Here is a 144,179-nt window from a genome sequence, read left to right as displayed (position 1 = left end):
TACCTCTTCTGTTTCTCCAGGTCTTCCAGTCTCTGGTCCCATTCTACTCTGTCTCCATGAATTCAACTTTAAAAAAAATGCTGCAGGTAAGTGAGATCATGCAGCAGTTGCCTTCCTGTGTCTAGTTCATAATTATTAAAGTTTTAAAATATTTATGCTAATATTTAATGGGCATATTGTCACTATTTTATATGAACTAATTCTTTAAAAGCCTCATTTTAATTTCTAATATAATAACTATCAATAGATGCATCCCATATAAACAAAAAGCTGTTTGTGATATTCTATTCAGTAGGTTCTAACAGTATAAATGGACCTGAGACAAAAAGAAAATTTGACCCATTGAATTAGAAGTATGCAAAATGGGACAGATTGCCTCAGTAGGTAAAAAATTCTCTGTCACTGAAGGGGCTAGCTGGTTAGTTAATAGGGATGTTGTGGGAATATATTAGCATTCATACTACAGAGATTTGGGTTAGATAACCACTGAACCCCTTTCCAGCAATCCATTAATTTCATAAAATACTGATAAAATATAAACTTAATTAAAATTTGTTTCATCTAACATCTATTTCACGTCAGGGCCAGACTTAGAATTTTGTCTTTCTACTAGGCTGCTTTTTTCCCGTGATCCTATTCCCATGGCTAGCAACCTTATGTTTACTTCCAGGCCTTGGCCGGGCAAATCAATGTTCTATTCTAAGTAGAAGCATTCATGAGCTCACCAGCTAAGATGTTTGCTTATTGTGACCATCTTCCTTTCTTAGCACTCCTTGACTGAATAGACAATAGACTTCTTAATTTCTGGTGTACTGTTTACCGTTTATTCTATTTATGTCTAAGGCATTCAAGGTACATGTTAGCCAAGAAAGAAAGATTCAGTTCTGAGACGTGGGTGGGAAGAAAACAAGAAAGAAGCCAGATGAAATACTACCTAGTTTCGAGGTCATCCATGGAGTGCAATGAGTCATGAACCAGTAAAGCACATTCAATTGTACACCCACAAATCCTTGCCCAAACAATGAACCTGAATATAAAAGATGTATTCAACAAATGTCATATAATACTTTCTAAACTAAGCGTGAAAAATCAGTAAGTATGGTATGGTGTAAGCGTGGAGATACTGTAGGCGCAAATGTTAATTATAAGTCTGTTAATCATATATGTGTCAAAATATTCAAGTATTGTTGGTATCAAAGTTTCCGATCAATTACACATTCCTTTAAAATGGCCATGGTTCAGAAACTTGTGCCTATTATTTCCTTGCCCACCCCCCAAAAAATGTTAAGTGTTAAGGCAAAAATCCTAAGGTGAAATTCAAGCAGTAAAATAAAATTGCCCATAGGATACCTGCAATGATACCGACTGATCTGAAATGTAATTTCCTACCAGTCAATAGGTGTTATTTTATGACTCTCCCAAATTTAAACACTTGAGATAATTTTAATAGTTCCCAAATATTTTTGCATTTACTATCTGAATATTTGAAAAGTGACCTAATTGTGATGGTGCCTGGTATTTATACAGTAGGAATAGAAATCTTATCTTCTTTGAATCCTAGAAAAGGAAAGGCCAGTATACCATTTTAGATGTTTTGGAAACAATAGATTTGATCAGAGAGAACCGACACTGCTGTATTTTTCACCTCTCATATATGAACCTCCTTACACTATTCTTGCAAGTTTTCTATAATTTGTAGAAATAGAAATTTAGAGGAAAAATTTTAAAAATAAGATCTTTCATAAAACAGTCCAATCCTTTCCATCATACTTAGAATAAAATAGCATCCTTCCCACAGCCTACGAGGTCCTATACACTTTAGTCCCTGACTACCTCACCAACGTTATGACACTACCTCTTGCTCGGTATACTTTGGGCTTCCCAGGCGGTGCTAGTGGGAAAGAAGCCACCTGCCAATGCAGGAGACCTAAGAGATGCTGGTTTGATCCGTAGGTCGAGGAAATCCCCCGGAGGAGGACATGGCAACCCACTCCAGTATTCTTGCCTGGACAGTTCGCATGATCAAAGGAGCCTGGTGGGCTACAGTCCACTGGGTCACAAAGAGTCAGACACGACTGAGGGGACTCAGCGCACATACACGCAGTGTGCTTTGTTCTTAAGTTCCTCCTCTATTTTCAACATGCCAAACTCTTCTCTGCCTCATTGTCCTGGAACTTGCTAATCTCTCTGCCTACAAGGTTACTTTCCGGAATCTTATCAAGCTGATATTTTCTCAATGTTCAATCTCTTTATAAGTACTATATCAAGTAGGCTTTCCCTGTCTGAATTGAAATAGTCATCACACACACACACACACACACACACACACACACATGCAATCACCTGCTCTGATTTCTTTCTTTCTATCATTCATCAAAATTCACAAATATTTTCTTTACCTTTTTATTATCATTGCTGCCCTAAACCAAATAATTTTGTATTTCCCGTTCTAGCATTATAAAAGTTGACCAAACTTTTGTCAAATAAATCAATTTGAAACAAAGCCACAAAATAATTATTATAATGATCATTATTGACAGTGACATGCTAAGTCCTGTATGGGCATTATTGTAACCTTATTTTACTGACCACTGTATCCTTACCTTTCTTTTTTATTATTTAACAAAATTTTTATTTTATATTGGATTATAGTTAATTACCAATGATGCATTAGTTATAGGTGTACAGCAAAGTAATTCAATTATACCCATGCTGCTGCTGCTGCTGCTAAGTCGCTTCAGTCGTGTCCGACTCTGTGCGACCCCATAGACGGCAGCCCACCAGGCTCCCCAGTCCCTGGGATTCTCCAGGCAAGAACACTGGAGTGGGTTGCCATTTCCTCCTCCAATGCATGAGAGTGAAAAGTGAAAGTGAAGTCACTCAGTCATGTCCGACTCCTAGAGACCCCATGGACCACAGCCTACCAGGCTCCTCCATCCATAGGATTTTCCAGGCAAGACTGGAGTGGGGTGCCATTGCCTTCTCCCCAGTCATACCCATACAAGTATGTATTCTTCAAATTCTTTCCCCACTTAATTTATTACAGAAGAGAGCTGAGTTCTTTGAGCTATACAATAGGGTCTTGTTGGTTATTTACTTTGAATATAATAGAGTGTTCACATCAATCCCAAACTCCTAATTTTTCTCTCCTCACTCCTTTCCCCCTGGTAATCATAAATGTGTTCTCCAAGTCTGTGAGTGTTTCTGTTTTGTAAATAAATTCATTTGTATCATTTTTTTTTTAGATTCTGCATATAAGCCATATTATGTGATGTTAGTCTTTCTCCAACTTCACTTAGTATGATAATCTCCAGGTCCATCTATATTGCTGCAAATGGCATTATTCCATTCTTTTAAATGGCTGGATAATATTCTATTGTGTGTATACACGCACACACACATACACCACATCTTCTTTATCCACGCACCTGTTGATGGACATTTACTTTCCTTTCACAGTATCATGGGCGATTTCTGAAATGACTCACAATGACCCCTACCTCCTGATACTTACGCCATTATGTCATCTCCTTCCCTTGTGTGTCCTGGCTAGACTTAGTGACTTATCTCTAACAAACAGAATATGTCAAAATTGGTGGTAGTGGCAGGATGATATTAAAAGAAATAGCAAATTCCTTGAAGTGAAACCTGATGCATGCAACCTTGACCAAACCATCAGACCTATGGATACTGGCAATACATACTGACATCTTATACCCAAGTTATGATAAAATGGAAAGGGATATCACTTTTGTGTTATCTTTTTAATAATACAAAACCTCAACAAAATCATGAGAAAATATCAACAATTCAAAATTGAGGGGCAATCCTACAAATTAACTAGCTCTTCTAAAAATGTTAAGATTACAAAACACAAGGAAAGACTGAGGAATGGTTACTAAGAGATGAAAGATTACAAAGAGACTAAGGAATTGGACCCTAGGTGGAGAAACTGTTGAAATCTGAATAAAGTTGTAGTTTAGTTTGTTTTTTGTTTTTGTTTTTTTTTTAAGGAATGAGCGGTCAATTCTGAGACTGTGCTGCCAAAGACCCTGACTTCTGTCTAGCTTGTACTTACTCTTGGACTCTTCCTGCTTGCTGCTCTGATGAAGCAACTTTCATGGTGTAAGCCACATTAAGAGGGCCACATGGCAAAGGACTTCTGGTCAAAAGCCAGTGGAGTCACTGAGGCCATTGGTCCAACATACCTTGAGAAGCTGAATCCTACAAACAAAAACAGTATGATTATCATGGTTGAGTTTGGAAGAAGGTTCTTCTCTATGTAAGACATGAGTTGACTGCAGCCACAGCTGACACCCTGATTCCACCCCTATGAGACCCTGAGCCACAGAACCCAGGATTCTGTGCTGTGCACTTAGTCGTTCAGTCATGGCCAGCTCTCTGTGACCTCATGGACTGTAGGCCACCCGCCTCTTCTGTCCATGGGGATTCTCCAGGCAAGAATACTGGAGGGGGTTGCCATCCAGGGGATCTTCCCAAACCAGAGATTGAACCCAGGTCTCCCGCATTGCAGGGGAATTCTTTACCATCTGAGCCACCAGGGAAGCCCACACAGGCGAACTGCTCCCAGATTCCCAACCCACAGAAACTGGGTGATAAATTTTTTAAATCACTAAATTTTAGATTAATGTATTACACAATAATAGGTAAGACACATGCGTCTATACAATTATTATTCCTGCTTTCTGCAGGAAGAAGAAAAGTTGCTTAAAGAAATTAGGTAACTTGCCCAAATTTACATAAATAAGTGACAAAACTGGAATTCAAACACTGGTCTCTCAGAGACAAAGACTAAGGTCTTCAGTTCAGTTCAGTTCAGTCGCTCAGTCGTGTCCGACTCTCTGAGACCCCATGAATCGCAGCACACCAGGCCTCCCTGTCCATCCCCAACTCCCAGAGTTCACTCAGACTCACGTCCATTGAGTCAGTGATGCCATCCAGCCATCTCATCCTCTGTCGTCCCCTTCTCCTCCTGCCTCCAATCCCTCCCAGCATCAGAGTCTTTTCCAATGAGTCAACACTTTGCATGAGGTGGTCAAAGTACTGGAGTTTCCGCTTTAGCATCAGTCCTTCCAAAGAACACCCAGGGCTGATCTCCTTTAGAATGGACTGGTTGGATCTCCTTGCAGTCCAAGGGACTCTCAAGAGTCTTCTCCAACACCACAGTTCAAAAGCATCAATTTGTTGGCACTCAGCTTTCTTTATAGTCCAACTCTCACATCCATACATGACTACTGGAAAAACCATAGCCTTGACTAGACGGACCTTTGTTGGCTAAGTAATGTCTCTGCTTTTTAATGCTGTCTAGGTTGGTCATAACTTTTCTTCCAAGGAGCAAGCGCCTTTTAATTTCATGGCTGCAGTCACCATCTGCAGTGATTTTGGAGCCCAGGAAAATAAAGTGATAGTGATAATATTGGAGCCTAAAGCCCTGGGGTAAGTGGTGAAAAGACTACCTAGAGGAAGGGAGACAAGTGAACTCCAAGGGAGAGAGGACTCAGGGAGGAGACTTACATGTCTCAGTGACATCCCGCAGGAGCCCAGCAGGGAGTTGGGGTCAGAGAGCTCCAAAGGGTAGCAGCAGCTCTGATTTTGTAGCTGTGTGTGTGTGTGTGTGTGTGTGTGTGTGTGTGTGCGCGCGCGCTCAGTCGTTTCAGCCTTTGCGACTCCATGGACTGTAGCTTGCCAGGCCTCTCTGTCCATGGGATCATCCTGGCAAGAATTCTGGAGTGGGTTTCCATTTCTTCCTCCAGGCTTTTGAAGCTATAGGGTTTATTTTATCTATGGCTAGCAGATGTTTGGCATAGTGTCCCAAGATACAGAAAACAGTCCAACTCAAACTGACTAAAAATCTATTATGTTGAAAACCTTTTAATGTGTAAAAATTTTAGTTTGATACCAGTGACCTTTAGGCTAACAGGACCCAGTCTGCTGTGAATAAATAACCTAGGAAACATTTTTGATTACTTTATAAACAGATTCACGCTAAAGTTCTTCTGTTATTAACTGGGTCAAATGGGAACAACTTGCCTTTAAAGATCTCTAGGCTAAGGTGAAACCATAACTTTTAGTTCACAGGAAACAACTGCCACAGAAGTATTATGCAGGCATAAAGTGAAGTCGTTCAGTCATGTCTGACTCTTTGTGACCGCATGGACTATAGCCCACCAGGCTCCTCCATCCATGGAATTTTCCAGACAAGAGTACTGGAGTGGGTTGCCATTTCCTTCTCCAGGGGATCTTCCTGACCCAGGGATCAAACCCAGGTCTCTCACATTGCAGGCAGATGCTTTACTCTCTGAGCCACCAGGGAAGCCCATTCAGGCATATGAGAGGCTCAAAATTCTTTGAGAAGAATATTGGCTCCTCTCCTAGCATTACTGTAGACTCTGTCCCAGGTACCTTCATGAGAGGTGGGATTACCTCTAAGCAAAAATAAAACCACCTCTTTAATTTGTGTAACTGCATCTTATTCTGCCTATTGACCATCATCCATAAGGAACATATGAATCTTTTCAATAAGATACACAGTCCTGATTCCAGTCACTAGAAGAGACACAAGTTAGATCTGGAAATTTTATGTGCTAAAAGTGTAGATGATAGGTTACAGTCTAAGGGCAGTGTTAAGTCTTTGGAAATCCTGTAATTTCTATCTTTAAGCCAAAACTCTAGAAATTAAAGAAACTTAGTTCCTGACAGAACTATTTTTACTAAGTTATATTTAGTATCTGCATTTTTTTTTTTTAGAATAAAGTATGTCAAATGGCAGTAACAAATGACCACTCCAACTGTGGTGGCTAAACATAATTTTAAAAAATTATTTCTAGCTCCACTACATGTTCAAAGAGGATTTGACAATGTTTTCTCTGTTATACATAGGCCCTCAGGGGCCCACATTGACTGAGAGGCTGCTGTCTTAGGACTGCACCACCTAAACCATACAGCGATGGTGCTAACGTGACCCATTTCATTTCTGCTTACATTTCATTGGCCAGAAAGACTAACATCTGACTTTGAGAGGACTGGAAAATGTACGTGAGGGGAGAGAATATTTGATGAATATTATCTCTGTGACAGTATCATTCCTGTAAATTTTTGAGAACTAAATCTGATAGATACACTTGTTTGCTATTGCTGTTTTAACAAATTACCACAAACTAGTGACTTAAAAACAACAAGCAATATAATACCTTACAGTCTCTGAAGATCAGAAATCCAGAATGGTCTCACTGGATTAGAATCAAAGTGCTGGCATTCCTTGGCCCATGGTCGCCTTCCATCTCCCATCTTTGAAGCAAGATGTGGGCAGTTTGGATTTTCTCACATCTCTTCATTCTGACACTAACTCTTCTGCTTCCCTCTTCCACAATCCAGGGTTCTCATGATGACATTTAACCTGGAAAAGCCAGGATACTCTCTCTATTTTTAAGGTCAGCTGATTAGGACCTTAATTCCATCTGCAACCTTAGTTCTCCTTTGCCACGTTCTGAAACATACTGACAGGCCCCAGAGTTAAGAACATGGACATTTCTGAGGGGCTATCATTCTGCCTATCAAAGTAGGATATGAAAAAATATGTGCAGTTTTGTCATATTTGCTATTAAAGTCCTACTCCAATATTCTTGCCTGGGAAACCCCATGAACATAGGAGCCTGGTGGACTACAGTCCATGATGTTGCAAGAATCAGACACGACTTAGCAACTACCCCACCGCCACCACCACTAAGGTAAGTACCTTTATTTTGGGGCTTCCCTGGTGGCACAGAGGTAAAGAATCCACCTGCAATGCAGGAGACGAGGAGACATGGGTTCAATCCCAAGGTCAGGAAGATTCCCTGGAGAAGGAAACAGCAACGCACTCCAGTATTCTTGCCTGGAGAATCCCATGGACAGAGGAGCCTGGAGAGCTACATTTCATAGGGTTACCAAGAGTTGGACACGACTGAACTGACTGAGCATGCACAATGTTTATTATGTTAAGTAGTGAATTTTATATAAAATTTTCATTTAAAAAACTATGAAAACTTCCTTTTTATCAATTCATAAGAACAAAATAACACAACATCTTTTCTTTGTAGTCTTAGAGACAAGGAAGAAAACTAAATTCAGTAACGCATTGCCATATGAATTTGTGTCACTTTTTTAAACAAGCAAATCCTGCATTCCTAGGTAGTTTTATAATTTATTTCTCCTTAAAATAAATGCTTCCTGTTGCTTCCAGTGCTTTTAAATAAAAAATATTGTGCATTAATAAAAATAGAATAATAATGTTGAATTAAAAAATTATAAAATATTGGATGCAAAGTGAAAGGAAAAACACATTTTGAATATTTTCTACAGAATAAAGTTGTTCTTATATTTTATTTTCAGTCATATAGAGATCAAGGCATGCATATTCTCAGGAAAAAGAATATTCAGAGGAATGAAGAAAAATCCCTTCCCTCAAGGAGCATAACATTTATTTGGAGTGATAAAATAATACACATAAAGGTATAACTAGCTACACCTAGCATGAAATAAGCAGAAAAGTGCCTTCTAGTTAAATGCTATGAGAGCCATATCAGAAGGAAAAATGAGTAATTATGTGGAAAAGAAATGTCTGATTGGAGAAGAGTAAGTATTTTTTTTAATAATAGACTTTATTTTTTAGAGCTCTGTTTTCAGTGCAAAGCAAAAATAAGAGGAGGTATGGAGATTTCCCATATAAACCCCATCCTCTGTCCTATACATGCAGAGCCTCCTCCATTATCAACTGCCCCCACCAGAGTGGCAGATGGGTTACAACTGCTGAAACCATCTTGGCAAATCATTACCACTTAAAGTTCATCGTTTCCTTTAGGTCTCTCTTTTGATGTACTTTCTATGGATTTGGACAAACTTATTCCCTGGAAAATCCCATGGATGGAGGAGCCTGGTAGGCTGCAGTCCATGGGGTCTCTAAGAGTCAGACACGACTGAGCGACTTCACTTTCACTTTTCACTTACTTCACTTTCACTTATTTCACTTGAAGGAAATGGCCAGCCACTCCAGTGTTCTTGTCTGGAGAATCCCAGGGATGGAGGAGCCTGGTGGGCTGCCGTCTATGGGGTCGCACGGAGTCGCACACGACTGAAGCGACTTAGCAGCAGCAGCAGCAGCATAATGACATATATCCACCATTATAGTATCATACAGAGTAGGTTCATTGTCCTTAGAATTAATCTGTGTTCTGCCTAAGGATCCTCCTTTCCCCTGGTAACTACTGATCTTTTTACCGTCTCCAAATTTTACCTTTTTCAAAATGATATGTAAGCTGGAATCATATAGTATGTAGCTTCTTCAGATCGACTTCTTTCACTTGTAATATGAATTTAAGTTTCCTCCAGTCGTTTCACACAGCTTGAAGGCTCATTTCTTTTCAGTGATGCATAATACAACTGTCTGGATATGCCACACTTTATTTATCCACTCACCTACTGAGGGGCATACTGTTTGCTTCCAGGCTTAAGCATTTATGAATAAATCTGCTTTAAATATCCATGGGCAGATTTTTATGTGGATGTAAGCTTTCAACTCATTTGAGTAAATACTAAGAAGTGCAACTGCAGAATCTCATGGTAAGCGTATGATTAGTTTTGTAAGAAACTGCCAATCTGCCTTCCAAAGTGGCTGCACCACTCAGAATTCCTATTGGCAATGAATGAGAATTCCTGCTGTTCCACATTCTTGCCAGGACTTCTTGCTGTTGCTATTCCAGATTTCAGCCATTCTAACAGGCTGTAGGGTAGTATCTCATTTTTTAAAATGTATTTTATGGAATCATGGTTGATTTACAATGTTATGTTAATTTATGTTGAACAGCAAAGTGATTTAGTTATACATATCTATATATATATTGTTTTTCAAATACTTTTCCATTAATGGTTTATTATAGGATAGTAATTGTAGTTCCTTGTTCTATACAGTAGGACATGGTTTATCCATTTTCTATATAATAGATTGCGTTGGCTAATCCCAAACTACCAATCCACACTTCCTCAACCACCACCCTCTTCCCCTGGAAACCACAAGTTTGTTTTCTATCTCCATGATTCTGTTTCATTGTTGTTTTCATTTGCATTTTGTTGATGACATATGATATTGAGCATCTTTTCACATGCTTATTTGTTGATCGTATATCTTTTTTGGTTACACACCTGTTAAGGTCTTTGACTCATTTTTAAATCAGTTTGTTTTCTACTGTATAGCACACGGAACTCTGCTCCATGTTAAAATGTGCCAGCCTGGATGGGAGGGAGGTTTGGGGGAGAATGGATACAAGTATATGTATGGCTGAGTCCCTTAGCTATACACCTGAAACTACCACAACATTGCTAATCAGATATACCCTAACACAAAATAAAAAGTTTAAAAGGTTTGGGGAAAAAATCAGTTTGCTTTCTCATTGAGTTTTAAGAATTCTCTTATATTTTGGAGAACAGCCATTTATCAGATGTGTCTGTTTCAAATATTTTCCTCCAGTTTGTAGCTTGTCTTTTCCTGTTCTTTTGCAGAGCAGAAGTTCTTTATTTTAATGTTTTAGATTTTACTAAATTTAAATTGAAAAAGACCCAGAAAAAGGGCTCCTGCCACTTATACGGACCAGGGGTTTGCAGGGGAGGATGGGGCTTCACTTGTTACTCAGCTGGTCTTTCAAAGAATCCACCTGCAATGCAGGAGACCTGGGTTCAATCCCTGGGTTGGGAAGGTCCCTTGGAGAAGGGAACAGCTACCCACTCCAGTATTCTGGCTTGGAGAATTCCCCGGACTGTATATCCATGGGGTTGCAAAGAGTTGGACACAACTGAGTGACTTTCGCTTTCAAGAGATGGCTGGGAGTTAAAAAGTACTAAATATTGAGTTAGGATGAAGAAAAATATCTTCAAGACCTTTCAATAATGTGACCTGAGCAGAGGCATCTGAGGGTGGCATGGGCCAAAGTCTCCTGATACAGACACCTCCAAACTGAGGTGTTTGGGCTGGGAATACAGGCACCCATAAGGTACAAAGAAGACCATGCTGGCCAACCGAGGGGCTGAGTCCTTGAAAGTAACTCCCTCCAGACTTGGTACCAACCCTGGTGCAGAGGGCAGATCTGACCCATGACACCTTCCAGGTAAAGCCTTTTAATTATGAATGATTGGACTTGAGAGATCACAAGTAGGATTTTGGTGTGGTGCTGGACTCCTCAATTACATATTATCAACATTACCTTTGCCTCATTTGACACCTTCTTTATCCCTTAACACAAATAAGAAACACTGAACTTGACCAATACAATAATTATTAAGGATCGTGTGTGTGTGAGTGTGTGTGTGTGCATTAGTTTCTCAGTTTTGTCTGACTCTTTGCAATCCCATGGACTAGTAGCCCACCAGGTTCCTCTGTCCATGGAATTCTCCAGGCATAACTCTGGAGTTGGTAGCCATGCTCTCCTCCAGGGGATCTTCCTGACCCAGGGATTAAACCTGGGTGTCCCACATTGCAGGCAGATTCTTTACCAGCTGAGCCACAAGGGAAGCCCAAGAATACTGGAGTGGGTAGCCTATCCCTTCTCCAGGGGATCTTCCTGACCCAGGAATTGTAGCAGGGTCTCCTGGATTGCAGGCGGATTCTTTACCAACTGAGCTATCAGGGAAACACCCCCCAAAGGAATATGTCAAGACTGTATATTGTCACCCTGCTTATTTAACTTACATTCAGAGTACATCATGAGAAACGCTGGACTGGAAGAAGCACAAGCTGGAATCAAGATTGCCGGGAAAAATATCAATCACCTCAGATATGCAGATGACACCATCCTTATGGCAGAAAGTGAAGAGGAACTAAAAAGCCTCTTGATGAAAGTGAAAGAGGAGAGTGAAAAAGTTGGCTTAAAACTCAACATTCAGAAAACGAAGATCATGGCATCCGGTCCCATCACTTCATGGGAAATAGATGGGAAAACAGTGGAAACAGTGTCAGACTTTATTTTTTTGGGCTCCAAAATCACTGCAGATGGTGACTGCAGCCATGAAATTAAAAGACGCTTACTCCTTGGAAGGAAAGTTACGACCAACCTCGATAGCATATTCAAAAGCAGAGACATTACTTTGCCAACAAAGGTCCATCTAGTCAAGGCTATGGTTTTTCCAGTGGTCATCTATGGATGTGAGAGTTGGACTGTGAAGAAAACTGAGTGCCGTAGAATTGATGCTTTTGAACTGTGGTGTTGAAGAAGACTCTTAAGAGTCCCTTGGACTGCAAGGAGATCCAATCAATCCATCCTAAAGGAGATCAGTCCTGGGTGTTCTTTAGAAGGACTAATGCTGAAGCTGAAACCCCAATACTTTGGCTACCTCATGCGGAGAGTTGACTCACTGGAAAAGACCTTGATGCTTGGAGGGATTAGGGGCAGGAGGAGAAGGGGACGACAGAGAATGAGATGGCTGGATGGCATCACTGACTCGATGCACATGTGTTTGGGTGGGCTCCGGGAGTTGGTGATGGACAGGGGGGCCTGGCGTGTTGCGATTCACCGGGTCACAGAGTCAGACACGACTGAGCCGCTGAACTGAACTGAACTGAACTGAAAATATGGAAACTTTTTTCATTATAGTTCCATGCCAACCTGCCTCATTTGTGCTTATATAGATGTGCTAATAACCCAGCAACATAGTATTAAAATTATTGCTTCATAAAATGTTATAGAAATTAGGAGAACAAAAGAGAATATTATATTTATGAAGTTTTTCTTTTTTATTAACCTACGTATATACCATTTCTGATATTCTTCATTTCTTCCTCACTTTTTTCCAAGTTACTGTCTGGTATTACTTCATTGTTTCAGTATAGCTCTATTCTCTGCCCCTTCTTTTAAGCTATATTGTTGCATAGATTATATCCATATAGAATTCATTTGTTCTACTATGTATTAGTTTAAATTAAATATTTCCACAAACAAGATAGCTTCTAAATGAGAAAATACTATTATTTGTAATTAATTGAGAGCATATTTTGTAAATGCAATGTAATAATAAATATTGTATAGTTTTAAATTTTTCTTAAATATTTCCTTCTTATCTAGGGAACTCTTCATCAGTTACCAAATAACCAACCTGTTAATTATCTCCTTGGTACCTAGTTTTGTAAACAAGCTGTTTAATCTATAATTTTTTTTTTAAGTTAAAGCTTACACATTCTTGTCACCACTTAAGACATTTTTCCGTTGTCAGTGGCTCAGACAGTAAAGCGTCTGCCTGCAATGCGGGATGCCTGGGTTCAGTCCCTGGGTTGGGAAGATCTTCTGGAGAAGGAAATGACAACCCAGTCCAGTATTCTTGCCTGGAAAATCCCATGGACGGAGGAGCCTGGTAGGCTACAGTCCATAGGGTGGCAAAGAGTCACACAGGACTGAGTGACTTCACTTTCTTTCTTTCAAAGCCAACAGTGTTCAGTTCCACAACTCTGCATATGCCACAGGACACAAGACATGTCTGTTGCTAGACCAAAAATACATGGCCCGGGAATAGTTCCTGTGAAAAATATATTTATATATTAAGAGCCAGTTTGCTGTCTACAAATTGGGATAATATTCTGTTAATTAAATTTAAATTCAGGCATGTGTTTTCAGTTTCATTCACTAAACATGTCATTTTACATCGTCATGCACTGGAAGGTGAGCACAGTGAGGGCAGGGATTTTCATCTATTTGCTCGCTGATATAGCCCCACTGTTTGGAACTATGTTTGATATGCATGATGAAATAAAATGTATATCTCAAGGCAGGAAAGGAGACACATAGAATTCTCTGTGCCCATCTGGGCCTCTCCCTTCCCCCTGATGTACAGTGTGTATCTGCATTATGCGTTAGCCACACCTTCTCAAAGATGGCTTGCCTGCTGAAACATAAAGATCCTTCATTTCCCTTTCTTCTCACACCAGGAATGTAACTTCTCAAAAGAATAGTGTTCTTTCCAACCCTGTAGAGGGTCGTGGTGACTTGCTGCTTGCTTTTCACATGTTTATCTATGTTAGGTAGTTAGAATAGGAAAAAGGAGTCCAGAATGGTGGTGGCTAACAGACAAGGAAGAGAAAAAGCCAGTGAAAATAGAACAAAGGAAAGTCTGAAGACCAGAGTGAGGATCTCAGGCAGAACAAATAGCACTCCTGGCTAGCCTGGTTTACACAGCAGAGGCCCGTGCAGGGGGCGGGGGCGGGGGGAGAAAAAACATAAAAAGAGGAGCCGAAGGGCTGTAGGCTCTTGCTGACTCTCTCTCTCCCTCTCTCTTGCTCTCTTCTCTTCATGTCTTTTGGGTCAGCGTGCCCTCACACCTCGAGGATGCATTTTCTTTTTATTTTCTAAATAAAACTGAGCTATAACATGGAGCTGTAACACTGATCTGTCCAAGAGCTGTGACAGTCTGTCCGAGGGTCTGTCACTTCAAAGTTTTGTTGTGATGAGACACAACCGAGGAAATTACACACTCCCCCAATACCTAGACTATGTATCTTTGGTGAATTTTTTGTATATAAAATATCAATATGTAATAAACTCACACATCCATGGGCACCTTATCTTTGACAAAGGAGGCAAGAATATACAATGGAGAAAAGACACCCTCTTCAGTAAGTAGTGCTAGGAAAACTGGACAGCTACATGTGAAAGAATGAAACTAGAACCCTGTCTTACACCATGTGTGTTAGCCACTCAGTCGTGTCTGACTCTTGGTGACTCCATGGACTGTAGCCTGCCAGGTTCTTCTGTCCATGGAATTCTTCAGGCAAGCATTCTGGAGTGGGTAAACCATTCCCTTCTCCAGCGGATCTTCCCAATCCAGGGATTGAACACACACAGGCAGATTCTTAATTGAGCCACCAGGGAAGCCTGGGATAATATATTTTTGATAGTAAGTTATGAAGCACTGGAAAATTTTTTTACAGGTGGTAAGAAAAACTACTCTGTGATTAGTTTCATAAGTATGTGAGGTCTCATTTAGGATAGTGGTTATTTGGGAGTTTGAGAATATATACAGAATTCATGCTAGACCTGCTTTTCTGTGGGGTTATTTTGTTAAAATTGCTTAAGAACTTTGATTTTGTGAAAGTCCAAGGTATTCTCCATAGTGGCCAACTCAAACCTGATTTATCATAATATTGAAAGACAATGAAAATGAAATTGACTTTGAGATGAACTTGTCAGGTTTGTAGTTTTCCTTTCTCCTTATTCTGAGAAAGTAACCATGCTCTTTGTGCCTAGTTCCCTGAGAGAAAGTTGATATTATAGAACCAAAAGTAGTAGCAAATAACCTACTTTCTTGGCTTTTCAGCTCAAGAATGGCTCAGCTCCTTGAGGAATTATGCTAAAGAGATGGGAAAGAAAGAGATTGTTTCAGAATGCACAGGAGGATAGAGGCTGTTGGGCTACACAGAGATGAGGGGCCTTCCTCTGCCACCACTCCTAGCAGCAGTGGATAAAACACGGCCACATGCGCACAGTGAACCCAGAGACGGTGAGACCCTGGGACTCCAAGATCCCCAAGAGGTGCTGAGAATGGAGATCCCTGACCTAGGCAGACACCTCACTACCAATCTTGGTTCCTGACTAACACTTTATTTTCTTGGGCTCCAAAATCACTGCAGATGGTGACTGCAGCCATGAAATTAGAAGACGCTTACTCCTTGGAAGAAAAGTTATGACCCAACTAGACAGCATATTAAAAAGCAGAGATGTTACTTTGCCAACAAAGGTCCATCTAGTCAAAGCTATGGTTTTTCCAGTAGTCATGTATGGATGTGAGAGTTGGACTATAAAGAATTGATGCTTTTGAACTGTGGTATTGGAGAAGACTCTTGAGAGTCCCTTGGACTGCAAGGAGACCCAACCAGTCCATCCTAATGGAAATATGTCCTGAATTTTCATTGGAAGGACTGATGCTGAAGCTGAAACTCCAATACTTTGGCCACCTGATGTGAAGAACTGACTCATTTGAAAAGGCTCTGATGCCGGGAATGATTGAAGGTGGGAGGAGAAGGGGACGACAGAGGATGAGATGGTTGAATGGTATCTCCAACTCAATGGACATGAGTTTGAGTAAACTCTGGGAGTTGGTGATGGACAGGGAGGTCTGGTGTGCTGCAGTCCATGGGGTCACAAAGAGTCAGACACGACTGAGCAACTGAACTGACTGAACGGAATACTGAGTCAGTCACTCTCAAGATCAACCATGGGCTTCTAGCTATCAATGGCAAAAATAATAATCTGAAAAATAGAGGCAGTTTTGGGGCTCCAGGTAGGTATTCTGAATTCCCAGTGTTATCTGAAATGGCACACTGTATAGCCCCTAGGGATAGAATCTAATTAGAGACAACAATATACAGACTGAGCTCAGGTCTCTCTAGTTTGTCTCTGCAATGGTTTCTGCTGCCTCATAAGGTTTTGCACCAGTGGCAGCAACAAGCCAGGGTGAGGATTGCGAAGAAGTAGCTCTAAAATCCATGACTCTCCTGCCAGGCAATTCCTCTAGGACCAGAATTAAGGTGATACTATTAAACTAAAAACAGTCACCATGTATTTTTCTTAATTGCCTCTGAAACACATATTTCTAAGAAACTTTTATCTGTGAAGAAAAACATCATTAACTGCTGGAGATTGCTAATTTAAATTTTGAATTATATTACCCTCATGGTAAAATATGTGAAGGAGAAGTAAAGGAGAAACGGTTGACTGCCATTCCAGTTCTACCAAGATCAGCCTTTAGTTCCTCAAGTTGCCCACGGATTGAGCACCCTGGGAGAATCTCAAGAGAAAGAAAAACAGGAAGCATTCTATGCTGTGCATGTGCGGGCCCCTACACAGCTGAAACACAGATCTCAGGAAACATTTCAATGAAGTTCAGATTTTTGTATCTTCTCATGTGCAGAAAAGGACTAAAATCATTAACCTGAGATGTCTATTCTTTGTGGTTAGAAGTAATATTTTGATGTTTGACATGTTTTTTCCTAGCAAAAAAAAAATCATATATATCCTGACTCCTCCCTTACCTCTTTGGATCAGGTCCTCAGAACTCCGAGAGGCTGGTTTCCTGGGCTGTTTCCCTCAGTAAGGTCCCGGAATAAAATGTAATTCACAACTTTTACATTGTGTTTTTTACTTTTGTCAACAGATAACGTCACATGGTAAAGTATGTCAACAAAATTTAGGCTAGTTCTATCCTTCTAATTTAAAAAAAGCCCTCAACGTAGTACATTATACATGTAAATTATAAATCTGACATTTTAGCTTATGCTTTATAAGGTAGATAATAGTTCAAACTCTAAAGAGGTGACATGTTTCCACAATATGAATCACCAGTCGTACTGAGAATTAGAGGAAGGTTTCAGGTACATGCCCAAAATAATTGATGCAAACTAACTGCAAAATGTTCTAATATAAATGCCAGTGTTCATTGTGGTATCTGACTACAGCATCCATCCCCAGATATTAACTCTGCTTTTTTAGTTCTGCTTTTGCTTTTGATACAGATAGCCATAAAAGAATAGGAATGAAAATTCAAAAATATTTCAGAAGAATAAGAATATTTTATTAGTGACCAAATTCTTAAGCTGTATAATTAAACTATATTTACACTTAGTCCATCTGAATTATAACAGAAATAATAGGATTCCTGCTGTACCGAATTACAGGATATTTTTTTTTCCTGAGAAGAAATAAGTTTTAATTTCTAAAGTAGAATTACAGAAGTACATTTCTGCCTCTTTACTCACTCCAATGAAAGAGCAGAAATTCTTCCCAATGATGACTGCTCCAACATGGGTTCTTCATGTTTTATATTAAGAGAGATATACTTTCCATGTATGCAAGAAAAGGCACATTTATATATTTACAGGATGATGGGAAAGGTAATTATTTAGGGCAGTAGTGCCTCATCTTGGACTCTAATAGGCAACAATGGAGAAACTAAAGCTATGTATAGTATTTTAGAAAAAAATAATCCAGAAATATCACACTTCCTAATTTCAAACCCCATTATAGAGCGATAGCAATCAAAACAGTATGACACTGGTATAAAAACAGATATATAGGCCAATGGAACAGAATCATGAGCCCCAAGATAAACCCCTGCATGTGTGGTAAACTATTTGACAAGATCTAAGCGACTTCACTTTCATGCATTGGAGAAGGAAATGGCAACCCACTCCAGTGTTCTTGCCTGGAGAATCCCAGGGACAGGGGAGCCTGGTGGGCTGCCGTCTATGGGGTCGCACAGAGTTGGGCACGACTGAAGCGACTTAGCAGCAGCAGCAGCAAGAACACTCAGTGGAGTAAAGATAGCCTCCTGAAAAAAATGATTCTGGTAAAACTAAATAGTCATGTAAAAGAGAATGGAACTGAACCCCTATCTTACATCACTCACAAAACTTAACTCAAGATAGATTAAAGATAAATATAAAACCTTAAGCTATAAAGCTTCTAGAATAACACACAGGGAAAAATCTCCTCTTGGCAATGGTTTTATGGCTCTGACACGAACAGCACAAGCAACGAAAGCAAAGGTAAATAAGTACAACTACATCAACTAAAAAGTCTCTATACAGCAAGAGAAGCAGTCAACAAAACGAAGAGACAACCTACAAAATCAAAGAAAGTGTGTGCGAATCTGACATCTGTTAAGATGCTAATATGCAAAATGTATAAGGAATACATTCAACTCAAAGGCCAAAAAAAAAATCGAACAATCCAATTAAAAAAAGGCAAGACATTAATAGACATTTTCCCAAGAAGATATTTAAATGGCCAACAATTACATCAAAAGGTCGCTAATTATCAGGGAAATGTAAATCAAAACAACAATAAAATATCACCTCACACCAGTCACAATGGCTATCATTAAAAAGACGAGATAGTGTTGATGAGGATGTGAAGAAAACGAAGCCCTTGTGCACTGTTGGTGGTGGGAATATAAATTAGTATAGCTGCTTGAGAGAGTAACTAACTGTGGACCTCCTGTTTCTTGTTATTGTACAGCCTAAAAATGGTTTTCACATTTTTTTTAATGGCTTAAAAGAAATCAAAAGAAGCAGATTTTGTGGCGCATGAAAAGTATATTAAATTCAAATTTCAGTGTCCATAAACTTTTATTAGAACATAGCCATGCTCATTTGCTTATGTATTTTAAGCAAACCCAAAACGTTTACCCTCTAGAACTTGGCAGAGCAAGGTTACTGACCCCAGACCTTAGCAGATTGAACACCACTGGGAGGTAGGGGCTACAACAGACAAGTAAGGCAGTGTAAGTAAATTCAAATAGCACAGGTGATATGATAAATTACTTGTTTGTTTGGGGGAAGAAAAATTGAAAAGAAAAAAGCTTACATGAGAGTCTATGTAAAATGAAGCTTGGAAATTTCTACTAGGGGTTAGTGGAAGAGTGGTTCCAAGAGAAAGGGACAAAGGTTTGTACTCAGAAATGCCAATGCTGGTGTTTACCAAAAGAAAGCAAAGTTCAAAAAAATAGTAGAAAAATACTTACCTGTCACAGAGAAAATTATCAAAACATTGAATAAAATAAATGAATGAGAAGTCCTGAAATATTTCACTCTTTTAGAAATACCAGGCTGCTCCTGAGATGCATTGAAAACACTTCAGTTTTTTTGTCATCCATATGTACAAAGGAGTTGCTATCTTCCTTGTATTAATAATTTTCTGATTCTTCACATGCAACCCCTGACCATTATGCATTTTGGAATCCAAAATGACCATATTTAATCAGTTCAGTTCACTTCAGTCGCTCAGTCGTGTCCGACTCTTTGCGACCCCAAGGACTGCAGCACGCCAGCCAGGCTTCCCTGTCTTTCACTATCTCCCAGAGTTTTTGCAAACTCATGTCCATTGAGCTGGTGATGTCATCCAACCATCTCATCCTCTGCCGCTCCCTTCTCTTCCTGCCTTCAATCTTTCTCCTCCTTTCTTCAATCCTTTCAGGGTCTTTTCCAATGAATTTGGCTTTTCACATAGGGTGGCCAAAGTATTGGCATTTCAGCTTCAGCATCAGTCCTTCCTTCCAATGAATATTCAAGACTGATTTCCTTTAGGATGGACTGGCTGGATCTCCTTGCAGTCCAAGGGACTCCCAAGAGTCTTCTCCAACACCACAGTTCAAAAGCATCAATTCTTTGGTGCTCAGCTTTCTTTATAGTCCAACTCTCACATCCATACATGATCACTGGAAAAACCATAGCTTTGACTAGACGGACTTTTGTTGGCAAAGTGATGTCTCTGCTTTCTAATACACTGTCTAGGTTTCTCTTAGTTTTTCTGACAAGAAGCAAGTTTCTCTTCATTTCATGACCATAGTCACTGTCCACAGTGATTCTGGAGCCCAAGAAAATAAAATCTGTCACTGTTTCCCCATCTATTTGCCATGAAGTGATGGAACTGGATGCCATGATTTTAGTTTTCTGAATGTTGGGTTTTAAGCCAGCTCTTTCACTTTCCTTTCACTTTCATCAAGAGGCTTTTTAGTTCCTCTTCGCTTTTCTGCCTTAAGGGTGGTGTCATCTGCATATCTGAGGTTATTGATATTTTTCCCAGAAATCTTGATTTCAGCTTGTGAGTCATCCAGCCCAACATGTCTCATGATGTACTCTGCATATAAGTTAAATAAGCAGGGTGACAGTATACAGCCTTGACATACCCCTTTCCTAATTTTGAATCAGTCCATTGTTCCATATACAGTTCTAACTGTTACACTTTGTCTTGCATACAGTATTCTCAGGAGACAGGTAAGGTGGTCTGGTATTCCCATCTCTAAGAATTTTTCACAGTTTGTTGTGATCCATATACAATCATAAATAATAAAATATTGTATGTTATGCACATTTATATACATAAGTTGAAATTTGGCATTTTTGTTCATAATTTTATTTTTAAGACATTCATTTTGACAGCTCCACCTCAGTTTCACTGTTTAATAGTGATTGGTTCCCATTATAAAAATATCACATAATGCATTTATGTTATCTTACTGATTACACTTTTTATTGTTCCCTTATTTCCTCATACAAACCATTGCTTCTATGAACATTTCCTAGTATGTCTCTTTCTGAACATATGTAAGGGTTTTCTAAGATTTATACTCCTAGGAATGGAATTTTTGAGTTACATGGTATACACTTTCAACTTAGAACATAAAGCAGACAACTGTTCACAATGCTTCTACAGTTTTACACTTCCACCAGAGAAACTCTGTTTTCCCAAATCCTCAACAAGAGATCTTGTTATGTTTTTTAAATTTTTAATTTTGATGCATACAAAATGACTCAATTTTCAATTATGATTTTCTCAGGGTATATGCCCAGTAGTGGGATTCCTGGGTCATATGGCAGTTCTATAGTGGTTATATCAGTTTACCTTCCCACCAACAGTGCAAGAGGGTTCCCTTTAAGGAGATTTAATATTGTGAAGATGCCCATACTACCTAAAGCAATCTATAAATTTAATGTGATCCCTATCAGAATACCCATCATAATTTCCACAGAACTAGAACACACAATCCTAAAATTTATATGGAACCACAAAATTATCCAGAATAGCCAAAATAATCTTGAAAAAAAATAACAAAACTGGAGGTATCATGTTCCCTGACTTCAAGCTATATCACAAAGATACAGTAATCAAAATCGTATGGGACTGACACAAAACAGAAAGTACAATGGAACAGAATACAGAGCCCAGAAACAAGCCCAGACACTTACAGCTCATCTATGACAAAGGAGGCATGTCATATACAATGGATAAAAGATAGCCTCTTTGTAAATGGTGCTGGGAAAACTTGCCATCAACACATAAAACAATAATATTCAAACATTTTCCCACACCATATACAAAAGTAAATTCAAATGAGTTAAAGACCTAAGTGTAAGCCTGAAAACAAAACAAACAAACAAAAAACTCCTAGAAGAAAACATGCAGAATACTCTTCGACATAAATCATAGCAGTATTCTTTTGAGTCTGTCTCCTGAGGCCAAAGAAACAGAAGCAAAAATAAAATAGTCTTACCTAATTAAATATGAAAGGTTTTTCACAGCAAAGAAAACTGTTGACAGCCTACCAAGTGAGAAAAATACTTCCAAATGATATGGCCAATAAGGGGTTGATATCCAAAATGTACAATCATTTCATACAACTCAATACAAAAAAACAAACAACCCGATTATAAAATGGGCACAAGACCTGAATACACATCTTTTCCAAAGAAGACATGGATGGCCTAACGGCACATGAAAAGACGCTCAGTATCACTAACCACCAGAGAGACGAAAACCGAAACCACAGTGAGATATCACCTTGCATGTGTCAGAATGGCTATCATCAAAAAGTCTACAAAGAACAAATGCTGGTCAGGGTGTGGATAAATGGGAACTCTTAACACACTGTTAGAATGCAAAGGGGGGCAGACCCTGGGAAGACAGTATGTTGGTTTCTCAGGAAAACTAAACATAGAACTACCATGTAATTCAATAACTCTTCTTGATATATATCCAAAGGAAAAAAACAAAACAACAAATCACTAATTCAAAAAGATACCTTCACCCAGTGTTCATAGCAGTACTATTTACAACAACCAAGATATGGAAGCAGGGGCTTCCCCGGTGGTCCAATGTTAAGACTCTGAGCTTCCAATGAAGGGGGCCCAGGCTCAATCCTTGGCCAGGGAACAAGGTCCTGAATGCCATAATAAATAAAAAATAAAATAACTATACTATTTTTTTAAGATATAGAAGCAAACTAGGTTTGTATCAACAGATAAATGGATAAAGAGTATGTGTATGTATGTACATACATAGATACCATGAGGGATCACTCAAGACCTAAAAAAGAATTCTGTCATTTGCAAAAACATGAATAGACCCAGAGAATATTATGCTTAGTGAAATAAGTCACAAAGAGAAAGGCAACTATTTTATGTTAGCACTTATACGGGATTTGAAACAAACCGAAGTCATAGAAAAAGGATCTGATTTGATCAGGGGCAATTAAGATGGTCAAAGACACAAACCTCCAGTCGTAAGATATAAAAGTACTGGGGATGTACACCGCATGATGACTATAGTTAACACTGTCACTGAGAGTTAAGAGGGAAGATCCTAAGAGTTCTCAGCATGAGGGAGAAACGTTGGCTCTTTCTTTGTTTTTCTTCCTTCCTTCCTCTTTCTTATCTGTATTAGATGACGAATGTGACTGTGGTAAACTTACTGTGGTAACCACTACACCATATGTGTGACTCAAGGCATCACGCTCTACACCTTAACCTTACACAGTGCGTGCTGTGCCCAGCTGTGTCTGACTCTTTGTGATCCCCTGGACTATTGCCTGCCAGGCTCCTCTGGTCATGGAATTCTCCAGGCAAGAATACTGGAATGGGTTGCCATTTTCTACTGCAGGCCATTCCTTGTGTTTCCTGCCTTGGCAGGCAATTTCTTTACCACTGCGCCACCTGGAGCCCAACCTTACACAGTACTGTGTGTCAATTATATCTTAAAGCTGGGGGAAAAGGGGAATAAACTCTGAGTGCTTAAAAGGAAAATGTTCTGTTAGTAAACCAAAACTTGATACTTTTCTAGACTATATATGTAAGGTTAAATGCTAAATGTTAAATCAAGAAAGCATCAATCTAGTTTACATAAGAATCCAGAGAAGAAAAAGATTGAAGAGGCAGGATAGTCATAGGTATTAAGACTTTGGTGAAAATGCAACTTCAAGAGCACAAATAAACTCTTATCAATTCTAAAACATAAGCACTCTGCTGAAATACCAGGTATTGTTGTTTAATCACTAAGTTGTGTCCAACTCTTTTGATCCCATGGACTGTAGCCTGCCAGGCTCCTCTGTCCATGGGATTTCCCAGGCACAAATACTGGAATGGGTTGCCGTTCCCTTCTGCAGGGATAGAAACTTGTCTCTTGCATCTCCTGTATTGGCAGGTGGCTCCTTTACCACTGAGTCACTACGGAAGCCCAATATTAAGTAGGCTTTGCTTAAAAATATCCCTTCAGGCAAAATCAAGCACCCAAAATAATTAGGCTGATGGAGAAAATACTGTAGAAGTGAACCATTCAAAAACCTATGCAACTTTGTAACCACATTCCTAACAAAAATAATCACAATCTTAATGAATCTTAGCTAAATCTCTGTAGCATTCTCACCCTGCATCAGTCAATCAATTCTTCAAGTTTTAAGGCTGGGGCTCACCTCCCTCCTTTGAGAAGTAGTTCCTTAAGGGCACCAACTGTCAATAGAGAACAGTTTCATCAAAAATTTAAATTTAAAATCTGGTATTTAAAAATGTCTTTGCAGCTTCTTCATCTGCAGTTACAGCTTCACTGGATACAGTAACACTCTAGAAAGCGTACTGATCCTTGATGGCGTTAAAATACTCAAAACTGATTACAAAGAAAGGTATTTCAATAGGATTTTTAGCTGGCCTTTTTTGTTAAGACTAAGGTTTTCTCATTAACACTGAGAAGCTTCCACTGATTGTTTCAAAAGCTGCTAAACTGGTGTTAACCAGTGACTTTGGGGTTATATTTTCTCTATCAATCCTCTGTGAACTAGTTTGCGGCATAGAAACACATGTTCCATTGTAGCAGAATATTATATGCAAATTGAAGTCTTAACACTACTCTCCAAATTGTTATAATCTTTACTATACTTTTACTATACTTATGCAAAAAATACATATATAGATATTTACACATAAACACAGAAACATACTACAAGTTCCTTCAAAATGGATCAGGATATTATTGTTTTATCTTATCTCCTCATTGCATAAATTTTCAAATAATATTTTTAGACAATAGAATACTAAGAAAGAATATAAATACCCTGCAATTATTGACCTGTAATTCTAGGAAAACCTATACTGTACATTGGCGTTTAAAATCCTACATACATTAAAAACATAAGAGAAACACTTTATAAGAATGTACTTTATTATGAAAATACAAATCCCTACAGAGTACATTTCTACTACTTTTGCAAACATCACATGTGATTTTCCTTTTCTGAATGTAGCACAGCAACAGATCTTGTAGAATCTTTAAAGGAAAAACTTCTGTTTTCACATTCTGATCCTCAGATATTCTACCATCCTGTTGGTTCAAACAGAGAACAGTCAAGTTTCACATAAAGGCAAGTTTATAGATTTTCATAAATGCATGTTAAAGCTAGGTAGAAAAAAGTATAGGAAGATATGAACACTCCCTGCTTCACATTTCCTTCTGCCAGCCAAGACCATGAATAGGGCCATGTCTGCCCTTACACACAGGGTCACTGGCTATTATGAATAACAAAGGAGAAATTTTGCCAGTTGTTCATTCTCCCAAGAGAACAAAAGAAACATTGTAGAGAAGTTTTTGTTTCATAACAACTTTATTTTTTAATAGTTGGAAAATTGCTATATAATCTCGATAGGTATTAAATCATGTATGAAATAATTATATCAACATTTTTCTATTGAAACACATTTAAGCTTAAGAAAAACTCCACAAATTGTTAGCACATTTTCTGCATTCAGATTTGAGTATTTATTTAAGTGAAATGATTATGATTAATCATAAAATTAAATATAAAAACACAAATATGGATATCAACTGAGTATCAGTAGTCTTTACCAATAAAATTCAAGTCAAGATATTAAATAAAACAGAGAAGTATATGACCATATTGAATTTCATGTCTACTAATAGTAAAGAAGCGTGAAAATATGTATTGTAAACTGGCCAATTGACTGTTTGGATAAATTTTCTGAGAAAACCTTTCCATTACCAAATAAAGGAAAAATGTTAAGTTTTAAATAGTTTGACATGTCTCCTTTTGAACAGCAAATATGACTTTCATGTAAATATTTATTATACAAACTGGATTGGCACATCTAGTCTTATTTTGAAAATTATTTATAAATATGCACAGCCCAGATGAAAAGTAGCAAGAATAAACTATATGAAACCTAAATAATTCTACATAAAAAAGTGAAAGTGTTAGTTGCTCAGTTGTCTCTGACTCTTTGCGACCCCATGGAGTGCAGCCCTCCAGGCTCCTCTGTCCATGGAATTCTCTAGGCAACACTACTGGAGGGGGTTGCCATTTCCTTCTCAAGGAGGTGTTCCCAACCCAGGGATTGAACTGGGGTCTCATTTCTGGCAAAGATTGAGGGCAAGAGGAGAAGGGGATGACAGAGGACGAGATGGTTGGATGGCATCACCAACTCAATGGACATGAGTTTGAGCAAGCTCCGGGGGATGGTGAAGGACAGGGAAACCTGGCGTGCTACAGTCCACGGGGTCACAGAGTCAGACATGATTTAGAGACTGAACAACAACTCCCTCATTGCAGGCAGATTCCTTACTATCTGAGCCACCAGGGAAGCCCAATCCTACATAACCAAAGACCAATAATGAATATATAAGACATCACTGCAGTCACAATTAACTTATGTGTATTTCTACTTCCACTTCATCTTTTTCTTTCAAAGTATGACCTTTCTATTGAAAGTATTAAATATGTGTGATATCTTTTAAAAGTGCAAAACACAGACTATATTATTATTTTATGCTCAAAATAATAAAACTTATAAGATCACATGAATTTATTAAACATGTAGTTATATTAAATTATTTTAAATTTTATTAATATCCAATAATATCCCATTGATAGATTGACAAATGTGTAATTCTTACATAATGTTGATTCTTTTCTTTCATTTTTTTTAACTCTTGGATTCTTCACAACTGTAGGCAAGACATCGCTATTTTCCTGTGGTAGATTTCCATATAGGCCCAATGCAACAGCATTGAAGAAAATAGTAGTTACTTTGCAAGTAAAACCTGAATTTGAAAAAAAAAAATACAGTCATCAGATGCATCAATTTATGTAGAGCAAAATGTTTATGGAAAGAAAGATATTTACCAAAGAAAAGGTGAACATATTTCATCTCTAAAGTTACCAATTTTCCAATTGTAGAATGTAATTAATGTCATAAACTTATATCAAGTTACTTAAAGGAAAATTTGTTTAAGTGTTTGTAAAACCTTTTAGATTTCTTAAATGTATAGCCCAAGAAAAATGCAATAGTGTATTACTATTTCACAGAATGTATAAACTGTAAAACATAAAAATACATTTCTACTTTCATAACTAATTATCAGTGGAAACTGGAACCTTCCAAAGGCATTTCATGCAACTTTACTCTTTTTGAAATATATATAATTTTCTAAATACCAACAGAAACATTTTAGAAAAACTAATTGACTATGTTGAAGTTTTTTAATTCATTTTCATTTTTCAAGTTTCATAAAAGTACAAGCATTATATCAAAGTACTTGAAATTTGGATGCAAATAACCCCGTTAAAGTAAAAATATTTCACAGCAACAATATCAGTTATAGTGGTTTCAAAGATAAAATAGGAAACATTAGTGAGTCTATATCATTCGTAATGATACATTTCAAACATTTATTTATAACAGCTGAACACGGCAAACAGTTTAAATATCCATTAATAAGAGCATGAATAAACTATAGCATATTCAAAAATGAAATGGTATTCAGAAATTTTTAAAAAGCACAAACTACTGCATAGAGTAACATGGATGAATCTCCCCAAAGTGTAATATTAAGCAAGACAGGTGAAATCTGCCCCGCCCCCAGCATATATTCGATTCCATCTGCATAATTTCTAGAACAGGCTAAACCAATGTATTGCAGTAGAAATATGAAAAGGGTTTATTTGTGGAGAAGGTAAATTGACTCGAAAAGGGCATAGGATAAATTTCTATAGTTTTTTTGGATGCAGCTTGCACAGGTGCACCCAATTATCAAAAGCCATCACATGGAACACTCAAGACCTTGCCATATGTTAATTGTAGGCTAACTGAATCTTATTTTTTTAAAAAGAGTACCACTTGATACATTTTTACAAACTAAATAGTGTGACCAGAATCTGGATGAAGAAAACTAAGCATTGCCAACACACCAGAAACCCCTCTCATATTTCCTCAAAGTCACTAATGACAAAAGTTTAATTTTATTTGCTTTTGAAGAATATTTATAGCAGGTTAAAATTCTGTAAGTGGAGTCATACAATGCATATTCATTTGTGTCTAGTTTCTTTCCTGCAACATTATGATTTTATTTTATGAAGTTGTGTGCTTTTAAATTTCTGTTTCATAATATTCCATTGTTGATGTTATCACAATTTATCCATTCCATTGTTTTATGACTATATATATATATATATATATATATATAGCTTCCAGCATCTGTTTAAGCCTCACATTTTAGAATAACTACTTAATATTATAAAGGTGAATGCACAGCCTGATAACTGGGGATCTAAATGACATAGATTTACTCATTATGTATGTAACAAAATTTTATATGCACCAGGAGCTTTTAGACTATAGAATCTGACCTTATAAACTAGCTTACATAGAAAACATAGTTACTCTTTACTCATCTGTCCTAACCTAGAAAGTGTTGCACCAATGGCTTTTTAAGATGTTCTTAAAACAGATGAGTTCTCAACACAAGCTTAACAAATCTGAAGCACCACCCTAGAAATACAAACCCATGAATAGAAAAATTGTTTTACCAGAAACAGGTTATGAGCAACTCTTACCAAAGTAGTACTACAGGGAGTTACAGTGTTGACCCAAAGAAGACACTGGTTTCTCATTAAGCTTTTTATTAATGGGTCTCAAATTCCGTGACAGATTTTTGGTCAAGCTGTTTTCTTTAAAAAGTACTGATTTTAAGAACTAATAACTTAAACTGCCACACACAAAATATATGGTCCTCAAAGATTCTCCTTTCCTTCTGAAGGTTTTATGATGCATTGTTATCATTAACCAGTCTTTTGCTATTAAACTTAAATGGCCCATTGAGACAAACAGTTCTGAGACCGTTCTTCCACCACTGATTAAGACTTGGGGTGGCAGGTATTGGGGATAACATTCATCCAGCCTTCTGAGCGTTCTGGGCAGACTTGGTGACCTCGCCAGCTCCAGCTGCCTTCTTGCCCACTGCTTTGATGACACCCACAGCAACCGTCTGTCTCATGTCACACACAGCAAAACGGCCCAGGGGAGGAAGTCAGAGAAGCTCTCGACACACATGGGCTTGCCAGGAATCATATCAACAATGGCAGCATCACCGGATTTCAAGGATTTAGGGCCATCTTCCAGCTTTTTCCAGAACAACGATCAATCTTCCCCTTCAGCTCAGCAAACTTGCAAGCAATGTGAGCTGTGTGACAGTCCAGCACAGGTGCATATCCTGCACTGGATGGTTCAAAATAATCAGCTGAGCTGTGAAGCCAGCGGCTTCCATTGATGGGTCATTTTTGCTGTCACCAGCCATGTTGCCATGACGAACATCTTTGACAGACACGTTCTTGACATGGAAGCCCACATTGTCCCCAGGAAGGGCTTCACTCAGTGCTTCACGGTGCATTTCTGAAGACTTCACTTCAGTGGTTACATTGACTGGAGCAAAGGTGACCACCATGCCAGGTTTGAGAACATCAGTCTCCATGTGACCCGCAGGGACAGTACCAATACCGCCAACTTTATAGACATCCTGGAGGCGCAAACGCAAGGGTCTATCAGTTGGGTGAGTTGGTGGCAGGATGCACTCCAGAGCTTCAAGCAGGGTGGTCCATGGGCACCCTGGACGGGTGCCATCCTTACGGGTGACTTTCCATCCCTTGAACCATGATGGCCTGTTAGCACTTGGCTCTGGCATGTTGTCACCATTGCAGGCAGAAATTGGCACAGAAGCTACTGTGTCGGGGCTGTGGCCAATTGTCTTAATGCAGGCACTGACTTCCTTAACAATTTCCTCGTGTCTCTTCTGGCTGTAGGGTGGCTCGTGGAATCCATTTTAACCCCCAAAATTAGTTGTTTCACAGCCAGAGTGCAAGCCAGAAGGGCGTGCTCACGGGTCTGCCCACTCTAGGAGATGCCAGCTTCAAATTCACCAGCACCAGCAGCAACAGTCAGAACAGCACAGTAAGCCTGGGAGGTGCCTGTAACCACGTTTTTGATGAAGTCTCTGTGTCCAGGGACATCAGTGATGGTAACACAGCACTTGCTGGTCTCAGATTTTCACAGGGAGAGAGAGCAATGGTGATACCATGCACGGTCAGCTTTCAGTTTGTCCAAGACCCAGACGTACTTGAAGGAGCCCTTCCACCTCAGCAGCCTCCTTCTTGAACGTTTCCACTGTTCTCTTGTCGATCCCGCCGCATTTGTAGACCAGATGGCCAGTCACGGTAGCCCTCCCTGAATCTACGTGCCCAATGAAGACACAACAGTGTTGATGGGGGCCTTTTCCTTTTCCATTTTTGGTTAGGTTTAATGGTGGTTTTCAAGATACTTGTGTCCTGGCGGCAAATCCGTTGTGAAAGAGTTTTACGACTCTTTGATTATCCACTTTTCTAAAGAGTTCTTTCCAGTGTTTTGTTCCCTTTTCTATTAAGTTATATATCCTTTATTTATTGTTGTTCTGTGGGAGTTTTTTTAAAAATGTCTTGGACATTAGTTTTTTCAGCTTTTTACTTTTTCCACTGTCTTCTAACATTGTGGTTGTCTTTTCTGTCTCTCAGTTGTTCCTTTGGGTGATCAAATTTTATTAATTTTAATTAATTTTAATTAATTTTATAGCTTGTGCTTTTTGTATCCTTCTTTATGCAGTCTTTTCCTACTTCAAGGTTGTGAATATATTCTACTGTTAATCTCTCACACTTAGATCTCCAGTGCATCTAGAAGTGATTTTTGTATATAACATAAGGTAGGGATCAAGATACATTTTTTCAGATATGGAGATATAAAGTAATCTATTACCCTTTACTTAAAAAACCACCTTTTTACACCCCTAGTGTCTCCTTTGTCATTATCAGATGAGTGTGCAAGTGTGGGTTTATTTCTGGGTTCTCTACTCTGTTCTATTGGTTAATGTGTGGACACTCACACTAATACCCTTTTGTATTGATTATTACGAGTTGATAGTAAGTTTTGATATCTGGTGGCATATACCTTTCAATTTTGTTTCTTCTTTAAGATTCTTTGGATAGATCTTAGCACTTCAGCTTCCCATATGAACTTCAATTCCCTTGTCAATTAAAAAATTTCCTTCTGGGATTCTGTGACCACATGAAGGCTATAAATTAATTTAGGAGAGCTGGCACTTTTAAATCTTCCTATCTGTAAGCATGATACATTTGTTTCATTTATTTAGGTTATGATTTCCCTCAAATAAATTTTATATTTGTCCATGTAGAGGTTTTATACAACTTGCAACAAAAGTTTTCTTGGTACTTGATTTTTTAATGTTACTGTATTTTTTAGATTATTTCTGTATTTGGTTGTGCACATGATTTCTGTGTATTGATTATATGCTAAGCAACTTTACTAAATTCATGTATTAATTCTAATATACTGTGTTTCTTAATTTGAGTGCTAATGATACATATGCTCACTTTATAAAAATGTGTTCAGCTATACATTTATAACATGTGCTCTTTCTTTATATTTTCTATAAAAATTTTACCAAAAAACTCAAACTTGACGAAGTTGCTTGATGAATTTCCTTGCTACCAAGGAGAACTGGCATACTGATAAAATACATATTTCCTAACTTTTTTGAGTGATAAAACTTTTGAGGATCTGATGAATGCCACAGTCTTCCTCTATAGCAGATTCATGGCTGTACAAACAGAATTTTAGGATTTCAAAAATACACAAAGTTTAATGTGGGCTCCCAGGGTTCCTGGATCCCTCGTGAATAAGTTTTGCCCTAGAATAGTGGTGTGCATAGAACTTTCTGTGACAATGGCAGTGTTCTACATCTGCCCTGTCCTACAGAGGGACTGGATGTTTAATTGCATTAGATTAACAGAAAACAACTTTATATGCGATGCAGCATTTCAAATACATAAATTCCATAGTAATTTAGTTTCTAAGATATTTTGTATATAATAACATAAAGTTTAATAATTAAAGTATACACTTGTTCTTAGTTTATTATGACTATGCCTTACTCCAAACAGCCATAAGTTTTAAGAAAACAATTTTACTTCTTGACATTCTTCAATAGATGTCACTTACATACTGCTACCAATAGGTAGGCCATTTTTGTCTTGTAATAGATCCAACAATTTCCAGTGCTTCCACAGCGCTCAGTATCCCGAAAGATGCAAGAAGTTTCTTTTATTATTCTAAAAAGTACTGGTCCAGGTAGAGTCCCTATCAAAAATGCAATGATGATAAATTCTCCATGAAAACACTGTAGGCTGGAATCAGAATGATTTTTATCCCAAACTTAAACTTACATACTTAGTCATCATCACTCTAAACATATCATTTTAAATTATCTAAGAATTTATTTTTTAATAGGATTGTTTAAAACTGGAAGCACAATTGTGTGTTTTTGAAAATCCTTATTCTTGTAGATATTAAGAAAAAACTAGCAGATTCTCATCTTCTTAGAATGGTATGCATACTCTTATTTAGTTCAGTGGTCCTCAACCTTTTTGGCATCAGGGACCAGTTTCAGGAAAGACAGTCCTCCCACAGATGGTGGCAGGGGTGGGGTATGACTCAAGCACATGACATTTCCTACGCCACCACTGATCTCACAGGAGGCAGAGCTCAGGTGGTCATGTGAGCAATGGGGTATGACTGCAAATACAAAAGAAACTTTGCTTGCTCACCTGCCCCTCATCTCCTGCTGTGTGGCCCGGTTCCTAACAGGCCACCAAACAGTACTGGTCCATGCCCTAAGGGCTGAGGACCCCTGATCTAGTTGACATCTCAACATTTTTGTTAATTTCTGAATTAAAAGTTTAGGAGGAAGTATTTAAAACAGAGATTCGAAATACTGATTTTGTGAATCCAATGTACCTCCCAAAAGATTTAAAATTCTGAAATTTTCAATGACTGAAAAATTAGTTTTGAAATGCAGTGTGTTATCTGTTATGTGTCGAGATATTGAGAGAAATAAGTGAAAAAGTAAATGCTTCGGTATGTTTGTAGCAGCCCTAGCTTCAGAAGACCCCAAATCTACAGGCATACTTGTGTGCTGCCTGAGGGAAATCTCTGTATACTCACAGAGAAAACATCTTCCCAGCAATAGTATCACGTTCAGATAAAAGTGAATGAAATCTTTAAAAAAATGAATAAGTAAATAAATAAATAAATACCACTCCAAAGACATTAGAGCTAGATTCTCAGAACTAACATATCTGGGTTCTCAGAACTAACATATCTAATGACTAACCTTCTTCCTCAAGAAATTGTGAATTCTCATGCATCATGACTTCGATGCCTATCAAGAAAGCTATCCATCACCAAATTTCCCAATCCCAGGGAGTGCTGGTGCTCTGTCTACAATTGCTCAAAGTGAAATGAGGCCTATTAACTCATTTTTTTTTTCTATTTCCCACCATGCTTTTTCCAATCCATGATAAATCTTTGTAACACTAACTCCAAGTATATCTTGATTTCTCTTTTTCATTACAACCCCCAGAATCTAATTTAATATAACCCAGACTAAGACTTCAGCAAGCACGTTTATCTTTTATAAATACTTCTCTCCAGCAGCAAAGTTATCTTTTAAATGTAGAGCAAGTAACATCTATCATCTGCTTAAATTTTCTGAGAGCTAGAGACAGTCATATCTGAAAAATCACCACCTTATCCCACCCTCTCTCATTCAAAACTGCACCAGCCTCACTGGCTCCATTTCTGAGGTAGGAAACTGTCTGCTTCCTACCACTTCCTCTTTCTTATGCTCCCTCTACCATTCAGAATCTATCTTTATCCACTGGATCACTGTCTAATCTGATCTAATCTAACCTAATCTTTCTCAATCAAAATAGCTATTTTGAACCCTGAATACTGATCTAAGAATTTCTCAGATGCCCCATTAGAGCCACACTTAAATTTTTCTACATTCTTGATCCTTATTACTGTCTGTCTTTGTCTTCAACCCAGTCTAATCTTGTTTCTTTACCCCACCAATATTTTTAATCAACTTCTTGAATCAGAGCTCCTAATATAGGCTTAATGTGGACTTGAAAGCTAGTTTTTGCACTTTAAAAAAGCCTGAAGTACAGAGTGCATCACCATCAGAAAAATCAATTTGTTCTTTGTATGTAAATCTTTTAAAATATCAGATACAGTATCTTTGGTAATGAAAAGATTTTAAAGCACTAATCTAGGTTAATGATGTCTCAAACACGCAAGAATGTAAAATATAGTTTCTGTGCTTATATGTGCTTTGTTTCAGCTTACCAAACCATTTGTATAAGCTTGAAGAATATATTTCTGATCAAAAAGATTTTCTTCTAGTTGAATAAAAAATTAATACACATTTTATATGACAAGATGGATTTACATTAAGTATTATCTTTTTATACTGTCTCCTAAATTCTGTAAAGCATCTCCCCTATTCACTTGTTTTGTGTCAGTTTTTCATTATTATTTGTTTGAAATTCTATATATACATGTTGACACGTATAAATCAAAAGAGAAACAATTCAATTCAGTTTAATAATAGATTGCCAAAAATCCATACCACATATTCTCAAAATCACAAACGTCATACCCATGGCCAGAGGACGCTGTTTGTCAGACACAATCCTGCAAGCAAATAGCAATGATATCATCAAAACAGCATTATTATTAGCTGTAGAGAATGCTTGCTAGGTTCAGGGGTAATTTTTTTTTTTTCCCCCTGTGCATCCATTAGACTAAGAATCTTTAGCCAGTTGACAGAATTCAGTCTGGTTGAATTAATTACAGCTCTTCACATTTCCCCATATTTTGCCCTTTGCCAACCAACTTTAAAACTTCTTGCACTTCTCAAGGAAGAAGCATTTATGGCCCAAACTCTCTGCTCCAGTCTTTGCTGGAAAAAAGTGAATAGCACTACCTTTCCTACTTCTCATTTTTCATTCTGTGGGGCAGTTGTCTCAGATGTCTTCCTTTTGTCCCCATGAGATTCGTTCTCTACCTTTCTTTCCCTTGCTCTCTGCCTTGGGAAGCTGACTTGAATGGATTTCATCAGGGGACTCTCGCCTCTGGCTACCGAAGGGGTTCTGCCAACGCTGTGCTCCAGAGTGAGAAAGGAAAGTGACGTCAAGGTCTTCAGCCCCAGGTTTCCTCCCTGAAGAGTTTCCCATGCTGACTAGGTCTCTAGGCAAAGCAGTCCCCTCTACAGGCCTCTCCTCTTCCTACCCTTGCTCCCCTTGGGTGTGAGGTGGTAAGAGACCTGAAGCTGTATACTTTGGGGTGCCTTGTACCCTACCCACATTTTAAAGAGCCACTTTATTCAACCTTACTTGTTCTAATTGGAGAGTGCCATCTCTTTTCTGTTGGAAATCTAAATTTTACCCTCAGTATTCAAAAGTTGAAATAAATGAAAAAATAACTTTCTAAAAATATATATAAAGAATGAAGATCTCTGTACTTTGTATAGGTCAAACCAAATATTCATTTTAAAAAGAAATCATAATGCATAATGTCATATATTAGTAGTTTGGAAAATAAACTAAACTAAAAGTAATCAACCTTTGAACATTTTCAAAAGTAAAAAAAGCAAAGCTACATTTAAATGGATATTTAAACAAATCCTATGCTTATCCTTTATTTCCTTGTTCTGGAACTTGAATAATAAACAAATATGACCAATATTGTCACCTAAAAATGACTCAGTGTATTAAAATTCAGCATTTGGACAGTATTTTATGACTCTTTTGTAAAAAGTGAGATAACTCCACCTGTATCAACCTGATAAAATTACATACTCTTCTCTCAAAAGTTTACTACTAGGAAAATAAAAACAAATTTACCAATTCTTAAAGGATAATGATGTTTTTAAATAAAAAATAATTCAACTGATATTATGAGTAGATTCATTAAAAACATATAAAGGAAGTGAAGTGAAATTTTTTTGGTATTTTGTCTAAGGGGTAAGGCTATGATAAGATGGTTTAAGAATTTCATGGAATAAACAAAACATGTATTACTACTCTTCCAAAATGGAACAGGCAGTTTCCAATATCTCTGATAACTTCTAAATTTATATTTTCAGCCCATATCTTTCTTAAGTTCTAGACTTCAGTTCCTATCTTGCACAAAAGTTGCATCCCCCTCATGCCCCCCGTCACAAGTAGAATCATCATCCACACAGCTTTCAAGCCCAAAATTTAGAATGAGGCATGCTTTAAAAAGAGTATCCTTTCTCGCTTTCATCAAATCAATAATAAAATACTGTGATTTTTGAAAATAACCTTTTCCCCATCTCTGATTTTAATCTCTAATTCCACTAACCTATTCCAAGCCTGTATATATATATATATATATATATATATATATATATATATATATATATATATTTGGTCTGAAGAAAATGAAAGTTTCCTTACTTATCTCCCCCAAATCATGTTTAATGCTTTCAGCCCACTCTCTACATACAGCCATAGTGATTTTTTTAAGGTAAAATTTTGATTATTTCATTGCCCCACTAAGATCCTTCAATGGCTCATCAGTCTCATTGCACGCCACCTCATAAATTTTGCCTTTGTTATCCTCTTTGCTTACATTCTATCCACAACACTCTTACAAAGCTGTTTCTTGCTCTCAGCTCAGGGTCTTTGCATATATTGTTCCCACTGTGTGAAATTCTCACTCCCCACCTTGTAGGACTTAGTTAAAATGTGATTTCTTTAAGGATACCCTCTCTGAATCCCCAGACTAATTAAGATTGTCCCATAATTTTCTCTTGGCATTCTTCTACATTTTCTTTGAAGTATATTTTAATGTTATAATTTAACACTTATAAGTGAAACTACTTTTTTTTTTCCGGCCTTACAACTCTCCCAAGTCCATCAGAGAAGCAGGGACCTGGTCATTTCTATTGCTCTTTCAGTCCACCGTTTTCCCTGAAAGTGCTCATCCACCTTCTTGCTTTAATCCATGGTACCTATCTCAGGTGAGAAGAATACCTAGACATGTTAAAATAATGAGGAATGGAAGGGAAAGACATGAAGAACTAATTTTTCTTCATGAGCACCTTGATGGAGAGGGAACTGAAAAATCATACTTCTCTGTTTGTACTTAAGCCTCACAGCTTCAGACAGGTCAAATTTGTCCAGAGGAAAAGGAATGTTGTCTTTCTTTGTTATTGTTTTGTCGCCAGGTTATGTCCAATACTTTTGCAACCCCTTGAGCTGTAACACACCAGGCTCCTCTTTCCACAGGATTCTCCAGGTAGGAATACTAGAGTGGGCTGCCATTTCCTTCTCCAGGGGATCTTCCTGACCTGGCGATCCAACCTGCGTCTCCTGCATTGCCAGGCAGATTCTTTACTGCTGAGCCAGCAGGGAAATACTACCCCTCATCAAGAACTGGCAAAAACATCAGTTCTTTAAGGGTCAGTTTTAGATCTGATCCTTAAAAATCTTTGAGGGTCGGTTTTAGATCCCTACTACATCCCTAAAAGCCCTGCTTTCTCTGGAATTTCGATCCCTCTAGTCCTCTGCCACCTTGTGCCTTTAATACATTTAACTCAGCTTTGCTAGTGATCTTCTGAAAGAGCACTGGCCTGCTGCTAAGTATTTCATCCTGCATCACTTCCATGATATAAATCATCACTTCCATGATATGAATCATCACTTGATAATGACCTCACAATTTAGGTATTCGACTCTATTTTTGTGTTTTTTAAAAATAAGTTTTTTTGAATTTGTATTATAATTATATGCTTTGGAAAACTATAAAAAGAGCACATACTGGAGAGACATGCTTGTTTATACCCCTGCTCTCATCTACTTCCTTGATGCACTTAATTAGAATTTTACTTTTGTTGTATTAAATTCCTACATGGGTTGAGATTTATTTCTAAACTTAATGTCATTCTATTCATAAATCAACACTATACTGCTTCCGTGTTGAGCCTTTCTGGTTCATTTTAGTTTAGAAGGATAAGCCTCTGTTATTCGTGCCTCTTTGTCTTAGATTCACAAACCACTCTTATCATTTTTCCAAAAAAAAACTTTAAAATCAGGTTTTACACTTCAATAATTCTATTGGTATTTTCATTATCACACTAAAATTACACATTAACTTAAGGAAAATTGATATATTGGTGGTGTTAGGTCTTCCTATTCAATAATAGGAGATATACCCTTCCAAATTGTTCAAGTCAGTTTTTGTGACATTCAAGTGTGTTTTGCTTTATTTTGAAATTATTATTTATCTTGAAACTCACAGGTGGTTGCAAAACTATTAATAGTACAAAGCATGCTGTGTACCCTCATCCAGCATCAGTAAATGGTGAAATCTTATATAACCATAATTATAATATTAAAACTAGGAAACTGACATTGGCTCATTGCTGTTAACCAAACTATAGACCTTAATTTATTTCCATTTTTCAGTTAATAAATGTTAAATTTTTAAACTGAATTCGTGTGTGTGTGTGTGTAGTTCAATGTATCTGTTATTTTTTTATATTCTGTTATCTTACTAAACATTTAGCTAAATGTACTGGCTATTATTTCTAATACAGTGTGAAAAAGAACTGGTAATATTGTTCTTAGAAGTTCTATTGTGGCTGGGTAGATAAGCACTGGAGTTCAAATCTCACCAAAAGTGAAGGATCTTATTTTTAACATACCTTTCTTTCAATTAAATCCTCCTGAAAGACTATACCCTAGTATCATTCTTAGAATTGATAAGGTCTTTAAAAAACTTACGTGGAGAAGGAAATGGCAACACACTCCAGGATTCTTGCCTGGAGAATCCCATGGACAGAGGAGCCTGGTGAGCTGTAGTCCATGGGGTCACAAAGTCATACATGACCGAGCAACTGATACTACTACTTCAAAAACTTAAACCTGTCATCAAATCAGCTAAGTTTTTGCTTGGTTTACAGGTAACTGTTCCTATCTACCTTTCTTAATAAAGCTATTGTAAAATATTTCTGGAGTTATTAACATTCAGAGTCTCTATTATTTTTTGGTGCACAAAATCTCACATATGGTTAAAAGTAAGTACAGGTGTTTTAAGAGACAGAGTCAAGAGAAAAATTGAACTTTAATAATCCTACAGAAAATTCAGATACTAGATACCTGACAGATATTTTAAATCTAGGGGACTAATAAGTCCAAGGAAACAAATGACAAGGTAGAGAATATTATCAGAGAACTATATTAAAAAGAAATAAAATTCTATAACATTAAAGTACACTAATTATAGTCAACTCATGGATGAATTTAAAAGCTAATAAGATACAGAGACAGCTAGAATTAGTAACCTAGGGTACGTAACTGAAAAAGCAGGTGGAAATATGATTAATACATTGGAGATCAGTGAAAAACTTAGGCTGAAGCACAGAGCATAAAAACAAATGAAACAAAGTAAAAGTGAGAAGATACATGGATATAGTGAAAGGTTAACAATTTGTATAACTGATATCCAAAAGGTAAGCAGACTAAGAATGGAGCAGAAGCAGTATGTGAAGAGATAATAGACAAGTATTTTCCAAAACCAATGAAAGATACTGTGGTAGATAATTACTTGAGATGGCTATCATTGATTCTTTTTTCCCCTAAGACATGCACGTTACTCCTGATCTCAAGAAGTGGAATCTAATCACCCTCCTTTTGAAACATGACTTTTTGGACAAACAGAATGCAGAAGAACGGCATTCTTGGACTTTCAACCTGGATCGAATGGAGCCTTGCAGTTTACACTTGTAGCTTATGCCTGTGTCTCTTAGAACACTAAAACTTGCGGTGTTCCCTTCTGGAATTCTTGCACTTTGTTAGCAGACGTTTGAGTTACATAGCAAAGCCACTTGGCAACAGCCCTACCTAGGCTCCTAGCAAAATTCAGCCTAAATTATCAGCCATCTGGGAAATCTAGCCCAGTCATGCTATCAAACAACTCAAATGTTATACGTCATCTGAGCACCAACTCCAGAGAAACCTCAAGCAAGAACTATTCTGTTGAGCCCAGTCAACTCACAGAACCATGAAATATGAGGAAAAAATGTTGCTAAGTGATTAAATTTGGGATGGTTTGTTACTGCTGTGGACTGACTTCCCTTCAAAATTTATATGCTGAAATTCTACCCCCCAGTACTTTAGAATGTCATCAAATTAGAGACAAGGTTTTACAGAGATAATTAAGTTAAAAATGAGGTCAGTTGGGTAGGCCCTAATCCAATAGAACTGGCATTCTTATAAGAAGAGAGAATCTGGACACAGACATTCACAGAGTGAAGATAATATGAAGATTCAGGGAAAGACAGCATTGAAAGGCATACTTGAAAGTATGAGAAAAAATATATAAATCAAGACTTCTGGGATGCAGCTAAATTTATACTTGGGTAGAAAAGGCATATATATCAATACACAGAAGACATAGGTGAATAAAATAAAAATACTAAAAATGCAGAAGCAAAATGATAGAAACTATAAAGATAAAAGAAGAATAATTTATTAGCCACATACACACACATTCAAATTTTAATTTAAAATATTCTCACAAATAAATTCTAGGCCCAGGTACATCACAAATAATTTCTTCTAAAGATTTAATTAAAACATAATACATAATAATAAAACCAGATTAATAATGATGCCCAAACCTAACAAGCACATTGATAAGAAGGAAAATTCTAAGGCAAACTTTAAAAAAAAAAAGGTCAACCTTATTCTTGAAAATGGAGCTTCGCAGGTGGTGCAGTGTTAAAGAATCTGCCTGACTGAAGGAAACGTAAAAGACATGGGTTCGATCCCTAGGTCAGGAAAATCCCCTGGAGGAAGAAATGGCAACCCACTCCAGTATTCTTGGGGTTTCCCTTGTGGCTCAGCTGGTGAAATATCCACTTGCAATGCAGGAGACCTGGGTTGATCCCTCGATTGGGAAGATCCCTGGAGAAGGGAAAGGCTACCCACTCCAGTATTCTGGCCTGAAGAATTCCATGTATAGTCCATGGAGTCACAAAAAGCCAGACAGAACTGAACGACTTTCACGTTTCAAGGACTCTACAAAAAAACCTGCAACCTGTCACAGTAATGAACCTTTATCTCCCTCTAGTGATAGCCTTTAGCAATCAATCATGTAAAGATAAAAATAGCTTCAGCTTGCCAGCAGGGAGCATAATTCTTCTGAAGCAACTTTGCAGCCTTGTGGGTTTTGCCTTTACAAACACCTACATTTTATCTCCTTCTTGGAACATATTTCAACTCGCTCAAATCAATGTCTTCAGTACTGGAATTCTCAGATCCCAAATAAAGCCTTTATCCTTCGCAGTTCTACTGTGGTGAATTTTCTTCTACATTGTATACAAAATCTGAAGTAATCTACCAACTAACTATTAGAAATTAACATGAATGCTGTCACAGGATACAGGATAAAAGCACAAGAATAAATTGCATTTCCTTCAAATCAGTAATAAACAAGTATATTATATTATACTGTTCAGTATATTATACTGCTGCTGCTGCTGCTAAGTTGCTTCAGTCGTGTCCGACTCTGTGCAACCCCATAGACGGCAGCCCACCAGGCTCCCCTGTCCCTGGGATTCTCCAGGCAAGAACACTGGAGTAGGTTGCCATTTCCTTCTCCAATGCATGAAACTGAAGTCACTGAGTCATGTCCAACTCTCAGCGACCCCATGGACTGCAGCCTACCAGGCTCCTCCATCCATGGGAGTTTCCAGGCAAGAGTACTGGAGTGGGGTGCCATTGCCTTCTCCGGTATATCATACTATGCTATACTAAATATGACAAACAGTTACCTAGGAATGAATCTATTGAAGGAGGTTTAAGACCTCCACTTTGGAAAAGAAAATTATGAAGCATTATGGAGAAATACATGAAAATTTAAACAAATGAAGGAATCATACTTCACTGATTTATCAAGCGACTCAGTGTGGTAAGTAGAGCAATGCTCCCAAATTGATTCAAAGACATTCCAAACCAAATCTCAGCATCTTTTTTTAATGGACATTGACTAGGTGATTTTAATCACCTAGAAATACAAAGTAATGAGCAAAATTCTCCAAGCCAGGCTTCAACAGTACGTGAACTGTGAACTTCCAGATGTTCAAGCTGGATTTGGGAAAGGCAGAGGAACCAGAGATCAAATTGCCAACATCCGCTGGATCATGGAAAAAGTAAGAGTGTTCCAGAAAAATATCTACTTCTGCTTTATTGACTATGCCAAAGCCTTTGACTGTGTGGATCACTACAAACTGGAAAATTCTGAAAGAGATGGGAACACCAGACCACTTGAACTGCCTCCTGAGAAATCTTTATGCAGGTCAGAAAGCAACAGTTAGAACTGGACATGGAACAACAGACTGGTTCCAAATAGGAAAAGGAGTACGTCAAGGCTGTATATTGTCACCCTGCTTATTTAACTTCTATGCAGAGTACATCATGAGAAACGCTGGGCTGGAAGAAACACAAGCTGGAATCAAGATTGCTGAGAGAAATATCAATAACCTGATATGCAGGTGACACCACCTTTATGGCAGAAAGTTAAGAAGAACTAAAAAGCCTCTTGAAAGTGAAAGAGGAGAGTGAAAAAGTTGGCTTAAAGCTTAACATTCAGAAAACTAAGATCATGGCATCTGGTCCAATCACTTCATGGGAAATAGATGGGGAAACAGTGGAAACAGTGTCAGACTTGATTTTTGGGGGCTCCAAAATCACTGCAGATGGTGATTACAGCCATGAAATTAAAAGACACTTACTCCTTGGAAGAGAAGTTATGACCAAACTATATAGCATATTAAAAAGCAGAGACATTACTTTGCCAGCAAAGGTCCGTCTAGTCAAGGCTATGGTTTTTCCAGTGGTCATGTATGGATGTGAGAGTTGTACTGTGAAGAAAGCTGAGCACTGAAGAATTGATGTCTGAACTGTGGTGTTGGAGAAGACTCTTGAGAGTCCCTTGGACTGCAAGGAGAACCAACCAGTCCATCCTAAAGGAGATCAGTTCTGGGTGTTCATTGGAAGAACTGATGCTGAAGCTGAAACTCCAATACTTTGGCTACCTCATGTGAAGAGTTGACTCATTGGAAAAGACCCTCATGCTGGGAGTGATTGGGGACAGGAGGAGAAGGGGACAACAGAGGATGAGATGGCTGGATGGCATCACCAAATCGATGAACATGGGTTTGGGTGGATTCCGGAAGTTGGCGATGGACAGGGAGGCCTGGCATGCTGTGGTTCATGGGGTCGCAGAGAGTCAGACACGACTGAGCGACTGAACTGAACTGAACTGAATGGCTGATGAATAAAAGAAAATATGTTCAATAATATTAGTCCTATGAATAAGGAAATTAAGATTACAATGAAATACCCACAGTTACACAAAAGTAGACTGCTAGAAGAACTTATGCACTTATGCAAATACTTTAAAAATTTATTAAAATGCTTAACATACTATGATTCATAAATTCTTTTTATATATGTAGTCAACAGAAATGTATTCATTTTTTCCAAAAGACAAGTAAAAGCATGTTCATAGAAATAGTAATTATATTAGCCTAAAGCGGGAACAACATTAACTATAGAAAGAATAAATTTCAGTATATTCACACAATGGACTACTATAAAACCATTCTGTACAATATGGTAACTATTACCCACATGTGCCTACTTAAATTTAAGTCAGTTAAAATTAAATAAAATTAGAGTTCAGTGCTTCATTCACACTGACCACGTTTCAAATGCACGATAGCACATGTGGCCAGAGGCTATAGTGAACATTAGAGATACAGAACATTTCCATCATTTTAGAAAATCTGAATGGATAGCACTGCGATAGAGAAATAAAGGTGAATTTCTGCTATTTGCAACTATATGAATGACTCATAAGCCCGTCAGTTAAGTAACGAGATGCAGACACAAATAACTATGTGTTGTATCCTCCTGTTTCTGCATAAACTTCAAAAACAGGACAAATTAACCTATTCATTGCAGAAGTCAAGAAAGTGGTAATCTTAGGGATTAAGGATTTAGATAAGAAAGGAGGTGGAGGCAAAGTTTTTGAAATAGTTGAATTATCTGTTTCTTCAGCTGGACTCTGGTTACATAGATGTCTTCACTTTGTAAAAATCTATCAATCTATACTGGCAGTTTAGCACGGTCTTCTGAAAATGTAATATGCTTCAATAAAATGTCTGTAAAAATAGCATTAATATTTCCTGCATATATCCATGTACAAATTGTTTATAACTGTAGAATAGTTTTTTGATGATGGAATAATGAGCTAATGTTTCTTTCCTGGAGGATCTTTTTTTTGGCTAGTTTTCGGGAGATGAATGCTACCGATGAGAAATTTGATTCAAAACATTTTTGAGTTCTCTCTTTTTTTTAGATGACAAAAGGACTTTTCTTCATTTTTAAATCCAATAATTTTACCACAGTATATCTCAATGTTGAAATACTAGATACTCTTTAAGAACTGACAGCAAGGCAAATTATAACCAACCAAGATATAACTAGATATACTTTGATAAAAGGTCTGGTGACTGGCATCAAGCACCTTAAACTTCTTATGTTATACTACTTAGATTTAACTACATAGATTTAACCACTTACATTAGCTGGCATACTTAATTAATTAATACTAGAACTAAGACTAATACTAAGCTGAGCATAAGGGTGAAAAACTAAAATGAAATAATAATATCTCTTGTCTCCCCATCTATTAGGCAGCCAGCAAGTTTTCCTTCTTTTGATCTTTACCCTGTTTACTTCTCCAATTTTTGTTAGTTGTCTGTGCACACTGGATCTCCTTTTCCTATCTTCTATATTTGTCTCTTCTCACTAATACATTTCTTACTCTTTTTTTATATTCTCCACCCTCTGCCTTCTAGGCCACATTTTTGTTTTTGTTCAGTAGCTCAGTCGTGTCTGACTCTCTGCAACCCCATGGACTGCAGCATGCCAGGCTTCCCTATTCTTCACTGTCTCCCAGAGCTTGCTCAAACTCATGTCCATTGATTCGGTGATGCCATCCAACCATCTCATCCTCTGTCGTCCCCTTCTCCTCCTGCCCTCAATCTTTCCCAGCATCAGGGTCTTTTCCAATGAGTCAGCTCTTGGCATCCTCTGCCTTTTCTAAACCCAGCTTGTATATCTGGAAGTTCTTGGTTCATGTACTATTGAAGTCTAGCTTGAAGGATTTTGAGAATTACCTTGCTCCAGGTGAAATGGGCACAACTATATCAGAGTTGGAATATTCTTTGGCATTGCCTTTCTTTTTTGATTGGAATGAAAACTGACCTTTTCCAATCCTGTGACCACTGCTCAGTTTTCCAAATTTGTTGATATATTGAGTGCAGAACTTCTACAGCATCATCTTTTACGATTTGAAATAGCTGCAATTCCATCACCTCCATTAGATTTGTTTGCAGTAATGCTTCCTAAGGCCCACTTGACTTCACACTCCAGGATGTCTGGCTCTGGGTGAGTGACCATACCATCGTGGTTACTTGGGTCATTAAGACCTTTTTTTTTTTTTAATGTTCTTCTATGTATTCTTGCCACCTCTTCTTAATATCTTTTGTTTCTAATAGGTCCATATTGTTTTTGTCCTTTATTGTGTCCATCTTTGCATGAAATGTTCCCTTGGTATTTCCAATTTTCTTGAAGAGATCTCTAGTCTTTCCCATACAACTGTTTTCTTCTATTTCTCTGCACAGTTCACTTAAGAAGGCTTTCTTATCTCTCCTTGCTATTCTCTGGAGCTCTGCATTCAGTTAACATATAGCTATGCTTATATTTTTATTGGATTCATGGTAACATTGTTCTCGAGCATTTTCACTGTCTATAGCAAAGTAATGCTTAATAATTTTAATTTATTTTACTATAATTATTTGGTATGTAGGAAGGGACTCTTCCTTTTTTATCCATATTTACTTAACCATATTTGAATGAGATGCATTTTCTTAAACTAGAGGCAGAAAGTTATGGGAATGGAACATGCAACAGGTTTCCAAGCTTCAAAACTGAAGACATCTTCTCTGTTTATCTAGAGGAGGGGTTTTAATATAATCCCTATGTGTGGTTACACTGTCTCCACTCCTGCAAACCTGGCCTGCTTGAAAAGAACTTCTATTGCCAGCTCTGAGCTTCTGAGATCTCTTCATATTTCTTGCTTTCCAAGGTTATGTATTCATTTATAGAAGGTACATTTTGCTGGCACTTTTTGAGATCTGCTGTCTGGATCTCCCAGGCATTTTGCAAAGCTTTTCTCCCATTCTTTCCAAAAATAATCTGCTCTGACTTATCTACCTAGGTCTTACTCCCAGAACTTTCATCTTAAGGTGGAACTCTCACCTTCCAAGAAACAGTAATATATGCTGGAGATATTGAGATCTGTCAATTCCAAGACTCTCTCAACATTTTCTGTATCTTTTTGTGATATCTTCGTGAATCTACTATCTGATTCCTTGTTCTACTTCAATTTTGGTAATATTTATATGCAATTACAACTCTTTTTTTGTCCATAACTGTACTAAAACAACATTATAAGTGTGCTCATGTGTGCTTATGTGTGCATATTTATGTGTTTTATTCTTCTTATTGCTTTGTATAGTTATCAGAAGTGAGAAGATTCAGAACCAGACTTCTAGAAAATTACATCATCTGTCTCATCTCACTGCTGAGAATATTTGCTCAGAAGTTTCACATGAACTTTAAATAAGGCATGATCAATGCTTTAATCATTATCACCAATCTGAGCTTTCTCTTCTTGAATTTCTTATCTCAGTTAATGGATTATCATTCATTTAGTTCCCAGACTAGGTATCTGGACATCAGTTCAGTTCAGATCAGTCGCTCAATCCGACTCTTTGCGACCCCATGAATTGGAGAACGCCAGGCCTCCCTGTCCATCACCATCTCTCGGAGTTCACTCAAACTCACATCTATCGAGTCGGTGATGCCATCCAGCCATCTCATCCTCTAAAGTCCCCTTCTCCTCCTGCCCCTAATCCCTCCCAGCATCAGAGTCTTTTCCAGAGTCAGCTCTTCGCATGAGGTGGCCAAAGTACTGGAGTTTCAGCTTCAGCATCAGTCCTTCCAAAGAACACCCAGGGCTGATCTCCTTTAGAATGGACTGGTTGGTTCTCCTTGCAGTCCAAGGGACTCTCAAGAATCTTCTCCAACAGCACAGTTCAAAAGCATCAGTTCTTCGGTGCTCAGCCTTCTTCACAGTCCAACTCTCTCATCCATACATGACTACTAGAAAAACAATAGCCTTGACTAGATGGACCTTTTTTGGCAAAGTAATATCTCTGCTTTTGAATATGATATCTAGGTTGGTCATAACTTTCCTTCCAAGAAGTAAGCGTCTTTAATTTCATGGCTGCAATCACTATCTGCAGTAATTTTGGAGCCCCCAAAAATGAAGTCTGACACTGTTTCCCCACCTATTTCCCATAAAGGGATGGGACCGGATGCCATGATCTTCATTTTCTGAATGTTGAGCTTTAAGCCAACTTTTTCACTCTCCTCTTTCACTTTCATCAAGAAGCTTTTCAGTTCCTCTTCATTTTCTGCCATAAGGGTGGTGTCATCTGCATATTTCTCCCGGCAATCTTGATTTCAGCTTGTGCTTCTTCCAGCCCAGCGTTTCTCATGATGTACTCTGCATAGAGGTTAAATAAGTAGGGTGACAATATACAGCCTTGACATACTCCTTTTCCTATTTGGAACTAGTCTGTTGTTCCATGTCCAGTTCTAACTGTTGCTTCCTGACCTGCATATAGGTTTCCCAAGAGGCAGGTCAGGTAGGCTGGTATGCCCATCTCTTTCAGAATTTTCCACAGTTCACTGTGATCCACACAGTCAAAGGCTTTGGCATAGTCAATAAAGCAGAAATAGATGTTTTTCTGGAATTCTCTTGCTTTTTCCATGATCCAGCGGATGTTGGCAATTTGATGTCTTGTTCCTCTGCCTTTTCTAAATCCAGCTTGAACATCTGGAAGTTCACGGTTCACATATTGCTGAAGCCTGGCTTGGAGAATTTTGAGCATTACTTTACTAGCAGTAATGTCGTACGATATTTTTCCACATTTTATACCAGTAACATCAAATTAATAACCTTGCCCTTTTATCCAAACTAAATATTTCTCAATTATGATCTATTCTTTCTCTCTTTAAGTAGAGATAAATTCTAAAATGGTTTCCTAAGTTCTTTTCTTTGTTTCCAGTTTTCCCCCATCAGCTCCAGCACCCAGACTATCTTCAAAGTAGTATATCTCAAACACGTATTTGATAACTTTTACTTCCGAAGTCTGCTCTCTTCAATGGCTTTCTGGTGTACACAGAATAACATCATTCATGCTAGCATGGCAAAGAAAGCCTTCCATGACCAGGCCATTATCAAGCTCAAATCTCCCTGTCCAATTCACAATCATGGTACTCTTGTAACTAACTCCTTGCCAATATAGTTCACACACTTTTGCCTTACATTCCCTACTTATTTTTCCTGTTAAGAACTGTTCCCTGTTTGCTTGCGTTATGAGAATCACTCATCTTTATGACTCAGTTCAAGTGCCACATTGTCTGTAAGCATTTCCAAATCATCCTAGATAAAAATGACCATTTTTTCTCCTTTGTTCCCAGGTCAACCTGTACAAGCTCTAATCAAGGCATTCTGAGTACTCACTGCACTCCTTTTAATGTGTTTTTCTCCTCCTATTAAACTCTAGGCAACATAAAGACAGGTCCATACAAGGTCTTTGTAGTTTCAGTACCAGATACAGGTGAATAAACTAAAAGCCCACCTACAGATATGTTCAAGTTTTGTCACCATTTAAACTGAAAGTTCACTGAAGACAGAGACCATATATGCCCAACTTAGACTTTTCGTTGGCATATATTTATTCATGTTTTCTAGTCTATTTTTCTAGCAGACAACAAATTGCTTCTCATGACCTAAGGATTTATGTTAGCCTTTTGAAAAAAAAAATTGAAAATAATGACCAATTATTCTGTTACTATGATAAAAATATCAAATATACTTCATATATTCAGGAAGAATAAATGAATAACCAATGTTTGTTTATTTTAGAATAATAATCAACTTATATATTAAAATTCCAAAATTCTTTAGAAGCTATTATTTTATTCCTTTATTGATGACACTGATGATTTCTCATAGTCAAACTGGCTAATATAGAAATAAGTAGCCAATAAATATCTATAACGAGTGAATGAATATTGAAATAATGTGTTAAAATTAAGATTTTTCCTATATTGATGAAATTTCCAGGTATGTAAAATTAATGTTTAGTTTTAAATTAAACTAAATCTGTTTCCTACATAACTTCTGCAAATAAATTAGAAGATTAAGCACATACAAGAATTTTGAAAATATAACAATTTTCCCCTCGAGCAGTTGCTACCTTGAAACAAAAGCTTAAATTATTTACTGGAATATTCTAAAAGCTTCCTAAAATTGTCTTTCACATGTATTAAATGAATAATGATTATGAATAACATATACACACCGAAGGATGGTCAGGATGCTTGGTACACCGGCCAAAGCAGAAAATACAATTGTAGCAAAGATAAAAGCAGTGAACAAAGGTAATTTATAACACTTTGGATCACATGTCCCACTTGATGCATCAATAAAATCACCCTGATCATCTGAGCTTGCTATTCCTTCTTTAATGCAAGAACAATTGTAGTATGTCTATGAAAATGAAGATAGGAAACAATCTTTAGAAATATAATCATAAGGTAAAAGCTCTTATAGTCATAAAATAAAAATTAAATCATTAACTGTAGGGAGACTAGGCAGTTTTATTAGTAAATATTTTTTGCTGTGTTGCTGATATTTGTTGTTTTAGTCACTAAGTTATGTCCAACTCTTTGTGACCCCCATGGTCTGTAGCCTACCAGGCTCTTCTGTCCATGGGATTTTCCAGGCAAGAATACTGGAGTAGGTTGCCATTTCCTCCTCTAGAGGATCTTCCTGATACAGGGATTGAACCCGCATCTCCTGCATTGCAGACAGATTCTTTACTGCTGAGCCACCAGGAAAGCCCAATTAGTAAACATACTTACATTAAATTGTCGTTGTTGTTAATATATAAATTAAGCACTCATGATAAATAATATCAAGGCATTTTGCCTAACAAAGAATTGTGTACATGTGAATATACAATTATAGTTACTTAGGAAATATTCCATTAATTTAAGAAATTTCACTAAAAATAGTTATATTTAATTGTACAATAACTGAGAGAGATATGGGTTGAGAATGAATAAGGAAAATATAATGAACAAAATGGAATTTTAGATGGGATTTGAAATAAGGAGAATTACTCAATTACAGACAGTTTTAGAACTGTGATGAAAAGATAAGACTTTACTCTGTATGTGATGATGACAGGGCTGCTATCTGTCAGGCAGAGGAGGCGCAGTGTGCCTAGGGCCCACAATACTTTCAGGACCAAAATAGAGGTTTTAATTTTAGTGTCTTTTAAAATCAGAGAAAAAATAAACGTCATAATAAAGAAATATATTATAATGTATCAAGCCTGGATCATATTTGTCTTTACACCATTGCAGTTGAACATTAAATCAAATTATCTCTCTCTTTCTTTTAAGTGAAAGACGAGATTTACAAAGGCAAAAGTGCCTAAAGTCAATGTAAGTCATAATGTAGTCCCTAATGAGAACCAATAAAAACTTCAGGTTGTTATTTTAGTACTGGTAATTCAAGGAAGATGAATAGGTGACATTTTCTAAGAAGAGCTAAACAGAGCTGGAGATACAAAAACTAGTAAGCAGTTTGCTAATGTATTGAAAAGATTCTAAATTAAATAACTTTGTTGTTCAGTTGCTAAGTCACATGCAACTTTTTGTGACTCTATGTACTGCAGCACATCAGGCTTCTCTGTCCTTTGCTGTCTCCGTGAGTTTGCTCATACTAATAGTAATAATTTTTAAAAATTCAGTAGAAATATTCAACTAAGTTACTGGTGAAAAAATATGGGAAAATAAAAATGACTTGAGCCTCAGTGATTCAGAAAATGATGGTACAAAAGTCATATCAGTTGTTTAGGGAAGCTGCTAAGTGGTTGCTAGATATGTTAAACAAAAATAGAAATATCCAAAGAGCAAATCATTCTTTCCACCATGTTTTTTCTTATAATGCCCTTGTATGAAACATCATTCTAGGTATAATGAAAACAAAGTAAACACACCACAGAAATCCCTGCCCTCATGCAGAAAATTTACTGGCATAAGATAAGTGATTTTTTTAATATATAAAAAGAACTGTTAATGGAGCACATGGTGATGAATACTATGGAGAAAAAAAATAAAGGAAGGAAAATTCAGAGAGATGGTAGGGGTGAGTTTTTCATGGTCGGGTAATGCCACAATGATACAGTGATATTTAAGCAGAAATTTGAAGAAGGTAAGGAAGTGAGCCACTGTGGCCATCTGAAAGAAGTATATTCCAGGTAGGAAAAATAAAATAGAAATTAAAAAGACTTGGGACTTGAGCTTGCTTGACAAGTTTAAAGAAAACAAGGTGAAAAATTTGGTTGAATCAGAGTGGACATAAAGAAAACTAAGAGAAAACAAGATCAGAGTAATGAGGAAAGGATTTATACAGAAACTGGTAGGTAATTGCAAGAACAATTAAGAACTTTGGTTTATATTCTTAGCAATATGAAATCATTAGAGGGGTATATGTATAAGTGATATATTTAAAAGGACCACTTTAGCATCTATATTGATACTACTGAACTGTGAAAGCAGAGAAAAGTTAAAAGGCTATTGAAATAAGATGCAAGTCAGTGGTGATTGGGGCCCAAGTATCAAAGAAAATGATGAAGATAATCAGATGCAGCATGTACTTTAAAAGTAGATTTGATATGCAGATGACACCACCCTTATGGCAGAAAGTGAAGAGGAACTAAAAAGCCTCTTGATGAAAGTGAAAGAGAAGAGTGAAAAAGTTGGCTTAAAGCTCAACATTCAGAAAACTAATTATGGCATCTGGTCCCATCACTTCATGGGAAATAGATGGGAAAACAGTGGAAACAGTGTCAGACTTTATTTTGGGGGGCTCCAAAATCACTGCAGATGATGACTGCAGCCATGAAATTAAAAGACGCTTACTCCTTGGAAGGAAAGTTATGACCAACCTAGATAGCATATTCAAAAGCAGAGACATTACTTTGCCAACAAAGGTCCATCTAGTCAAGGCTATGGTTTTTCCAGTAGTCGTGTATGGATGTGAGAGTTGGACTGTAAAGAAAGCTGAGCACTGAAGAATTGATGTCTGAACTGTGGTGTTGGAGAAGACTCTTGAGAGTCCCTTGGACTGCAAGGAGAACCAACCAGTCCATTCTAAAGGAGATCAGCCCTGGGTGTTCTTTGGAAGGAATGATGCTAAAGCTGAAACTGCAGTACTTTGGCCACCTCATGAGAAGAGTTGACTCATTGGAAAAGACTGATGCTGGGAGGGACTAGGGGCAGGAGGAGAAGGGGACGACAGAGGATGAGATGGCTGGATGGCATCACCGACTCGATGGACGTGAGTTTGAGTGAACTCTGGGAGTTGGTGATGGACAGGGAGGCCTGGCGTGCTGCAATTCATGGGGTCTCAAAGAGTCGGACACGACTGAGCGACTGAACTGAACTGAACTGAGGGTAAGAATGGTTACCAGAAGGAGAAAGTCATATGGAGAAGGCCTCCCTGAAAGAAACTAAGCTTTGCAGGGCAAGAGCGGTCAGTCCAAGGCACAGAGAGGGAACCAAGAAAATAAACCCAATGACTTTATTTTCTCCTACCCCATATTTCTGATTTTCTACTGGGACTTCTTACTAGCATATAATCCAGTCTGCAGCTAGAGGGCAAAGGAACTCTCATCCTATAGTCCAGTCTTCTGGAACAATGAGTAGGTAGAGAAGGTGAAAAGTAGATATGTAGCACAACAAACAACTGTAGGCCATAGAACCTGAGCTGACCAACAGGAAAAGTGAAAATATGAAGAAAGTTTAGTGAACAGATGATGGAATTACAAAATATTAGGCTCTGTGGAGTTATAACCAAAGAGATATAACCAAAATGGCAAAGTTAAATTAAAACTGAAACATTAAAAAATATTCAATCCAAATAATAAAAGAGGAAGACAGATCTAATTCTATAATATCAATAATTACAATAATTGTCAGTTGTCTAAAAATGCCAGCTGAAAGACAGACATTAGCATAAACGTGGAAAAAAGCAAAAGCATATTATCCACGGGCTACGGGAGAGACTTTAAACATAAAGACACAAACCATTGGAAAATAAAATAATAGAAATAAGATGCACCACACCATGAAAACAGCAAGAAAATCTACAGTGACTATTTAATACACAAAATATACTTCAAGAAAAAGAGTATTATCAGAGTTGGAAAGGAACATTTTGTAAAGATAAACAATTCATCAAGAAGCTATGACAATTATTAATGTTATGCACACAATGAGAGAGTTTGAAAATGCATGAAGCCAAATAGAGAAATAGATGGCTGTATAATTATGTTGATATATTTTCTATATATAATGTTTAGGATTTCATATATCATTACAAAGTATGCAGAATGACAAGAATAATTGGCTTAAAACTAGAGGAACAAACATAAGTAGGCTACTACAAATAGACCTGAAAACAAGAACTTTAAAACATTATAATTAACATTTTCCAGAAAATAGAAGGTAAATGGATAAAATATCTTAAGGAATGTAAAATTTCCCCCGGAGTTTGGATTCTGCGAAAACACAGTGTTAGAACTGAAAAATACAATGAGCAAACTTAACACCTCAGTTAATGGGTTTAACAGCAGAGCAGACACTGCAGAAAACAGAACTAGCAACTGGAAGACAGGCCAATAGGAAACATCTAAACAGATAAAAGGAGATGGAAAATAGAGAAAGAAAGAAAAAAAAAAAAAAAAAAAAAGGATGGGACACAGTAGAAAAGTCTTTTTGTAGTCTAGTGTTAGGCAGAATTCTAAAATGGCACCTAAGAATCCCACCCCTCTGTTTTATAAACCTGCATAATCCCTAGGTTGATGGAGACTGGTGAATTGTAATCATCTTACTAAGTTTATGTTACATGGCATTGCTAAGAGGTGGTAAACCTCACCCAGTCAGGTAGTGTATATAAGCAACTGGGCCTTTCCCTAACTCAGAGATTCAGAGCATGTGTCATAAGCGAGATTCCCTTGCTGGCTTTGAAGGTGGAAGGAGTCATGTAGCAAAGAAGGGGGGTGGCCTCTGAGACCTAAAATCGGCCCTTAGCAGACAGCTAACAAACAAAAGGAGGCTTCATTTTTTACAGTCCAAAGGAACTAAATTTGGCCCATAATCTGAATGAGCTTGGAAGTAGGTTTTTTCCCCCAGAGCCTCCAGAAAGGAATATATTTCAGCCAATACCCTGATTTCAGTCTGTGAGACTCTGAGCAGAGGACTGAGCGATGCCATATCTGGACTTCTGATCCTGTCAGCTAATAAATGAGTATTATGTAAAGACACTAAGGCTGTAATAATGTGTTACACAGCAATATTAAGCTAATATACAGTGCTTCCCCCTCCAATAAAAGAGGAGAAAATGAGGGAGAAACAATTACCAATAATTTTCCAACTGATAGACAAAAATCCAAAAACTAAAGACGTTCTGTGAAACTCTAGCAAAATGATTATAGTGAAAACCACATCCAAGCACATCACAGTAAAATTCTTGAAAATCAAAAATTAAAGAGAAAATTTTAAAAGCAACTAAGCAGCTGAGACATAAAGACGATATAATGGCATCTTCCAAACAAATGTAGGGGTGGGGCAGGGAGTAGGGACAGATCATTACCAATATAGAATTCCATGCCAAATGAAAACAGTTTTTCTTTTCAGAAATGGAAGGTAAAATATGGTTCTTCAGGAAGAAAGAAAATAACCTCATATGAAAACATGAAAATGCAAGGAAATGGGCAAATATAAATGCATATTGACTGTACAAAACAACAACAAAAAGGGTGTGGTGTGTGCTGTGTCTGACTCTTTGTGACACCATGGACTGTAGCCTGCCAGGCTCTTCTGTCCATGGAGGGGGTTGCCATTTCCTCCTCCAGGGGATCTTCCCAACCCAGGGATCGAACCCAGGTCTCCTGCATTGCAGGCAGATTCTTAACCATCTGAGTCATCAGGGAAGCCCATAATTTACATAGTTTATCAAAACTACATATGTCTGCAAGAATACTGGAATATGCCACCCAAGAATACTGGAGTGGGTTGCCTATCCCTTCTCCAGGGGATTTTCCTGACCCTTTCATGTGGGATTTCTGGCATTGCAGGTGAATTCTTCACCAGCTGAGCCACCAGGGAAGCCCAACAAAAAGGATATGTGTCCTTAAAAGTATATGAGGAAATAAAATATATATGACAAAAGTAACACAAAGGAGGCAAATCAGTAAATGAAATTAAAATATTCTAGGGGTGTTTCAACTGGAAGAGACCCTAAGCCTGGCTTCTTGTAATCCTTAATACTCTGGACAACATTGACTTCCCTTCTCTGTAAATAATTAGAATGAGGCTCCTGTTGAATGAGAGCAGTCTCTACAAGAAGCCCCCTGAAACTGCTATTTTATGATGAAAGCCATATCAGCTGCTGAAAAGAACTAGTCCCAGTGAAAAGATCATGAAGAAAAGCTAGAGATTTCTTTCATACCTATGTTAGGATATTTGAAGGTCTTTGATAGCATGGATAATAGCAATACATGTGGATCTCAAAGAGGCAAAACACTTGGAATATTATCAACATGAATAGCAGATATCTGTTTTCAGTTTTGGTATAGCTGTGATTTTCTACAGAAAATTAGAAATCTTCAGAGGTGTAGTGTTTCCTACCACTCCTCTCGTAAATTTTTGCATAAATCTAACTGAAGAGCACTCAATTCTAACACATTTGACCCTGATCATACTTTGAATATGAACATTTAATCAGAATTATTTCAGAGCTGACATATTTTCATTGAAAAAAAAATTTCCAGAAGGAATTCCATTAACACAATTTAGACACAATAGTTTTTTTATATGTGGTATTTCTCTTACTTAATTTTCATTTTGTTAAAATTATGTTTATTGGTATCAATTCTTTCCCACTTGAAGTTAATGTATGTTTTATCCATTAACTGGCTTCATCTGTATCAAATGGTACTAATAATAACATCTACTATGGTCAGTTTTCCTTCAGAGACTTTATTGCTTTTCAAACTAATTGTTTGTCTTGGGTAATTTGTAACATCTAATTTTTGGTCAAAAATATTTCATTATTTTCATCTGTCATCACAGAGTATCAGCCTGGGCTCCCTGTGTTATGCAGCAGCTTCCCACCAGCTATCTATCTTACAGATGATAGTGTATTATGTCAATACCAATGATATAAAAAAAAATGTTATCACACAGTTTGAGTCACTATTTTGTGAATTACTTCATTATTCCTTAAGAATTAATTATTCCTTAGACAAATTAAATATAAAGATTTTTATGAAATAGAAACAAATCCCTAAAGGGATTCCCCAGAAAAAGAAAGAGGGGTTAGAGCATTTCAGTGAGTGGAATTTTTGGCTCTTGAATATCCCATGGCATCAAAACAACAAAGTCAAACAGTTCTGCTTTATACTGTGGTTACAATGTGAACACTTAAAAAATCGTTTATTTAAAATAAGATTTTCCATAAGTTAATAAATTGTTGAAGATGAGTAACATATAGGAGTCCATTATGCTTTTCTACTACATTTAAAGGTTTCCATAGTAACCTATTTTGAATGATTTAAAATATTTTAAATATATTTTAAAATATATTAATTATTTAAAATATGTAACAGTTTTTAGAATATATAATATTTATAAATAACCATCCTAAATTTAAAAAATTTAAACAATCATTTTAAACATTTAAGAAAAAAATTTTTCAAGGGTATATAATCTTTTCAATATAAATATTCAATAAAAACTGAAGATATATTGTTAAATCATAGGCCAGAGAAAATACAATGATGAACTAAAGTTGGTCAGGTACGTTATTATCTTGTAATAAAATTATCTGTTTGTAACAGCAAAAAAGAATATTGTGGTGTAGATACTAATAAATGAAGTACTAATAAAGTACCTTATTGCCTACTTGGGAAGATGGTATAATGTCCATATGTGAGGAAAAACGCTCTTTGTTTTTCTCTTCCCCTCACAAAGACTAGGCAAAGAGAGAAGAGAGAGAAACACTGAATAAAATATGGATCCCAAAGTCATTCCTAGGCTTCCCTGGTGGCTCAGATGGTAAAGAATCTGCCTATAATGCAGGAGACCCGGGTCCCATCCCTGGGTTGGGAAGATCCCCTGGAGAAGGGAATCTTGAGTATTCTTGTCTGGAGAATCCTATGGACAGAGGAGCCTGGCAGGCTACCGTCCATGGTGTCACAGAGTCGGACTCCACTGGGTGACTAACACTTTCACTTCACTTACGGTTCTCCATAAGTCCTATGAATTGTGACCAATAAATCCACACTTTAAGAAAAATTTAAGAAAAGGGAAAATAAGGGAAAAAAAGGATTTTGTAGAGAACAAGAGTAAAATATAAACATCCATAAGATGCACTTCTTAATGGAGAGAAAGAAGCATAATAGAAGATAATAACCTTGCTAGCCTTTAATGTTTTAGACTGTGTACAACCTGCAAAGCAAGGAGAAAAATATGCAATATCATCTCTTCCACATGTAGCAGAATAAAATGCTGTTGAGCATTTACAATGAGAATTGCAAGGAGCTGTCAGGTTTCCCAACTGCCCTGTTCTGTAAAAAAAAAAAAAAGGAAATTGAATGTAATTATAATACTACTGTATAATACATATTAACACACACATCGAGATATCAATGAGATCAATAAAATATGATTATTAATTTTAACAGATTTAGGTATAACTGATATACAATAAACTATACATATACTAGGTATACAATTCACATACACTTGTGAAATCATCACTGCAATCATGTTAAAGAACATGATCATCACCTGCAACGGTTCCCTCACGCTCCTTTGTATTAATAATTCCTCCACCCCATGGTATCTGCTGATCTACTTTCTGACACTATTCATTACTTTCAATTTCAAAGCATTTTATGAAAATACAGTATGTGCCCTTTCTTTGTCTGACTTCTTTTGTGAAGTTGGTCTTTACATGGTCTTTGTATGGTCTCTTGAGTAACATCAAGGACTAGAATTTTTGGATCATATGGTAGGTGTTCATTTAACTTTTTAAGAAACTGTCAATTAGTTTTCCAAAGTGATTGTGTTATTTCATATTCTCAGAAACAGTGTATAAGATTTCAACTGTTTCCTATATTTCTTGCCAACACTTGGAAGAATCTTTTTAATTTTAGACATTCTAACAAAGATATAGTTTGAGAGTCCCTTGGACTGCCGGGAGATCCAGCCAGTCCATCCTAAAGGAAATCAGTGCTGAATATTCATTTTAAGGACTGATGCTGAAGCTGAAACTCTACTTTGGGCACCTGATGCGAACTGATTCAATTGAAAAGCCCCTGATGCTGGGAAAGATTGAAGGCAGGAGGAGAAGGGAACAACAGAGGATGAGATGGTTGGAGGGCATCACTGACTCAATGGACATGGGTTGGGGTGAACTCTGGGAGTTGGTGATGGACAGGGAGGCCTGGCGTGCTACAGTCTATGGGGTCACAAAGAGTCAGACACGAATGAGTAACTGAACTGAACTGAATATGAGTTTCCCTAATGACTGATGCTAGACATCTTTCCATGCACTTATTTTCCATCTATATTTATTATTTGGTTAAATATCTATTCAAATCTTCTCCCCATTTTGGGCTCCAAAATCACTGTAGATGGTGACTGCAGCCATGAAATTAAAAGACGCTTACTCCTTGGAAGAAAAGTTATGACCAACCTAGATAGCATATTCAAAAGCAGAGACATTACTTTGCCGACTAAGGTCCGTCTAGTCAAGGCTATGGTTTTTCCTGTGGTCATGTATGGATGTGAGAGTTGAACTGTGAAGAAGGCTGAGCACTGAAGAATTGCTGTTTTTGAACTGTGGTGTTGGAGAAGACTCTTGAGGGTCCCTTGGACTGCAAGGAGATCCAACCAGTCCATTCTGAAGGAGATCAGCTCTGGAATTTCTTTGGAAGGAATGATGCTAAAGCTGAAACTCCAGTACTTTGGCCACCTCATGCGAAGAGTTGACTCATTGGAAAAGACTCTGATGCTGGGAGGGATTGGGGGCAGGAGGAGAAGGGGACAGCCGAGGATGAGATGGCTGGCATCACAGACTTGATGGACGTGAGTCTGAGTGAACTCCGGGAGTTGGTGATGGACAGGGAGGCCTGGTGTGCTGCGATTCATGGGGTCGCAAAGAGTCGGACACGACTGAGTGACTGAACTGAACTGAACTATTATTAAGCATTGAGAGTTGTTAATATTATCAAGAGATCAAGTTCTTTGTTAAACATATAATTTTCAAATATCTTCCCATAGTCTATGGTCTGTCTCTGCATTACTTTAATGGACTCTTTCAAAGAGCATGTGTTTTTTATTTTAATTAAGTCCAATTTATCAACGTTTCTTTATGGATCACATATTCGGTGTCATATCTAAGAAATCTTTGCTGAACACAAGTTCACATAAATTTTTTCTCATATCCCTGGAATTGTATATTTTACATCTACAATCCATTTAAAATTAACTATTAGCATTGTATAATATACAGATCAAAGTTTATTTGTTTAAATATAGATATCTAAGTGTTCCATAAACTGCATATGCACTCTATCATAAATCAATTATCTATATATGTATTTGTGCACTTTTGGACTTTATTCTGTTCCACTGACTTATTTGTCTATATTACACCAATACTACTTTCTTGATTATTGTGGCTTTTTAATGTCTTGAAATCAAATAGTGTTAGTCCTCCATCTTTGTTCTTTAGAATTGTTTGTTTGCGGTTTTTCTAGGTCCTTTGTGTAACTATATGAATTTAAACGTCATTTTTCCAATATCTAAAGAAGGAAGCTCACTAGGATTTTGGCTGTGATTACATCAAATACACACATTAATTTTTGTATTAACATCTGAAGATTAACATCTTAAAGATATTGAGTCTTTTATTCCACCATCATTGGATACATCTTCATTTTAAAATTTAGGTCTTTAATTTCTCTCAGCATGTTTTACAGTAATCATTGTATAGAGTTTTTATATTTTCTATCATATTTATCTTTAAATTTTTCTTTTCTTGATACTATTGCTAATGGTATTGTTGTTTAATATCAATTTCAAGTTGTTTGTAGGTAGTGTATTAAATACCAAAGATTTTTGAATACTCATCTTTTCTTCTACAGAATTTTTTCTTGCTTAATAGTATTGCTAATGTTATTTTTTAAGCTTTTCTAGTTTTATTGAGATATAATTTACACTTTATAAACTTAAGGTGTACAGCATAATTATTAGACTTACACATGCCATGAAATGATTACCACAATAAGTTTAGTGAGCATCCATCATCAACATAAAATTAAATAAAGAAAAAAAAATTTCCTTGTAATGAGAACTCAGAATTTACTCTAACAACTTTCATCTATAATATGGGGCAGTATTAATTGCATTTGTCTAGTGTCCATTACATCCCTAGTACTCATATATAAATGGTAGTTTGTACATTTCCACTGCCTTCATTCAGTTTCTGCTCCCTTAAACCCCTGCCTTAGTAACAAATTTGATCTATTTTTCTATGAGTTAGTTGATTGGTTGGTTGATTTTTGAAGTATAATTGGTCTACAACACTATTAGCTCCTATTACACAGCATGGTGATGTGGTTTTCTATACATTTCAAACTTACCATCACACTAAGTCTAGTTACAGTACATCACCACACAAAGATATCACACAGTCATTGACTATAATGCCCACACTGCTCATTTCATATCCGTGACTCACTTATTTTGCAACTAAAAGTTTGTACCTCCTAAACTCCCTCACCTATTTAATTCCTCCCCTCAACTCCCTTCTTTCTGGCAAGCAATTGTTTGTTCTCTGTGTTTATTTCTGTTGTGTGATGTTTGTTCATTCACTTTTTAAATAGATTCCACACATAAGTGAAATCATACAGTGTTTGTCTTTGACATATTTAACTTATATTTAAATACCCTCTATTTCTATCTTCGTTGTTACAAATGGCAAGATTTCATTATTATTTATGACTAATATTCCACTGCTTGTGTGTTACATCTTTTCTTATACATTCATCTATTCATAGGCACTTGGGTTGTTTCTATACCTTGGCTATTGTAAATAATGCTATAATAATTACTAAGGTGCATATATCTTTTCTAATTAGTGCTTTTCTTCTCTTCAGCTAAATACCCGGGAGTAGAAACTAAACTTGTATGTATGCTTTGTATATTTTGGATATAAATCCCTTATCAGATATATCCTTTGCAAATATCTTCTCCCATTCAGTACACAGCCTTTATCTTTTGCTGATGCTTTCTTTTACTGAACAAAAGATTTTTAGTTTGATGTAGTCCCATTTGTTTATTTTTTATTTGTTTTCTTTGCCTGAGGAATTCATCCAAAACTATCACTAAGACTGAAGTCAAAGAATGTACTGCTTGTTTTCTTCCAGTACTTTTGTGATCTCAGGTCTTACATTTAAGTCTTCACTCCCTCTTGAATTTATTTTTGTTTGTGGTATGAGAGAGTAGACCAGTTTGATTCTTTTGCATGTAGCTGTCCAGTTTTCCCAATACCATTTGTTGAAGAAGCTGTCTTTTCCCCATTGTGTATACCTTCGTGGTTGTAGCTTAATTGTCCATATAAGATTGGTTTTATTTCCACTGATTTATGTGTCTGCTTTTTGCCTGTGCTATATGTTTTGATGACTGTAGCTCTGTAGTATAGTTTGAAATCAGGGGAGCATGATTTCTTCTTTCATGAGATTATTTTGGCTGCTTAGGGTCTTTTGTTTCCTTACAAATTTTAGCATTAGTTGTTCTAGTTCTCTGAAAAATGTCATTGACATTTTTAGTGATTGCACTGAATCTGAAGTTCTCATTGGGTAGTATGGTCATTTTAACAGTATTAATTATTTCACCCATTAACATGGTCTATCTTTCTGTCTGTGTGTGTCATCTTCTATTTCATTCATCACTGTCCATTATAGTCTTCTGCGTACAAGTCCTTTACCTTCTTAGATTTACTTCTAGGTATTCTGTTCTTGTAATGCATTTAAAATGGGATCATTTTCTTTTCCTTTTAATTTTTAAAAATGTATTTGTTTTTGGGTGTGCTGGATCTTCATTGCTGTGTGCAGGCTTTCTCTAGTTGCGGTGAGTGTGGGTTACTCTTCACTGCAGTGTGCGGGCTTCTCATTTCAGTGGCTTCTTTTGCTGCAGAGCACGGTCTCTGAGCCTCAGTAACTGTGGCTTGTGGACTCTCAGTGCATAGGCTCAGTAGCTGTGGTCACAGCCTAATTGCCTCAGAGCATGTGGGATTTTCCCAGACCAGGGATCAAACCAGTATCCCCTGTATTGCAAGGTGGATTCTTAACTACTGGACCACCTGGGAAGCTGGAGATTGTTTTCTAAATTTCTGATAGTATGGTGTTAGTGTATAGAAATGCAACAGATTTTTGTGTATTAAATTTATATCTTGTAACATTACCAAATTCAGTAATGAGCTCTAGTAGTTTTTATATCCTGTTTTGACTCCTTACCAGCCACTCTATATATTTTCATTAGAGTATTTAGAACATTGACATTTAAAGAAATTGTTACTAGGTATGTACTTTACTGTCATTTTGTTCATTTTGGGGGGTTTGTTTCTGTGGGTCCTTTTTGTTCCTTTCTCTTCTTTTGCTCTCATCCCTTGTGATTTGATGACTATTTTTTGTGTTATGTTTGGATTCCTTTCTTGTGTGTATGTGTAACTAAGAGATTTTTGATTTTCAGTTACCATAAGGTAGGTACACACACACAGAGACACACACATCATTATTTTGTTATTTATCTCAAGTTCAAACACATTTTAATAACCCTGCATTTTTACTCCACCCGTGTTTCCTGTTTTTTACCTAGATTACATTTTTTGTGTGCCCTTTAACTATTTATTGCAGATATAACTTTATTAGTTTTGTCTTTTAGTCTTTCTACTAATTTATATGTGGTTGATTTACTATCTTCCCTTCATATTGCTGTCACCAATGAGTTTTTTCCTTTTGTAATTTTCATGTTTCTAGTAATGGCCTTTTCTTTTTCAGTTAGAGAAGTCCTTTTAATATTTTTTATAAAACTAGTTTAGTGGTGCTCTAAATGCAGAGTTCCAATGAATAGCAAGAAGAGATAAGAAAGCCTTCTTCAGCAATCAATGCAAAGAAATAGAGGAAAACAACAGATTGGGAAAGACTAGAGATCTCTTCCAGAAAATTAGAGATACCAAGGGAACATTTCATGCAAAGATGGGCTTGATAAAGGACAGAAATGGTATGGACCTAACAGAAGCAGAAGATATTAACAAGAGGTGGCAAGAATACACGGAAGAACTGTACGAAAAAGATCTTCACAACCCAGATAGTCATGATGATGTGATCACTAATCTAGAACCAGACATCTTGGAAAGTGAAGTCAAGTGGGCCTTAGAAAGCATCACTACAAACAAAGCTAGTGGAGGTGATGGAATTCCAGTTGAGCTGTTTCAAATCCTGAAAGATGATGCTGTGAAAGTGCTGCACTCAATATGCCAGCAAATTTGGAAAACTCAGCAGTGACCACAGGACTGGAAAAGGTCAGTTTTCATTCCAATCCCAAAGAAAGGCAACGCCAAAGAATGCTTAAACTACCACACAATTGTACTCATCTCACATGCTACTAAAGTAACGCTCAAAATTCTCCAAGCCAGGCTTCAGCAATATGTGAACCCTGAACTCCCTGACGTTCAAGCTGGTTTTAGAAAAGGCAGAGGAATCAGAGATCAAATTACCAACATCCACTGAATCATAGAAAAAGCAAGAGAGTTCCAGAAAAACATCTATTTCTGCTTTATTGACTAGGCCAAAGCCTTGACTATGTGGATCACAATAAACTGTGGAAAATTCTGAAAGAGATGGGAATACCAGACCACCTGACCTGCCTCTTGAGAAATCTGTATGCAGGTCAGGAAGCAACAGTTAGAACTGCACATGGAACAACGGACTGGTTCCAAATAGGAAAAGGAGTACGTCAAGGCTGTATATTGTCACCCTGCTTATTTAACTTCTATGCAGAGTACATCATGAGAAACGCTGGACTGGAAGAAACTACAAGCTGGAATCAAGATTGCCGGGAGAAATATCAATAACCTCAGATATGCAGATGACACCACCCTTATGGCAGAAAGTGAAGAGGAACTAAAAAGCCTCTTGATGAAAGTGAAAGAGGAGAGTGAAAAAGCTGGCCTAAAGCTCAACATTCAGAAAACGAAGATCATGGCATCCGGTCCTATCACTTCATGGGAGATAGATGTGGAAACAGTGGAAACAGTGTCAGACTTTATTTTGGGGGGCTCCAGAATCACTGCAGATTGTGACTGCAGCCATGAAATTAAAAGACGCTTACTCCTTGGAAGAAAAGTTATGACCAACCTAGATAGCATATTCAAAAGCAGAGACATTACTTTGCCGACTAAGGTCCGTCTAGTCAAGGCTATGGTTTTTCCTGTGGTCGTGTATGGATGTGAGAGTTGAACTGTGAAGAAGGCTGAGCGCCGAAGAATTGATGCTTTTGAAGTGTGGTGTTGGAGAAGACTCTTGAGCAGTCCATTCTGAAGGAGATCAACCCTGGGATTTCTTTAGAAGGAATGATGCTAAAGCTGAAACTGCAGTACTTTGGCCACCTCATGAGAAGAGTTGACTCATTGGAAAAGACTCTGATGCTGGGAGGGATTGGGGGCAGGAGAAGAAGGGGACAACCAAGGATGAGATGGCTGGATGGCATCACGGACTCGATGGACGTGAGTCTGAGTGAACTCCGGGAGATGGTGATGAACAGGGAGGCCTGGCGTGCTGCGATTCATGGGGTCGCAAAGAGTCGGACACGACTGAGTGACTGAACTGAACTGAACTGAACTCTTTCAGCTTTTGCTTATCTAACTTTTTATCTCTCCATCACATCTGAATAAAAGCCCTGTTTGGTATAGTATTAGATTTTTTTCCCTTTCATCACTTTAAATACATTAAGCCACTCCCTTGTGGCCTAGAGTTTCTGTTGAAAAGTCAATTGATAGCCTTATAGGAGTTAATAATATTATGTTTAATATTGATTTCTACAGTTGTAGCTAGCATATATAAATGACATAGATTCTTGTCGATTGATTAGTATCTTACAAACTTGCTAAGTTCATTTTATTATAGTGTTTTTTTTGGATTTTCTACATAGGCAATGGTGTTGATAACAGTGTTTTGCTTCTCATGCTTTTTGTTTATTTTTTTCTTACATTATTGCAGTGGTTAGAATTTTTATTTGTATTTTTAAATTGTCTTCTACTTGAATTTTTATCATATGGATTACTGGTATAATAACTGTGTTAACATTCTTCTCTGATAATTTTAACATATACATCAGTTATGGGTCTGTAATTTTGCTAATCATTATGGGTTGTATTTTTCTGCTGATTTGAATTTCTTTTAATTTTTTAAGGGTTATTAGGTCTTGTAAATTTCACTATTTTGGAAATTAGATATTTTTGTATTTTTATAAATAAGCTTTGTTCTGGAATGCAGCTAATTTATAGGTAAATATTTTGCCTTTTTAAGCTCTTGCTTCCAAGATTTGTTAGAGCCAAAGTAGTGCTCAGTTTAGAGCTAATTATTACCCATTACTGAGGCAAGATCCTTGTGTATTCTATACGCTCTGTGATTTTGGAGGTTTCCCAGTCTAACTGGTCAGAACAGGTACTAACCCCAACAGTGTGTATGTGATGGGTTCTGCTTGCTTTAATTTTTTTTTCCTTTGTAGCCTTAGACTCAGCTACTTTACTCACATATATGCTAGTTAGTACTCTGCTTCATACTTCATCCTCTGTAGATACGCTGTGTCTTCTGGTATACTATCCTCTGAACTCTAGCTGCACTGATTTTTTCTGGACTCTCAGCTTCATTGCTTCAACTCAGAGAGTTTGACAGAATCTGTATGGTTCCCCCTTCCTGTACCATGACCTCAAAACCCTCTTAAGGCAGTAAGCTGGAGGAATTATAAGGCTCACCTTAATGTTTCCTACCTCTCATGTATCACTGTCTTTCACTGACCGAGTCCTCTGTCATGTAAACCACTGTTTCAATTTTTGTCAAAAGTTTGGTTGGCTTTTGTAGTAGGGGAAATGTGTTATTCCATCTTGGCTGAAAGTGGAAATCCAGAACAATTGCTAAATATAAATTTATAAGGAAATCAAAGGATCTTAATTTACATTATTAGTAATTTGAATAAGTAGCTATATTTAAAATCATTTTTAAGACTATCATTTTTTTATTTACAAACTATATATTTGAACCAATATAGGCAGCATGAACTAATTCTGGGTAAAGTGCATGAGTTTATTGAGAGTATGTCAAAGAGCTCATAGAAATAAGTAAGAAGCCTCAAAAAGTAGATTCTAAAAACCATCGAGAATCCAAAAAAGGCAAGCAAAAGTACATTATAGGACTAATCTTAGTGAGCTGTCCCCCGTGCCTCCACCCCCGGGATCTGATGCACTGCAGTATCCAGTTTTACACTGGGTGCTGCAGGTAATCTCTGGCTGACCATGGGCTTTTTTCTTACTTTCTCAAATATCAAAATCTTGAGGGAGCAGTCCAATCAGATGAGCCTAACTCATACACCTGCTGATGAGAAGACTAGTATGTATCTCCTTTTGGTTGATTTAGGGGGCTTTCCTGATAGCTCAGTTGGTAGAGAATCTGCCTGCAATGCAGGAGAGCCCGGTTTGATTCCTGGGTTGGGAAGATCCACTGAAGAAGGATAGATGAGGCAAGGCCCTGATCGACATGTACACTGAATGAGCCCCAAACAGGAGAGAGGATGAATATTAGGCACCAGGAAGGTATAGTTTTTGTATAAATTTGTAATATATATTGTTGCATTTAACTTGCTAATGTTTTGTTGATGCTATTGCATCTAAGTTTATGAGAGATATTGTTCTGTGTGATCCATTTTATTTATTTTTTTACTGTCTTTGGCTTTGCTATCAGAACAATACCAGCCTCATCAATCAAGTTAGGAAGTACTCTTTCCTTTTATACTTTCTAGAAGATACTGTGTAGAATCACTCTTAATTCCTTAAATATTTGGTAGAATTCTCCAGTGAAATCATCTGGGCTAGAATATGTTTTAGGGGTACTTTGTAAATGGTGGATTCAATTTGTTTAATAGTTCCTTCTATAACTATTCAAATTATCTAGTTCATTTTGGGCGAGGTTTTTTTTTTTTTCCATTTTCAAGAATTAGTCCATATTACTTGTCAAATTTATATGCGTGGAGTTACTTTTGGTAGGCCCTTATTATTCTTTAAATATCTATGAAGATAGTTATTGCCTATTTTATTCCTCATAATGGTAAATTGTATGTTTTCTGCTTTTTTTCTTTGTTAATCTTGCTAGTGATGTGTCAATTTCATTGATCTTTAAAAGAATAAGGTGTTTTTTTGTTGGATTGATTTCTACTTGTATTATTATTTGCTTCCTTCTGCTTCTTTTGAGTTTATTTTGCTCTTAAATTCTTGGGTGGGACCTTAGATTATTGAGATATTTCCTATTTTTTATTGTATACATTTAGTACTATAAATTTCCCTCTCAATACTGTTTTAGTTTGGTCCCACAATTGCAGTATGTGGTATTTTCATTTTCATTCAGGTAAATGTATTTTCTGTTAATTTCTCTTCAGACGTCTTTGATCTGTGGGTTCTTAGAAGTGTGTTATATGGTTTCCAAGTGTTTAGAGATTGTCTCATTATTGTTGTTCGATGATAGTTTGATTCTCCTGTGGTATAGTGCTCTGTATAGTTTCAGTTCTTTTATACTATAAAGGTCTGTCTTATAACCCAAAATATGGCCTCTTTTGGTACATATTGCATTTGCATTCAAAGAGAATAGGTATTCTGCTTCTGTTGACCAGAGTGTTCCATTAGCATAAATTAGTTTAAGCTGACTAACTGTGCTATTCAGTCCTTTTTATCTCCCTTGCGAGGGTAGTAATAAAGTTTTCCAGTATATTTTTGGTTTATCTTTTTTCTTTCAGTTTTACTAGCTTTTTCCTCTTAGATCTTGAGTCTCTGTTGTTAGCTGCACATTTAAGTAGAATTGTTTGCTCTTTGTAAATTGACCATTTTATAATTTTACAATGTTTCTTTATCCCAGTTTCTTTATTCTTGATTCTAAAGCCTGATATTAATATATTTATGTTAGATTTCTTTTGTTTAGTGTTTGTATGTCATGATTTTTTCATCTTTTGACTTTCAATATATATATATATCATTGTTTATTATAGATTTCATTTAGACTGAGTTTAGCTTCAGTTCAGTTCAGTCGCTCAGTCGTGTCCAACTCTTTGCGACCCCATGAATCGCAGCACACCAGGCTTCCCTGTCCATCACCATCTCCCAGAGTTCACTCAGACTCACGTCCATCGAGTCCATGATGCCATCCAGCCATCTCATCCTCTGTCGTCCCCTTCTCCTCCTGCCCCCAATCCCTCCCAGCATCAGGGTCTTTTCCAATGAGTCAACTCTTCTCATGAGGTGGCCAAAGTACTGCAGTTTCAGCTTTAGCATCATTCCTTCCGAAGAAATCCCAGGCTTGATCTCCTCCAGAATGGACTGGTTGGATCTCTGACAATCACTGCCTTTAAATAGGTAGGTTTAGATTAGGGATCAATGAATACATTCTATAAGGAGCCAGACAGTAAATATTTAGGCTTCACAAGACTTGTGCTGTCTGTTGTATATTCTCAGGTATCTGGGAGCCAACTGTGATCTTCCCAGAGACAGGGAAAGACATCAGACACCACCTTTGACTTCTCACTCTAGCCCAGTACAAATGGCCAGTCTCCCTGGAAGGAGCAAGTACACGTATTTCCATCCCAGCTTTTCTGACTGCTGCCCAAGGAAGGGACAGGTCCCGGGATCACTTGGCTGTGATAGCCAATGGGCCTTGTATTCACAGGACTGTAAACAAAAAAGCAGTTATTAATAGGCACAAGAACACCCCTCCTGCAGCGATAAACTCAAGCTTAGCACAGAGGGAGCAGGCAGAAAAAACCTATCTCCCAGTTTCTCGCTAAAAGCAACCTAACTACATATTTTCTCCTCCACTGCTTAAGGATCTGGCTTCCCATCTACCTGATCTATGTGCCAGCTGCCACCCTCTCCCTTGGGCCACTGACACATCTCAGCCATCCTTAACTACTGGGGGTGAAAGAAGGACATCTGGGCCATCACAGAGATCTGATGAACGGCCAAGAACTCAGGGGTGGTTAAGCGATAAGGCTATTTAGTCAGTATAATTATAGATAAGGTTACTGTTATAGATACAGAGCTATGGGCTTCCCTCATATCTCAGTCGGTAAAGAATCTGCCTCCAGTGCAGGAGACCAATGTTCGGTTCCTGGGTCGGGAAGATCCCCTGGAGAAGGAAATGGCAATCCACTCAAGTATTCTTGCCTGGAAAATCCCATGGACAGAGGAGCCTGGCAGGCTACAGTCCATGAGGTATCACAAGAGTCAGACACTACTTAGCGATTAAACCACCACTTTTATAGATAAGGTTCATCTAGTTATTATAGCCATTAAAATATAACTACAATAATTTGCTTATAGATATACAAGGTAAAAGGTACAAATTTTGACATCAAAAACATACATAAAATGCAGGGGGAAGGTAAAAGTGTAGAGCTTTATTATGCATTCAGGGTTAGGTTGTTATCAGCTTAAAAAGACTGTCATAAATATATTTTCTATAAGCCTCATGGTAACCACAAAACAAAAACCTATAGAAAATGCACAAAAGAAAGAGAGAAAAGAGTCTAAGCACTAAATAAAATCACCAAATTACAAAGGAAGAGTAAGAAACAAGAAGAAACACAGGAACTACAAAACAGCCAGAAAACAATTAACAAAATTGCAGTAATTAACAAAATTGCAGCAAGTACATACCTATCAACAAACACTTTAAATGTAAATAGACTAATTCCCCGATTAAAAGACATGAGGGATCTGAATGGCTAAAAAAAACAAAAACAAAAAAAAGCCCCATATTTAGGGTGCATACTAGAGACTCATTTCAGAATAAGGACACACACAGACTGAAACTGATGTGATGGAAAATTATATTACATACAAATGGAAACCAAAATAAAACTGGGACAGCTATACTTATATCAGACAAAAAAGACTTTAAGACAAAGACTGCAAGAAGACAAAAAGGTCATTTTACAATAAAAAGGGATCAAGCAAAAAAAGAAATATAACACTTGTAAATATTTATGCACCCAACACACGAACACCTAAACATATAAAGCAAATATTAATAGACCTAAAGGGAGAAATAGATGGCAATACAATAATACTAGAAGACTTTGACATTCTACTTTCAGCAATGGATAAAACATTCAGACAGAAAATCAATAAGGAAACACTGAAATTAAGCCATAGGTTTGAAATACAAGACTCACCAGACATTTACAGGACATTCCATACAATAGTAACAGAATCCGTATATTTCTCAAGTGCACATAAAAATTCTCCATATGTTATGTCACAAGTCTTCATAAATTTAAGAAGATTGGGGATTATATCATGCATCTTTTCCAACTACAATATTATGAAACTAGAAATCATTTACAAGAAGAGGACTGGAAAATTCACAAATATGTGAAGATTAAACAACATACCACTAAACAACCAACTGGTCATAGAATAAATCAAAAGAGAAATTTTTAAATACCCTGAAATAAAATTGAAAGCATACCAAAGCCAATGGGACAAAGCAAAAGTATGAAGGTTCTTTAAAAAATTAAAAGCAGAACTACCACAAGATCCAGCAATTACACTCCTGGGTATACATCCAAAGAAAATGAAAACACTAACTCGAAAAGATATTAATACATACACCCCAATAAATGTTGGGTTAGATGGCATCACTGACTCGATGGACGTGAGTCTGAGTGAACTCCGGGAGTTGGTGATGGACAGGGAGGCCTGGCGTGCTGCGATTCACGGGGTCGCAAAGAGTCGGACACGACTGAGTGACTGAACTGAACTGAACTGAACTGAACTGAACTGAACTGAACTGAATAAAAGTTGATAGCATTATTTACAGTTGCCAAAATATGGAAGCAACCTAAGTGTCCATTATAGGATGAATGGATAAAGAAGATGCAGTATTTATATGCAATGAAATATTGCTTCTCAGTTATAAAAAAGAATGAAATTCTGCCATTTGCAACAACATGGGTGGACCTACAGGGTAATATGCTTTGTGAAACAAGTCAAACAGAGAACAACAAGTAACTCTATGTTATCACTTACATGTGAACTCTAAAAAAATAAAGAAAGCTGAGTGCCGAAGAATTGATGCTTTTGAACTGTGGTGTTGGAGAAGACTCTTGAGAGTCCCTTGGACTGCAAGGAGATCCAAACAGTCAATTCTAAAGGAGATCAGTCCTGGCTGTTCATTGGAAGGACTGATGTTGAAGCTGAAACTTCAATGTTTTGGCCACCTGATGCAAAGAGCTGATTCATTGGGAAAGACCCTGATGCTGGCAAAGATTGAAGGCAGGAGGAGAAGGGGACAACAGAGGATGAAATGGTTGGATGGCATCACTGATTCAATGGACATGAGTTTGGGTAAACTCTAGGAGTTGGTGATGGACAGGGAGGCCTGGTGTGCTGCAGTTCATGGGGTCACAAAGAGTCAGACACAACTGAGAGACTGAACTGAACTGTACTGAAAAAAAAAAAAAAAAAGAATAAATGTATGTAACAAAACAGAGAGACTCAAAGATACACAGAACAAACTACTGGTTACCAGCAAGGATAAGGAAGGAGGGAGGGGCCAGATAGAGTACAGAATTGAAAGATACAAACTACCATGCATAAAAAAGCAATAAGGATATATTGTACAGCACAGGGAAATAAGCTATTGTTTTATAATAACCTTAAAAGGATTATAATCTATAAAAATACTGAATCACTCTTTTGTACCCATGAAACTAATATAATATTGCAAATCAACTAGTTTTCAGTAAAAAAAAAAAGCAATTCTAAGAAATTCATATCAATAAAACCTTAGACGAAGAGAAAAGAATGATCTCAAATAAACAATCTAACTTTATACTTCAAGAAACTAGAAAAAGAATAAACTAATAAGTCCAAAACTGGTACAATAAAGAAAATAAATATCAGAACAGAAATAAATGATTAATAGAAAAGACCAAAAGAAAAGATTAATAAAACTGAGTTTTTCTTAAAAATAAAGATAAATAAAATAGAATAACTTACAGCTAGACTTGCAAGAGAAAAAAGGAATGAAATAGATGTAATTATAAATGAAAGTAGAGACATTACAGCTGATGCATTACAAATATAAAGGTCATAAGAGACTACTGTGAAGAATTACACAACGAAAATTTGTTCTTTCTGGTTTTCATCTTTCCTGTTTTTTTGCTTTCTCTGGTTTTTGGTATGAGATTTCATTGTCTCTTATCTGTTAGCATAGCATTTATATTGATTTTTTAAAATGTTTTAATGGTTTTTTCCTAGAATTCCCAATATACATTTACAAGCTATTTAAGTGTACTTTCAAATAACATTATAACACTTCATTGGTATTACAAGTACTTTGTAAAAATGTATCCCCAATTCCTCCCTCCCCTTTTATAAGACTACTGTCATTTATTTCACTATCCGTAAGTTATAATCACTGAATACCTTAATACCATGATTATTTTGAAGAATTATCTATCATAACAATTAAAATAATAAAAATAAAAGGACATAGTCTACCAACATTTATATTCACCTATAGTGCTCTTCATTTTACATGGATTTATTAATACATCTAATAAATCCTATCATTTTTTCTGAAGAAATTCTTTACACATTTCTTACAAAGCAGGTTTACCAGTGACAATTCCCTTATATTTTGTTTAAGAGTATCTGGGAATATTACTCCTTCACTTTTGAAAGATAGTTTCATCGTATATACCATCCAAGGTTCACTTTTTTTCAATCCTTTACATATTTCACTCCATTCTTTTCTTGCTTGCACGGTTATAAGTAAAGTTTTATTTCCTCTGGCTTTTTTTCAAGATTGTTTTTGATTCTGCAGGTTGAATGTGATATGCCTACATGTAGATTTTTTTGTAATATTAATCAATTCTGGTGTTCCTGAGCTTCCCAAATGTATGGTTTGGTGTCTGTCATTAACTATGGAAAATTCTCAGCCATTACTACTGCACCTATTTCTTCGGTTCTTTTGTCTCCTTCTCTTTCTGGCATTTCCATTATACTAGTGTTACATCTTTGTAGTTGCGGCATCGTTCTTGGATATTCCGTTTCCGTTTTTTTTTTTTTTTCTTTCATTCTTTTTTCTCTTTGCTTTTCAGTTTGAAAAGTTTCCACTGATGTGTCTTCAAAGTTGTTAATACTTTATTCAGTTCCATCCAGTTTACTGATGAATCAATGAAAGGAACTCTTCATGTTATTATAGAGCTGTTTTGGCTTTCTAGAATTTACTTTTGATATTTTTCTTAGAGTTTCCATTTCTCTACTTGCATTATCTAGATTTTCTTTATGTTGTCCACTTTTTCCATTAGAACCCGTAGAATATTAATCATAGTTACTTTATGTTCCCAGTCTGATAATTCCAAAATCTCATTTCTTTTAGAGCCAACAACAAATGTTATTAATTATCCTTAACCTGAAACTATCTTTCATCTTCTTTCTTGAAGAATATTTTCACTGGATAATAAATTATGTGTTGAAAGTTCTTTTCTGTCAGGACTCTTAAGACATTGTTCCACTATCTTTTGAACCTGTGGCTTCTGATGAGAAATTCACAGTCATTGTCTCACTGTACCTATAATTACTATTTTAACATTCTCACTTGATAATGTCAATATCTGGATCCCCTATAAGTCTATTCTATAATCTGTTCTGTCTCAGGGTTTTGTGCCTGTCTGGTATTTTTTTTAAAGCAAGACCGTTGTCTACAACACTTTACAGCTTTGTATGATATTATCTTTCTTTCAGAGTGTCAAGTCTTTCTGCTGCTACAGTGCTGGCTGACCAAATTAATCCAATTAGAGAAAAACTAACTCCTGGCTGGTTATAGTACTATAGGGAGCCCCTCACTCCTAGATCTTAACCTTACAGAGGTATCAGTTAAGAACACGGTGGTTACCATGGTTCCTTTCCAACAGCACATGCTAAAATTGAACTCTTATCTATAGAGCATCACAAGACCAGTGAAAATTTTCTTTGCTTTTTATATTGTTTTTACTTTGTCTTGGCCTTTTAGCTTCACTGCTCGGTAAACGTGCTGAGTGAAACCCCAAAAGAGCGTTATCTTATTTGTTTCCATCTCTTCTTACTGATGTTGTGTCCCACTCCAGGGCCTAATTTTTGTCATTTTGGGCTCAAAGTTCTGTCAAAACTTTGTGCCAGATTTTGGTCATCTTACTATTAGGTTGGTGCAAAAGTAATTGTGGTTAAGCATTGTTGAACTTTGCCCTTTGATATTGGAATACATTCTTAACTAAATGTGGTTATGTTATACATCATTTTAATGTGCATCTCTCATTTTACATCTTTTGCTAATGAATTACTACTTGCTATTTATTTTATATGTACTTTAGACCATGGAAATGATGTTAGACAAAAAACAAATTTGAAGCAATTTTCTTATTCGAGTTCGAAGTGGGTCATAAAACAGCAGAAACAACTCCCAACATCAACAGTGTATGTGACCGAGGAGCTGCTAATGAAGGTACAGTGCAGTGGTGGTAAAGGAAGTTTTGCAAATGAGGCAAGAGCCTTAAAGACGAGGAGTGCGGTGGCTGGCCATTGGAAGTTGACAATGACCAGCTGAGAGGATCACTACATAAGAAGTTGCCTAAGAATTCGTCGACCAGTCTATGGTCATTTGGCATTTGAAGCAAACTGGAAAGGTAGAAAGGCTCAATAAATGGGTGCTCACGAGCTGACAGCAAATCAAAAATATTGTCGTTCTGAAGTGTCATCTTCTCTTATTTTATGCAACAACAAACCATTTCTCAATTGGATTTGATGTGCAATGAAAAGTGCATTTTATACGACAACCAGCGATGACCAGCTCAGTGGCTGGACCTAGATAAAGCTCCAAAACACTTCCCAAAGCCAAACTTGCACCAGAAAAAAAAGATCATGGTCACTGTCTGGTAGTCTGCTGCTGGTCTGATCTACTATAGCTTTCTGAATCCCAGCGAAACCATTTTACCTGAAAAGTATGTTCAGCAAATTGATGAGATGGGCTGAAAACTGCAACATCTGCCATTGGCACTGGTCAGCAGAAAGGACCCAATTTTCCATGACAATGCCTGACAGTACTTTGCACAAACCAATGCTTCAAATTTGAATGAATTGAGCGGTGAAGTTTTGCCTCATCTGCCATATTCACCTGTCCTCTTGCCAACCGACTACCATTTCTTTAAGCATCTTGACAACTTTTTGCAGAGAAAATGCTTCCACAACTAGCAGGACTCAGGAAACGCTTTCCAAGAGTTTGTCAAGTCCCAGAGAATGGAATTTTATGCTACAGGGGTAAACAGATTTATTCCTTGTTGGCAAAAATGTGTTGGCTAGTGGTTCCTATTTTGATTAATAAAGACATACTTGAGTCTAGTTATAATGATAAATTTAGGGTCCAAAACAATTACTGTTGCACCAACCTAATAGATGCTTTTCACCCAGACCTTTTGCCAGAATTCCCAGTTTCTTGCCAATGTCCAGAAATAGTAAATGTACTCAGGGAAAACAGTAATTGCAGAAGGTTGCTTCTCCTCACAAGGTTTGCCTTTCCCCAGGATTTTGGTGCTTTAGCCGCTACTTGCCTAAGCAACTGTCTGATATCTTTAAACAAATCTTTTAAAACATTAATTCAGCTTTTCTAGGTGTACTCAGTTGAAGCACTGGTCTGCCATGTAGTTGAAGTAGAAGTCTAATTTTCTTTACTTATTTTACTTAATTAGTCTTTTAGTTTCTAATTCCAGCTCTGTTTCTCTTCCTTAACATTCAGTTCAGTTCAGTTCAGTTCAGTCACTCAGTCGCGTCCAACTCTTTGCAACCCCATGAATCACAGCACGCCAGGCCTCCTGATCCATCATTGAAACAATCTGTGCCCAGTTCTTTGAATTTTTGCAGGTTTAACTAAAAGGAGACCTTGTTCATGCATACTTTCAGATGCCTTCAGTTCCATTCTTTGACAAGAAGGCTGACAGACCAATTCAGACAAAGGTAAGCCTCGCTTCATACGGTTAGTATGGTCACCTAGTTGCTACTCACTTTAATACAGATTTCTACTTCTAGGTTCTGATTCATTTCAATATCTTCTTTCTTTATATGAATGCACAAGCAGTTACACCACAGGCTATCATTATGATATTTCTGCCCTTACAATGAAAGGCGAAACTATGCTTTATGTTTCTTTTACATGTTCAGTAATGCCAAGAATGTTATGAACCTATTAGGGTTACTGGGTAAATAATTACTGACTAACAAATATGTGATTGGTTTGGATATGAAAGTACAAAATTATACTTACCCACCATAATCTTCAGTGATCCCAGCGAATGGTACTGGATCACAGTTTACAAAAACTACAAGTGCAAGCAGTACAAGGGATAGAACAGATGTAACTATTACAAATCTCATAAGGCCTTTAGAAGATACGTGTAACTTGGAAATAATGATACCTCCCAGAATCTGGCCTAGTGCACCTCCTGGAAGTAAAACAAGTCCTATAAGAAAGGAGGAAGAGAAAACACAGTTAGAAATAGTAGATGTACGGCAGACACCAGCACAATATTGTAAAGTAATTATCCTCCTCCAACAACAACAAAAAACAGTCAGCTAAAGACAGGATAGAAAATTCACACACTGATGCACTCTCCTCTGCTTTAATCATATAGCAAACCTAAGTTTAACTAAGAAGCCAAGAGAAAATTTAAAGACACAATAAATAACAAAGCTTAACCTTAAGAGAAATACAAATTTGTGCATGGGGCTGATACTACAGGCCGAAGTGAAAGTGAAAATGAAGTCGTGTCCAACTCTTTGCCACCCCGTGGACTGTAGCCCACCAGGCTCCTCTGTCCATGGGACTCTCCAGGTAAGAATATTAGAGTGGGGTTCCATTTCCTTCTCCAGGGGATCTTCCCCAACCCAGGGATCGAACCCAGGTCTCCTGCATTGCAGGCAGACAATTTAACCTCTGAGCCACCAGGGAAGCTGTTAACTAAATGAGTTAACACTTAAGTGCTCAGCACAGAGTACAGTCATGCAGCAAACATTATTTGAGTGTTTGTTTAAAGGTAGAATTTACAGACAAAATCATTTATTAGAAAAGCAAAAAGTGCAAATAGTATAGAGGCAATATTTATTAAGAAATTTGTGGGAACTTGAAGTGAATCAGCAGGTGAGCAATAAGGCTATAGGTAAAGAAGTCAAGAAGAAGTAAACCACATTGCAACTCATAATCTCAGAAATTAAGGGTAGGTACTAATATGACTGAAAGCAAGAGTGAGGTAGACTTAAAAAGAACAAGAGGTTTGGATGGCAGTCTACATAAACTGTTTGATCCCCAATTCCTATCCCTAACCACAATGCCAGAGGACACTAGGTTTCTTCATAGAAACAACCATAGAGTTGAGAAAGCCAAGTACATCTGTGAGCATAAAACTGAAAACACAATTCAACTGGAAAAGTATTGGCTGCCAGGCTCATCACCCTAGGCAATAAGAAAATACTGAACACTGGAAGTTCAACAGTTAAAAACTGGGTCCTTGAGGACTGCCCTAAAAAGAAACAAAACGGTTGAAAATTGAATTGCAAAGCACAGAACTTCCAAGCAACTTTTTATGTAAATATTATACTGATGTACAGAAAAATACACAAATCGAAATTATACATCTGATGAATTTCCAAAGCAGGCTTAACTCTGTAACCACACCCAGGTAAAAAAAATTAATCAAACATTTACTAGAAGGCCAGAGGCTTTTTTGTGCACTTACAAGATTTTATAAAATATGAATTGTAAAGTATGCATACATTATAGCTTCTTTTATTGGACATGATATTTGAAAAATCCACCCATGTTTTTGTATATAATAATACTAGTTCATGCCTTATCACTGCTGAATAGTATTCTAGTATGTGCATACAACACAACTTATTTACTCACTGTGATATTAACAAATTTTGCTACTTTAAAAATTCATGTATATGTTCTTTTTGTAAACATTTGCATTTCTGTTGAATATATTCTTAAGAAAGGAATTTGTGTATATAACTAGAAGTTGAATTCTTGGGTCAGAGGATATGTTTAGGTTCAGATTTTTATGACACTGTCAAACAGATTTATAAAATGATACACCAATTTACACTCTCACCAGGAGTGGATAAAATGGCAATTGCTCCACATTCATACCACCATATCTTTCTCTTCCATTTTAGCAATTCTGGTGAATGGTACTAGTATTGCCTTGTGATTTTAATATGTATTTCCCTGAAAAACCACTGAAGGTGAGCCCATTTTCACATGAATATTGGCCAACTGGTATCATCTTTTATATAATGCTTGTTCAAATATTTTTCCATTTTTATTGGATTATCTACCTTTTTATTATTGTCATATTTTTTAATATATTCTGGACCCAAATGCTTTGTAGAATATTTCTATTGAAAAGATTGTTTCATATGCATTTTCACTCTTCATGCTGACTTTTGATGAACATAAGTTCTTAATTTTAATGTAATACCACATTTTTCCTTCATATTTATGTAATTTGTGTCTTGTTTAATAAATCTTTATCTTCTCTAAGTCATGAAGATTATTTTCCTACATCTTTCTAAAAAGCTTTATTGTTTTACCACACACATTGAGACCTGCAATCTACCTAGAACTGGTATCTTTGTATGTAGTTACATAAAGGTCAAGATTTGTCTTCATTTAAATGTACCAGATTTAAACAATAACTGTATCCAATTAATTTTAAATTTAAAAAATATTTAAATTTAAACTTTTGTATTTAAAAAATTACTACTTTATTTATTGGGTGTCAATTCTCTACTATCCTCTGATGCTATATAGCCTACAAGTAGATGCGCTGACTGCTTTTTGTTCTACATTTTCACAGATATTTCTATAGTATGCTGTGGTTCCAATTTCAAAGTATAGAACTGGTGACTGTATTTTGCACACTGGTACTGCATATGCTTCTAAATTCTAAGAGCGACAGTGGAACACATAAATTGCTATCCTTTTCCTTATGTATGGCCCAACAGGAACAACCCAGGACCCCAGGAGGAGAAAGGAAAGTCTCAGCTTAGATTAGGGACTTAAATGAAGCAGTGTCTCATCAACAGACCCTACGTCTGGTGAAAAAAAGTTACCAGGGGCTTGAGGTTTACAGTGGATTAACCACCAACTGAATCCCATTGTCCCTACAGCCCTGAATGGCCTGTACCTGGTGATGTCACTAAATTTTTGGCATAGACTGATGGCACTGGATACACTGTCTTGGACATTGCCAAAGTCTTCTTTTGCACTCCACTAGCACCCAAAGAAGACTAATTTTCATTCATGCTAGAAGGCCACAAACATACATTTGCAGTACTCCCTCAGGAGTACCTAAATTCCTCTCCCATTTACTACAAGGGGCAGATTTATTTTGACTGCCACTACCTAAGATACCCAAGGGCTTCCCTGGTGGCTCAGAGGGTAAAGCGTCTGCCTCCAATGTGGGAGACCCAGGTTCGATCCCTGGGTCAGGAAGATCCCCTGGAGAAGGAAATGGCAACCCACTCCAGTACTCTTGCCTGGAAAATCCCATGGGCTGAGAAGCCTGGTAGGCTATAGTCCGTGGGGTCGCAAAGAGTCGGACACAACTGAGTGACTTCATTTCACTTCACTTCACTTCACCTATGATACCGAAAGCTTTCAATGATAGAAGATACTCAGTTGGTTGTAGGGTGAGAGGCCTGACTCAATGGCTCTGACTTTGGTGTTATTATACCATCATCAGCAAGGAAGACTGGTCAAGCTTAACAAAATCCAGAGACCGCTCATCAAGTTTTGGGGCACTCTGCAGACAGAATCATAGTGCTCTATTCCTCTGGAAGTTAAGGAAAAACTGTCTCCCTTTTCCCCAACCAAAAGCCAGTGTAGCATTGGATTTTGGATTTTTGAGTATTGAACACAGTAGACAATTCACTTAGGGTTTCTTAGCTGACCCACAGACCTACACTGAATGCTAATCAGCAAGCTGTGGTATGCTCCATACTTTGAGGTGAAAGTCAAGTCTCTCAGTCGTGTCGACTCTTTACAACCCCGTGGACTGTAGCCCACCATGCTCTTCTGTCCATGGGATTCTCCAGGCAAGAATACTGGAGTGGGTTGCCATTTCCTTCTCCAAGGGATCTTCCCGACCCAAGGATCGAACCTGGGTCTCCCGCATTGCAGGCAGACACTTTAACCTCTGATTCTCTATCCCACAAACCTAATAAACCGATTTCATCTGCAAGGCTCTGTGACTGATGATTTTGTGTGCTGGAGCCTCTGGAAAAAGGGAGGAAGCCCTCACTCAGAAGCATTGTTGCTTGTATAGGAGTCACAGACTCCCTGAAACAGCTACATTTAAAAGCAACTCAGCTTATTATCGGGAAGAAAATGGAAACCCATTCCAGTATTCCTGCCTGGAGAATTCCGTGGGGAGAGGAGCCTGGTAGGCTGCAGTCCTCGGGGTCATAGGGAGTTGAACACGACTGAGTGATGAACACTAACACTTAGCTTATTACTGATCTCTTGGCATAAACAAAGTCCTGACTCACAGAAAACTTGATTTTATGGACTGAGATTCTCATTTGGAGATGAACCAAAACAGACTCACCACTAACCATTTGACAAGCCGTACTTGTCAACTGGAATTGGTGTGGTCAAGCCACGGAGGCGGTCATAAAAGAGCAACAAATGTTTAACGAAACACCACCACTAGACCGCATAGCCCTCAGAATACTGTGGGAATTTCTTTCAAATGAAGTTACTTTCTTTACTCTGGGAAGATTTTCAGAGGGACTACTGATACACTATCTGTACATACCCTGAGGGCAGTTGTCTCTACTTCTCAACAAGTAATCCGACTAGAAAAGGTGGTACAAAAAAACTTGTCCCTAATTTTCGTTGAAATAATCAATGACACTCATCCCTGGAAAGCACTCTGGTCAGCCTCAGTCACTGAGCCTCATTGTTACGGATGACTGAATTGCCCAAAACTTCATCCTCGCAGGCCCGGGTAGAATATATGTAATTACTAACCCATTCTGTTATGCCTGCATGAATACCTCAGGCTAAGTGGAAAAGTCAATATAGAAACTTGAGCAGAAAGTTATCTTGCTTTCTAAGGTAGACCCTGAGGACCAAAAAAATTGGTCAGCTGGCTGCATCCAAACTCTGCTAGCATGATTGAGGCCAATACTGCAGGTGGCCTTATCCTGTTCTTTGGAGTCTTATTGATATTAGCTTTAATTAAGTACTGTATTAAAAAAAACTGAATGATCTAGTCCCTATCTCTGTTAATTATATTAATCATTGTCAAACAAAATGGTATACCTGTGGAAAGATCTGTCATATGGCCCCTGAAACTGTGTCATGTTTGGCTTTTGGACTATGTGCAATCCAACAATGGTGTGCCCTTTACCACAAAATCTACCCAACAATGGGCTGAAAGTCAAAACTTTTGCATGTATTAACATTTGTTTTTATTTGGCTTACATGTTTTATGTTCCTTTATTTTCCTTTCTTATTTTTTTAAATTGTTAATAAAATATTTCAAGTTAATGTACTCTTTACTACTCTCTTACTGGTTACCTGCAAGTTACAGTATGTATCCCTGATTTTTTACAACATAAAATAAATGATCACATTCACCATCTTCCCATTAATGCTAGAACCTTAAAACATTTAATTCCACTTGCAACCTCTTTTGGAGAACCAATGCTCAATATCTAATAAAACTGATGTACTTAATAGCAAGGTCTCTGATGTCTAAACATAGATCAACTTTTACAAATGCGCACAACGAACATGTATACGAGTCTATTTGTTACTTCATTGTTTGGAAAAGTGAAACAGAGGCAACTTCATGTCGATATATATGATATAGAAAAAGAAACAGTATTCATAAAATAGAATCCCATAGCAATGTTAAAATGCCTTAAATAGAGATCAATATGAATCTGATTAACATAATTTCAGATAAAAGTAACAGAAGAGCACATACAAAATGATATATAGATTTTAGAAATAGACTGTATTTAGACAGGTACATAAGAGGTAACAATATATAAATGTGTGAGAAGGAAGAACTCCAACTTTAAAAGAGGTGTAAGTTACCTCTGCAGAGGGAGGAAAAGAAATGTGATAAGAGAGAAATGCAGAAGTCCTACAAATTTCTATATGTTAAAAACTAGTGATGCAATGATGGGAAAATGTTCATATTTTTAAAAGTTGAACAACCAGTGTTCAGATATTTAAAATTTAAGCAAACACTACTGCTCCTTCTACTTCCCACTTAGTTGAAATATTTCATAAATACATTAAAGAAAACTTTACATAAAAATTTCACAATGAATACAATGAGTGGAAATGTCTACCTGCAAGTGTAGTTGCCTCATTGGGTGATAATATAAACTGATTTTCTATATATATAGGCAAAAATTCAGATGCTCCGATCATAACTAAAGATTCTGAAGCTCTCGACAGAGATAGATACATAAATATTGGATTCTTGATCAGAATCTGAAATAGAAATGTTATGTATGAATTATTTTATTTTATTAGGTAAAGAAAAATAGATATACCCACCTGTATATTAGTGACCGATCCACAAAAAGTTTAGCTTTGCCAATAACTGACAATACTATATGTATATAAAAATTGAAACAGAAACTTAAAATTCACCAATATACCATAAAAGACATGTAGTGTTCGAACCATTTTTATTTGCTATTTGATCTCCATACCACCTATAATTTTTATTTGTGACTCTGGCAGTGTGTTAGGACTGCTAGAACTAGAATATTAATTTTCAAACTGATTTCTGTATTTCTTAGATATGTATATATCTTTGAGAATGTTCAGTGATGTTTTATATTTGTATATTTTTAAATAAACTTAAAATTTCTTTTTCTATCCCTTAACACTATTTCTGAAATCTATCATTTTCTGCATATTTATCAAATTCATCTTCTGGGTTAAATTTAACACATTACATAGTGTAATACCACTCCCATAGGGTTAAATGCTTAAGTCGACTTGAGCTTCCTACTGGTGCAAACAAGGTGACATTAAACATCCTTGTGCAACCCTTAAGGAAATAGGATAGAGCGTCTTTGGAAGTATATATACTAGACAGGGATTACTAGGGCTCTGGGATTTGGTCTACCTCATGCCATTATTTCTCCAAATTTTTCTCCAAAATTATCAGTTTATACTCCCACCTTAATACAAGGGAATCCCATTTTCTTCATGTAGCGACTGATACTTTTTAAAATTCATCAGAGCAACATTTCTGATTTCATATCCCATTCCAGAACTTCGCCATTCTCCAAGAAAGAGGTGTTGAACTTTAAAAGGCCTGACCGACTGCCTCACAAAGCAAGTAATGCTGCACAAGTTCTGAGACTGGGTCATAAACTGACAGTAGGACTTCTGCTGGGAACTCTCGCTCTCAGGAGTCTGCCCATGGAACTTGGTTACCACGTTCTGAGAAAAACCAGGCCAGATGGGGAGGTCATGTGTGGGCATTCTAGCAAACAGCCAGAATCAAAAGCTAATATCTGAAACAAGCCTTCAGATGACTTTATCACCCAGACTTACTTCACTATAGTTGATCAAAACAGATGCTCTATTATTTTAAGCCACTAAGTTTGGGGGTGGTTTGTCATGTAGCAACAGATAACTGGCACATCCCACATAATCACAAACACTTTAATATTAGTTGGCTTTCAAAATTTCACCATTCTGATGAATGCATATTATCACAGTGCTATATTTTATAATTCTCTAACTTCAAACATATAACTGAGCATTTCTTCATATAATTTCTTAGCTATTTAGTATTCACTTGGGAGTATGAACTGGCTGTTTATATGCTTCCTGAAATTCTTCTGTAGATTTTCCAAGAACTCTAATTTATTCTAAACACTAATCTTGTGTTGGATTTGGATATCTGTCACCCACCTTTTAATACTGTCAGCTTCCTTCATTGAACAGAAATCTTAATGTAATGTACTTAAGAAATTTAAATTACATTAATATCTTAATGTAATCAATCCATAAATAAGTTCATATTTGACACTATTACAAATCTTGTCTATTATTTTCATATCCTTATATTGCAAGGTGTTTCTTTCAGTTTAAACCTTGACTTTGTCATTTTTTATAGTCACATTCTATTAACCTAGAAATTATCTTTTTGCATAATATGAAGTAGACAGCCAACTTCATTTTTCCACACAAAGAACCGAGTTAGTCATCATACCTTCTGAACAATTATCTTCGGAGTGCCTCCTCTATCATATGACAAGTTCTTATATACACTAATCTGTAGCTGGGTTTTCTGTTCCACTGGCCTGTTTATTTGTACTGAGGAAATACTATCTTTTCTTTTTTTAACCACTATGGCTTTATATCGGGTCTTATTGTGTACCAGAATAAACATTCTTTGTTTCACTTATTCATGCCCTTGCATGCCCAGTCACTCTGACTTCCCTGCCAGGCTCCCCTGTCCATGAAATTTTCTAGGCAAGGATACTAGAGTGGGTTGCCACTTCCTTCTGCAGGGGATTTTCCCAACCCAGGGAAGAGCATGACCTTGCACACCAGAGTAACACCCACTTTCCCCCACAGCCAGTCCCTCCCATCAGAAGCTTGCACAAGCCTCTTACCCTTATCCATCAGAGGGCAGATAGAATCAAAACTACAATCACAGAAAACTAACCAAAATGATCACATAGATCACAGCTTTGTGTAACGTAATGTCCTATAGGGTCACTATAAGCCTATGAGCCATGTCCTATAGGGTCACCCAAGACGGATGGGTCATGGTAGAGAGTTATGACAAACTGTGGTCCACTGGAGAAAGAAATGGCAAACCATTTCAGCATTCTTGCCTTGAGAACCCCATGAACAGTATGAAAAGGCAAAAAGATATGATACTACTGGAGAAGAGCAGAGAAATAGGTCCAGAAGGAATGAAGAGGCTGAGCCAAAGCAGAAACAATGCCCAGTTGTGGGTATGTCTGGTGGTGAATATAAAGTCTGATGCTCTAAAGAACAATACTGCATAGGAACTTGTTAGATTCTTGAATCAAGGTAATTTGGAAGTGATCAAACAGGAGATGACAAGAGTGAACATTGACATTTCAGGAATGAGCGAACTAAAGAAGGTTGGAATGGGTGAATTTAATTCAGACAACCGTTATATCTACTACTGTGGGCAAGAATCCCTTTGAAGAAATGGAGTAGCTGTCATAGTCAACAAAAGAGTCCAAAATGCAGTACTTGGGTGCAATCTCAAAAATGACAGAATGGTCTCTGTTCATTTCAAAGGCAAACCATTCAGTATTACAGTAATCCAAGTCTATGCCCCAACCACTAATGCCAAAGAGCTGAAACTGTATGGTCCTGTGAAGATCTACAAGACCTCTACAACTAACACCAAAAAAAGACGTCCTTTTCATCACAGGGGGCTGGAATGCAAAAGTAGGAAATCAAGAGATACCTGGAGTAACAGGCAAGTTTGGCCCTGAGATGCAAAATGAAACAGAGCAAGGCTAACAGTTTTGCCAAGAGAACACCCTGGCCATAGCAAACACCCTCTTCCACCGATACAATAGATGACTCAACACATGGACACCACCAGATGGTCAATAGTGAAATCAGATTGATTATATTCTTTGCAGTCAAAGATGGATATGCTCTATACAGTCAGCAAAAGCAAGACTGGTAGCTGATTGTGGCTCAGATTATGAACTCCTTATTGAAAAATTCAGACTTAAATGGAAGTGAAGTGAGTGAAAGTTGCTCAGTCATGCCCGATTCTTTGACCCCATGGACTATACAGTCAATGGAATTCTCCAGGCCAGAATACTGGAGTGTGAAGCCTTTCCCTTCTCCAGGGGATCTTCCCAACCCAGGAATGGAACCCAGGTCTACTGCATTGCAGGCAGATTCTTTACCAACTGAGCTATGAAGAAAGTAGGGTAAACCACTAGGCTATTCAGAAGTGAAGTGAAGTGAAGAAGTCGCTCAGTCGTGTCCGACTCTTTGCGACCCCATGGACTGTAGCCTACCAGGCTTCTCAGTCCATGGGATTTTCCAGGCAAGAGTAGTGGAGTGGGTTGCCTTTTACTTCTCCAGGGGATCTTCCCGACCCAGGGATTGAACCAGGGTCTCCCGCATTGGAGGCAGACGCTTTAACCTCTGAGCCACCAGGGAAGCCCAGGCTATTCAAATATGACCTAAATCAAATACCTTATGATTATACAGTGGAAGTGAGAAATAGATTCAAGGGATTAGATCCGATAGAGTGCCTGTCTATGGACAGAGGTTTGTGACATTGTACAGGAAGCAGTGATCAAAACCATTCCCAAGAAAAAGAAATGCAAACAAGGCAGAATGGTTGTCTAAGGAGACCTGACAAATAAGTGAGAGAAGAAGAGAAGTAAAAAGCAAAGGAGAAAAGGAAAGATACATTCATCTGAATGCAGAATTCACAGAATAGCAAGGGAAGATAAGAAAGCCTTCCTCAGTGACCAGTGCAAAGAAATAGAGAAAAACAATACAATGGGGAAGCCTAGAGATCTCTTCAAGAAAATTAGAGATACCAAGGGAACATTTCATGCAAAGATGGGCTGAATAAAGGACAGGAATGGTATGGACCTAATAGAAGCAAAAGATATTCAGAAAAGATGGCAAGAATACACAGAAGAACTATAGAGAAAATATCTTAATGACCCAGATAACCATTTTGTTGTGATCACTCACCTAGAGCCAGGCATCCTAGAGTGTGAAGTCAAGTGGGCCTTAGGAAGCATCACTATGAGCAAAGCTAGTAGAGATGATGGAATACCCACTGAGTTATTTCAAATCCTAAAAAATGATGCTGTGAAAGTGGTGCACTCAATATGCCAGCAAATTTGGAAAACTCAGCTAAGGCCAAACATTTGAAAAAGTCAGTTTTCATTCCATTCACCAAGAAGGGCAAGGCCAAAAAATACTCAGACTACTGCACAACTGAACTCATTTCACATGCTAGTAAGGTAATGCTCAAACAGTATTGAACTGAGGACTTCCAGATGTACAAGCTGGATTTAGAAAAGGCAGAGGAACCAGAGATCAAATTGCCAACATACACTGGATCACAGAAAAAGCAAGAGAATTTCAGAAAAATATCTACTTCTGCTTCACTGGCTATGGTAAAGCCTATGACTGTGTGGATCACAACAAACTGTGGAAAATTCTTTAAGAGATGGAAATAACAGACTACCTTACCTGCCTCTTGAAATATCTGTATGAATGTCAAAAAGCAACAGTTAGAACTGGACATGGAACAACAAACTGGTTCAAAATTGGGAGAGGAGCACATCAAGGCTGTATATTGTCACCCTGCTTATTTAACTTATATGCAGAGTACATCCCGTGAAAATCCAGGCTGGATGAAGTTCAAGCTGGAATCAAGATTGCTGGGAGAAATACCAATAACCTCAGATATGCAGATGACACCACCCTTATGGCTGAAAGATAGTAGGAACAGCCTCTTGATGAAAGTGAAAGAGTTAAGAGTGGAAAAGCTGGCTTAAAACTCAATTCGGAAAATGAAGATCATGGCATCTGGTCCCACCTTTCACGGCAAACAGATGGTGAAACAATGGAAACACTGAAAGACTTTATTTTGGGGGGCCCCAAGATCACTGTGGATGGTGACTGCAGGCATGAAACTAAAAGATGCTTGCTCCTTGGAAGAAAAGCTATGACAAACCTAGACAGCATATTAAAAAGCTGAGACATCACTTTGTTGACAAAGATTGGTATAGTCAAAGCTATGGTTTTTCCAGTAGTCATGTATGGATATGAGAGTTGGACCGTGAAGAAAGCTGAGCGCTGAAGAATTGATGTTTTGAACTGTGGTGTTGGAGAAGACTCTTGAGAGTCCCTTGGACTGCAAGGAGATTCAACCAGTCCTTTCTAAAAGAGATCAGCCCTGGGTGTTCTTTGGAAGGAATGATGCTAAAGCTGAAACTCCAGTACTTTGGCCACCTCATGAGAAGAGCTGACTCATTGGAAAAGACTCTGATGCTGGGAGGGATTGGGGGCAGGAAGAAAAGGGGACGACAGAGGATGAGATGGCTGGATGGCATCACTGACTCAATGGACATGAGTTTGAGTGAACTCTGGGAGTTGGTGATGGACAGGGAGGCCTGGCATCCTGCAATTCATGGGGTCGCAAAAAGTCAGACATGACTGAGCAACTGAACTGAACTGAATATATGAGCGCCTAAATATACAAAGCAAACACTAACAGACATAAAAGGAGAAATTAGCAAGAATACAAAAATAGTAGGGGATATTAATACCCCATTTGTATCAATTGACAAACCATCCAGACATAAAATCAATATGGAAATGGTGGTCTTACACGACACATTAGACTACTTGGCTTAACAGACATCCACAGGACATTGCATCCCCAAACAGCAGATATACATTCTTTTCAGGTGCACATAGAGTGTTCTTCGGGTCAGATCATATGTCGGCCACAAAATAAGTTTCAACAAATTTAAGAGGACAGAAACCATATTGCACACTTTTTCTAACCACAGTGGTATGTAACTAGAAATCAGTTATAGGCAAAAAGATGGATAAAGCACAAATGTGGAGACAAAACAACTACTAGAAAATCAATGGGCCAGTGAAGAAATCAAAGCGGAAAACAGAAAAGGTACAGAGAAAAATGGAAATTAAAAAGACAAATTCCAAAATCTATGGGATACATCAAAAGCAGTTCAAAGAGGGGGGTTCATAGCAATACAGTCCTGCTTGGAGAAACAAATCTCAGAAACCAACAACTTAACCTACCGTCTAAATAGAAGATATCAACCAAATCAAGAGCTGTTTCTTTTTTTTAAAGATAAGCCTTAAGCTAGGTTCACTAAGAAAAAAAGATAGAGGATACAAATAAACAAAATAAGAAATTAAAGAGGAAAAATTACAACTGATATCACAGAGATATAAAAATTGTAAGAGAATATAGCAAATAGTTAAAGGCCAACAAATGGACAATCTAGAACAAATGGATAAATTTCTAGAAACATACAATCTTCCAAAACTGAATCTAAAGAAGAAATAAACAATCTGAACAGATCCATCACTAGTAATGAAATTGAATTTGTAAGAAAAAATTTCCAGCAAACAAGCCCAGGACTGGACAACCTCATAGGGGAATTCTACCAAGCATATAGATAAGAGCTAATACTTATCCTTCTCAAGCCATCTCAAAAAATTTTGGAGGGAACACTCTCTAATTCATTCTGCAAGGTCACCATTACCCTCATACCGAATCAGATAAAGACAAGCACATAAAAATAAAACTACGGGTCAAATTTTCTGATGAAAATAGATGCATAAATCCTCAAAAAAAACTAGCAAATTGAATACATGTTTGTTGGTTTTGTTGCTTTGACATGTAGGTTCATAAAAGCAAAACTCAGTCATGACCCATGAGAAGGGCTGACAGGAATTTTAACTGGGTAAGGTCCTATAGGCCGTTCTGAAATAAACATTTCTAAATGAAAAAAAAAAAAGTTGTTTGTGAGAGTATTTGTTAACTTCTAAAGTTCTTTTCTAAGTTATTTAAATATAATAAAAAGATAATGCTAATACCTACCTCTGTCATCTTATTAAATGGCTTATTTATTTATATAGAGAAAAAATAAATTCATTATAATATAAAAGTTAAAAGCAATAGAAGAAGGAAAAATACTTGGTATCAGTCTTTGACACTAACCAAGTTTGTACTGATGCCACATAGGTGAAATGGATCCTATTTTCCATTATCTAGAAAACGAGTAGGTTAATTAAGACCTCAAAAGTTCCATTCAGATTCAAGTTGAATACTTTATACTTTTCTTAAATCCATAAGAAAAATATTGTACATATCAAGTTAATTTGCTTGTTTATGTAAAATACTTTACCCTGAAAGTAGCAAATAAGTCCTTGATACTAGGTCCAAATTCCTGATCTTTTGTTTGATCTCTGTCCAAAATATGAGGCTGTTTACGTTTCCCAGCTTTTATCCTTGCTGTGCCTATACATTAACAAGGAGAAGAATCTTATAACATGTTCAAATAACTAACACACATATAATAAGCATTCATACACATTCCAACATATACCCAGTTGGTCCTAAAATGGTAAGTGAACTATTTTTGAACAAGCTAAAGTCAAGCTGGTGGCCCTTGGTGGCTCAGACGGTAAAGCGTCTGCCAGCAATGCAGGAGACCCAGGTTAAATCCTTGGGTTGGGAAGATCCCCTGGAGAAGGAAATGGCAACCCACTCCAGTACTCTTGCCTGGAAAATTCCATGGACTGAGGAGCCTGGTAGGCTACAGTCCATGGGGTCCCAAAGAGTAGGACACAACTGAGCGACTTCACTTTCACTTTCAAAGTCAAGCTAATAAACTAAAAGACATGCTCTTCTAAAACAGTACTATCCTAAAGATCTTTGGATAAGGGAAATTTCCCATATCTGTACTTTCCAATATCTCCAATATCGTAGCCATTAGCTATGATGAGGCTATTAAATATTTTTAAAATGTAGCTCCTATGATTGAGTAAATGGATTTTTAAATTAAAATGTAAATAGCTACATATAACGACTACAGTATTTGACAGCATAGCCCTAAAATATAAAAGTACAAATTTGGTATCACTGAAAATATTTTGTACCAATTAAATTTACTACCATTAGGAAGCTATTTGATTTCTCTAATGTTACATGTATATTCCAGTGTTTCCCAAAGACTTTTAATAGTTAGTACTTTACCTTATAACATAAATCATGATAGGTAAATAAGATTAAATATGCTTCTTTCATGAAGAAAATTTTAGATAGCATGAAGCATTTTTAGACAGGAATGATAAAAAAAACAAAAATATGTACTAATGACAGTCTGGTACATAAATAAAATAATTACTTGGTGGCATGCTTTATTTGTTCAAATAATACTAGCGCATGTCACTGTTTGTCCATCACAGAAAGAAATGTACACAGAAAGTAACGAAATTCAGTCATATTCTGAGAATTGGGGATCAGGGTAGGGGTGAGGAATATACTCTCCTTTAATTTAATGAATTATATTTTTATAGTCACCTCGTAAACTCTGTGGAAAGCATGAAAATGGTATTAATGTAGACCATGCAATAACTGCAATAATAACAAAATAACTCCACCAACTCTGCCGCCAACGTTCTTTATCATCACTGTCTCCAACACTTTAATAGAGAAAATGAAAATTTTCAACTTTGCATGGTTTATTACAAAGCCACAATTAAACAGAGAGAGAAAGAGCATTTTCTGTTAATTTGTCTTTGTTATTGCTTTGTTTTGTTGAGATTGAGTGGTTGTGAGTTCTCCAATTATGTGGTTCTCTTCTTTCATGTAGGATGCTAAACTTTTTCCTTTCCCCACTTTTCCCCTGTCTGCTCAGGTGGTGAACAGTAATTCTTTGTCCCTTTTAAACTTCTTTCTCCGACGGAAGTTACACATTTAGAAGACTATCACTCTAAATCTGATCTATTTATTTAAATCATTCTTACCTCCTTTAAATCATGTGCCAAATTCTTTAGAACAAGCTTGGCCCCTTAAATTGCACAACTAACACTTAATCTGGGTATCTGACTCATTACCATTTCTTGGTAATCTTTTTCTTATAGTCCTTTCTCCGAACTCTCGGATTGAGCATGTTTTAGCCTTCTAGTAGCCCTAACTCATCACGCTTTGATAGCCTTTGTCTTCTATCTCCCCTGTGGTTTTTCTTGGTCTATCTTTGCAAACCACAAAGCTTTGCAGTGGGCAGAGCAAGATGGAAATGTGAAGGGTCCTCTGCTGGGATTTTGTTGATTTTTTTTTCCCCTTTTCAGTCACAGTTGTTTTGTAGTTTCAACATTCTTTGTTTCCAATTATGCTCAGGCCATGATTTTTGTGAGGGATTTTCATGTTATGACATTATTTTATATCATTTAGGGAGGAGACTTGGGGAAGCTGATTACCACATCGCTGCCATTATCTTCAGTTCCACACACACTTAAGATGCTGTCCAACCAGCTGTTGTGGGAAAAAGTCCACATCCACAGGAAACAGCTTTGGTGGTACTCTAATGCCAGCAAGATCTGCTGCCAACAGAACCTGGTGAGTAGCCTGCATTTAGGCTTTGACTGTCACAGAGTATGGAGAATATTCCCAGTTTATTCATCAATGGGACAACTTCCTATCCATTGCTACATTATTCAGGGATACAAATACCAACTTGCAATGACACAGGGTTACAAATTTGATATCCATAATTCAGTAAGGATATATACATGTAGATATTTTATGCCCAGGGAGTTTCAACTCCAGATTATCACTGGGCTCTGTTTCCTTGTTGACTATAACATTCATAAAATTTCTATTTTTCTCTCTTTTATTTATAAAATTATAGCTTTTTATCTTTTGGAAATCTTTCTTTTTACATTTGAACCCATCTATGCATTCTAACTATATGTATGCATTGGTTCCAATTATTACCATGCAACTACTCTCATTTGACACACAAATTCAACTGTTACAAGTCAAAACATTTTATTATAACCTATAATTATCAAATGTATCTGGAAGAGCAATTTTTTAAAAACAGCCCCTTATTTGATGAATGAGGACTTATTTAACAATATAGAAAATAATACAATAAAGCTTTAGTTATTGAAACCCTTTAGTATTGGCATGAAATAAAAAAAATATATCAGGGAACATACTAGAGATACAGAGACAGGAAGAAAATCTATATATACAAGAAAGTTTTACTTATCATAAAGATGGTATTTAATATTAAAAATTAAGTTAATATTTAAAAATCATGGACTGACTAAAAAATGTTATCAGTATAAATAAATATTCCTTTCAGGAAAAAATATAAATGTGTCCTCTTTCTCATATTATATGCAAAAATAAACTGAAATTGATGTTAAATTTAAATCAATCAAATCCAGACAAGGACACCACAAGTAAAGAAAATTACAGGTCAATATCTGTGATGAACATCAGTGCAAAAATACTCAACCAAATACTAGAAAACTGAACTAAACAGTATATTAAAAGGATCACAACCAGGATCAAGTGGAATTTCTTCCAAGGATACAAGGATGATTCAACATCTGCAAATCAATCAATATGATTCACCACATTAACAAAATGAAGGATAAAAATCATATGATCATGCCAATTAAAGCAGAAAAAGCATTTGAGAAAATCCAACATCCATTTATGATGAAAGACACTCAATGGATTAAGTATACAGGGAACATTTTGTTGTTTAGTCTCTAAATTGTGTCTGACTCTATTGCAACCCCATGGACTGTAGCCTGCCAGACTGCTCTGTCCATAGGATTTCCCAAGCAAAAATACTGGAATGGGTTACCATTTCCTTCTACAGGGGATCTTCCCCACCCACAGATCAAACTGCATTGGCATGTGAATTCTTTACCAATGAGCCACTGAGGAAGTCCACAGAGGGAACATACCTCAACATTAAAAAGGCCGTACATGACAAACACACAGCTAACATCACACTGAACAGTGAAAAGCTAAAAACATTTCTTCTGAGATCAGATAAAGGCAAGGATGCTAAACTAGCCACAGCAATTAGGCAAGAGAAAGAAATAAAAGGCAACCAAATCAGAAAGAAATAAATAAAACTGTTTCTGTGTGAAAATGGCATGATATTACATATCATCCAAAAACTCCACCTAAAAACCTGGTGAGGGCCCCAAGCTATGACACCATTCTATTTAGCCAGATATTTCTGGACAATGGTGTGCAGATTAAGACCAGTAAATTTTGTAATTACCATGCTGTCATACTGCCTTTGTATGTATAGAAAAAGCCTAGAGAGATAACCACAGGAATGAGATACCACAGGGATGAATAGGGCATCTATATGAATGGTAGTGATAGCATAGGCACTGTTGGTAGAATAAACATTGTTATGAATGAATATTTGTGTCCCCTGAAAATTCATCTGTTAAGGTTCCTTTTAATGGTTCTAGGAAGTGGAGCTTTGGGGAAGTGATTTGGTTATGATGGTAGAGTCTGCATGAATGTGATTAAAAACCCCAGACAGATTTCTTGCCCCTTCACCCATGAAAAGACACAGGGAGAAAATAGCTGTATCTATGAACCAGGAAGCAGGATCTCACCAGACACTGAATTTGCCAGCACCTTGATCATGGACTTGTCAGCATACAGAAATATAAGAAGTAAATTTCTGTTTCTGTAAGCTCAGAGTATGAGATTTCCATTCAGTTCAGTTAGGTTCAGTCGCTCAGTCGTGTCCATCTCTTTGCAACCCCATGAACTGCAGCACGCCAGGCATCCCTGTCCATTACCAACTCCTGGAGTCCACCCAAACCCATGTCCATTGAGTCAGTGATGTCATCCAGCCACCTCATTCTCTGTCATCCCCTTTCTTCTCCCTCCCTCAATCTTTCCCAGCATCAGGGTCTTTTCAAATGAGTCAGCTCTTTGCATCAGCTGGCCAAAGTATTGGAGTTTCACCTGTCCAAATTGACAAAGACAGTAGAGAAGAAAATCCTTGCCTAGGATATGTGCTGTTGTTACTGTTGTTGCTAAGTTGTGTCCCACTCTTTGTGACCCATGGATTGTAGCACAACAGACTCTTCTGTCCTCCACTATTTCCTGGAGCTTGCTCAAATTCCTGTTCATTGAGTAGATGATGCTATCTAAGCATCTCATCCTCTGATACTCCATTCTCCTTTTGCCTTCAATCTGTCCTAGCATCAGGGTCTTTTCCAATGAGTCAGCTCTTCACATCTGGTGGCCAAAATATTGGAGCTTAAGCTTTGTTATCAGTCTACCAACGAATATTCAGGGTTAATTTCCTCTAGGGTTGATTGGTTTGATCTCCTTGCTGTCCAAGGGACTCTCAAGAGTTTTCTCCACCATCATACAATTCAAAAGAATCAGTTCTTTGGCACTTAGCCTGCTCTACAATCCAACTCTCACATATGTATATGACTACTGGAAAAATCATAGCCTGGACTATATGGACATTTATTAGCAAAATGATACTTCCTTTTAAATACAATATCTAGATTTGTCATACCTTTCCTTTCAAGAAGTTCAGTTCCATTCAGTTCAGTCTCTCAGTCATGTCTAACTTTTTGAAGCCCCATGTATTGTACCTCTCCAGGCCTCCCTGTTCATCACCAGCTCCTGGAGCTTACTCAAACCCATGCCCATTTTGTCAGTGATACCATCCAACCATCTCATCCTCTGCCATCCCCTTCTCCTGCCTTCAATCTTTCCCAGCATCAGGGTCTTTTCAAATGAGTCAGTTCTTCACATCAGGTGGTCAAAATATTGGAGCTTCAGTTTCAGCATCAGTCCTTCCAATGAATATTAAGAACTGATTTCCTTTAGGAGGGACTGTTGGATCTCCTTGCAGTCCAAGGGACTCTCAAGAGTCTTCTCCAACACCACAGTTCAGAAGCATAATTTCTTCGGCACTCAGCTTTCTTTGTAGTCCAACTCTCACACCATACATGACTACTGGAAAAACCATAGATTTGACTAGATGGATCACTGTTGGCTAAGTAATGTCTCTGCTTTTTAATAAGCTGTCTAGGTTGGTCATAACTTTTCTTCCAAAGAACAAGCGTCTTTTAATTTCATGGCTGCAGTCACCACTTACAGTGATGTTGAGGCCCCCCAATATAAAGTCTGACACTGTTAGCACTGTTTCCCCATCTATTTCCCATGAAGTGATAGGACCAGATGCCATGATCTTAGTTTTCTGAATGTTGAGTTTTAAGCCAACTTTTTCACTCTCCTCTTTCACTTTCATCAAGAGGCTCTTTAGTTCTTCTTCACTTTCTGCCATAAGGGTGGAATCATCTGCATATCTGAAGTTATTGACATTTCTCCCAGCAATCTTGATTCCAGCTTGTGCTTCTTCCAGCCCAGTGTTTCTCATGATGTACTCTGCATATAAGTTAAATAAGCAGGGTGACAATATACAGCCTTGATGTACTCCAATTCCTATTTGGAACCTGTCTGTTTCATGTCCAGTTCTAACTGTTGCTTCTTGACCTGCATACAGATTTCTCAAGAGGCAGGTCAGGTGATCTGGTATTCCCATCTCTTTCAGAATTTTTCACAGTTTGTGGTAATCCACACAGTCAAAGGCTTTGGCATAGTCAATAAAGCAGAAATAAACCAGTTCTATCACTTACTGGCAAATAGAAGGGGAAAAACTGGAGCAGTAAAGATTTTATTTATTTCCTTGGCCCCCAAAATCACAGTGTATGCTGACTGTAGCCATGAAATTAAAATATGCCTACTCGTTGAAATATCAATAACCTCAGATATGCAAATGACACCACCCTTATGGCAGAAAGTGAAGAAGAACCAAAAAGCCTCTTGATGAAAGTGAAAGAGGAGAGTCAGAAAGTTGGCTTAAAGCTCAACATTCAGAAAACAAAGACCATGGTATCCAGCCCCATCACTTCATGGGAAATAGATGGGGAAACAGTGGAAATAGCAGCTGACTTTATTTTGGGGGGCTCCAAAATCAATGAAGATGGTGATTGCAGCCATGAAATTAAAAGATGCTTGCTCCTTGGAAGGAAAGTTATGACCAACCTAGACAGCATATTAAAAAGCAGAGACATTAGTTTGTCAACGAAGGTCCATCTAGTCAAGGCTAGGTTTTTCCAGTAGTCATGTATGGATGTGAGAGTTGGACTATAAAGAAAGCTGAGCACCAAAGAATTGATGCTTTTGAACTGTGGTGTTGGAGAAGACTCTTGAGAGTCCCTTGGACTGCAAGGAGACTCAACCAGTCCATCCTAAAGGTGATCAGTCCTGGGTGCTCATTGGAAGGACTGATGTTGAAGTTGAAACTCCAATACTTTGGTCACCTGATGCGAAGAGCTGACTCATTTGAAAACACCCAATGCTTGGAAAGATCCTCCCCTCCTCCTGAGGGCAGGAGGAGAAGGGGATGACAGAGGATGAGATGGTTGGATGGCATCACTGACTCAATGGACATGAGTGTGGGTAAACTCCAGGAGTTGGTGATAGACAGGGAGACCCTGGCATGCTGCAGTTCATGGGGTCACAAAGAGTCAGACACGACTGAGTGACTGAACTGAACTGAACTGATGGAACTGGATGCCATGATCTTAGCTTTTTTCACATTGTTTCAAGCCAACTTTTTCACTCTTCTCTTCCACCTTCATCAAGACACATTTTAGTTCCTCTTCACTTTCTGCCATTTGAATGGTATCATTTCTATGCTTGAAGTTGTTGATATTTTTTCCCTGCAATCTTGATTCCAGCTTGTGATTCATCTAGCCTGCCATTTCACATGATGTACTCTGCATAGAAGTTAAATAAGCATGGTGACAATAATTCAGTAGTTCCATGGCCAGTTCTAACTGCTGCTTCTTGACCTGTAAACAGGTTTCTCAGGAGGCAGGTAAGGTGGTCTGGTACTTCCATCTCTTTAAGAATTTTCCACAGTTTGTTGTGATATGCACAGTCAAAGGTTTCAGTGTAGTCAAGGAAGCAGAAGCAGATGTTTCTCTACAAGTTTCTTGCCTTCTCCATCATCCAACAAATGTTGGCAATTTAATCTCTGGTTTCTCTGCCTCTTTGAAACCCAGCTTGTACATCTGGAAGTTCTCAGTTCATATACTGCTGAAGCCTAGCTTGAAGGATTTTGAGCATAACCTTGCCAGCACATGAAATGACTGCAATTGAATTGTAGTTTGAACATTCTTTGAAATTGCCCTTCTTTGGGATTGGAATGAAAACTGACTTTTTCCAGTTCTGTGACCACTGCTGAGTTTTCCAAATCTGCTCATGTACTGAGCACAGCACTTTAACAGCATCATCTTTTAGGATTTTAAATAGTTCAGCTGAAATTCCATCACTCCCATTAGCTTTATTTGACTTTACACTGCAGGATGTCTGTCTCTAGGTGAGTGACCACATCAAGGTGGATATCCAGGACATTAAGACCTTTTTTGTACAGTTCATTTTTGTGCTCTTGCCACCTCTTCTTAATCTCTCCTGCTGCTGTTACGGCCTTACCATTTCTGTCCTTTACCATGCCCATCCTTGCATGAAATGTTCCCTTGATATCTCCAATTTTATTGAAGAGATCTCTAGTCCTTTCCATTCTGTTGTTTTCCTCTATTTCTTTGTTCACTTGAGAACACCTTCTTATCTCTCCTTGCTATTCTCTGTAACTGCATTCAGTTGGGTATATCTTTCTCTTTTGCCCATGACATTCACTTCTCTTGTTTCCTCAGCTATTTGTAAAGCATCCTCAGACAACTTTGCCTTCTTGCATTTGTTTTTCTTTTGGATGGTTCTGGTCACTAGCTCTTATACAATGTATGAACCTCCATCCATAGTTCTCAGGCACTCTCTCTACCAGATCTAATCCTTGGAATCTATTCATCACTTCCACTGTAAAATCATAAAGGATTTGATTTAGCTCACACCAGAAGAGCCTAGATATTTTCCCCACTTTCCTCAATTTAAGCCTGAATTTTGCAATAAAGAGTTCGTGATCTGAGCCACAGTCTGTTCCAGGTCTTGGTTTTACTGTCTGTAGAGTTTCTACATCTTTGGCTGCAAAGAACATAACCAGGATATGTATCTTTCCCTATAAAGATAAATCTCTTGGTTAATGGAGGGCCAACCTGATAACAAAGTAATCAACCTGATAAAAGCTTGTCTTCTGATGAAAGTGTCATATCTGGAACTCACGGTTTACTGCTACTATTGATGAATTGGACAATAAGCAGTATTAATAATTATATCCTGGTAAATATTCTTGTTGACAGATTGTCCTTAGTGTGAAGAAGTCCAAGTAGTGCATTCATGCAAAGTCATCATTACTCTAACCAGCTCTTTTTACATGAGCTTACTGAGGAAGAATTTAGAGTAGTTAGAAAAAAATGAGAGAGGCTGATTAACATTGACAGGATGGGTCACCTTGTCCAACTGCTAAAGAGCCTCTTAAAAATGCATACAATTTTCATGTGCTAGTTGCAAGAGGTTCATCTAGATATTCTCCTGGTTACATAATTTTTATATTGCTCTAGGTTCTAACCATACATTAGTATAAATTTATACCTCAGTATAAATTTAGTATCAGAGGATAAGATGGTTTGATGGCATCACTGACTCAATGGACATGAGTCTGGGTAAACTCCTGGGGTTGGTGATTGTCAGGGAGGCCTGGTGTGCTGCAGTCATGGGGTCGCAAAGAGTTGGACACAACTGAGTGACTGAACTGAACTGAACTGAATACCTATAAAAATTAGTATAAATTTATACCTCCTGGGTGACTTAGCTGGTAAAGAATCCTCTTGCAGTGCAGGAGACCCCATTTGATTCCTGGGTCAGAAAGTTCCCCTGAAGAAGGCTACCCACTCCAGTATTCTTGGGCTTCCCTGGTGGCTCAAAACGTAAAGTATCTGCCTAAAATACAGGAGACCTGGTTCAATCCCTGGGTTGGGAAGATCCCCTGGAGGAGGGTATGGCAACCCACTCCAGTATTCTTGCCTGGAGAATCCCATGGATGGAGGAGCCTGGCAGGCTACAGTCAATGGGGTTGCAAAGTGTTGGACACAACTGAGCAAATAAGCATAGCATACTTCAGGGTATCCCTTCTATTCTAAGTGGTCAACAGCCTGACATTCACTAGCATGATTTCCTGTATTTCAAGGCCACTGTTGAGCAGCCACTGTAATATAGTGGCTATCCTTTTTTTCATTTCAGTAAGAGAACTTTATATTCACACATTTAAATGTTTCCTTTTACCTGGAATATTTTCCAGTATTATTAAAAGAAGCTATATGTATTACAGCATGCAAGAAAATTCAACATATAATTATCAGTTAATGTGATATACCACATTAACAGAATAAAGGACAAAAACATGATCATCTTAAAGGATTCAGAAAAAGCATTCAACAAAGTTTAACACCATTTCATCATAAAAAAAACACTCAACAAACTATGAACAGAAGGAAATTATGCCAACATAATAAAAGCTATATATGCAAAGCCCACTTCTAATATTGTATTCAATGTGAAAAACTGAAAGTTCTCCCTCTAATATCTGGAACAAGGTAAAGATATCTACTTACTTTTACCACTTCTATTCAACATAATACTCAAATTCTAACCAAAAGAAATAGGCAAGAAAAAGAAATAAAAGGCATCCATATTGGAAGGAAGAGGTAAAATTATCTCTGTCTGAAGATGATATGAACTTCTGAGAAAGTGCTAAACACTCCAAAGGAAAAAAACTGTTAGAACTAATAAATGAATTGAGCAAAGTTGCAGGATACAAAGTTAATACAACTCAAGTGTACTTCTATACACTAACAATGGGCAACATGCAAGGCAAAGACCTGTACACTGAAAACTCCAAAACATTGCTGAAAGAATTAAAGAAGATACAAATAAATGGAAGAAAGACATGCTCATAGATCTGAAACTCAGTATTGCTAAAATGCCCTTAATACCCAAAGTGACCTACAGATTCAATGCAATCCCTATCAAAACCCCAACAGAATTTTTCACGGAATCAGAAAAAAATCCTAAAATTTCATATGGAATCTCAAAAGACCCCAAATAGTCAAAACAATCCCTAGAAAGAAAAAACAAAGTCAGAGACTTCATATGTCCTGGTTTCAAAATATATTACAAAGCTATAGTAATCAAAACAGTATGGTACTGGTACAAAGTATGGTACTGGTTCTAGAATCTAGAACAATGGAAGAGAATAAAGATCCAAGTAATATATTCTCATAAATATGAGACAAATCATATTTTACAAAAAGAATGAGAATATACAACATGGAAAGGATAACCTCTTGAATAAATGGTGCTGGAAAAACTAAATATTCATGTGCAAAAGAATGAAGTGAGATCCTTTCCTTACAATATATATGAAAATAACTCAAAATGGATTAAATATCTAAACATAAAACTTGCAACAATAAAGCTCCCAGAAGATAATATATGAGAAAATCTTCATGGTGTTGATTTTGGGAGTTAATTTTTGATATGACACCAAAAGCACAGGCAACAAAAATAAGATTAGAGCAATGGGACTACATTGAACTTAAACTGGACAGCAAAGGAAACAACAGAGTGAACAGAGAAACTACGGAATGGGAGAAAATATAGGCAAACCACTTATCTGGAGTAAAGCTAATATCCAGAATATAGAAAGAATTGTGTCAACTCAATAAGAACAAAAATCTGATTTTAAAAATGTGCAAAGGACTTGAAAAGATATTCCTCCAAAAAAGATATACAAATGACCAACAAATATTTGAACATCACTAATCATCAGGAAAATGAAAATCAAAACCACAACAAAATATCACCTCATACACACCTATTAGGATAGCCATTTTAAAAAAGAGAAAATAATAAGTGTTGGCAAAGATATTGAGAAACTGGAAGCACTATGCACTATTAGTGGGAATGTAAAATGATACAGCCACTGTGGAAAACAATATGGAAGTTCCTCAAAAAATTAAAAATAGGAATACCATACAATCTAATAATCTGGGTATATATATCCCCAAAATATTGAAGATAGAATCTCAAAGAGATAGTCACACATCCATGTTGAAGTAACCTAAAGGTCAACTGACAAATAGATGAAGAAAATGTGGTTCATACATACAATGAAATACTATTTATCCTTAAAACAGAGGAGCCTGGTAGGCTGCAGTCCATGGGGTTGCAAAGAGTCGGACATGACTAATTGACTTCACTTTCACTTAAAACAGAAGGAAATACTGTTATATGTCACAACATGGATGAGTCTTGAAGACATTATCCTTAGTGAAATAAGCCAGTCATAAAAAGACAATTACTTCATGATTCCATTTATGTAAAGTATCTAAAGTAGTCAAACTCTTAGAAACAGTAAACAGGGGCTGAGGGGAAGAGGGAAATGTTGTTGTATAATGAACATCATTTCTTACTTGTTTTTTTTAGATTTTTTTTTTTTGGCTGTGCTGTACAGCATGTGGAATCTTAATTCTCTGACCAGGGATTGAACCTGTGCTCCCTGAACTGAAAGCTCAGAGTCTTAACCACTGGATTGCCAGAGAAGTCCCAATTGTATAATGGATATAAAGTTTCAGCTTTCCAAGACAAAAAATTTTAGAGATAAGCTGCACAATATTATGCATATAGCTAATATTATTATATTATACACTTAAAAATGGTTAGAATGGTAAATTTTATACTATGTGTTTTTTAACACAATTAAAAAAACTATGCAGAATTAGTAGTAAGACTCTCATCATAAGCCACTTTTTAAATTACATTTCAAACAGCAAAGTGTATTTAGATGTATTTGTATGTACATATATGTGCATACTGGTCACATTTATATACTTTAAAAAATATAATGATTATAAATTAAATATACATTTATAAGCTACAGTATCTATTCAATAAATATTTTATACAATGTAAACCAGAAAGAAAGGCAAAAAAACAGCTTACCTTTTCTCAATAGTACTATTCACAGATAGCACAGAGACCTTAATTAGGGGTGCTCCTAGAGTATAACCCAAAGAATATCCAAGTATTCCTACAGCTTCCACAATGCCTATAAAATGAATACTGAACATCAAATAACTACATAAGCCAGCTTTGTTGCAAAATGATAAAAATTATCTAATGGAAATGGGTTACTTCTAAAAGCTTCATTGCATACTTTGTTAGTCTCCAAAGAAACAGAACAAATAGAATATTGAGAGAGAAAGAGAGACAGAGACAGAGATTTCAAGGAAGTGGCTCATGAAATTGTAGGGCTGGCAAGTCCAAATTTGTAGGGCAGGCTCTCAGGCTGAAAATTCAGGTAAGAGTTAATGTTACAGTCTTGAGTTCATAAGGTTAAATCCACAGGGTAGGCCAGTAGGATGGGAAAACTCAGACAGAGTTTGTACATTGCAGTCTGGAGACAGAATTATATCTTCCTTGGGAAACCTGTCTGTTCTGCAAGGCTTCAGCTGATTGGATGAGGCTCACCCATATTATTGAGGGTAATCTTGATTCAAAGCGTACTGACTGTAAATACTGGTCACATCTAAAACATATTACAGAAATATCTAGCCTGGTGTTTGATAAAAGAACTAGTTGTCATAACCAAGCCAAGCTGACACATAAAATTAACCATGCATATTACTCAATGCACATAGAGAAATTCAGGTAATTTTATAATTCACAATAACATTTAATCTATATTTTAATATAATTTAAATAAATATATATATTTAATATAATTCAAAAGTATTTCACTTTAATTTGTGGTACTAAAGCAAGATGATATTTCAATATAAACATCATTTTTGCATCCTTCACTATAGCTGCCAGGGAGGCAGGAGGTAATAATAAAGTAATCTATTCTCTGTAATATATACATGTATGCTTTTAATTGCTATTCGGTAAAACTAAAAGCAAACAAAACAGATTTGTTGCTACAATCAGTCAACACTAATAAATTGGTGCAATTTTGTTCTAAAAGCAAGCATAAATATGAATGTCATCTATTTTAGTTTATTGACATGACTTTCCTTATCTCTGGTGGAAAAATTATTATTTTGGTGTAAAATGTTATTTTCTGTTAAGTCACCTTCACAACAGGTATGTAAAAACAACCTAATTTTTTTCAAAAAGGAAAGTTAGATAACCCTGTACAAATAGACAATCTACCGGGACCAGAAACTATTATAATATAAAGGAGTACAGATTATTGTGAGATACACTCAGGGTTACTTTTTGTATGACACACTAGCATGAAATATTATAAAAGTGGATTCTACATTGTAGCTAATTAAATAGCATGCCACTCCTCTCCTTGATAGGATGAACAAGATTATAACAAGAACTGTTATAAATTCATTAACTTCAAAATGTCAAAGCCCTTCAAAAAGACTGAGTTGGTATATGTAGAGAACTTAGTACAGTAATAATTATTTCAGCACTGCACTGAATCTAGTTCTGAGGAAGCATAAAACGATGTTTTCATTCCCTTAAGGACATGATGGCAGCAAATCCCACTATATCTTCAAAGCTTAAGCATACAAATATTCAAGCAATTTAATCTAGTAATTTGAGTTGTTTATTTCCTAGAGAAATGAACTACAACCTAAATAGTTTGATAGGATGAAAATATATAAAAATCATATTACAAGGGAAAAAAACTTGCCTAGATAAATACCAGCTGAGTGTGTGGCAACGCTGTTGTAAATAAAGGTTACTCCAAGGATATAAAGAGGTATGGCTGCTATTCCCTGCACACTCTGCCCAAGGATGAAGAAAGTCATGTAGTTTGATCGGAATGAGAATGAAGTTTTCGAGCAAGGCTTGACAATCTTCACTTCTTGGCAAATATCTTTTGAAAAGATAATTACATTTTTGTTAAATGGGTCAAAAGTTAAACATAGAACAGATATGCAGTGTATTCTATGAAATGTTTTACCTTTTATATGCTATTTCTACCATAATGCTTTAATTTTAGTTAACATCTCATTTATATTGAATGTAGTAGTTCTACAGTAAATCATTATGTTCTCAGAAAAAAACAATGATAAAAGAAAATTTCTGGGAATACTGGAAAAGATGCACATATTACAAACCAAATATAAATCTTTATTGCATGATTATATTTGTATACCCATTTGTGTGTGCATAAGTGTATATATATAACCACACATACACACATATTCCTCTTAAATCTGGCATCTGGTACCCCTGAGTTTCAACCCCAGAAGAAAAGTATTTCTGATGTCCCGAGTTATCTGAATTACTAAAGATTACTTTCTGAGATTAATTGTAGATCAACTTCTTCAGCAATCTTAAAGTTAACTTCATGTCACTAAATAGTTTTCCATTCTAAACCCCTTAACTTCTAGAATACACATGAATAAGGAAAAGGCATTATACAATAAAATTTCTCTCTATTAGAGTTACTCATAATATAGCAATGTACTATATTTTAAATTCTATGAAGTGACATTCTATTTCTTATGCTTTCTCAAATTCACATGAATGTAGCTCAATAGTCAACAGATGTTTGTTGGAATTACATTTGTTGTTAGATTGGTAGATCCAAGCAACGCTATTAGACCATTCTGATTGTCTATTTTGATTCAAATGTGTCTATACAATAAAATATCCTTAAAATATTAGTTCAGTTCAGTTCAGTCACTCAGGCATGTCCAACTCTTTGTGACCCCATGAACTGCAGCACGCCAGGCCTCCCTGTCCATCACCAACTGTCGGAGTCCACCCAAACCCATGTCCATTGAGTCAGTGATGCCATCCAGCCATCTCATCCTCTCATCCCCTTCTCTTCCTTCCCTCAATCTTTCCCACCATCAGGGTCTTATCAAATGAGTCAGCTCTTTGCATCAGATGACCAAAGTATTGGAGTTTCAGCTTCAACATCAATCCTTCCAATGAACACCCAGGACTGATCTCCTTTAGAATGGACTGGTTGGATCTCCTTGCTGTCCAAGGGACTCTCAAGAGTCTTCTCCAACACCACAGTTCAAAAGCATCAATTCTTTGGTGCTCAGCTTTCTTTATAGTCCAACTCTCACATCCATACATGACTACTGGAAAAACCATATCCTTGACTAGACAGACATTTGTTGACAAACTAATGTCTCTGCTTTTTAATATGCTGTCTAGGTTGGTCATAACTTTCCTTCCAAGGAGTAAGCATCTTTTAATTTCATGGCTGCAATTACCATCTGCAGTGATTTGGAAGCCTAGAAAAATAAAGTCAGCCACTGTTTCCAGTTTCCCCATCTATTTGCCATGAAGTGATGGGACCGGATGCCATGATCTTGGTTTTCTGAATGTTGAGATTGAAGCCAACTTTTTCACTCTTCTCTTTCACTTTCATCAAGAGGCTCTTTAGTTCTTCTTCACTTTATACCATAAGGGTGGTATCATCTGCATATCTGAGGTTATTGATATTTCTCCCAGCAATCTTGATTCCAGCTTGTGCTTCCTCTAGTGCAGCGTTTCTCATGATGTACTCTGCATAGAAGTTGAATAAGCAGGGTGACAATATACAGCCTTGATGTACTCCTTTTCCTATTTGGAATCAGTCTGTTGTTCCATGTCCAGTTCTAACTGTTGCTTCCTGACTGCATACAGGTTTCTCAAGAGGCAGGTCAGGTGGTCTGGTATTCCCATCTGTTTCAGAATTTTCCAGTTTATTGTGATCCACACAGTCAAAGGCTTTGGCATAGTCAATAAAGCAGGAATAGATGTTTTTCTGGAACTCTCTTGCTTTTTTAAAACTGGCAAAAGTACAGACTGCAAAAGAGTACACAAGTGGAAGTTTTCAGCTGGTCCAGTATCCACATGTCAAATGGGAGGAGGTCTCTAGAACTGTGATCCAAACTACAAATGACTCAATTTTACATAAACGTATTAACTAGTGGTGATATCACAATCAATCTGACATTTTCAACACCCTAGCCTCTTAGTTTCTTGAATTTCACTCTGTCCATGTACTTGTACTCCATTTACCTTAGCTATTCATTTTAAACTTTTGGAAACAATAACTACAAACCTTCCTTAATTGCAATTCCAAGCATCCTACACTCAAACTATTTCCACCTTTCCAGATCACTCCTTCTAGCAACCAAGTTGCTACACTCCTTAAAACCCACCCGGACCTATAATCAACCCACTGAGCCCACTCCATTTCACTATCTCAATGTCACCTCCATCGCTTTACTTTCATAGTCATCTTAGCACTTTTAAAACCTTTGTTCTCTTTTATATCATGCAATCCCTTAGTAAAATTTCAGCCTTTCAGTCAAATTAAACTCTGTTCCCTACTCTACACCTGCACGTTTAAAGCTGAATGTGGCTGGAGGGAAACACAATGAGGCAAATCTCACTTTGAATGCACGATTGTTAATCTCAACTAGGCCCTTCACCCTCCTGATAATCAAATATGTCCCTAATTGACCACTCTTGGCTTCTCCTAGGAAATTCAACTTGTTTTCCTTCTCCTAAGGATCGTCGGCCTGAGATTCAAACGTCCAACATTTGAAAACAAGTTTTTCCATCAGTAGGATACAACTAATCTTTTGGTACCCTTCTTCATCTTAAAAAATATCCTTTGATTGGACTATAATTTCAAGAAGGGTGGCAGGCAAGAAATGTAATAAATAAAACCTTTAATTATATTAAATAACAAATTATTACTATAGTTTGGTGAAAATATATCTGTTGCAGTGTTTATAGTGAGGGCCATGTTAAAGTGTGTTGAGTGAAGAATATGCGGTAAAGCCAGAGAGCATTCTGGAATTCTTTCCAAATTTTTCAATGAAAATGAGTAAGTAGTGCTAAGGGATACTGTTGCTTATGTCTGTTGTTGTTTCAGTTGTTTAAGAATAGGAAAAAACCTGAGCACGTTTAAATGCAAATATACGAGAAGCAAAAGAGAAGGAGAAGTTGCAGAAAGAGGGGCAAGGAGACCACCCATGGAATAAAGTCCCCAAGGAGTTAAAAGAGCACAGGATATTTAGCGGGAGGACAGCTCTTCCATTTTAACAGGAAGGAAGAAGAGTGCCAATATGAAGTTATAGGTGAAATTATAGTTTCTATGGGAAAAAATTTAAGGAAAATTTCTACTATGGCAGTATTTTCCATCCAACACAAAAGGTAAGAGTTAAGTGAGATGTTATAGGCTGAATGTTTAGAGTTTCATATATTGAAACCCTATCACTACGAACAAAGCTAGTGGAGGTGATGGATTTCCAGTGGAGCTATTTCAAATCCTGAAAGATGATGCTGTGAAAGTGCTGCACTCAGTATGCCAGCAAATTTGGAAAACTCAGCAGTGGCCACAGGACTGGAAAAGGTCAGTTTTCATTCCAATCCCTAAGAAAGGCAATGCCAAAGAATGCTCAAACTACCAAACAATTGTACTCATCTCACACACTAGTAAAGTAATGCTCAAAATTCTCCAAGCCAGGCTTCAATAATATGTGAACCGTGAACTTCCTGATGTTCAAGCTGGTTTTAGAAAAGGCAGGGGAACCAGAGATCAAATAGCCAACATCCGCTGAATCATGGAAAAAGCAAGAGAGTTCCAGAAAAACATCTATTTCTGCTTTATTGACTATGCCAAAGCCTTTGACTGTATGGATCACAATAAACTGTGGAAAATTCTGAGAGAGATGGGAATACGAGACCACCTGACCTGCCTCTTGAGAAATCTGTATGCAGGTCAGGAAGCAACAGTTAGAACTTCACATGGAACAACAGACTGGTTCCAAATAGGAAAAGGAGTACATCAAGGCTGTATATTGTCACCCTGCTTATTTAACTTCTATGCAGAGTACATCATGAGAAATGCTGGACTGGAAGAAGCACAAGCTGGAATCAGGATTGCCGGGAGAAATACCAATAACCTCAGACATGCAGATGACACCACCCTTATGGCAAAAAGTGAAGAAGAACTAAAGAGCCTCTTGATGAAAGTGAAAGAGGAGAGCGAAAAAGTTGGCTTAAAGCTCAACATTCAGAAAACGAAGATCATGGCATCTGGTCCTGTCACTTCATGGGAAATAGATGGGGAAACAGGGAAAACAGTGTCAGACTTTATTTTTGGGGGCTCCAAAATCACTGCAGATGGTGATTGCAGCCATGAAATTAAAAGACGCTTACTCCTTGGAAGAAAAGTTATGACCAACCTAGATAGCATATTCAAAAGCAGAGACATTACTTTGCCGTCTAAGGTCCTCCTAGTCAAGGCTATGGTTTTTCCAGTAGTCATGTATGGATGTGAGAGTTGGACTGTGAAGAAGGCTGAGCGATGAAGAATTGATGCTTTTGAACTGTGGTGTTGGAGAAGACTCTTGAGAGTCCCTTGGACTGCAAGGAGATCCAACCAGTCCATTCTAAAGGAGATCAGCCCTGGGATTTCTTTGGAAGGAATGATGCTAAAGCTGAAACTCCAGTACTTTGGCCACCTCATGCGAAGAGTAGACTCATTGGAAAAGACTCTGATGCTGGGAGGGATTGAGGGCAGGGCAGGAGGAGAAGGGGACGAGAGAGGATGAGATGACTGGATGGCATCACGGACGTGATGGACGTGAGTCTGAGTGAACTCCGGGAGTTGGTGATGGACAGGGAGGCCTGGTGTGCTGCAATTCATGGGGTCGCAAAGAGTTGGACACAACTGAGCGACTGAACTGAACTGAACTGAATCCCCAATGTGATGACATTTGGAGATGGGGGCTTTTGAATAGTAAGTAGCTCATGAAGGTAGGACCCTCATGAGTGGGATTGGTATCCTTATAAGAAGAGAGGACACATGAGGGCTTGCTTTCTCTCTCTCTGTTATATGAGAACATAACCTGGAAATGAATCAGCTGGCATGTGGATCTTGAACTCTCAGCCTTCAGGGCTGTGAGAAATGATTTTGCTATAGCAGTCTATGATGTTTTTTCTATGGCAGCACAAACTAGGACATGAGGAAAATCGAAAATCTTTGTTGTGAATTACAGAAGGGAGTCAAAAAAACGTCAGGGGAATAGATCCATTTGAAAATATAACTGAGGTTGAAAGTAGTAAATTCACTGTGGGACTAAGCAGTCCTCTTGTGTGATATTTTTTCTCTAAAATACTCATCAGCACCAGGTAGAGATATAAAAGAGAGGTGTATGGTTTGATCAAAAGTTTTCCAGACCAGGAACAAGAAAGGACAATGAGACAGAGAGCTTAGTATAATCATTAGAGTGTGTTTGAAATACTCTAACATGTCATATTAAGGGACACAAAGCAAGCTACCAATGAAAGAAAGTAGCAACAAGGAGAACCTGATAAAGGGAGAAAGTAGATTGCAATGTACTAAAAGTTTCAATGGAAGGAGAGAACCGAAGTCTCAGTTGCATGAGTGAGCTAGGAGAACTAGTGGATATAATCAGAGAGCAAGACCAGAGATATTTAGGAAGTTCTTAGTAAACTGACAATGCCCTGAAACCACTGATATGGTAGGTATTCAATTATATGTAGAGATTTAGAAACTAAAGGCCAGAGTGTGATACAACTGTTTCCATGAACTAGAGGGGAAAATTAGTTTTTAACTTCTCAAGGATTTGGTGGAGTATGATTTCTACATGTTAATTAGGACATACGGGATGAAGACCAATTTATTATGAATAACTTAAAACTGAGACAGGGTAGAGGGGCAGAGAAAGGGAATGTGAGGTAGTGGTAAATGGACTACTTCAAGCTTCAGACCAGTCATACAGGAAGATGAGTTGGCAGGTAACTGGGGAATACAGACCAAATAGAACAGGAGAAATATTCAGAAAAGAGGAAGAGATAGACTGTCCCCAAAATAAGATGAAAGAAGATAAAGAAATTAAAAATATATACATGTGTAAACTGAATTGTGGGCATAGTGCAGAAAATTAGTTATGTAAAAACTAAACTTCTAAACAAAATGAGCAAAACAGCTACATAGACAGATGGATGAAATGAGCACTTCTTGCAAAGATCATTCATTTACTTTATTTCTGTTTTTCTAATACCAACCAAAGTGTTACCCAGTCAACACATTGAATGAATGTTGTTAGATAAATTTCATGTTCCTAATCACAAACAGAAAATAAAATAGGTAGAATCTAGATAATATAAAGAAGACAAAGGAAGAACGACTATACTATATCTACTCTCATTACTCCTGAGGACTCATCAAGCAGCAATTTTCAATATCTCAAGCAGTGCTTCCTAACTTTTAATCCTTTCTGACCAGAACAGGGTTAAAGGAAAAATGAGAGCAAAATGTTCTCCATTCCCTTCTTTCCATAAGTCATCTTCTAGTCCAATTAGCTGTCCATTCTATAAATACAATAAAGATATTACAAATATATCCTATAAATTAATAAATGTATTTATTCTATATACATTATATAAATATACAGATTATAAATATATGTGAACATTATATACTTCATAAATTAGTGATATATGATACATATTATTTATAATATGAATTATAGTATAATAATATCAACACATAAAGTATTAAATTTAATATGAACTATTTTATTTATGTTATAAACACACACCATAAATATACTTTTAAACATCATAAACATGTATATACACATATATACACATACACATGCATAAAGATATCTTCATGCCTTTTCCATCATTTCTTGCTTAAGCCCAGTCTAAAGATTACAAATGGGTAAATGCATTTCAACATCTTTACGCACCTATACACAAGAAAGTATCTGACATAAAAATGTCAAAAATATTGCTTTAAAACTTCAAATAGTGTTTTTATCTACTGGGGGTAGATTTTTAAAATGTGGAATAAATCAGAAAAAATTAAAAAAGCAAAGATGCCACCTATCTTTTCAAAGTCCTATGCCAAAGGGCAGCACCCATTTTTGAAATTGTAGAAATAGCTAGAAAAGTTCTGACTTTTTGAGTATGTCTGTGTAAGTGTCTATCTTTGCCTTTGTATTTATATACACGTGTTGAGGTCAAAATAAAGGGATCAGTTAAAATATATTGTAGAAGACGTAAGAAAAAGTTCTCAAAAGATTTATAATATATATGAAAACTGACAGAAGAAAAACAACTTCACGAAATAATTATCCCAAATATTGTCCTAAATATTCTTTCATTTTCCTAGGCCCTTCTCTTAGATGAAAGGATATATGTTCATGAAAAGATGGAAGAATGGCATATATGTTATTAGGGAGCCACCATTAATTAGCTAAGTAAACTTGATCACATAAATAGATACAGATGAATGAATATACAGACAAGTATCACTGTTTACATTAAATTCCTAGAGTCAACGGTTTAAATGAATAACGATTTGATGGATGACAGTATCTTTTAAAATCTTACCTTCAAATTCTACATTCATTTGAGAATCTTCAACATTAAAGTATGGAAAAGCAAATAAGAGTGATCCATATCCTACTAAAAAGGAGGAAACGGTAATCCATCTTGGTATGTTTCCTTTTCCTCCATAGTATGCTATAAACACTACTAACAGGCAAGATGAAATATCATAAGTCAATGACAAGAATATATTCTCAATGATGTTCAAATTATTTTCCTTCTTAAAACTGTTGGTGCTCAGATCTACAAGACCAAACACAATACCTAAAATGTAAAAAGAAAAAATAATATGCATTAAACAATCTTTATAAAGACAAAATAATAGATCATTATAATCATTAAAAAACAATTCACAATGATTTAAGTTTATTTTAAAATACTCTGAATGCTTAAGATCTATAAAAGCCTAATAACTTCTTTTCCAAAATACTAATAAGACTTCAGTTCAGTTCGTGTTGGACTGTTTGTGACCCCATGGACTGCAGCACATCAGGGCTCCCTGTCCGTCACCAACTCCCAGAGCTTGCTTAAACTCACGTCCATCAAGTCAGTGATGCCATGCAACCATCTCATCCTCTGTTGTCCCCTTCTCCTGCCTCCAATCTTTCCCAGCATCATGGTCTTTTCCAGTGTGTCAGTTCTTCACATCAGGTAGCCAAAGTATTGTAGCTTCAGCTTCAGTATCAGTCCTTCCAGTGAATATCCAGGACTGATTTCCTTTAGGATGGACTGGTTGGATCTCCTTGCAGTCCAAGAGACACTCAAGAGTCTTCTCCTAACCTCTATGACTTGCTATTGAACTTTTTTTTAAACTATTTTAAACAGTATTTATGAGTAATTTACTAAAGAATGTGCTCTATTTAATCATTTCACTTAGTACTGATCTTTATTTCAATCTTTATTTCCCTCCGTCCATGGGATTTTCCAGGCAAGAGTGCTGGAGTGGATTGCCATTTCCTTCTCCAGGGGATCTTCCCGACCCAGGAATCAAACCCGGGTCTCCTGCATTGCAGGCAGACGCTTTACTGTCTGAGCCAACAGGGAAGACTTCTTATTTCAATGTATTATGTTTTAATTATTTAAAAAACAATAAATAACAATCTAATGAATATATTTTTATCTCCCATCCAGAATAGGAAATGAAACTTTACCAAAATAGTTGAAACTCCACATGTATTCCCTAAACACATTCTTCACTCTCATGCCGCAATTCATATCCTATATTTGAAGTTTACCGTTTCTGAGCCATTTTAACACTTTTTTTGACAATGCATATATACATCCTTAGACAATATAGAGTATCATTTGTCATTTCTTTGAACATTAAGTAAATGGTATCATATAGGTGCATTTCTATAACTCAGCATCCAACTGGAAAAAATAAACATACTAAATATTTGAAACAGAAAGAAATTGATCTAAGGGTTGGTTACAAAAGTAATACATTTGTTGGAATGAAAAGAAAAAAGTTACTAATCAAAACTCATGAAATATATGCCACTAACTGGAGTAGTGACTGGGGTGGCAACAGCTACTGCTGCTGCTACTGCTATTGGAACTGCAGTCACTGCCTCTTGCAGGAAGCCATGACCCACACACCTAATAATACTATGAAAGCTGGCTACCTCATAGTCACGTGCTATTTCCCCAGCTCTTGCAGTTGCTTGAGGCTGTTGGAGCTCTATTCACTGCTGACTATAAACCCAGGTGCCTCACTTACCCAGTACTGCTGCTGTTGCCAAAATTATCACCAGAATAGAGAGAGAAAAAAGAGAAAGGCTCCCCCTGTCCCTTTCTCAAATGTTCTGCTGCAGCCTCTTACTGGCAACACCTAAGTGGAAGCCAACTGTCAAGAAAGTCTGGTAAATTTGGTTTACAGGCTGCCAGTCCCCTTGAAAACAGAAGGGCAACAGTGGAGCTTATGGGCAACAGACAAACAACTTGAAGAGCTCACCCTCTGGACTACTCAGGACACATTTTCACCCTTCTTTCCATGTTTAAACTTCCATACCAAGTTAACAGCAACATAATCATGCTTCTGCCAAATATGCCACAATAATAATTCTTACAAACAAAAATGTTCTCACTCTTTCCCCAGAAAGGTCATTCTCACCCTTCTTCAATCCAATCACAAAGCTGAATGCATTTCTTCAATATAAAAATGAGTTGCAAGGTATAAGTGGTATAAGTAAGTAAATAAGTCAGCAAAGATGTAGGCCTAACTAAAACTGTGAGGGAACTCTACTGCAAAAGAAATCATACTCGGACTTAGAACCACAGTTTAACGGACCTAAATTAGCAAGAAACAAGATATAAACATTTTTCTGTACCTAAAAGAATTTTTTCAACTCTCATTTTAGATGTGGCCAAGGAGGATAATGGCCAAGGCAAAGAATGTCCTGTTAGTAACTGTGTCTGTCTCTGGGGTTGGGGCATTAGTTCCCCCTCTAATTCATGAATACTTTGCAACCTAGAGACAAATTTGTAAAGTTCTCTTCCACAATACTATTCTGTTAAATAGTAAGGGAAAGAGGAAGAGAAAAACTTAAAAATTGAAATACACACAAATGTATATATGTTTATGCGTGTGCACACATAAAACAAGAGAAAAATGCACAGTTGCTACATATTTTATTTAAATCTGAATATACCACAGTTGATATTCATAACTTCCTTTTTCCATTATTTACCCTTTCTTCTTCCTCTAGGTCTCATATAACACATATGTAGGTTACTATCATAAAGTATATGCCTCCCTCTTTAGGATAGTACCCAAACTTTTGATTGCTGTCTCCTAGCTGAAGTCTCATCTGAGTCTTTAACAGGACAATATAACAATATGTAAAGCTAAGCGTTTCTAGTTCATGAGCTGTGTAGTAAGGCCAGTGAATTCCATGAACATGAACCTCTTGATGTACATCTGTAAGAGGAGTTCCTTCATTAAAAGCAATGTGATAATACATAAGATGATTATGATGGTGCATGAGGCACTCATCAAGTCCAATTATAGTTGTTCTGGCAGAACCGTGGTGCTAAAAGAACCCAGATCTAAACATCTATTTCAGTAGGGAGAAATTAAACAAGCAACATAATCAACCTGCTTCTAGGTAGCTGGTTGGTTTCTCTAGGGAATTAAGTTATTTCCTGGATTGTATTGAATTTTCCTGGTGGCAATTCAGGCACTCAAAAATGCAATAGTCAGATCAGCTCTGGTGAAGATAAATCCTTGCATTCATCTCTCATATAAACTTTTTCTCAAATGCAATTATCATTATAAATATGAGCCCATTGAGAACACATACAATGGCAGGGAAAAGAGGCTGATTAATATTCACAGAATAGTTTATCTATCTACGTCATTATTGATAGCATCCTCTCCAATGGATTTCTTTTGGTGAACCATTCAAATAGGATAACTTTGCCCATTCAGAGACACATACTACTTACCCAGCACTTTCCTAGTCACCAAATGGTCAAACCATTAACAATGGCAGCATCGTATCTAAGCAATACAGACAATCAGACATACTCTCCAATGTTTTGCCCACTGGAAGGATTTCCTTTCTCCTCTGTTTTTCAGGGCTATGCTGCTACATATAACATTATACTGTAGCATACTTTGGCCTTCAAAAAACCACAGGTTCACCAAAGATTACGTTCTTTCTTAGTAGTAGATGGTAGAAATGAAGAAACTTTTCCTTCATTTTGGAAGATGTAGCCCTGCAGCATATCAGTTATATGCTGATATATCAGCATATCCCTAGAGGCATTGCTGAAGTGGCAGGCAAATTTTGGGTATATAAGATATTATCTCCCATGACAGATTTTATGTTAGTCATTCTAAGAAGGCTAGAATCTGATTCTAGCTACGAGTCTAGTAGCATTGACAGGTAGGATGGGTCAAGAGAGCAATCAGTATTCCCTTAACTCAGGTGAAGTAAATTCAGTGTCTGCAAGCAAGCAATTGCTTTTTTGAGACATAGAAGAATAGATGCCTATACTGGGAAAGGAGGTTCAGGATTCAGGGTTTATAGTTGTTGGATTCATGGAAATCCACACTAATGCTTTTGGCCCAGTTCTCAGGGTTCCTCTCTCCTCCAATCATTGTCCCAACTCTCACACAGGAGATCACATGAATTTGTGAATTCAACTTATGCTGCAATTCTGCAAGTGTGGATAAGGCTTGCTATTGTTCCAAATACACAGTATGAGGCAAAAAGGGAAAATTCTCACAGGACCATCACAGAACCTCACACATTTTCTACTCATGCCCTAAAATTCTCATTTTCTTTCTGTAACTTTTTCAGTGAAGTGAGAAACAGTCAATCCCAAAACCCTTGTAGTCAATAATACCGCCATAGGAGTTAACTGCAGAAGCTAGCGGTCTCCCAAAATCTTGAGTCTAATAATAACTTTACCCCAGCAACATTTTAAATAACTCTAAAGTCACTTCATGTGTTGACTTCCAATGTACCATTTTCCACAGGCACAAATACTGTTTTTTTCATTAGTTTCAAGCCCAGTCAAGTCAGATAACCAATTTTGGATTCCTATCTTTGAGGGTTGATTTATTTGTATTTTTCCTGCCTCAATGCCTGGTATGGAGTACTACATTAAAAAATCATATAATTTTTGCATTTATAGAGAAACTAGTTTTATTACATTAATGAAGCCAAAAATTTAGTAAAAACCCTTTTCAAATATCTTTATAAATCATGATATTTACAAGATAAAGGAATATTATTCCCGTTACACATCAGATACCTTAACCGATTTCTTGGCCACCTCAATTCATACTTTTTCCAAAGAATATGTTTTTAATGTGATCTTATTTCTAACTGAATGAAAATGGACTGGAATGGGTGAATTTACTTCAGATGACCATTATATCTACTACTGTGGGCGAGAATCCCTTAGAGGAAATGGAGTAGCCATCATAGTCAACAAAAGAGCCAGAAATACAGTACTTAGATTCAATCTCAAAAATGACAGAATTGATCTCTGTTCATTTCCAGGGCAAACCATTCAATATCACGGTAATCCAAATCTAAGACCCAACCAGTAACATTGAAGAAGCTGAAGTTGAATAGTTCTATGAAGACCTACAAGACCTTTTAGAACTAACACCAAAAACAGATGTCCTTTTCATTACAGGGGATTGGAATGCAAAAGTAAGAAATCAAGAAACACCTGGAGTAAGAGGCAAATTTGGCCTTGGAATACAGAATGAAGTAGGGCAAAGGCTACTTTGCAAAGAGAATGCAATGGTCATAGCAAACACCCTCTTCCAACAACACAAGAGAAGACTCTACACATGGACACCACCAGATGGCTGACAATATTGATTATATTTTTTGCAGCCAAAGATGGAGACAATCTATACAGTCAGCAAAAAGGAGACCAGGAGTTGACTGTGGCTCAGATCATGAAATCATTATGCCAAATTCAGACTTAAATTGAAGTAAGTGGGGAAAAATACTAGATCATTCAAGTATGACCTAAATCAAATCCCTTACGATTATACAGTGGAAGTGAGAAATAGATTTAAGGGACTAGATCTGATAGAGTGCCTGATGAACTACGGATGAAGGTTCGTGACATTGTACAGGAGAAAGGGATCAAGACCATCCCCATGGCAAGGAAATGCAAAAAAAGCAAAATGACTGTCTGAGGAGGCCTGACAAATAGCTGTGAAAAGAAGAAAAGTGAAAGACAAAAGGAAAAAAGGAAAGATAGACCCAGGTGAGTGCAGAGTTCAAAAGAATAGCAAGGAGAGATAAGAAAGCCTTCCTCAGAGATCAGTGCAAAAAATAGAGGAAAACAATAGACTGGGAAAGACTAGAGATGTCTTCAAGAAAATTAGAGATACCAAGGGAACATTTCATGCAAATATGGGCTCAATAAAGGACAGAAATGGTAGGAAGCAGAAGATATTAAGATATTAAGAAGAGGTGGCAGGAATACACAAAAGAACTGTACAAAAAGATCTTCATGACCCAGATAATCACAATGGTGTGATCACTCACCTAGAGCCAGACATCCTGGAATGTGAAGTCAAGTGAGTGACAGGAAGCATCACTATGAACAAAGCTAGTGAAGGTGATGGAATTCCAGCTGAGTTCTTTCAAATCCTAAAAGATGATGCTGTGAAAGTGCTGCACTCAATATGTCAGCAAATTTGGAAAACTCATCAGCGGCCACAGGACTGAAAAAAGTCAGTTTTCATTTCAATCCCTAAGAAAGGCAATGCCAAAGAATGCTCAAACTACTGCACAATTGCACTCATCTCACATGCTAGGTAAGGTAATGCTCAAATTCTCCAAGCCAGGCTTCAGCAATACATGAACTGTGAACCCCAGATGTTCAAGCTGGTTTTAGAAAAGGCAGAGGAGCCTGAGATCAAATTGCCAACATCTGCTGGATCATTGAAGAAGCAAGTGCTTTCCAGAAAAACATCTATTTCTGCTTTTGACTATCCCAAAGTCTTTGACTGTGTGGATCACAATAAACTGTCATAAATTCTGAAAGAAATGTGAATACCAGACCACCTGACCTGCCTCTTGAGAAATCTGTATGCAGGTCAGGAAGCAACAGTCAGAAGTGTACATGGAACAACAGACTGGTTCCAAATAGGAAAAGGAGTACGTCAAGGCTGTACACTGTCACCCTGCTTATTTAACTTCTATGCAGAGTACATCATGAGAAATGCTGGGCTGGAAGAAGCACAAGCTGGAATCAAGATTGCTGGGAGAAATATTAATAACCTCTGATATGCAGATGACACCACCCTTATGGCAGAAAATGAAGAAGAACTAAAGAGCCTCTTGATGAAGTTAAAGAAGAGAGTGAAAAAGTTGGCTTAAAACTCAACATCCAGAAAACTAAGATCATGGCATCCGGTCCCATCACTTCATGGGAAATAGATGGGGAAACAGTGGAAACAGTGGCTGACTTTATTTTTGGGGGCTCCAAAATCACTGCAGATGGTGATTGCAGCTATGAAATTAAAAGACACTTACTCCTTGGAAGGAAAGTTATGACCAACCTAGACAGCATATTAAAAAGCAGAGACATTATTTTGTCAACAAAGGTCTGTCTAGTCAAGGCTATGGTTTTTTCAGTAGTCATGCATGGATGTGAGGGTTGGACTATAAAGAAATCTGAGTGCCAAAGAACTGATGCTTTTGAACTGTGGTGCTGGAGAAGACTCTTGGGAGTCCCTTGGACTGCAAGAAGATCCATCCAGTCTATCCTAAAGGAGATCAGTCCTGGGTGTTCGTTGGAAAGATTGAAGTTGAAGCTGAATCTCCAATACTTTGGCCACCTGATGTGAAGAGCTGACTCTTTTAAAAAGACCTTGATGCTGGGAAAGATTGAAGGCAGGAGGAGAACGGGACAACAGAGGATGAGATGGTTAGATGGCATCACTGATTCAATGGACATGAGTTTGGATAAACTCTGGGAGTTGGTGATGGACAGGGAGGCCTTGCCTGCTGCAGTCCATGGGGTCGCAAGAGTTGGACACAACTGAGCAACTAAACTGAACTATTTCTAATTGTTCTTATAAGATTAACTTATTCAACAAAGATGCTTTCATAGCTTTACAGTAAGAGTTAACTCAGAAGGCCTGGGTTATTCAAAAAAGGCCTGGCTTCAGGGCTGGTCTTTGGAGGGCTCCGAGGAGAGGACTCTGAGTCCATGGAATATTCTGCCATATAAGAGTACTTTTTATATGCTGGAGGCCTTGGGCCACAAAGTACCATTTTGATCAGATAGTTTATGTTAGCAACATGATTTGCAGTGAATGCCTTTTCTGTTGTGTGTGGGGGTGGGATAATAGAGTCTGAGTAGCTGAGGTCAGTCACACAAATGTTGCATGTTTACATGCCTGAGACCTCCCCCCTCAAAAAAAAAAAAAAAAAAACAACCTGAATACCCAGGTTCACATGGTTGAGCTTCCTTGGTTGGTAACTCTTTGCAAGTGTTGACATACATTATTGCTGAAAGTATTAAGCAGTCCCTGTGACTCCACTGGGAATGGACAATGGAAGCTTGGCCTGGTTTCTTCTGGACATTGTCTCATGTGCCTTTTCCCTTTGTTAATTTCAATCTGTATACTTTCACTATAATAAATTATATTCATGAGTATAACATCTTTCTCTGAGTCCTTCTAGTGAATCACTTAGGCTGAGTGAGGTTTTAGAGATGTCCAAAATAATAGTTAATAAATTTTGAAGTGGTTAAGGCCTCCAAATGACTCTTTATGGCAAAGCATAATATTTTCATTAAGAAAACACTCTTTATAAGTATGTATCTAACAAGCTAAAGAAAACACTACTAAATAAAGAATATCTTCAGTTATATCTTTGCACCAAAATATTTCAGCCTAACACTCAGTTTAGAAAATCTTTCTTTGACAAATACTTTACAAAACAAAGCTCTTCAAATAAATTGTCTCTGTTTGTGATGATTTTCAATATTTCACCAAGTTTAAGTGTCCAAATTCATAGGTCTCCTTAATTTCAATTCAATATATGAAAATGAATCATTGTAATTTACTAAATTTTAAAAACAAAAAGCCACATGAACAAATGCATAAAAAACATTTGACAAAATCTAACACCTTTCTGTAATAAAAACGCTTGATGAAAACATAATTCAAAAACACATGAAACACTCCTTTGAGAGAAGGAGAAGGAGAACTTCATAAATTAATGAAGTACATATATGCAAAGCCTACAGCATACTGAAAAATTTAACTACAGATGTAGCATATGATCCAGAAATTTCACTCCTAGGTATAAATTCCAGAGAAATGAAAACATGTGTCCACGCAAATATTTACACACAGTTCCAGTTCCATGTTTAAGGATGTTTAAAGATGGGAAGACACAGGGCAAACTTGACAAAATTTTGAATTCAACTGTCATCACAATTCATTAACCCATACATTTAATTTTGTGTTTGATTTCCAAAAATATGTGGTTAAAAAAAGTGATAGCTTATTTCAGGGCTTTCATGGGAGCCCTCGAATTTTCAGATGAAAACTTGAGCTGAGAGTTAACAAACCCAAGTCTGTCATTTTTCCTTCACAAGTGCTTCAGTTCAGTTCAGTTCAGTTCAGTCACTCAGTCATGTCGGACTCTTTGCGACTCCATGAACTGCAGCAGGCCAGGCCTCCCAGCCCATCACCAACTCCCAGAGTTTATCCAAACTCATGTCCATTGAGTCGGTGATGCCATCCAACCATCTAATCCTCTATTGTTCCCTTCTCCTCCTGCCTTCAATCTTTCCCAGCATCAGGGTCTTTTCAAATGAGTCAGCTCTTCACATCAGGTGGCCAAAGTATTGGAGCTTCAGCTTCAACATCAGTCCTTCCAATGAATACCCAGGACTGATCTCCTCTAGGATGGACTGGTTGGATCTCATTGCAGTCCAAAGGACTCTCAAGAGTCTTGTCCAGCACCACAGTTCAAAAGCATCAATTCTTCAGCGCTCAGCTTTATAGTCCAACTCTCACATCTATACATGAGTAATGAAAAAACCATAGCCTTGACCAGATGGACCTTTGTTGACAAAGTAATGTCTCTGCTTTTTAATATGCTATCTAGGTTGGTCATAACTTTCCTTCCAAGGAGTAAATGTCTTTTAATTTCATGGCTTCAATCACCATCTGCTGTGATTTGGGAGCCCAGAAAAATAAAGGCAGCCACTGTTTCCACTGTTTCCCCATCTATTTCCCATGAAGTGATGGGACCGGATGCCATGATCTTCGTTTTCTGAATGTTGAGCCAAGTTTTTCACTCTCCTCTTTCACTTTCATCAAGAGGCTCTTTAGTTCTTCTTCACTTTCTGCCATAAGGGTGGTGTCATCTGCATATCTGAGGTTATTGATATTTCTCCCAGCAATCTTGATTCCAGCTTGTGCTTTCTCCAGCCCAGAATTTCCCATGATGTACTCTTCATAAAAGTTAAATAAGCAGGGTGACAATATACAGCCTTGATGTACTCCTTTTCCTAATTGGAACCAGTCTGTTGTTCCATGTCCAGTTCTGTTGCTTCCTGACCTGAGTACAGGTTTCTCAAGAGGCAAGTCAGGTGGTCTGGTATTCCCAAAGGGCACTCAAAACATTCCATCCAATACCAGGGTCCTTATAGTCATCATTACTATCATAAGGTAAACTATAGCATCCACTCAGCCTTCAAGGTACATGCTTCACCTGGGATTTCATCCCAGTCAAGCACAGGTGATACCTTGATTAATTATGATAAGAATTACCAGCCATTTTCCACTGGCAAAGAGCTCAGCATTTCACTCAAGATTAAAGGCCCAACAAAACCAACCCTAAAATCCCAGCTTTATGAGTATATATCTTCTGGTACTACTCCTGATACCAATTCCATACTATTCTTAATCCAATCAGAAGAGAGAAACCACACAGTAATTTGAACAAGAAAAGTTTAACATAAAGAATCATTAGCTATAATGGGATATTTGCAAAACAAGGCATTATAGTTACAAGTAAAGAGAATGCTAAATATAGAAACAGCCAGTATGAGGAAGAGTCATTTCCCTTAGGACTGAGAGAGAGCATTCAAGGGCTAAAAGCCAGACCTTGCGAATAGTGCGCAGCCGTGGCTTACTGAATGAACGTGAAGTCACTGTGATGCTATGCTAACAAAACTAGCAGGAAATCTATACTCTAAAACTTTGTGGTAGGTCTCCTTCTATGTGGTGGGGAGATCTCTTCATGAGAGATACCAGAGGGAGCTGCCAGCCACTGAGGGCTTCTGGCCACTATGTACTGCAGGAGAGGGATACCAGAGAAGATGCAAACACACAGGAGCCTGATGACAGAGAAAGCTGTACACACTGCAGAGGCTTGCCAAGCAAACACCCTGGAACCAAGAAGCAATATTTCCTGTGCAGTGGCTCTCCAGTACCTCCTACTGCCAAAATTGAACACTCTTACAGCTAGGGGAAAAAAAAAAAAATTAGAGGGCCAAGGTCCATTTCCACAGAGTAGGCAAAATGGATGTTTGGAACTGAGAGGCAATAAATTGACAAATTGATTCTGAAAGAGTTCATGCAGGCACCCAATCTTACATAAACTCTTTCAGAAAAAAAAAAAACAAAAGAAAGGAATGTACCCACATTTAATGAAGCCAGTATAACCTGATACTAAAGACAGGCAAAAACATTCCAAGGAAACTACAAACCAATATCCTCATTAAAAAAAAAATTCTTAGCAAAATGTTCACAAACTGAATCCAGCAATCTATTAAAAAGAAAGAAAATAAGATAGCAATAAGGGTTTATCCCAGGAATACAAGGTTGATTAAACATCCAAAAATCAAAAAGCACAATATATAATGTTAGTAGAATAAATAAATGAATATGATGGTCTCAACTGATACAGGAAAAAAACACTTGATAAAACGTAACACCATTGATGATAAAAAAAAATTCCCAACTAACTAAAAATAAAAGGGAACATCTGCAAATCTGTAACAAGTATCCACAAAAAATCTGCAGTAAATATGTTTAATTGTGAAAGGCTAAATGATTTCTACCTAAAATCAGGAAAAATAAATTAATATCTCTTTCAAAACTCCTATTCAACACTGTACTGGAGGTCCTAGTCACTGCAAGAAATCAAGAAAAAGAAATAAAAAGCATACAGACTGGGAAGAAAGAAGTAAAATTGTCCTGATTCACAGATGAAATGATCATGTAGTTAAAAATTCTAAGGAATCTGCCAAAAGGCTCCTAAAAGTAATAAATTACTACAGCAAACCTGCAGGAGCGAAGACCTAAGTAAATAGATACACAACGGTCAGGTATCAAAACACTCGATATTGTTAAGATCTCAATTTTGTCACTCACCATTCTGAAGCAAGGTTTTCCTGTATCTGTTTGTTTACCAAAACACTCATTCATTTCCTGATTCAAAAAGTATTCTACATCCCCAGCTATTACTGTACCTATTTGTCAAGGCATAATTCAAATTCTTCTTTCCCAAAGAAATGTCTTTGATGATTTTTCAAGACAAACTGATGACTATTTATCAATATTTGTGCCTCTCATATGGTTCTTATCACATACATCCTTTTTACTGAAGTTATTTAGATACAGCATTTTACAGCAAAAACAGACCATATTTGGCAGCTTCCAATATCATCAGTGTAAAAAGGCTCGTGAAGAATTTACATGTCATGGGAGTGGTGAGGGTTGTGGCCAAGCAGAAAATATATGCCCCCTCTATTGTTAAGTCGCTAAGTCACACTCAACCCTTTGCAACCCCAAAGGCTGTAGCCTGCCAGATACTTCTGTACACGGCATTTTACTAGAGTGGGTTGCCATTTCCTGCAATGCAGGAGACCTGGGTTCGATCCCTGGGTCGGGAAGATCCCCTGGAGAAGGAAATGGCAACCCACTCCAGTGTTCTTGCCTGGAGAATCCCATGGACAGCGGAGCCTGTTGGGCTACAGTCCACGGGGTCGCAAAGAGTCGGACACGACTGAGCGACCTCACTTTCACTTTCTCCAACGTGACCCTCTAAAGGCATTCAGATTCACATTTTTCGTCCAGCTGTGCGGACAAACATAAACACCTTAGAGTTTGGGTTCTCTGATATCGTCTGAGGTCCCACACCACCTCTTTAATTCACACACGAGGAAACAAGATCCTGGAGGGAAGTGGCTCGGTCAGAGCGTCTCAAATTTATGGGTAGAAGCAGAAACCACCTGGTGGTCACGTTCTTTCTGACCTTATTTTAATCCTCTAAGTGACTCGGCCTTGAGTGAAGGAGCTTCTCTGGGTTGGTGACCAAACACACCTGGCGAAATGACTCAACAACACCCTCATCCCGTCAAGTTACCTGGTGGCCAGGCCCCACTATGAGGAAGAATTAGGTCAAACCGGGGGCCTGAGGAGCTGAAGTAAACCAGGGCGGGGCCCTGAGAACCTGCGCGGATTCCAGACGCGCCTGGAGAACGCTGGCGAGCACATCCACATGGATCCGGGCCTCCCGACCACACCACTTCCCCAGGGTAGAGGGGCCTCTGCCCTCTGGCGCCCCCCTCAGCCCTCCTGGGGCTCTCGCCCCTCGTCCACCTTCTCAGTGTAGTGAGCCCTCTGGCGCCCCCCTCAGCCCTCCCCGGGCGCCTTGCCCCTTGTCCACCTCCTCAGTGTAGGGGGCCCTCTGGCGTTCCCCTCAGCCCTCCCCGGGCGCCTCGCCCCTCGTCCGCCTCCTCAGTGTAGTGAGCCCTCTGGCGCCCCGCTCAGCCCTCCCCGGGCACCTCGCCCCTTGTCCGCCTCCTCAGTGTAGTGAGCCCTCTGGCGCCCCCCTCAGCCCTCCCCGGGCGCCTTGCCCCTTGTCCACCTCCTCAGTGTAGGGGGCCCTCTGGTGCCCCCCTCAGCTCTCCCCCGGCACCTTGCCCCTCGTCCGCCTCCTCAGTGTAGGGGGCCCTCTGGCACCCCACTCAGCCCTCCTGGGGCTCTCGCCCCTCGTCCACCTTCTCAGTGTAGGGGGCCCTCTGGCCCCCCTCTTCAGCCCTCCCCGGGCGCCTCGCCCCTCGTCCGCCTCCTCAGTGTAAGGAGCCCTCTGGTGCCCCCCTCAGCCCTCCCCCGGCACCTTGCCCCTCGTCCGCCTCCTCAGTGTAGGGGGCCCTCTGGCACCCCACTCAGCCCTCCTGGGGCTCTCGCCCCTCGTCCACCTTCTCAGTGTAGGGGGCCCTCTGGCGCCCCCCTCAGCGCTCCCCGGGCGCCTCGCCCCTCGTCCGCCTCCTCAGTGTAAGGAGCCCTCTGGCGCCCCGCCTCAGCCCTCCCCCGGCACCTTGCCCCTCGTCCGCCTCCTCAGTGTAGGGGGCCTTCTGGCGCCCCCCTCAGCCCTCCTGGGGCTCTCGCCCCTCGTCCGCCTCCTCAGAGTAGGGAGCCCCCTGGCGCCCCCTTCAGCCCACGCCAGAACGCGCTCTCCTCGACGCAGCCCCCTCGGCGGGCTTACATTGAGCCATGACCAGAATGCAGAAGAAAATCAGGAAGCAACGGACGTTGTTAAAACGCTGACACCAGGGGAAAGCCAGACAGCTCCAGCCGCAGGGCCCCTCCAAAGTCCCTTTCCGCTGTCCGAGTCCAGTTTTGGCGCCGCGCCGCGTGGCCCCAGCCTGGCCGCCTCCCTGTTTGCTGAAAGCGCCGAACTTCAGGAGGCTAACCGGGAAGATCCTGAGGTGCGGGCGCCTCAGTCCGGCCTTCTTGGCCTTGGCCGCGGGTGGCCCGGAGGGCGCGCCCTGCTCGGCCTGCGACTGCACCTGCTCCTGGGCCTGCGCCACCTCCGGCTGCACCTGCACCAGGCTCCGCTGCATCACGCTGAGCCGGGGCCGTGGCTGGTCTCAGCCAGAAACAAGCCTGCCAGGCCTGGAGGTCAGGGACCGGTGGGCCACCAGGGCCGCCTGCAACCCCAGCCTTCAGAGGGAACGTTTCTCCTTGGGCAGGAGGCAAACGTTCCGCGGGGAGGTTGGCAGTTGCCCCAGGAGAACGTCCGGGGCTGCTTCCTGCTTTGCTTCCACGTGGGGCAGGGGGTGGGGTGGAGGGAACTCTAGTCCTACTGCCTGTGTGTGTGTGAGAGAGAGAGAGTAACTAGGTCGTGTCTGACTTTGCGACCCCATGGACTGTAGCCCATCCACCAGCTCCTCTGTCCATGGGATTCTCCAGGCAAGCGTACTGGAATGGGTAGCCATTTCCTTATCCAGGGGATCTTCCCCAACCCAGGGATAGAACCCACAGTTTCCTGCTTTGCAGGCCGATTCTTTACTGTCTGAGCCATCAGGGAAGTCCCCTCAGTTTTGCTAGATTATTATAACTGCTCGCATGGACAGGGGCCCCCAGAGGAACTCGGATGGAAGAGATCCATTAGTGCCTTCAAACCACCACGATCGAAGGATGCTGCTGCTGCTGCTGCTGCTGCTGCTGCTGCTAAGTCACTTCAGTCGTGTCTGACTCTGTGTGACCCCATAGACGTCAGCCCACCAGGCTCCCTCGTCCCTGGGATTCTCCAGGAAAGAACACTGGAGTGGGTTGCCATTTCCTTCTCCAATGCATGAAAGTGAAATGTGAAAGTGAAGTCGCTCAGTCATGTCCGACTCTTAGCGACCCCATGGACCGCAGCCTACCAGACTCCTCCATCCATGGGATTTTCCAGGCAAGAGTACTGGAGTAGGGTGCCATTGCCTTCTCCATCGAAGGATGCTACTTCTTACTTAATACTTCCTCGTTAGGAGGTAAGGGAAGGGAAGTTCTGTTTAGTGATGAGACAGTGAAACAGTCTCCCGGTCTCCTCACACTTATTTTATCCTAGTGTTTTGTGAACTGGGTGACCTCACTGGAAACAACCTGCTGCTGTTGCTGCTGCTGCTGCTAAGTCACTTCAGTCATGTCTGACTCTGTGCGACCCCATAGACGTCAGCCCACCAGGCTCCCTCGTCCCTGGGGTTCTCCAGGAAAGAACACTGGAGTGGGTTGCCATTTCCTTCTCCAATGCATGAAAGTGAAAAGTGAAAGGGAAGTCGCTCAGTCGTATCTGACTCTTAGCGACCCCATGGACTGCAGCCTTCCAGGCTCCTCTGTCCTTGGGATTTTCCAGGCAAGAGTACTGGAGTGGGGTGCCATTGTCTTCTCCGAGACACAATCTGAACATTGCTAAATAACTGGGGAATCAGAAGATGTGGGGGGTGGAGGGATTTTCTTTTCCATTAGAGCAGGTTGTTTTTGTACCTGGAAAATAAATCACATGCTAGGTCCCATCCCCCTATGTAGGGAAGAAAATAATAATCCTTTCTGTTCTTAACGAGGTATACAGATTCTGGGACAATAATTTCTATGTGAAAAACACCTAGCAAATGGATGAAAACCAGCAAAGATGAAAAGACAATGTACTTTCCCAGGTATAAAATTTTTTTCTGAAGAGAAAAGAGGTAAGAGAATATTACCAGGATATGAAATGTGTTTTTATGTAAAAATGCAAATTCTTACTGGTTTTTTTTCCCATAGGCAAAAATATAAGTTATTTGGGACATAACATTTGGGGAGGATGACTTTCCAGGAGAAAATTAAACTTTCGTTCCTCCCATGGATTAGATGTTGTATTATCAAAAACAACCCACCAGGACAACAAGTTTTCGTGCTGCTAGCATGGTACTAGGGCTGCTCTAATGGTACTGGGGCTCTGAGAAGAGCTGAAAAAGAAGGCAGCCCACACACCGCTGCTGACCTGAGGCCGGGGTTTCCTCAACAGATCTATATGCATATGGGTGAACGGAAATGTTATTTTTCTATACTAAAAAACTTACCTTATCAAATATGTGTAACTCCATAGAGGAGCAATGTCCTAGTTTTCCCATCTTCCTCTCTATGATGAATATTCATTGGAAGGACTGATGCTGAAGCTGAAGTTTCGATACTTTGGCCACCTGATGTGAAGAGCTGACGCACTGGAAAAGACCCTGATGCTGGGGAAGATAGAAGGCAAAAGGAGAAGAGGACAGCAGAGGACACAATGGTTAGAGAGCGTCACCAACTCAATGGACATCAGTTTGAGCAAACTCTGGGAGATAGTGAAGGACAGGGAGGCCTGGCATGCTGCAGTCCATGGGGTTGCAAAGAGTCAGACACGACTTAGCAACTGAACAGCAACAATCATACTCAAATAGGATTCTCCCTTCATATTGCTTCATGACATTAATAAGCATAAAGGAAACAGGAGGTAGGAAAGGGGTAACTCTTTTTCTTGTGCTTTGGTACCAGACTGGGCACTACCTGAAAGAAGGAAAAAGTCAACACTGATCAAAATAAATGATGCTAGTACTTTTGCTTCTACTCAAAAATACAGAGAGCCATAATGAATGCTACCCTCACTCTACCAATGACAATAACCAAAAGAAAAAAGCAAAAAGAAAACTAGAAATAATATTTTAAAAATTATCACTTTTTGGAGCCTATCAGAGAACTATATTTCCAAAGCAATCAGGTGAAATGACTCCAAGGGTAACATACCTGGGAAGAAGGATGAGACAAACCATTTCATCTTTGGCAGAGTTTGAGAACCACTGATGCAAGAATGTGGCCACCTCTAAAGATCCCTTTGAAATGGTATCAGTTCAGTCAGTCGCTCAGTCGTATTTGACCCTTTGTGACCCCATGGACCGCAGCACTCCAGACCTCCCTCCATCATCAACTCCCGGAGTTTACTCAAACTCATGTCCATTGAGTTGGTGATGCCATTCAACCATCTCATCCTTTGTTAAGAAAAAGAGGGTGAAGAGCCTCAAGAATAATGTTTATTTATGACACGTACCATCCTGTAAACTTTCTTCCCTCTCCTGTGGTCTTCATTCCTGTGCTTCGAGTTGTAAATGTGAACTGTAAACCCTGAAATATCAAAGTCCTAAAATAACCCTATAAGAACTACACAATAGAAACTTTCTCCATACTCCTTACTGATTTGATGTTTTGGTCACAGGTTAGTTGAGAGAGTGAAAATGAAGTGGAAAGGGATGGATAAAGTAATGAAATGTTGGTAGACAGCTCCTGAATGTCAGTATCAGCTTTCAGAATGTTACTTGTCCTTACATTTAATACTAAGAATGAAGTTGATGCATACACTACCTTATAAAGACATACCATCAACACTCTGAGTGTACAGAAAACAGTGAATATATATCCTTTAGAACTCAACTGATCAACTGCCTTCACCCAGTCCCTTTATTTCTTTTTCCCTCCTTCTTTCCCTTTCTCCCCCTCTACTTGTTCTGGATCATTTTTCATTTGACATCAGTCATCCTTAGAGAGAGTTCTAGACATTTAGCTTCAGAAACCTCAAGAGACTCACAAACTGTTTCATCTTTGGTATAGTAATCTCCACAGATTACCAGAAGAGTTGTGGAATTTACCTTTATTTTATTAGAATTCCCAGGTAGTATTGGTTACGGAGCTTTCTCCTTTTCCTCTCTAATAAAAGGAATACAATAGATCCCAAAGTATCACAAGGGGAATTCTAAAATTCTTCACTTAAACTAAAATTAAAGCACAATAATCTTTTCCTTGTGTCAGTGAGCTTGGAGGTTAACTAGTTAGACCTTTCTCATCAGTCTTTATTTTGAGAACAAATACCATTTTATTTTCCATCCTTCATAACTTTTCCAAAGTTGTACAACTTTGACTTCAGGTATTTTTTTGAACTTCAACTTGTTTTCACATAATATCTTAGTATTCTGTCTCCTAATATTTCTCATTTGATTCCAAAAACCTCTTCTAAGACTTTCAAGTGTGTCATAATGGTAAATTATAAAAATAATACCACAAGTTGTTATTATGCAAGTGACAGACTGGTTTCTTCTTAGATAGGAACATTTTTAACTAGTGATTTGAAAGCTCTTTTCCAACAATTAAGAGCAGGTTTTCATTGTGAAGTCTTGGCTTACTAACAGGTTTCAAAAAAAAAAAACCTGTCCATGAGTTTGTACAGAGAATTGTACATTTGGACAAAGTCCGTTTCACATTTCTGTGTGATTTTTTTTTCATAACTTTTATTACATGGCAAATTAAGTTCAACCTGTATAAATTTAAAAACAATCAAAAAGAAATATTAAAAAAACAAATCATTCTACTCTTCATAACCCTCAAATTTTGAACTAGGTTACATGATGATAAGTAAATATAAAAATCTTTAAATTAAGATAATGTGATGGAACTAAATATGCAGCAAATATATTCAAATAAAATATATTTAAGCTAATATATTTTAACAGAAAATAGTTATTATAATAAATGGAAAACATACTACATTTGAAATCAGAGACCTAGGTCAATATCTGTCTTCCTTACTTATTAACATTGTCTTTGACAAGTCACTTAAATTCTCTTAACCCAAGAATCTTTATTTATAAAATGAGATTCTTCCTATCTTACTTGTTTCATATGGTTGTTGTGAAAAATCAAGGGTGACAATACAAATTAAAATGAATTATAACTACAAAATATATACATTGCAAATTTAAAAATAAATATTAAAATAAAATTTTTAAGTAATTTAAATTTAAAAATATAAAAAGAAAATGTTAACAAAATTACCACAACTCTTTCTTCAATGTCTACTGCCAGGATTTACTTCTAGTTTAAAATAAAGTCTCATTATTTACCGCACTAAGATCTTAAAGGGTAAACTGCTTTGTTAGCATACGTTTCCATTTCTAGAGTCTAGGATAACTTGTTGGATTTTCAAAACTGAAAAGAAGGAGGAAGCAAAAAGAACTGAAATTCGTTCCCTGCCTACTCTCTATCAATCACTGTGCTAGGTATTTAGCATTTCACTCAGTTTTTCAGATATACTGGCTCAGGAAAGTTAAGCATCTTGCTTAAAATATCACATGAATCAGGAGGAAGTATTTCTGTATTTGATGTAGTTTCAAGGGTTCTTGACAAGGGGCTATTTTGCCCCTGGGGTTCACTTGACAATGTCTACAGACATGTTTGTCTGTCACAGTTCAGGGTGAGGAGTAGGATTCTGCTGAATATCCCACAATGCATAGGAACAGCTTCCACAACAAATAATTATTAAGCTCTAAATGTCAATAGTGCCGAGATTAAAATGTCTTGGTCAGATTTCAAAGCTCATGCTCACTCTACCATGTAAGGTTGAAAATAAAAGCTATTTCCATGTTTATTCCACAACACTGAGCTGTCACAGATGTACCAGGTTCAATCTTAGATGTATTCTGTTTTGAGTCTGTTTGGGAAACTCCATTTTAAGATCCCACTAAATTATCTTTTTATTCAAGCAGTAAAGAAGGTTTCTGGAAAATGTTCATGCTAATCAGTCCAAGGAAAATGACTCGAGGTCAGAGAGCAAGGATGATTTTGCAAAAGGCTGGAGGCCTGTTACTCAAATCACATCCTGGCTTCTTCTCCCTCACCCCCACCAAACAGCACTGTGTCCTAGTGAGAGAGGAACGCAAGCAAACACTAAAGCAGTTTTTCATGAAGCTTCCCTCTCTTTGAATACCAAAGAGAAGAAAGAATACTGTTCCTATTTGGAGTGGCTTCTCGGAAAATGATGCAGGAACATGAAAAAACAGTACTGTGCCCTAACCTAAGTTTGGGTCAGAAGAACTTCACATTTGGAAGAAGATCACACTGGAGCTTAATGGTGTTCAAGAATCTGTAGCTTCAAAATACTTTTATACAGGTTTGGCAGCCAACGATAATTCCAGAGCTAGAAAAGAGAAGTCTATAAAGCCAATATTTTTGTATTCCTTGACTCTGTGAATTGTACCAACATCCACTCAGTTACAAGTCTTGGTGGAAAAAAAAAAAAATTGAAAGTGTTAGTCACTCAGTTGTGTCCGACTTTTGCAACCCCTTGGACTATAGCTGTCACTCTCCAGGCAAGAATGGAATTCTCCAGGCAGAAATACTGGAGTGGGTAGCCATTCCTTTCTCCAGGGGATCTTCCCAACCCAGAGATCAAACCTCGGTCTCCTTCATTGCCGCCAAATTCTTCACCGTCTGAGCCAACAGGGCACAAGTCTTGGTAGTCATCTGTAATTTCTTCTTCTTCCTAACTCCTTGGAACTCTTCAAACCCAGTGATAGAAGAGGTTTTCTAGTACTGCAATCTATTTACATGCTTTACTCACAGAGACTCTATGTAATATTTAATTGGAATAAAGGAGTCCATAGTTGAAAAGTTATTTGAAGTCTGTGCTTTTCCAGGTTGAGATCTGCGGGGCTCTTCCTGCTCTGACTGCTGCCTTCTGACTGACTTTATATGACTTTGATCATCAGGTTCCTGCTCTATTCAGTTCATTGTGACTTCCCAGAGAGTTCATGCCACCATTTCAGTTTGACCACATAAATCTCCATTAAAACAAGCATCTTAGGGACTTCCCTGTAGGTCCAGTGGTTAAGACTTTGCCTTCCAATGCACAGGGTACGGGTTCAATCCCTGGTTGGAGAGCCAAGATCCCATGTGCCTCGTAGCCAAAAAACCGAAACATAAAACATAAAACAGAAGCAATATTGTAACAAATTCAATAAAGTCTTTAAAAATGGGCCACATCAAAAAAATTACTTAGCACAGAGATCCTGGTATATAAGAAACATGCAGAAAATATTAGTTAACATTATTAAACAACAACAAAAACAAAACAAAACATCTGGTTGTTTTTGTATATAGTTTTCTCCACTAAACCAAAAGCATCTTGATGGCACAGTACTCAGCACTTTGGAGAATTTAATTAATATTTGATTAGCAATTGATTAATTAACTAATTAAAAGTGAATGCTACATGAAGCAAATGACTAAACCAGTGGAAACTATTAGTAATAGTTAAGAAAATCTTTAAAGGGGCATGGAGCATATTACTGGGCTGAAGATAAAACCAGAGAACTATTGTCTTTGGATTAATTTACCCTGGGAAAGCTGTGCAGAAAACAAAAGAGCATTCATTCCATGAACAGAAGATTTTATAAGAACCATTTTTAGCTAGAAATATTAGACCAGCTATGATTCTGCAAATAACATGTTAGCCTTTAATATCTGCATATATCTGGATTATTAATCGCATTACTGACTTGGATAGCAATGCCTTCCTTATCAAGGAAACTGACAAAGATGATCTCCTTTCTGCTGATGCTGATTTATTGATCTTTGACTTGTCTTCAAGGTTATTTGAGTCATCCTTTATGCAAAGATACAACTATATGACCATGCAGTCATATTTTAAATAACCAATGATGTTTAAAGTATCCATGGAAGAAAAAAAAATGATTTACCCCCTTAAGAATGTAAATCTGGACATCACTACTGAAAGCAATAGGTGGCAGACTTAAAGAGATATGTCCTTTCACTGTGCAAGACAACATGTGTTAGAAGGTCATTGCAACAGCACCAGTGTTATTTATTAGCACAACTGCACCCTAAAGGAAAGAGGAAGTCCAAGGGGGAAGTTCTGCCCATGGCTTAACTTTTGTGGTGGATGTTCTGATTACAAAATTTTTTAAGTCTAAATGAGTGTCAAAAAGAAATAATATATGATTCTTTTTTAACTTTAGCCAGAAATGAGACCTTTTAAGTTTCTAAGTCTCTAAGAAACAAAAGTTATAAAGCAGTGCTGTCCAATAGAAACAAAATCTCAGCACACGTGTAATTAAAAATTTTCTAGTCAAGAGGGAGGGGACATATGTGTACCTATGGCTGGCTCATGCTGATGTTTAGCAGAAACAAACAAAATTCTGTAAAGCAACTATCCTTAAACTAAAAATAAAATTTTTTAAAAGATTTGTAAAAGTACAAAAAAGAATTTTATAGTACCACCATAAAAAATAAAAATGAGTGAATTTCATTTGAATTATATATTTCCTTTAACCAAATATGCTCAAAATACTGACCTTTCAGCATGTAACCAATATTTTTAAGGCATTAACTATAAGATAATTTACATTCTTTTATTCCTACTAAGTCTTCAGTATTTAGTGTGTATTTTACACTTGGAGCACATCTCAGTATGTACTGGCCACATTCCAAGCGCTCAGTAGCTACATGTGGCTGGTGGCTACTATAGCGGGGAGTGCAGTTACAGAGGTTCATTTTTAGTTTGAAAAGCTAGGTCTGTAAGTTATTTTAGGGCTAGAATTTAAATCACAGAATTAACAATATTTTTTTCAGTTATTCATTATTTAACCAATGCTTTTGTGTTCTTTCATAACTTAACATACAATGAGGCTTTTTCCATTTTTATAAACAAATTTGTTTTTTTTACAAGTCAAGCTAATTTACTTAGTTGTGTCTTTTTTTTAATCTCAGGGTTTATTCAAGTCGAGAAGTGTCTAATCACAAGATTTATTATGTAATAGAGGACTTTCCTTGTGGTTCAAATGGTAAAGCATCTGCCTACAATGCAGGAGACCTGGGTTCGATCCCTGGGTCGGGAAGGTCCTCTGGAGAAGGAAATGGCAATCCATTCCAGTACTCTTGCCTGGAAAATCCCATGGATGGAGGAGCATGGTAGGCTACAGTCTATGGGGCCACAAAGAGTCAGACACGACTGAGAGACTTCACTTCACTTATTATGTAGTAGAGGGCACTGTCATCCAGTTGCAAGAACTGTAGCCAAGTATTTAAGAAGAAAGAGTGGCTCTTTCCTGCCTTGTACATTTAACCTCAGTAAATATCATACTCAAAACTCCATGTTGATTCTGTTTTTATGGTGGAACAATATCTACAAGGAATTTCATTGTATGAATTTAATATAATTTATTTAGCCACTCTCATATTGATGAAATTGGCTTGTTTCCAATTTTTGCTCTGACAGTACTGAAATGAATATCTTCATGTGTAGAATATTTTCCCAAAAGACAGATTGCTGAGTTAGTAGCTTTTCATAGAAAATGTAAATAAGAATTATAAAGCATATTCCAATTGTAGTAATACTAAATATGCATAAACTATGTTTGAATCTATAAAAGTATGGATATTAAAATTCTTTTGCATGTTTTCTAGAAGTTAACAAGTTACTATTGCATAAAATTTCAATGTAGGTATTAAAATACAGCTGCTGAATAAAGCAGCCCCTGATAAATTTAGCAAACCAAGAACTTGAGATATTTCAAGAGATCAGCTTGAATAAAACAATGAATGTTTATAATGTGCTGGTAAATATCCCCCATCTAAGATTTATTTTGGCTAAAATCTCTCAACTTGTATATAGGAAGAACTAAGGAAAGTTATGACCAACCTAGATAGCATATTCAGAAGCAGAGACATTATTTTGTCAACGAAGGTCCATCTAGTCAGGGCTATGGTTTTTCCTAGTCATGTATGGATGTGAGAGTTGGACTGTGAAGAAAGCTGAGCACAGAAGAATTGATGGTCTTGAACTGTGGTGTTGGAGAAGACCCTTGAGAGTCCCTTGGACTGCAAGGAGATCCAACCAGTCCATTCTAAAGGAGATCACTCCTGGGTGTTCATTGGAAGGACTGATGCTAAAGCTGAAACTCCAATACTTTGGCCATCTGATGCGAAGAATTGACTCATTGGAAAAGACTCTGATGCTGGGAGGGATTGGGGGCAGGAGGAGAAAGGGACGACAGAGGATGAGATGGCTGGATGGCATCACTGACTCGATGGACATGGGTTTGGGTAAATTCCAGGAGTTGGTGATGGACAGGGAGGCCTGGCATGCTGCAATTCATGGAATCACAAAGAGTCAGACAAGACTGAGCAACTGAACTGAACTGACTCACTAAAGTAACCTGTTAAGAGTAATTCATATAACTCTTTTTGACGAATCACAAATCAGATACGTGATGGTACAGATTACTATAACATAGTTTAATATAGGAATGACCTCAACTATTAAGGGATATAGAACTGTGTTCAGTTCAGTCACTCAGTCACTCTTTGCGACCCTATGGACTGCAGCACGACAGGCCTCCCTGTCCATCACCAGCTCCGGGAGTTTACTCAAAATTATGTGCATCACATCAGTAATGCCATCCAGCCATTTCATTCTCTGTTGCCCCCTTCTCCTCCTGCCTTCAATCTTTCCCAGCATCAGGGTCTTATCCAGTGACACAGTTCTTCACATCAGGTGGCCAGAGTATTGGAGTTTCAGCTTTAGCATCAGTCCTTCCAATGAATGTTCAGGACTGATTTCCTTTAGGATGGACTGGTTGGATCTCCTTGCAGTCCAAGGGACTCTTAAGAGTCTTCTCCAACATCACAGTCCAAAAGCATAAATTCTTCATCACTCAGCTTTCTTTACAGTCTAACTCTCACATTCACACATGACCACTGGAAAAACCATGGCTTTGACTAGATGGACCTTTGTTGGCAAAGTAATGTCTCTGCTTTTTAATATGCTGTCTAAGTTGGTCATAGTTTTTCTTCCAAGGAGCAAGTGTCTTTTAATTTCATGGCTGCAGTCACCATCTGCAGTGATTTTGGAGCCCGAAAAAATAAAGTCTGTCACTGTTTCCATTGTTTCTGCATCTATTTGCCATGAACTGATGGGACTGGATGTCATGATCTTAGTTTTCTGAATGTTGAGCTTTAAGACAACTTTTTCACTCTCCTCTTTCACTTTCATCAAAAGGCTCTTTAGTTCCTCTTCACTTTCTGCCATAAGGATGGTGTTATCTGCATATCTGAGGTTACTGATATTTCTCCCAGCAATCTTGATTCCAACTTATGCTTTATCCAGCCCAGCATTTTGCATGATGTACTCTGCATAGAAGTTAAATAAGCAGGGTGACAATATACAGCCTTGATGTACTCCTTTTCCGATTTGGAACCAGTCTGTTGTTCCATGTCCAGTTCTAACTGTTGCTTCTTGACCTGCATTCAGATTTCTCAGAAGGCAGGTCATGTGGTCTGGTATTCCCATCTCTTTAAGAATTTTCCACAGTTTGTTGTGATCCACATAGTCAAAGGCTTTGGCATAATCAATGAAGCAAAAGTAGATGTTTCTCTGGAGTTCTCTTGCTTTTTCGATGATCCAGAGGATGTTGGCAATTTGATCTCTGGTTCCTTTGCCTTTTCTGAATCGAGCTTTAATATCTGGAAGTTCATGGTTCACGTACTGATGAAGCCTGGCTTGGAGAATAGAACTGTGTGCTCCTTTAGTAAACTGCCTTCATTTGCTTAGCTTAGTAAATGATTCTTGCTTCCTCTCTGGTTAAGAGTAGTGAATTTTCGCTACTTTTTGTTTCCAATATATTGCCTTTCATAGTTTATATAATTAAATTTATTACACATTCTACACAAAATATAACATCCTCAGGTTCTACACTGAGGATGCAATATATGCAAAATACTTCAAAATGTAGTATACTGAAAAATGCAATATACTGTTAAAAATGTTTAAAATGTGGTTGCTATTTAAGTACTACTTTTCTCAACCATTGAAGATATATTGTCAAAGATATAAGGTTAATAACCAAGGAAGATAGATTTTTGACCTAGGTCTCTGATTCCAAATATAGTACGTTTTTCATTTACAACTATCTTCTACTGCACTGTGCTAAGTTGCTTCAGTGATGTCCAACTCTTGGTGACCCTATGGACTGTAGCCTACCAGGCTCCTCTGTCCATGGGATTCAGGCAAGAATACTGGAGTGGGTTGCCATGCCCCTCTCCAGGGTATCTTCCTGGCCCAGGGATTGAACCCATGTCTCTTGTGTCTCCTGCATTGGCAGGTGGGTTCTTTACCCCTAGAGCCACCTGGGAAGCCCCATCTTCTACTAGATGAAATATATTATTTGAATACAGTGCTGCATATTTAGTTGCAGCACATATTATCTTTATTTAAAGATGTTTGTATTTACTTATCATCATGTAATCCAGCTCAAAATTTGAGGGTAATGAAGAACAGACTGGTTTGGTTTTTAAATGTTTCTTTTTGGTTGTTTCTATATTTACACAGGTTGTATTTAATTTGCTATGTAATAAATATATTTCAGTATATAGGAACTTTGAAAATAATTTCTTAATAAGTTTGATAATCTCATGTCTCATTGATATATTGAAGCTCATCAACCAGTACCAATAGGAACACCTCCATAAGTCTAACTAAAGCAAGAGAGAATGCATACCTAAAGTGGGGAAGTAGGGAAGGGTCCCAAAAGGGTTTGGAGTGCTAGAATAATTCACAGTAAACCTTGGCAAGGATTACTCAGAATCTGCAAACTGGGCCAGCCTCTGTCATTGTCAATGACCATATTTTCAGAACTCAGAAGACTATGGCGAGTTGGCTCACATTGTCTCTGGTACTTTCTTATAACATATGTGTTCAAAGGAATTGGTATTAAAAAGAGTTTAACTTTGGGAAACCAGTATAGATAGTCTGTAACCACAGTTTGATAGTCAATCAGTCATGCCTGACTTTTTCCAACCCCACGGACTGTATAGCCCACCAGGCTCCTCTGTCCATGGGATTCTCCAGGCAAGAATCCTGGAGTGGGTTGCCATTTCCTTCTCCAACAATTTGATAGAGTTAATCTGATTTACCAGTGCATTTTACAAGTCAGAGCTTGTCTAAATGCCTACTTCTCCCCTGACAACTTCACTGCCAGCAGGGACTCCCATTGCCCTCTACCTCATGCTTCCATGCTTAGTCACTCAGTCGTGTCCAACTCTTAGGGACCCTTTGCACTGGAGGTCACCACGCTCCTCTGTCCATGGGATTTTTCAGGCAAGAACACTGGAATGAGTTACCATTTCCTCCTCCAGGGTATCTTCCCGACCCAGGGATCGAATCCGTGGCTCCTATGTCTCCTGAATTGCAGACAGATTCTTTACCTGCTGAGCCATAGGGAAGCCCGACTTCATCAGAGGCACTGCACCAGAGTGTTCTTGCCTGGAGAATCCCATGGACAGAGGAGCCTGGCAGGCTATGGTCCATGGGGTCACAAAGAGTGGGACCCAACGTGTGCACGTCTGCACACGTTTTAAAAGATTCAGTTTGCTGCCATCTAGTGGGCATATACTTTCATTTTTATATTAAATGTAAAACAAAGGGTTTAGACGTTTCAAACAGACCACATGCTGTCACATTTTTAAGTTACCTTTCTTTGGGGAAATATCTTCAATTACTTTCACAAAATGATTTAATGTTCCTAATCATGCCCCCAGGATTCCATGAGAGCTGAACTGGAATTGCTGAATATATTCAGGGTAAAACAGTATATTTTTGTTTACACCATGCCAACCTTTTAAACAGCGCACAGTGTATTTAAAACTTGAGTTTTAAAGCAAAACATTTTTAAAGAAAAAATTTTAACTCTTTGAACCAAGATTTTAAAATTCTTTTAGTCAGGAATACCTGATTTACACAACTTTAAGGCAGGAATTGATTACATACATACTGATAAGCAATGGGGCTAAACTGGCCCATAATTAGATTTTAGCTCATTGATTGACATTTTATGAAACTGATAATTTGACGGGAGGAAATATCTATCACTATCACCCTTCTCTCATGTCTACAAAAAGAGAGGTCTCATATTCCTGAGGAAAAAACATCGAGATTACTTCTGCTTACTCCTGTCACCTCATTACTTGACTATCCCTGAAGAAGGACTGACTTATCAAACTGGTGAAAGTAGGGTAAGGACACTGAACGTACAGAACCCTGACCTGCGGTGTCCGTTCAGTGGCCTGCGGTGTCCGTTCAGTGGCCTGCAGTGTCCGTTCAGTCTGCCTACGACAATATAGTAAGCTCAATTCAGTGGGAAGAACAAGAAGCATATTTCACTTTCCAGTTCCAGCTGTGCTCTTCAATATGGCTTTTCCAATAGTACAGCTAATATTTGTTCCTTACTGTATTTCTGTATCTTCTTTAGTGTATTCACAACTCAAAGGCAAAAGAGGGTGGAATTAGTAGTACCACAAAACCCAGTATTTGCATTTATATGTGTGAAAAAGTGAAAGTTAGTCACACAGTAATGTCCAACTCTTTGCAATCCCATGGACTGTAACCTGCCCAACTCCTCTGTCCATGGGATTCTCCAGGCAAGAGTACTGGAGTGAGTAACCATGCCCTTCGCCAGGGGATCTTCCCAACCCAGGTGTTGAATCCAGGTCTCCTTCATGCAGGCAGATTCTTTACCAACAGAGCCACCAGGAAAGCCCCTTATATGTATAAAATAGGACAGCAATTGAATTAGAGGAAGAGAAATCTATGGCAAAAGGTTTCTTTCTGTGGGATTTAAGGATGAGTCATAAATAGAGAAAGATCATCTTTGGGAGGCCAAGCGAGAATTACTGTAAAAGTACTGAAGTTAATGTAGAAACTGAGACAGTGGCTATTTAGCTTGACAAAGCTGACCATCCTCAAATACAGATATTTTCAAGAAATTCAGAGTGAAACAGAGATTTGTATTCCTAGAAAGTTTTTCACCTGACTCAGTGTCCTGGAATATATTATAAAAGCAAAAAATTGGAAGGAAAAAAAACATAGCATTGTTGGCCTAATATGTGTTCTGGGGAAACAGATTCTTGGAGGAAACAAACAGAACCTTGTGTGCACCAGGACCCAGGAGAAAAGAGCAGTGACCCCACAAGAGACTGACCAAGACTTGCCCATGAGTGTCCAGAGTCTCCGGCGGAGGCGTGGGTCAGTGAGGGCTGGCTGCAGGGCTGGGGGCACTGAGTGTAGCAGTGGGTGCATGAGACCTGTTGAAGGACGTCACCATTATCTTTGTTACCTACACTGTAGTTTGGCCTCAGGTCAAATAAGGGGGAGGGAATATATCCCCGCCCATCAACAGAAAATTGAGTTAAAGATTTACTGAGCATGGCCCTGGTGACTGCAGCCATAAAATTAAAAGACGCTTACTCCTTGGAAGAAAAGTTATGACCAACCTAGATAGTATATTCAAAAGCAGAGACATTACTTTGCCGACTAAGGTCCGTCTAGTCAAGGCTGTGGTTTTTCCTGTGGTCATGTATGGATGTGAGAGTTGGACTGTGAAGAAGGCTGAACACCGAAGAATTGATGCATTTGAACTGTGGTGTTGGAGAAGACTCTTGAGGGTCCCTTGGACTGCAAGGAGATCCAACCAGTCCATTCTGAAGGAGGTCAACCCTGGGATTTCTTTGGAAGGAATGATGCTAAAGCTGCTCCAGTACTTTGGACACCTCATGTGAAGAATTGACTCATTGGAAAAGACTCTGATGAGAGAGATTGGAGAGATTGAGGGCAGGAGGAGAAGGGGACGACCCAGGATGAGATGGCTGGATGGCATCACAGACTCGATGGACGTGAGACTGAGTGATCTCCGGGAGATGGTGATGGACAGAGAGGCCTGGTGTGCTGAGATTCATGGGGTCACAAAGAGTCGGACATGACTGAGCGACTGAACTGAACTGAACTGAACTGAGCACGGCCCCACCCATCAGAACAAGACCCAGTTTCCCCCTCAGTCAGCCTCTCCTATCAAGAAGCTTCCATAAGCCTCTTATTCTTCTCCATCAGAGGGCAGACAGAATGAAAATCACAGTCACAACAAACTAACTAAACTGATCACATGGACCACAGCCTTGTCTAACTTAATGAAACTATTAGCCATGCCATGTAAGGCCACCCAAGATGGGTGGGTCATGGTGGAGAGTTCTGACAAAACAAGGTCCACTGGAGAAGGGAATGACAAACCACTTCAGTATTCTTGCCTGGAAAACCCCATGAACAGTATGAAAAGGCAAAAAGATAGGACACTAAAAGATGAACTCGCCAGGTCGGTTCAGTTCAGTTCAGTCACTCAGTCGTGTCCAACTCTTTGTGACCCCATGAATCGCAGCACACCAGGCCTCCCTGTTCATCACCATCTCCCGGAGTTCACTCAAACTCACGTCCATCGAGTCAGTGATGCCATCCAGCCATCTCATCCTCGGTCATCCCCTTCTCCTCCTGCCCCTAATCCCTCCCAGCATCAGAGTTTTTTTCCAATGAGTCAACTCTTTGCATGAGGTGGCCAAAGTACTGCAGTTTCAGCTTTAGCATCATTCCTTCCAAAGAAATCCCAGGGCTGATCTCCTTCAGAATGGACTGGTTGGATCTCCTTGCAGTCCAAGGGACTCTCAAGAGTCTTCTCCAACACCACACTTCAAAAGCATCAATTCTTCAGTGTTCAGCCTTCTTCATAGTCCAACTCTCACATCCATACATGACCACAGGAAAAACCATAGCCTTGACTAGACAGCCCTTAGTCGGCAAAGTAATGTCTCTGCTTTTGAAAATGCTATCTAGGTTGGTCATAACTTTTCTTCCAAGGAGTAAGCGTCTTTTAATTTCATGGCTGTAGTCACCATCTGCAGTGATTCTGGAGCCCAACAAAATAAAGTCTGACACTGTTTCTACTGTTTCCCCATCTATTTCCCATGAAGTGATGGGACTGGATGCCATGATCTTGATTTTCTGAATGTTGAACTTTAGGCCAACTTTTTCACTCTCCTCTTTCACTTTCATCAAGAGGCTTTTTAGTTCCTCTTCACTTTCTGCCATAAGGGTGGTGTCATCTGCATATCTGAGGTTATTGATATTTCTCCTGGCAATCTTGATTCCAGCTTGTGTTTCTTCCAGTCCAGGTGCCCAATATGCTACTGGAAATCAGTGAAGAAATAACTCCAGAAAGAATGAAGGGATGGAGCCAAAGCAAAAACAATACCCAGCTGTGGATGTGACTGGTGATGGAAGTAAAGTCCAATGCTGTAAAGAGCAATATTGCATAGGAATCTGGAATGTCAGGTCCATGAATCAAGACAAATTGGAAGTGGTCAAACAGGAGATGGCAAGAGTGAACATTGACATTTTAGGAATCAGTGAACTAAA

At 37.9% G+C, this 144,179-nt stretch overlaps 1 protein-coding gene and 1 pseudogene across 1 annotated transcript; both read right to left on the bottom strand.

The window, feature by feature from the left end:
• Nucleotides 29,037-30,424, bottom strand: LOC102189395 (annotated as a pseudogene).
• On the bottom strand, nt 32,181-127,161 carry SLCO6A1 (solute carrier organic anion transporter family member 6A1). The gene is made up of 13 exons (XM_018051637.1): nt 126,804-127,161; nt 112,801-113,061; nt 105,098-105,283; nt 103,406-103,495; nt 92,438-92,450; nt 91,927-92,036; nt 90,749-90,861; nt 83,147-83,291; nt 77,040-77,235; nt 57,821-57,974; nt 49,632-49,819; nt 34,659-34,723; nt 32,181-32,326 (listed from the first exon to the last, which is right to left on the bottom strand). Exons 1-13 carry the CDS (start codon nt 127,159-127,161, stop codon nt 32,181-32,183), a joined length of 2,025 nt encoding a protein of 674 aa, XP_017907126.1.

This window comes from Capra hircus, chromosome 7 (assembly GCF_001704415.2).
Source record: "Capra hircus breed San Clemente chromosome 7, ASM170441v1, whole genome shotgun sequence".
Classification (NCBI taxonomy): Eukaryota; Metazoa; Chordata; class Mammalia; order Artiodactyla; family Bovidae; genus Capra; species Capra hircus.
This window is presented reverse-complemented; position numbering and strand designations above follow the sequence as displayed.

Excerpts from the sequence above, each read along its gene's own strand:
- SLCO6A1 (XM_018051637.1), bottom strand. The coding sequence starts at position 127,161 with ATGCAGCGGAGCCTGGTGCAGGTGCAGCCGGAGGTGGCGCAGGCCCAG. Across the intron at positions 113,062-126,803 it reads CATTCTGGTCATGGCTCAAT|GTATTGTGTTTGGTCTTGTA; the intron begins GTAAGCCCGCCG and ends TTTACATTTTAG. Across the intron at positions 103,496-105,097 it reads CTCAGCTGGTATTTATCTAG|GCATTGTGGAAGCTGTAGGA; the intron begins GCAAGTTTTTTT and ends TTCATTTTATAG.